We start from the raw sequence: 121,896 nt of genomic DNA on the forward strand, positions 1-121,896 counted from the left end.
TTGATTCAACACTTACCTTACTAAACAACACACAAAACTTTAGTGAAATACAGAGAAACTGGATTCAAAGAAGCACAGGTTACAGCAAGAGAGTTTGCGGGGGCACCCTGCAACCAAAATTTCCATGTCCGAACGTGACAAGAGTTTTGGGGAAAAAATGGCAAGTGGAATATGAAGGAGCAGATGAGCCCATAGAAGAAAAAAAAAGAAATTTGAGGTTGAATTTTTTTAATGTTGTGATGGATAAAGCAATATCTGCCATTGATGAAAGATTTAATACCTTACAAGCACACCATGAACAGTTTGGATTTTTGTATGACATAACCAAATTCAACAAAATAGGAAAACAAGAGCAGCTAATGACAAAGAGCAAAACCCTAGAGAGCCTCTTGAAGTATGGTGATAGTTTTGATTTAAATGGACTTGAACTGTATGAAGAATTGAGGACATTGTCATCCATGCTGCCACATACAAAGTCAGCGGTGGACATTGTATAGTTTATTCATACCAGCAAACTTGTTGACATATATCCTAATGTGTACATTGCCACTCATATTCTACTGACAATTCCTGTAACAGCAGCATCAGGAGAATGGAGTTTCTCAAAACTGAAGCTCATTAAAAAACTATCTCCACTCTACAAGGAGTCAGGAACGCTTGCCTGGTCTTGCTATTCTTGCAATGAACAAGACATCACTTTGTATTTGTCATACGATGACGTTATTACTGATTTTGCAGCCAAAAAAGCCAGAAGGATTGCTTTTAACTAAAAACAAATCCTTGTTTCAATTCCTCTTCATAGTAATTTCCAATAAATGTTGACAAATTAAAAAAATTTGCATCATTCTGTCAATAAATCAGATTTTTTTCTATAGCGCTACTTATTTAGTGCAAATATAGTCCATCAGCATTATAGCGTGCTTGATTAAAGACAGTTTTAAAAAAATTAAGTGCATGTGGCAAGTTTTCCAATACTGTAAGCTTACATTTGTGTTGCTAAGAGCAAGTCGGGCATAGGGGCACCAGTTTAATAATACTGCGTAGGGCCCCATAAATCCTAAAGACAGCCCTGCTGAGATGCCTACATTCCGGTAGCTATGGGACCAGCTGCCTGAGCTAGGGTTTTCTGTCAAGCTATGACTTATTTGGGTACACTAACGTCACTGGCAGATGTGGCTTGATTTTTCTTATTTTTGGAAAGAGCTACTATACAGATCAAGCTCAGTTACAAGAAAATCAGTTCACTAGTGTAGAAGGTTCTCTAAAGTCAGCAAATGTAAGACCAGTGTCATCCCAGAAAAAGGGAAGTACACGAGGAATTCAGCGAAATAGTGACAAGTGGAAAAATGATTCACTTTTTCCCAAACAAAGAAATTGAAATAGGTGGCTAATTATTAGAATTATACAAATAATGGATATTTTGGTTTGCTGCAAACTCCAAAAAAAAAAAAAACCCAACAATTCTACATTGTTTCAGGTCCAACTGAAAACAATTTTTTACATTTTTCAGCAAATCAAAAAGAGAGTCCAGAAAATTTAGTTTTGGGTCAAACAAAACTGTTTTGTTTCAACAAAACAAACATTTCATTTCGCTTTCAACTTTTTTTTTTTCATGAAATTGAGGAAATTTTGAAGTGAAAAATAATTTTGAACTTAAATCAAAACTTTTTGTTTCAGAATTGTCCAAATGAAAGGTTTTGATTTTCTCTGAACTTTTTATTTTTAAGTCTTCTTTTAAACCTCACACAATTTCGCAAAACCAACACAAATATGTGAAACATTATTGCAACTTGTTATATGGAAGGGCCAATGAGTTCTGTGTAGGTACAACCCATAGCAGGATTAGGACCTCAGGCTGTATAAGAAATTTTATATTGTATGCTTATAACTCATTAAATATATCATTTCAAATTAACCATATTTTAAAAGCTTCAACATGGGAGCAGAGCTCAGCCTTAATTCTGCATATCCTGACTCATGAGTGCTTGATTTCTTAACCTTAAAAGCTAAAGAAACCGAAAACAGGGGGAGGGGGGTTGTGCTTCTTTGTGGTATATGTAAGAGGCCTAAAAGTCTACCCCACCTCCCCTGAAAAACAAACCCAAAGACTCTTTATTCTGCTTGGTTTTTTTACATTAGAAATTTAGATCTTGTTCACACCTTTTTTCCTCTGGAAGACTATACAGATAGCTGGAGAATTAGTAGTAGGTTTATGATAAAATAGATACCATGGATGTAAAACCTGATTAATTGCAAATTATTTTTACTCAGGCTGTTCAAAATTGTGTTTGTTTTAATTAATATTTAATTCAAATGCTTAAGAACAATTGGGAGAAAAGCTCTCCTGTTTAAAATTTAACACATCAGCCCATTCAGTTAAGTACTGCGTGAGCACCCATTCCATATATCTGGGTTCTCCGCTGAATTGGCCAGCCAGCAACTCCAAAATAATAAGGAGATAAAAAACTGGCAACTGGAGATTTATCAGCAGAGTTGTGTAACCTGCATTTATGGAATAAGACTCTGTTAACCAATCCATGAACTAACATAGCAACCAAACTAACATTTCTCAAATTCAAGGATAGCCATACAGTTTATAAGCTAGATCACTCATCGCCATCTGCTCATCCATCTCATATAGTTTTATAAAAATACTGAGATAATTAAAAATTGCCCTACCACCAACATGAGCACGGGTATTCGGTCTTTACCACTCACATTTATTCCAGTCTAGTCCCACTATAACAAGTGGTTCTCAACTCCCCATTGTAGGATTTCCCACTGCAAAGTGTCCAACCGTTAATTGTCTTGATCAGCAATCAAAACATCCCTGTAAATTCCATTGCAAGAAAGTGAAAGTGTTTAAACTCTGGAAGTGAACTAGATGGCCTCAAACTGCAGAGCTATTAGCAATTTGACCATTGTATTATTTTTAGGTTGCAACTGTATAGTGTGACAGTGAGTATTCAATCTGCTTTTAAAATGGGACAATGTGGCATAGAACAAAATGGATCAGTACACTGAGAATACAAAGTATCCCCTCCCCCCCCCACACACACCCCTTGCATTTGGATACATATAGGTGAACACTTGTACATGTGTAGAGCTCCATTAAAGTTGATGGAGCTTTGGCTGCACAGATCTAATTGTGCGATCGGGGCCTATGGCTCTGAAGTCGTAGGTGTTTTGCCCTATGCTACTATTTTAAACAAACAAGTGTACATTTATGAAATGTATGTGACACCTCCATACATTGCTAGCCATTGGGTTATTCCCTCACTCCAATGAAAATAGTCTTATGAATAATAGCAGCACTCAGCTAATACATCATGCTTTTCATTAGTAGATCTCAAAGCTCTGTACAAAGGAGGTCAATATCATTATCCCCATTTTACAGATGGGGAAACTGAGGAACAGGGCAGTGATGAGACTTCCCCAAAGGTCACACACAAGTTTAGTAACAGATCTGGGACTAGAACCCAGGTCTCCTGAGTTCTAGTCCCAGTCATTACGAATAAGAGTATTTCTGGAAAGCTCTTTATTCAGTTGTGTTCTGCAGAAGATGTAACAACAGAAGAGTGCTAGGATTTCCTCACCCAATGAGAGAATGAAATGTTCTGAAATTCTTAAGTCCCAGTTCCTTACATTTTCATCCTTTCCCTGGTTGTTCTTGCACCAGTTCCTATGTTACCATCGTGTTTCAGACAGGTTAATTCTCCCTGTTTAAGACACACACTGCAGCAACAGGCACCTTAGAAATAACTAAAATTGATTATTATTAGCCGTAAGCCACGGTTGCACCCTTTCAATTCTGGGTCAGTGGGGAAATGGAACAGCCCCTGCTGTAAATCAGGCAGCCTATGGCAGCTCTACAGCCTGGAGCTGCCCAGAATGGCTGTAGCAATGTACACTATGGCCCCTTCCCCAGCACAGCCCCCTACTCTGGGACTTGTGAGGGGGCCTGTGCATGGCAGTCTATGGTTTCCACTGTTCAGTTGCTCTATAGCACAAATTCTCCCCTTTGTGACTAGGCACTGTTGTGTACAGGAGCTGGAACAGAGAGGAGAACCCCTCACAGCATGCTTACGCTTTTTAAAAGCCACATGTGGTAATTTAGCCACAGCCTTCCTCTTCCCGGTGTGTGTTACATCCTCATATGGCTGCCAGTGAAGTCTTTCATTTAGGGTCCAGACTAGTGCAACTCCGGCTGAAATTTGTGGAAAGATTCCATTTGACTTCAATGAATGTTGGATCAGGCCTTTAGATTGTATGTTATACAGGGCAGGCCTTCTATGTATTGTCTGTGAAGAGCCTCACACTACTGTGAGTGTGAAGGAGTAAAAAAATTGTATTTGATTTCTACCCTCCCCTTTTATTTATTGGCTTTTCTATGGCAGTTGGGACCATAGAGTCTGAGGTGCTCAGCCATTGATTTATCCTCAGAACTCCCCCACGAAAAAGGGGAGATTATTCCCATTTTATAGACAGGCAAACTAAACTGCAGGGATATTAAGGTCTATCACAGTAGTGGGTGGGCAAGGTTCTGTGCCTTAAATGTGCAGGAGCTCAGACTAGATGATCATGGTGGTCCCTTCTGACCTTAAAGCCTGTGGGGCTATAAGATCTTTAAAGGTGTCTAACTCCTACTGAATCCAATGGGAGTTAGGCACCTAAATGCCTTTGGAGATCTGGGTCTGAGGAACTCACCGAAGGTCACAGAGGAAGTTTGTGGCAGAACTGGGAATTGAGTCCAACTCTCCTGAGTCCTAATGCAGGGCTTTCATCACAAGACCGTCCTTATTCTTTTACAGTTCTTTTCTAAGCTTGTAAGATTTTATTGTGCTGTAATGTGTTTTCTGTAAGCCTCCTCCTGTTTTCACACAGACTTTTTTCCTTCATATCTAAATCTTTCCCCAGATGAGGGCAAAAGGTCTCACATGAGAACAGTTGCCAACCATCTCTCAGAGAGTTCAGTTTAATTTGGATGATGGCTCAACTTCTATATTAGTTTCCTGGTGCATGTCCTATTTGCCATCATCTGTTCCATAACACGTGTGCTATTATCAAAAACAGACTGTTGATCAAATACATTAAGACTGTTTACAGTTCAAAACACTTTTTTTAAACCTGTCACATATCTTAAACCTTGGTTTCTGTGGGACAATTATATCTCAGAAATGAGCAAAGCATATTACATTTTATCAGGTCATTTGGCATATGCTTTTCTAATCCTTCACTAATCTAGTTTTCTGGAAGGTAGGGCATTGTTAAAGCAAAACAAACCCAACCCAACGACTATAAAATAGTCTTAGCTATCTATTTTAATTGAGCTAAGTCTCTCACAAATTTTTCGTATAGCTAGAAGTATTAATTTCAGTGGTCTTTTTAGGATTCCTCCTTTTGAGATCAGGTTCTATGGGAACAGTTGTCAAGGAAACCCACATCACGTGACTTTTCTAGTAACTAGTTCATTCTGTTAGTCCCCAATATAGACAACACCACTCTTCTGTTTTTATCTTTGTAGTTTATTACAGGTTTTTTCCCTTTGTCTAATGTAGCAAGAGTATAGAGGCTACTTGGCAAAAAGAAAAATCCCTGTTTTGATGATGCTTTAAAAAAAACAAACACACCACATCTAGCTGTTATTTTTCTGTGACTGCATTTTAACAGATGCATCGTCTAACCATTATTTTCATAATCAGTTTCCCTGTTATAAAGCATACCTTTGTAAAATTGTGTTTCACTGTAATAATGAAATCCAAGACAAAACCATGAGAAATTAAACAGGATTGCAAATACTTAGCACTAATATAGGCCACCATTTTCAATAGTGGCCATTTGCTTTCACTGGTAGGTGGCTCAGAACTGGGGTGCCCTGCCCAGTTAGAGACATGTTCGGTCTAATTATCAGAGCTGTGACCTCTGCAACCCAGCTCCCTTTGACTCCACTTAGCATTTGGGCTCTCCACACTTCTGAAAGTAAGCCCTAAGGCTAAGACCTCAAAAGGTATTTTGGTGCCGAAATCCCGTTGAACTCCATGGAAGTTAGATGCCTTGTTAGTCTCTAAGGTGCCACAAGTACTCCTTTTCTTTTTGTAAATACCTTTGAGAATCTGGAAAAGTGTCTGAGTCTCAAAAAAACAAAACCAGTGATTTCTTGATGTCAATGACTTTCAGTGCATTCAGCTCCTAAAGGCTGATCCTGCACCACTGAATTCATCAGGTGCAGATTTCAGCTCCGACTGAGGGTGCTGGGAGTTCAGGGCATTCAGCCCTTTGGAGACCCAGACCTGCAGGATGCTGGACAGAGATCGGCACATGTGAACAACAACAATCCTGTCTATCGGGGGAGGACCTCATTTGTAAGAGCAGTGTGCCAAGGCATCTTGTTTTATATTATTATTACAGCAGAACCAAGAGGACTCAACTGACAGAGGGGCTCCATTGTGTTCGGTGCACACAAATGGACACAAACAGACCACCCCAAAGAATTTACTGCCTAAACAGACAAAAGGCTGGAGGGGATACAATTACAGGTGAAGAGCCTTGTCTAAATCACATAGATGAGCAGAAGCAGAGCAGGATAACAACAGAACAGCCATAGTGGTCAGACCAATGGTCCATCTAGCAGTCTTCTATTATGAAAGAATGTACCTGTATTCATGCCCTACACACTATGGCACAAAAGTACACCTTGTAAGGTATCATTTGAAAACTTATTTTACCAGGACAATAATGACCAGTAAATTGAATGTGGCAACATTGTATGTTTAGTTATAAAATTCCACTGTATGGTATTATTAACAAAATGTTCTAAACCACACAGCTCTGCCCAAACTGAGGTTTGCAAACAAAGGAATGTGTGCTCTGCTTAATTTGCATTTAAGCAGTAAACAGAGTCATTAAGCAGGGAGGGAAACAACAAAGGCTCAAACAGCCAAGAAAAAAGCAGCAGGGAACATCCTTCCACATAGATTGTCTCCTGATGCCCAGCTGGAAATATTTTTCAAGAGGAGGACTAAAACTATAAAAGGAGGAACAAACACCCCAAGTGAACCCTATGTATAGTTGGGATTATGTTTTTGCAATTTGCATTACTTTGCATTTATCAACACTGAAATTCATCTGCCATTTTGTTGCCCAGTCACCCAGTTTTGCGAGATCTCTTTGTAGCTCTTCGCAGTCTGCCTGGGACTTAACTACATTAAGCAGTTTTGTATCATCTGCAAATTTTGCCACCTCACTTTTCACCCCTTTTTTCCAGATCACTCATTTGTTAGAGCCAAGATTTGGATTCGCAGTCCTGAGCTTTATCCACTAAACCATACTGCCTCTCCTATTGGTATTTGCCAAATAGCCAACAGTTATCCTTGATGCTCAGAGACTACTGAACAAGTACTTGATCCTACAACACGGACCCTATACCCACATGGAATCCCCTTGACTTTAATCCTTTTGCAGAGCTGGAGCCTATGGCCACAGAACAAGTTATGAAGAGCGCAAGAATTTGAGGAAGATAGAGAGACTGCTAAAACCAGGCATAGGTCACATAAGAAGGGATCTCTGGCCATTGGAAAGGTAGGTAGCAGCATGGAGCTAGTGTAGTGGGAGAAATTAAGTGCCCAATCTTACAAACTTTTCTCTACGGGGTTATTTATGAGAATAAAGATTTGCAGGATCACACCCTGAGAAAGGCTGGTAGATGTGAACTGTGTTGGGAGATCTGGTGAGGAGTGTCTCCTGGACTGGGTGGGGGATAATGCAAGGGGCTTCTGAGACTGGTAACCCTGCACAATCCTGTGCTATTAACACTGTAGAGCACACCTGACTTCTGACATACTATACTGGGGGGGGGGAGGGGAGCTATTTTAGCTAATTCATGTTTGTAACAGGCGTTAATGCATTTGAATACACAAACTAGCAAACCACCAGTATTTGTGGATGAAATAGATCTAACGCACAGTTCCCATGCTATTTTGATAAGGATAATATTGTTGCTGCTATCTGTCCATATTGCTTTATGTCCGTGTCATAAGGCACACAATATTCTTTTACCTTTGTCTGGTGAGATCCAAGAATATATTTGCAACATCTCTGTGCACAGTTATGCTCTGGAGCAGCCCTTTTTCATTAGACGGGGTTTTTTTTACATAAATCTTACAATTTAAAATGCGGTAAGAAATGACAACATGTAACCCCATTAGCCTGATACTAGGAAGTACTGAAATTAAAACAGAAATGAATCCGAAAGATTGGAGAAGCAGTAGTTTACAGTAATTACTAAAACATTTCCTAACTCCTTCTAGGATTCCTCTTGAGACCTGGGAAACATTATTATGTACATACACATACTCCCTTCTAAACTGTCCATTCCCTAGCTTTAAACTTTGAATTACCAGCCCTGGAATGGCTATAGAAGACCATTCCCTCTTTTATATATTTGTTTGCCATATCTTTTCTTAACTATACAATGAAGTGCTGTGCTCAGCTTTGAAAACTTGGAGAAATTCTACACCACTTCCTATTTCTGGGAATTGCATAAATAGTTCACTGTTTTCAAAAGGCAGTCAGTCATAGTTCCCCAAAAAATCATATCATAAGTGAAAGTGTCAAACATAGCTGTTTAGACCCTTCTCTCTGCCTCAGCACCTGGGAAGCTCCTGCAGTACTGTATGCTTCACATGGCTTCCCCCCCCCCCCCCAACCGCCTACTTATACAGTATTCAGGGAGATAACAGCGCTAATTTAGCCCCAAGTTTAGGCTTCAGGAAAACAAAATATTCGCATAACCAGTAAAAATGCTGTTTGGAGGTTTTAAAATTCCATGTGAAAGCTTTGTAAACTAATATACTTTCAGATCACACTTTATAACCCAACATTGCAGGACTGAGAACCTGAATTTAAACCCTACTAAAATATGAAAATTACTTGATTGATTTTCCTCACACCAGCTAAACAAACATACTATCAACCTGAAACTTCCCACGCTGACTGACGGTGATTCATCTTATTAGAGTCAGCCAGGCTGACTACTTGTATAAAAGGTTGACAGGATCAAGCTCTTTGGTTACAAAATAGGAGTTAAAAGGAATGCTGTTCTCTTCAGTAACTCCAAGAAGTGCTAGAAGTCAGAGTCTACATCTTTCATGGTGAAACCATGCCCTGTTTTTTTTTAAAAAGGTTTTTCTAATTCATCTACTGCTGCCTCGGTCACATTTCCCTTCTATTGATGATATTTGATCTGTTATCTCAGGATTACTGTCCTCCCTTTCCAACTCACACTTCTCTGATTTTCTTTGTAGCCAGGGGATTGAGTATCAGGGTGGATTAGTTCAGCAGCTAGGGAGTGGATAACACTGTGCAAATGGCTTTCAGGGCAGGCAGTTAAGATAAAATTTTTAACAATGCACGGAAGAGCCAGCTAAGAGCCTCTAAAATCAGCAAGGCAAAGCTGGAATAGCAACCACAGAGGCCCTAACCTGATTTCCCATTCATAGGTGTTGGAACCAGGAGTGCTACCGCACCCCCTGGCTTGAAGTGATTTCCATTATATACAGGGTTTACAGTTTGGTTGAATGGCTCTCAGCACCCTCACTATAAAAATTGTTCCAGCACCCCGTTCCCATGATTTGAGGAGGCTGAGACATTTTGTATTGCCGAGGCCACAACTCGCAGTGCCATGTGCGCTGCACTTGCGGTTTTTCTTCTCGATAAAACCATGGAAACCCATGCCTTAGGGGTTTTTTAACAAATGAACCAACCTACCCTTACCAGAAGAGCAAAGCCCAAAACAAGGAAAAATGCACCCCCTTTGAGTTGCTCATTATTACTGTTTATTAGATGCAGTGTAGTTGTAGCCAGGTCAGTCCCTGGATAGTAGCGAGACAAGGTGCATGAGGCATAGGCGCCGATGCCGTGGGTGCTCGGGGCTGAAGCACACATGGGGAAAAGTTAGTGGGTGCTCTGCACCCACTAGCAGCCAAGCTCCCCGCCCCCCCCCCCCCCCGAGCTTGCCACGTCCCCACTCCTCCTACCTCCCAGCGTTTCTCACCCTGCCACTGTTTGGCAGTGTTAGCATGCTCCAGGAGGGAGGGGGAAGAAAGGCAATGTGGCGCGCTCAGGGGAGGAGGTGGGGCTGGGGCAGAGCAGGGGTCAAGCACTTAGGGGAAAGTGGGGAGGTTGGCGCCTATGGCGTGAGGCAATATATCTTAGTGGATCAAACGTCTCTTGGTGAGAAAGACGAGCTTTCAAGCCACACAGCGAGCGCTCTTCTTCAGGTCTGGGAAAGGTACAGCTAAGTGAATGGTGGAACAGATGATTGTTTAGCATAAGTAGCTGGCACATTTCAATGTAGAATGGTCCCTTAGAATGTGTGTTTGTGCTAAACAATCTGTTCCACCATGCATTTAGCTGTGACGCTCTGTGTACTTTCCCAGACCTGCAACAGAAGTTGTCCAATAAAAGATATTACCTCACTTACCTTGCATCTCTGTTTTATTAGACTTGGCTGGTTTCAGTTTCTCTCAGCATCACATACAGTGGGTGAAATGCTGGCCCCAGTGAAGTCAATGAGAGATCTTTCTTTTGATCAGTAGGTCTGTGGTACAGACCTTAGCGGGTTTGTATTTTTGTTAATCAGTATTTGTATCCATACATCTACTCAGAAGTTTTATCTCACTAGATTTTACAGTCTTTTAGCTGCAGTTCTGTACCCTCACTCCTATGCTATAATCTGTCCTTCTTGTGTACTTTATTACTAGGATTTTCAGTATTCAATCAAGAAAGTTTAGCGTCAAGTACAGATTAAGAGTGATTCCATTAACAATATGCCCCCAGAGAATGCTGCACAAGTGGGTCAGGCCACTGCAAATCAGTTTAGTGCCAGAGTACTCCCTCTGACCACGAGAGTAATGCTACTGTTCTTGCACAAAAACCCTCCATCTTCCATTGCCCAATAGCCCGGAACTTCCAAGCCTTAAAAATATCATGTTGGCACACTTTGGGTATTTGTGATTCTGACCTATGTCTCATTTATTCCTTTGTAATAGATCTACAGTTTAGTGTTTATTTAATGATAATCTAGCCACGCCAATATCCTGTAGCATTTCTCAGGCAGCTATACTGTGTTGAAGGATCTGTTCACATTATGCCAAACAACAATACTTACCTAGTTGAAATAGCAGGGGAATTTACTTATGGAGAATGTGATTACCAGAGTTGGAATTTGGCCTGAATAGCATTCCTACATTCGCAAGTTGTTTAATGAGATTGGTGTTCACCACAGTGGCCAGGATCTCATCTTTCAAAAGACCACCTCTCTCCAGCAGCACAATGCCTTATGATATGTTGGAGGACCCAGGGAAGAGCACCACTTACAGCAGGAGTCAGCAACCTATGGCATAAGTGCCAAAGGCAGCACACAAGATGATTTTGAGTGGCACTTTCACTGCCTGGTCCCCGGCCAGCGGTCCCAGGGGCTCTGTTGCCATCCTGGGGTTCCAGCCACCGGCCCGGAGCTCTGCTCCTGGCCTCAGCCCAGGGCTCTGCAGCTGCCCTGAGCTGTGACCCACTGGCCCCAACCTGGGACAGTGAGGGGTGCAGACAAGGGCAAGAGGGGGCACAGCTCAGCGCCCCCACCTTAAATATTGTTTCAGCATGACTGTACTGGGATATTTTTAGTCCTGATTTGCTGCTTACAGCACTATCTCGTCACGTGGAACAGCGCCTTGCATTTCATGTTGTGTGCACCGTCTGTCATGATTTTCACTCCCCCCCCACTGTAAGTTCAGGGGTACATTTGACGAAAATGTCAGCTCCTAAGAAAGCAAAGTTAGATGTCTGTTCATTTCAGCTTTCTTGGACAGACACATTTGGATTTATTCAAAAGGAGGACTGTGCTGTTTGTGCTTTTTGTTGTGAGTGTTTGTCGCACATCAAGTGTTCGACGACATTTTCAAACGAAGCACAAGAAAACCTTTCTTGACAAAGCAGACAAGACTGAATCAATCAAAAAGGCAGTAGCAGGATATGAGAAGCAAAGCAGTGTTTTTAAATGCTTAAGTACAAGTAAAAATCAAGCCACAGAAGGAAGTTACAAGATTGCACAGTGCATTGCAAAAAACAGAAAGCCGTTTACAGATGGGGAATATATAAAGAAAGTTTCTCTCAGCAGTTCGGAGGTTTTCTTCAATGATTTGCCAAATAAAGATTCGTATCTAGAATAAAAGAACTGCCTGTCTCTGTCAGAACAGTTGAGACATGCATAAGTGAAATGGCAGAAAACATTAATGAAAAGCAGACAACTGCATTAAAAGACACAGCAGTGTTTAGCATTGCAGTTGATGAGAGCGTGGATATAAACAACGTTCCATGTTTGGCAATTGTTGCATGATATTGTGCTTCTGATGAAATCCAAGAGGAACTTTGTTGCCTAAAACCCCTGCATGGCACAACAAAGGGGGAAGATATAGCGGAAACTTTTGTAAACCATTTTGAAGAACAAGGAGTTGACATCAGAAAAATATTGTGTGTGTCAACAGATGGTGCTCCTGCCATGGTCAGAAAACAAAAGGGATTTGTAAAGTTACTTGAAGATCAAATTGGCTGCCCAACAGTCAAATTTTACCATACCATCCATCAAGAAAACCTAAAATTTCTAATTCAGAAGCTTAATGATGTGATGAATACAGTGGTGCAAATTGTGAACGTCCTTGTTGCTCGATCTGCTTTGACTCAGAGTTTCAAGCACTGCTAGACAAGATGGACAGTGATTATAATGACATTCCACTTCACAGCAACATTTGGTGGCTAAGTCATGGCAAGGTTTTGGTACGCTTTGTAAACCGTTTTGATGCAATCAAAGCCTTTTTGTCGGAAAAAGGACAAAACTACGCCGAACTGGATGGTGACAAATGGCGGTGTAAGCTCACGTTTCTAACTGACATCACCGCTCACCTAAATAAGCTGAACCTCTGTCTCCAGGGTGCAGGGCAAATGGTTCTGAATCTTTATGAAACCGGGAAGGCATTTGTTGTAAAACTAGCAGTTTTTTCTCGGGATATTCGAACTTTGACTTTCCGCTACTTCCAACACATAAAAGAGCTATCGATTCTGTGAGTGTCGATGAGATTGGATTGTACATGCAAGAACTGGAATCAGAATTTTGACAGATTTCAAGATTTCCAGTCATTTGGCCCAATGCTTTCTTTTCTAATTAAACCTGAAAAGTTCAACAAAAGCGACTTGGATTTGTCTGTATTTCAGAGGTTGGGTGTTGAAGATTTCGAAATGCAGCTCATTCAGTTAAAAAGCTTAGAATTGTGGGCATCAAAGTTCGGAGATCTGCAGAGTGTACTTAAAGCTACTGAGAGAGATCATGGGGCCTCTATTCTGACCTGCTGGACGTCCCTGCCAGTGAAATTTAACTGTTTGAAGAAAATTGCATTTGCAATGCTTTCAGCATTTGGATCCACATAGCTGTGTGAACAGGTATTTTAACACATGAAACCTGTCCTCTGTCCCTCTCCGAGCTGGTTAACAACTGATCACTCAGAAGTCTCTATGCAGCTTAAAGTATCCAAATACATGCCAGACATTGGAAAACTCAAAAGGAAAAGCAAGGGGAAGAATCACACTAAACTGATAAGATCGGCATTTTAATTTAATTTTAAATGAAGCCTCTTAAACATTTTAAAAACCTTATTTACTTTACATAATAGTTTAATTATAGAGAGAGGACCTTCTAAAAACATTAAGGTATTACTGGCATGCAAACCTTACATTAGAGTGAATAAATGAAGACTTGGCACACCATTTCTGAAAGGTTGCTGACCTGTAACTTACAGCATCACCATACTACTTCTTGCAATACCCTACATTATCCCTAGAGATAATGTCTCTACCATGAGGGCTGATCTGGTTACAACACTCTCTTGCTTTGGAGCATCCACCCACTTACGGCTCAAGTTCCTTAACTGTGAGTTAAGATTTGTGTGCTTGTGTGACTGTCGTTCCTGTTGAACCAGTAAGAAACCCTGAGACAAGTTAGCCTCAGTCCTTTCAAGACACTAAAAATAAGGCTTTGCTAATCTGTTCCTAAAGCTATTACCTTTTTTGGCAGTTCTCCTGTCAAATAAATTCTCGTCCACTCTGGAATGAAAACTCAAGTCCATCTGACACCACTTAGACTTGAATTCATCCAGGCAACAGAGTAAGAAAGATATTAGTTTAATGGGCTGGAAGAAATCTCAGCTTAGTCAGTAGTCCTTCTCTCTTGCATTCGGCAGAGCTACTTAAACTAGTCTTCTACAAAGGGGTGGGGACTGTGTTACTGGAACATATATTAAACAATGCAAACCAGGACCCACAGGGATTATTAATCGATTAGACAATTTCCAATAGAAATTTGTGCTGTTTCAAGGCTGCTTCAATAGAAGAAATCAAAAATTAGTTTAAGTGACAGTCAAGTAGTTAGTCATATAAGGTCAACTACCTTCCTTCAGGAGACCTCCCAGAGCTTCATCATTTGTGAAGTACAAATGTTTATTAATATTACTAGGTTCTGGTGATATTCGTGCTAGAAGCAGGTATCTAGGTACCCATAGGTTTATTAGTGGTTGAACTGAATTTATATTTGAACATTGGCCTGATATTATTAGAGAGGCATGTTCTAGTGGGGTGAATATAGGACTGACAGCCAGGAACTCTTTACTTCTAATACCAGTTCTAACACAGACTCCCTCTTGACCTTGGGCAGGTCACTTTTAGACCCAGATCCTCAAAAGATATTTAGGCTCATCACTTCCAGTGAAATACCTTGAAGATCTGGGCCTTAGGGCCTTTAAATTAAACCATGTTGGAGGGACTGGTTACAGGATGATTGTCCCCCAGCACACTTAATGCATTATTCCATGCTGCAGTATGGATAAGACTTGTGTTTCCCTGCAGCCTTGAACCTTGCTACAGAGCTGAATGTGTGTAGAGATATAGGTCCCAATTATACTGCAAGACAGAGCCATATTTTAACCCTATTAGGTTACAAAGGTGGAGGAAGAATAGGAGGTGGAAGAATTGAGGACAGGAATTTTCAGAATTGCTGGAAAAAACAGAGGACAAAAGAAGCTCTGCAAGCTGCAGTTGTTCCCAGAGATCCAGCCAGAAAACTAGAGGAAAAAAAAAAAAAAAAAAAGCAGTTTTATCTACAGGATAGCTGATTAGTGACTGATCTGTTAACTACCTCTACCATAGAAACAGGCTACCCTGTAGGTCGGATACTACTTATTAAAAAAGCTTTGCCAGTGTGTCCATATGACATTGTAGCATTTATTTAGAAATGGTAAGAAAAAAAGCTGCCTTCTAAAGTGTTCCTTGTAAGAGATTTAACTCCCCTTTTAAAACTGGGTGCTGAATCTTTTATTAAGCATTATCTAATCTGGGTCCATAAAGTGTTCTCTTGTATGCCTTTCACAAATGAGAGGCTCTATGCCACCAACAGAGGAAGATAGTGTCTGCACTGAAGCACCTGGACTATGACCAAACTGGCAGTTTTCCAGAGCACTAAAACAAAAAATGTATAAGTTCAGAGCAAGCTGCAACCAGCCATTCACCTCACAGGCACTTCCCAGAACTAGTCACACCCTGCTGGTGCCAGTCAGTCTTTATTGACTTTGAACATCAGAGCTGTGCCCTTGAACAGTGACAGTTTTAAATTAAGAGAAAAGACATTTTTAATCAGGTACTTTCCAAGCTCAACTATAGTTTTATAGGATATTGAAACTTTGCCTGCCTTCCTTTTCTCTGTGATGTTTAAAGTCATTAGTTCACACCAGCTTCTCTCAGTCCTGCTAGAGGAGGATAGGAAAGACATGGAGTGAAAGAGTCTCAGAGTTACAGATTCTACATGTTCTTGGTCAAAAAACAACCCGCAAACTTTTGATCATAAAGTATGAAGTTTTCTTCATAAAGCTGAAAGAGTGTGCGGGAGTGGAGTCCTGAGGGAACCCTGGAAACAAAAATATCACTCTGTACAAATTTCCTTCCTATAATAAAAAGGAAGTCAAATTCTTTGCTTGAAGCACAGCTATGCTGTTGTTCAGTACATCCTCTCTGCTCCAACACCAGGAATTTTTTAAAATATTATCTTAGCGACAGCAGTAGCATGTGACTCAAGCCACATTAGAAAGGAGCCCTATGATTGCCTCTACAAACATATCTATATTGCCCATACAGGAATTATACAAATCAGGACCCATCTTGCAGTGATAATAATCAAGCACTCAAATGCTGGTTTTGAGGTCATGTTCTGGGTTCAGGCACAGGCATGAGGTTCTGATTGCCCTCAAAGGAAGCTCTTACCGACATATCCAAAACCAGAGATGGACTCATGATATACCCTGGATCTAAACTTCGGCTGCGGGTCCAGATGTGAACTTGAATGTGGGTCCATCCCTGTATTAGACTAGAACACAGCCATTTGTATCTTTGCACTAATTGCTCATTAGAGGGTACTGGGGGTGAAGACAACCTAGGTGTGGTCCACACTATAACATCTGCTGCTACTAGCACCAAAGGGGTGGCACCAGAGGTCAACTTTGCAAGAGCACACAAACCCAGACTGGTGGAGTTCTCAACCCCACCAGTCTCCTCCCAAGCTGAACTATGGAGAAAACTGGTCATTCATTTTCCACGTGGCTGACTTTTTATATATTGCACATCTCATCTGAACTGTTCTCTCTCTCATTCAAAATTCTCCCATACTTTTGGATTTCAATTTCCTGTTTGGCCAGCATGGCAAGCTGCAGGTGACCATGCAGAGCTCATCAGCAGAGGTGACCATGATGGAGTCCCAGAATCGCAAAAGAGCTCCAGTATGGACCGAACAGGAGGTACGGGATCTGATCGCTGTATTGGGGAGAGGAATCCGTGCTATCAGAACTACGTTCCAGTTTTCGAAATGCCAAAACATTTGTCAAAATATCCCAGGTCAAGAAAGGACAGAGGCCATAACAGGGACCCGAAGCAGTGCCACGTGAAACTGAAGGAGCTGAGGCAAGCCTACCAGAAAACCAGAGAGGCGAACGGCCGCTCCGGGTCAGAGCCCCAAACATGCCACTTCTATGATGAGCTGCATGCCATTTTAGGGGGTTCAGCCACCACTACCCCAGCCGTGTTGTTTGACTCCTTCAATGGAGATGGAGGCAACACAGAAGCAGGTTTTGGGGACGAGGAAGATGATGATGATGAGGTTGAGGTTGTAGATAGCTCACAGCAAGCAAGCAGAGAAACTGGTTTTCCTGACAGCCAGGAACTGTTTCTCACCCTGGACCTGGAGCCAGTACCCCCCGAACCCACCCAAGGGTGCCTCCCAGACCCGCTAGGCAGAGAAGGGACCTCTGGTGAGTGTACCTTTTAAAATACTATACATAGTTTAAAAGCAAACATGTTTAAATGATTAACTTGCCCTGGCATTCGCGGCTCTCCTGGATGTACTCCCAAAGCCTTTGCAAAAGGTTTCTGGGGAGGGCAGCCTTATTGCATCCTCCATGGTAGGACACTTTACCACTCCAGGCCAGTAACACGTACTCGGGAATCATTGTAGAACAAAGCATTGCAGTGTATGTTTGCTGGCGTTCAAACAACAGCCGTTCTTTATCTCTCTGTGTTATCCTCAGGAGAGAGTGAGATATCATTCATGGTCACCTGGTTGAAATAGGGTGCTTTTCTTCAGGGGACACTCAGAGGAGCCCATTCCTGCTGGGCTGCTTACCTGTGGCTGAACAGAAATGTTCCCCGCTGTTAGCCACGGGGAGGGGGAGGGTTGAGGGGGTAGCCACGCGGTAGGGGGAGGCAAAATGCGACCTTGGAACGAAAGCACATGTGCTATGTATGTAATGTTAACAGCAAGGTTTACCGTGAAAGAGTGTACCCATTGTTCTATAAAATGTGTCTCTTTAAATACCATTGTCCCTTTTTTTCCTCCACCAGCTGCATGTGTTTCAAGGATCACAAGATCTTCTCCTTCCCAGAGGCTAGCGAAGATTAGAAGGTGAAAAAAAACACACTCGCAATGAAATTTTCTCTGAGCTCATGCTGTCCTCCCACACTGACAGAGCACAGACGAATGCATGGAGGCAGACAACGTCAGAGTGCAGGAAAGCATAAAATGACCAGGAGGAGAGGTGGCGGGCTGAAGCTGAAAGGTGGCAGCAGCATGATGAGAGGAGGGAGGACTCAATGCTAAGGCTGCTGGAGGATCAAACTAATATGCTCCAGCGTATGGCTGAGCTGCAGGAAAGGCAGCAGGAGCCCAGACCGCCGCTACAACCCCTGTGTAACCAACCGCCCTCCTCCCCAAGTTCCATAGCCTCCTCACCCAGACGCCCAAGAACGCGGTGCGGGAGCCTCCGGCCTCCCAGCCACTCCACCCCAGAGGATTGCCCAAGCAACAGAAGGCTGGCATTCAATAAGTTTTAAAATTTTAAAGTGCTGTGTGGCCTTGTCCTTCCCTCCTCCACCACCCCTCCTGGTGCTTCTCTCCTCCACCACCCTCCTGGGCTACCTTGGTAGTTATCTCCCTATTTGTGTGATGAATGAATAAAGAATGCATGAATGTGAAGCAACAATGACTTTATTGCCTCTGCAAGTGGTGATCGAAGGGAGGAGGGGAGGGTGGTTAGCTTACAGGGAAGTAGAGTGAACCAAGGGGCGGGGGGTTTCATCAAGGAGAAACAAACAGAACTGTCACACCGTAACCTGGCCAGTCATGAAACTGGTTTTCAAAGCTTCTCTGATGCGCACCGCGCCCTCCTGTGCTCTTCTAACCGCCCTGGTGTCTGGCTGTGTGTAACCAGCAGCCAGGCGATTTGCCTCAACCTCCCACCCCGCCATAAACGTCTCCCCCTTACTCTCACAGATATTGTGGAGCACACAGTAAGCAGCAATAACAATGCGAATATTGGTTTTGCTGAGGTCTAACCGAATCAGTAAACTGCACCAGCGCGCTTTTAAACATCCAAATGCACATTCTGTTAGGATATAGATATTCAGGCCTGTCGGTAAAGGCCAGTACTCTAAGAATTTAGGTGTATTCTTATCACTTAGCTAGTTATAGAGGTATAAATGAAAGAATCAAAATCACTGTCTACTGGTGTAAGGTCCTTCTCTTACCGTGACAGGCTGAGGCCCTGTTCTTAGGTTAAGGCCTTTGGCTAAGCAACAGAGGCAGCCATAAGCTGGGAAGTGAACGGTCACATCCTCACATTCCAAACTAGTCACATTGAAAGAAGGTGCTATTGGGCTGTTAGGAATACAATCCTGTCCTGATCATGCCGATCGAAAGGGAAGTGCCTTGAAGATGTAAAAGGAAACTTAGTTTGATAGCATCCGGTCTGGCAAGAACTCACTTATCAATAGCTGAGATGTGAAATCCTCACTTCTGTATTGTTTTGTCATTATAGTTCCCACTTTGCTATTGTTTGTCTGTATAATCTCTGTCTGGTTCTGTGATTGTTCCTGGCTGCTGTATAATTAATTTTGCTGGGTGTAAACTAATTAAGGTGGTGGGATATAATTGGTTACATAATCATGTTACAATATGTAAGGATTGGTTAGTTAAATTTCAGGAAAATGATTGGTTAAGGTATAGCTAAGCAGAACTCAAGTTTTACTATATAGTCTGCAGCCAATCAGGAAGTGAGTGAGTGGGTGGGTGGGTGTGGGGAAAATGGGAACAGGGAATGGGGGTAAGGAAATTGGAATCATGTTTGGCTAAGGGCAGGAATGGGAACAGGTACACAGGTAAGGCTCTGTGGTGCCAGAGCTGGAAAGGGGGACACTAAGGAAGGAAACTGGAATCATGCTTGCTGGAAGTTCACCCCAATAAACATCGAATTGTTTGCACCTTTGGACTTTGGGTATTGTTGCTCTCTGTTCATGCGAGAAGGACCAGGGAAGTAAGTGGGTGAAGGAATAAGCCCCCTAACACATTCTACCACCATTCTGCACTTGCTCAGCCTGTAGTTGAACAGCTCCTGACTACTGTCCCGGCTGCCTGTGTATGGCTTCATGAGCCATGGCATTAAGGGGTAGGCTGGGTCCCCAAGGATAACTATAGGCATTTCAACATCCCCAACGGTTATTTTCTGGTCTGGTAATAAAGTCCCTTCCTGCAGCTTTTGAAACAGACCAGAGTTCCTGAAGATGCGAGCGTCATGTACCTTTCCCGGCCATCCCACGCTGATGTTGGTGAAACATCCCTTGTGATCCACCAGGGCTTGAAGCACTATTGAAAAGTACCCCTTGCGGTTTATGTACTCGCCAGCTTGGTGCTCCAGTGCCAAGATACGGATATGGGTTCCGTCTACGGCCCCACCACAGTTAGGGAATCCCATTGCAGCAAAGCCATCCACTATGACCTGCACATTTCCCAGGGTCACTTCCCTTGATATCAGCAGATCTTTGATTGTGTTGGCTACTTGCATCAAAGCAGCCCCCACAGTAGATTTGCCCACTCCAAATTGTTTCCCGACTGACTGGTAGCTGTCTGGCTTTGCAAGCTTCCACAGGGCTATTGCCACTTGCGTCTCAACTGTGAGGGCTGCTCTCCTCTTGGTATTATTGTGCCTCAGGGCAGGGGAAAGCAAGTCATAAAGTTCTATGGAAGTGCTCTTACGCAGGCGAAAGTTTCGCAGCCACTGGGAATCATCCCAGACCCGCAACACTATGCGGTCCCACCAGTCTGTGCTTGTTTCCCAAGCCCAGAATCGGCGTTCCACCGCATGAACCTGCCTTATTAGCACCATGATGCCCACATTGCCAGGGCCCGTGCTTTGAGAGAAGTCTGTGTCCATGTCCTCATCACCGCGCTGACGTCACCTACTCACCCGGTATCGCTTTGCCAGGTTCTGGTGCTGCATAATGCGTGTGGTGTTTAATGTGCTCCTAATTGCCAAAGTGATCTGAGCAGGCTCCATGCTTGCCGTGGCATGGCATCTGCACAGGTAACTCAAGAAAAAAGGCACGAAACGATTGTCTGCTGTTGCTTTCATGGAAGGAGGGAGGGAAGGGGGGCCTGACGATATGTACCCAGAACCACCTGCGACAATGTTTTAGCCTCATCAGGCACTGGGATTTTTACCCAGAATTCAAATGGGCGGCGGAGACTGTGGGATAGCTACCCACAGTGCAACGCTCCAGAAGTTGACGGTTGCCTCGGTACTGTGGACCCACTCTGCCGACTACATGCACTTAGAGCATTTGTGTGGGGACACACACAATCGACTGTATAAAAACGCTTTCTACAAAACCGACTTTTATAAATTCGGCCTAATTTCATAGTGTAGACATACCTTAAGATCAGATATTAGTTAAGGGGAAGGACACAGATATTCCAATACAATACCTATAGATTGAACTGAAGCAAAACTTGTTAGTATTACTTTGAAAAAGCAGCGTCACAAATTGCAGATTACTGGGTCTGAAAAGCAATCAATACTGCAGAAGTCAGAGGGGATGGATTCAGTTTGCATTGTTCTTGCTAGTTGAACAGGGAGATTCTGGATGTGGGTATCACCACTCACGTTTAAGACAGGAATGACAGGACTGTTGAAATGAATAGGAACTGGAAGTAACCTACCAAATAACTGATCGCTCCTCAGGGCAGTTTCCACAAAGTAATTCATCACTGTGATCCATGACTTAAATATCTTTGAACAACATTAATCACAATAGGACTGATCCTACATCCTTTGAATAGCCATAGGTGCCACTGGAGTCAGGAGAGCTTTGGGTGCAGAGGGAGTACAGCCTAAAACCCCATATCTAATTGCAAAGAAGAATAAATCACTAAAAAGCATTTGGGAGCCTTGGCTGTATGTAACAGTCAGACAGGAAGTCTTCACCTTGAGAGCCCTAATTATGGAAAGTAGCACTGAAAGGGGTGGCTTTCTTGTTACAAAGCATGGGAAGTCAACTCCTCCAAGTTGTAGGCAAGTGCTGCAATTTAGTATTTTGTGTGTGTCACTTAATAGCCATTAAACTGATTGTTCAATTAATCCTACCGTTTTAAATTCCAGAGTTTGCTTTCAACAGTTTCTAATTCCTGCTATTTCTGAACTGCAAGTCCATTCCATTTATTTATTATTTGTATTCCAGTCGTGCCCAGAGGCCTCAGTCAAGAATGTACATGTGGTAGGAAACCAGCTCTGCACCAAGGAGTTTACAATCCAGGGCCCTGACCCTGCAAAGGCTAGTAGTCCCATTGAAGTTAAATTCATGCATAATCCCTTGCAGAGTCAGGGTCTGAAGTGACTGATAGAGGGTGGGAGAAAGGAAGTATTCCCATTTTATACATGGGAACCTGAGGTAAGAAGTAACTTGCCCACAGAGATTGTCACCAAGCCAGGAAGTGAACCAAAATATCCTGAGTTCTAATTCAGTGCCTTAGCCAAAGGGTCCACCTTCCTCTCATTCAGTTCTATTTTATATTATCAACAGGGGCATCTACTGGAAAGCATCATCGCTAACGTGATTGTCCCAATAAAAGGCAGCTCCCCTATTCACTGAATGAGCTGCTGAAACATTGCTGAGGTGGTTTGTGGGGGGTTTTAAAAGGAGTACATTGATACAGCACGCACAGCAGCACTCACACTGGTTACGTGTTTCCATTCCACCCCTTAGGTTTCTTTCATTTAACTTCTTGAAGACTTTCAAAATTGGGTCTGAAATTTTCCAGATTTGGTCCCACCTAGAGATCTGTTATAAATCAGATCAAAAATAGGTTTACAGTTTGAGATAGGGGGAAGCCACCTATGCTTTTCTACTGAGAGATTCTTGCAACCTTTCTTGAAGTACTCTGTAGCCCAAACAGCTAAAGTTAGATAGCTCAAATGTAACAGAGAAACAAGCCACAGTGAGGAGAAGTGCTTTTGAATATCTTGGAGAAGAGTTAGGTTTAATTCAACTGAAGGTATGTCTACACTGCAAAAAGTGTGATCTTAACTAATGTGGATTAGCTAAATGGAGTTAACTTGGGTTAGAACAGCAGTGAAGACACAGCAATTAATATTAACTCAGGTTAGCAGCTGAAGTAAAAGCCTACAGGGATCTTGGGGTTGAACTTGAGCTGCTAACCCAAGTTACCATGTTTTCACTGCTATTATAACTCAAGTTAGCTAACCAAAGTGAAGAATGCTTTTTTTTTTTTTTTGGGTGCGGTGGGGGGAAGGTATATGCAGAGTTATGAGCCTTTGGGAAAATAGGTCACATTCGATACACACCTAATACAACTTTTTAGCCTTGTCAGGAGTGCAGACAGGAGAGGCTGTACACACCTGGCTAATTTAGCAGCAGCATTAAAGACTCCTTCCAACAGCCACCACTCTCAGCCAGTCCCCATCTCTTGAAGAAAGGCACCCTTCATTGGGGGTTCACAGGTAAAAGCTTCAGTCTCACCTTGTCATCCACAAGTGCTTCATCCACATCCATCTTCCTCCTTCGTTCCAGTTAAGGGGGCATCTACAGCCCAAAAGCCAAAGGGCTGCTTACATCAGGTTGCCATGAATAGAAGAGTCAGCAAACAAGCTCACCAATGCTAACTTCCAGCTATCCCAGTCCATCAGCTGATATACCTTGAAACCCCTCACATACACCTCCCCAGCAGGGCCCAGCCTACTTCCCGGCTCACCCCAGTGCTTTGGGAGCAAAGCCAATTTGTAAGAACAGGAGCTATACATGAGCCCAGCTGGTCCATCTCCTACCACTCATTGGGCTTACATTAACCCCTTCCTTACCCTCAGGGAGCATGGGCTTCCTACAGCCCCTCACAGACACACTACAATGTTAGGTCCAGGTGCAGAGTGAATAAACTAGGGCCCTGTGGGAGTCCTTACCTCATTCAGTGCATATTTATTTTGTAGGACAGATAGCAAAGGGCTCGCTGCTGTGGCAGGAGCAGGGATAGAGCATTCCAATGGGATTTATCCCAATCTGTCTAAAGCATAGAATTGCTGATTCCTTTAAAACAAAAGCCTACCAACCCCACCTCCATAAAACTACACTAAGAACATTAGGGCGAATAGCGAGCAACTCAAGACCAAGGAAATGACAAGGCCTTCAACAGATCTATGTACATGCATCGTACTAAGCATTGATTTAAGCCTTAGCAGGATCAGGACCAAAACAAGGCCTGTCACGCTAGGGTGGTCCCCTGAGAATCCCTTTCAGCCTCAGTCACTCACCACAACAACTCCAGATCACCATCATCACCTTTTATTGGATTCTTCTAGCAGGCCATAGCCTGTGGCGTTAGTAGTATATATTTACAGTCCATAGCCAGCTTTCCCACTTGCAACTAGGAAAAGGAATCATACTACCAGTATCTAGGCCTGTCTCTGCCAGGCTTCCTTCATGTCTGTTCGCATAATCCCAGCTGCTGCAAGGGGGGGAATCTTCCCCCTCAATTAGCCCTTCAGCTGTAGCACTATTCAGTTAATTGAGACCCTCTGTCAACTATCTGGCTTTGAATTAGGTCCTAATTACTATAGCCTGGTGGGTATTAGAGACAGGGTGCTGATTTCCCTCCTGATTTAGCACCCCTGTAGCAAGGACCCAGACCTGCAGCTGGTCCTATAGGGTCAGGAGCTCATGCAGAGCTAATTGCAGGACAAGGCAGGGCCTATGTTTGCATTAGACCCGAGCAAAAACTTGATGTTTTTGATTTGGGGGCTAAACCAAAATGTCTGAAAAATAAAAAATGAGTTCTGTTCAAACCAAAAGTGGGGTTGGGTTTTTTCCAGTGTTTCTCAGCAAAACAAAACCCATTTGGTTTTGGATCAAACAAAATATTTCATTTGACCCCCAAACAATTTTTTTTTCAGTTTTTTTGTTTAGTTTTGGGACGTTTGGGGATTATTTTTTTTTTAACCTTTTAAAAAAATAGCTACATTTCAAAATGAAACAACACTTCTGAACTAAAAGTTGAAACAAAACGTTTCAAAATGGCTGAGATGAATCATTTCAACTGTTTCAAAAAACAAATTCTTCTTTTTCTTTTTCAGCCTAAACTATTGACCGAATTTAATCTGAATTCACGAGTCGTGTCCGTGCCTGTCAAAATGAATATTCTGGCAAATGTACTGTTTCCTGAAAAAATGTCCTCAGCTCTACTTTGCATGTGCAATCTTCCCCTGGCCCATTGTTTGTGTGCATTATGATTTGGGGCCTGATTCTGCACTGAGTGCTCAATGGGTGGACCCCTGTGTCCATGCACAGCCCCACGACTTCAATGGGGCACTGTGTACCTACAGAGTCTGCTCTTCCAGAACTCATTGCAGGATCAGGGCCAAAGCAATACAATACAACACCATTTGTTTCCCTTACAAACTTAAGTGAAACTCTCTAGCATCTTGAAAGATGGGCTACATATGCCAGACAAATACAGCCGTGAAAGTCAAGCACACAGAAGACTGTGCTAATACAACGTGTAACACAGACTAAGTAGACAACATAGGCCTTAGCTACACAAGGACAGTTTTTGAAAGTGTTCCTACTCTTGTTTGCGGGTGAACCAAAATTAACAATAGTGGACAACTGCGCCAATATTTCCCTAGTATAGCCAAGGCCTCAGGGTAATGGAGAAAATGTGCAGCTAGTCAAAATCCATGTTAGTTATCTGCATACTTAACTGGTTCATCTCCTGCATGGCCACTAAAGAAGGCTGTGCTGCTGGCTGATAAGAGAATGTGTAGTACACAGGTCCTAATCCTGCAGTGAGCTCCACCTGTCAGGACCTTATTGCAAGACCTGGCCAAAATTAAAGAATAAAACAGATTAGAAAAGTGATCAGAGAACAACTGTCTAGAAATCTAGTGTGAAACACCGTGGCAATAGAATAGGGTAACCCCCAAAGGATGCAAAAATATGTCAAGCTGTTGCTCCTGTATTTAGGGTAGTAGAAAAATCCTGTTTCAGTGCATTATCTAATAGGCCTAAACTTGCAAAAGTGACTGATTTGGGGTGCTCAACCTGAGACACCTGAAGGGGCCCTAAATGCTGAGTAGCTGCCCTCTGAAAATCAGCCCTCTTTCAAACATATCAAATTGGACAACCTGAAGTTGAAGTACCAAAATCATTAGCCAGTTTTGCAAATGCAGGCCACAGTGTGCAATCATGTAATGAAATGAGTCGTTCCTGTATGCAGAGCCCTATTTTGGTGTTGAGTTATTACAGACAATATGAATTATTTCAAGAGCACAGTGAAACCTGCCTCACCAGCTAACCAGTCCCTCTGCCCTAACAGCCTGTAAGAGATTAACTGCATCCTGCCATGTAGCCAATTATATGGCCAAAATAACTGCAATGGCTGTTTTTCCAGTGTTAGACCTACGTGGAGAATGTAGTTGGGTCTACAGAACTCCATTCACCATGGTGTACTTCTGGACAGTGCAAAGTGGGTATATCTGACCACACCAGTTTGGGTTTTCTCTTTAACGTATTTTATTTTCCTATGCGTGCCTGTCACATCCTTCAGCACCCTTTCCCCTCCCAAGGTGTCACTCTGTTAATAAATTGTAATATGTCTGACATATGGCATAGCAGAGGTGTGTACACAATCTGTCTGTTAAGCATAAGGTATTATAAGCGTAATCCTGTCTGCCTGCAGATCTGGGAAAACAGAGCAAGCTGCTGACTGAGAAAGCTGGGAGTTGAACTGCAGACCCACAGAGAGCTATCCTGCTCATGTAAGTCGGCGTAGTTCCACTGAAGTGGCTAAAGAGCTGGCCCGCAGTTTGTGAGCTTGTGAAGAAGTCTGGCTGTCCAAATAGCATCTGGCACAGAGAGGAGATTGTCAGAAAGGATGTTTGTAACAGGGCAGGCTGTTACCATGATCTTGGGTCAGACTGCGCTCTTAGCCACTCGGCTGTATAGCAGGCATAACACTTGAAATCTAGGGAGTTACTGTGGGTTGCTGATGGTGTAACTGAGAGCAGAATCTGGCCCTGTGGCTCTGAACTACATGTGAGGGCCAGATTCTCAGCTTGTGTCAATCAGCATCACTCCAATGAACTCCACCGAATAAGAAGAAAGGGACTAGGTCTTTTGGAAATCAGGCACTCAGCATGAACAGTGTGTGAATACCAGGGGATAGTGGGCTGAATGAAGTCTGTTGGAGGACTAGGGAAAATCAGAGTTCAGGGATATGGTTTGGGTGACTATATTTTAAAACAAAAAACCCCATTGCCATTCCCTCCTAGGTTCTGTCCACTGGCATATTTTCCACCCTGTTCCCTCATACTACTTTTTTGCTCTTCATCCCACCTCACCTCAAGTCCTACCTTCTTCCTTGCTTCTCCGCTCCAGTCTTCTGCCTCTTGAAAGTCAGCCCTAGCAGGCTGCATCACTGTTTCCACAATGGCTCAACGAGTCTAGTATGATGACTATTACAGGCCCCAGTTTAAGGGTAAGGAATCTGCCACCAAGGGAGGGACTTGGTGGTGTTCTGACTCGGGGGATTTCAGTCTGGTATGATACGTGTAGATACAGCTCGCGCCTACTCCGATTGAGATCAAAGGGAGCTCTGGCATTAGCACCTGTGAAAATCAGGCCGCTTTTATTCAGGAGCCTAAATATCAGAAGCCAGTTGAAATTTGTTCACAGAAATATTTCGGTGACCAAAAAATGGGTCTTCTGATCAAACTGAATGTTTGTCTTAGAAATGCCTTATTTTGATGGAAATTTTCTGGGCTTCTGATGAAAAATGGGAAACTGAAAATATTAACATATATATAAATTTTTTTTACCAAAAGCAGTTTGCAAAAAGCAAAACATTTTCCATTTCTGGTTGAAGATTTTTGTCAAAATCTTTCAAAATTTCCCAGGAACATTTTTGTTTTCCCCAAAAAAATTTCCTGTGAAAATTATTGGTATTTTTCAACCAGCTCTGCTGCATGCTGATTTAGGTGCTTATCTTTAGCCACCGAAATGCAAAGTAAAGAAGAAAGTAAAGCACAAAGAAGTACAAAGCACATTGTTTTGATGTAGTAGCCTTAATTTTTTTTTTTTTTTTTTTTTTTACAAAATCATGTTTCTTTGCTGGCTCTCGAATTCACAAAAAGCATCTGTCATTTGCAAAGTCTTAGGTCCTAGTACTGCTGAAATGTGATCTAGTGTGGATCTCTTACATCAGTGCAAAGTACCATTGAATTCAGTTTAACTCCATGCAGTCATAAAGATTCACACCAATACATCTATTTGCAGGATTGGGTCCATAATAGGAAGTAGTGAAGTTTTGCTCTATAGATGTGCTTGGAGAGAAGTGAACTCAACACAGTCCAGGGATAGTACTGCTATAATTTTGAGATCCTTCATTCCAAAGATTAACTGAAAGCTATAAACCCAAGTTTAGCTCTCCATTGAATTCATGTTATTTCCCCAACTGGTAAACCGCAATAACAACAGGACTTTTTATAAAGGGACAAATCATCTATGAGAGGCATATGTATCTCTTCCTTGCCACTCTCCCTCACATACACCTCATCACCTCCAAATCCACCGACCAGCTACATTTTGCACATGTGGGTTCCTGCTCATTTTAGCCACTCTTTGTTGGGCCCAACTGTAAGATTCAAGGAAGCGAGAAAGCAGGTGATGATCTTGTAGCTAAGACCTTGGACAAGGACTCAGGAGATTTGGGTTTTGTTCCTGGCTCTGATACTAATGTCCTGTGCGAACTTGAACAAGTCCAATCCCATAGCTTTGCCTCAGTTTCCCCACCTGTCAAATAGGGATGATGTGAGGATGAATTCATTAATGTTTTGAGGTGGTAGATATTATGGTAATGGATGGAGCCATGTTCAGACGTAGATGAGACTTCACAAAGGATTGTAGTAATCACTGGCCACAGAGCAGGAGTGTAATATTTTTGATCATTCATTCATAAAACCACCATTTAATGAAAGATCTTCAAATAAGGACCAGGCCACAGGCTAATTCATAGCTGTTTATTGTAAATTATTCAAGAGTTTACATGTCATTAATGGCAAATTAACACTGTTAAACACCTGCTGGATGAAGTACAGAATAAGGACAATTATTTTATATTGGCATCATTTAAAAAAACAAAACTAAAGAAAACTGAAACAAACCCAAAAGAACTGAGTTTGGTTTGAAAATTGTACATCTTTCCTGAAAATAACTTGGCCTGATTCTCATTTATACTAAGACCATCCCTCCCTCCTCCCTTTGCAGTGTAAATGGGCGTGAAAGTGGGCACATGCACGCTGCCAGAAAAGGGCAAAGGGAATCTTAGGCCTGGGCTACACTAGAAAATTAGACCGGTTTAACTATGTTGGTCAGGGGTGTGAAAAATCCACACACCCCAGAACATAGTTAAGCTGACCTAAGCCCCTGTGTAGACAACGCTAGGTTGATAGAAGAATTCTTCCATCGAGCTAGTTAGTGCCTCTCGGGGAGGTGGAGTACCTAACCCCTCCCATCAGCATAGGCCGTGAAGCGGTGCAGCTGTAGCATTTTAAGTGTAGACAAACCCTGTAAATGAGAATCAGGCCCTCTGTCTTCAAAAGTGCTCCAGTGCAGACAATATAAAGCCTTTCTCCTGCACTGGCTACCATCTAATACAAAGGGCTGTAGGTCCCATTAAATCGGACATTACAAGGCAACTGTTAAATCCAGAAGCTACATAACTTTTTTAATAAATATTTTGCTCTGAAACCAATAGAGGCTGCATGCAGTTGTAACATAAGGAAAAACTGTGATCTAAATAAAGGCCAGGTTTTAAAGACCTGATAGTGAAAGCTGGGAAAAAAATTAAGACACCTATTGTGCAGAAGTAGCTAAAATATGCATGCAGCTGTGGTTGTGACCTGTTAGAATATAAATTAGGTCTCCAAACATTTAAATCGAAGCTTTTTTTTGGTTTAAGACATAGTTGAGCAGTATATCATTACGAGTTACAATGTTTATGTGACAATGAACGAATCAGCTAAGCATGGCATCAGTTCGTATTTTGGCTTGTATAGTGTGTAGCTTTTAACACAAAAGCCTGCTTAGCAATAAATGAATTTCATATAAACAAAGACAGTGGAGCAAGGGTCTTGCAACCAGGATAAAGAAAAATAAGGAAACAGATTTTCAGACAAACATCTTTTTTAAAACTGATTTTTCCCCAGTACAGGGGATTTTTTAAACATTCTTTTCTGTTTGTTTTTCAACAGCATATCAGGCCCTATCTGCAACCCCCCTCGCCTCCCCCCCCCCAAAATTATGTCTCAAAGTATGTTTGGTCGACTAGTAAAAACAAAACAAACATTCACCTGGACCGCACTTTGAAAGAATAGTTAACTCCTCCATCTTGCCAGGGTTAACACGAACAAGCATATTACAGTGTACACTGGACTTAAACTAGAATGACTAAAATCAAAGATCTAGGATGTTTAACACTAATATTAAATAATATCCAATATTTTTACACTTAATAGTCTGGGATTTGGACATAAAACAGCTAATACGAAAAGAATTGGGACGAAATTCACCCCTGACATAAAGCAACTAAAGTAAACGGAGTTATCCCAGGGATTAATTTAGCCCATTTTATCTGAAAAAACTATTTTTCCCAAAGAAAAAATGCACACACACACACACACACACACATACAGACACACACGACAGCATCGATTTACACAGAAATGTTACATTTTCAAGCACTGCCATCACCAGTCCTCTCTTTGCGGGCTAAGATCATCTCCTTGGGAGCCTGTTTTCGGTCAGTAACCAACCCCAACCAAAACATGAAGTCAATGAACCATGTGGTTGGGTTGAATTTCAAGCCAAGCTCGCTGGCTGAATAATCAAATGGAAAGGTGTGATGGTAATTGTGGAAGCCTTCACCTGGAAAAGCAAAAAGAGAGATTTTAAGTGCAGTGGCCAACATATGTCTTGTGATTAGATAGATTAGGGAGATAGATAGAAGATACCCGATCCTGTAACATGTTCTACCCTGGTGCAACCCTACCAGGTGCATCATTGATTTAAAATGCAGAGGGAAAAAGTTGCAGGATCGTGGCCTCATCTATCTATCTCTGGCTTCCCTTTTTGAAAAAGTTGCACCGGTTTCACAAATATTGGGTTTTACATTGATTTAGTTAAACTGGGCAAACTGCGGTGTGGATACTCATCTCAATTTACAGTTGGTTTACATCAGGGGCGGGCAACCTTTTTGGCCCGACGGCCACATCGGGCTGCGAAACTGTATGGAGGGCCAGGTAGGGAAGGCTGTGCCCCCCAAAACAGCCTGGCCCCCGCCCCCTATCCGCCCCCTCCCACTTCCCGCCCTCCTCAGAACACCCGACCCATCCAACCCCCCTTGCTCTTTGTCCCCTGACCGCTCCCTCCCAGGACCCCCCCGCCCCAAACCGCCCCCGCCCCCCGGGATCCCACCCACTATCCAACCCCCCCCACTCCCTGTCCCCTGACTGCCCCCCGACCCCTATCCACCTCCCCATCCACCAACAGGCCCCCCGGGACTCCCACACCCTATCCAACCTCCCCTGTTCCCTGACCCCTGACCACCCCGCCCCAGAACCTCCGCCCCATCCAACCGCTCCCTGTCCCCTGACTGCCCCCCGGGACTCCCTACCCAACCCCTGCACTGCCACGAGCATGCCACCACCACCCCCTTACCATGCCACTCAGAGCGGCAGGGGCCTGCAGTGCTGGTGCCCGTGCGGCAGCATGGCTGCGGGGGAGGGGGAACAGCAGAGGAGGGGCCAGGGGCTAGCCTCCCCGGCCAGGAGCTCAGGGACCAGGCTGGATGTGGCCCATGGACGATAGTTTGCCCACCTCTGGTTTACATTGATGTAGCTTAATTCAGTTCACAGGAAGCAACATCTTTATCTATACAAGGTTTCTGTAGCAAACTTGGTCATCACATCAATAAAATGCATTGTGGTTTTGCTTCCCCCATTGAGAAGGGGCAGCAAAGACATTTGACAAACAATCCCCTATTGCTAAACCACATGATGGAAAACAAGAAGGGCCTTGGGTGCCTACTTCACACAAGGTCTGAGTAGAGAGGAAGAGGCAATTAACCCTGAGACAGGCTGCACAGGGAGGCTGGAGAAGAAGAGTCAGGGCTGAATGTTTTTAATGAAGTAAATACTAATGGAAACTGCGTGATCATGGGAGACTTTAACTTCCCAGGTATAGACTGGAGGACGAGTGCTAGTAATAATAATAGGGCTCAGATTTTCCTAGATGCGATAGCTGATGGATTCCTTCATCAAGTAGTTGCTGAACCGACTAGAGGGGATGCCATTTGAGCTAATTCAGTTCAAACTGAACGGAAGGATTAACAAAAATAAATCTGCAACTAGGGTTTTTTATTTCAAAAGCGCTGACTTTCAAAAATTAAGGAAATTAGTTAGGTAAGTGGATTGGATTGGAAGAACTTATGGATCCAAAGGCAGAGGAGGCCTGGGATTACTTTAAATCAAAGCTGCAGAAGCTATCGGAAGCCTGCATCCCAAGAAAGGGGAAAAAATTTATAGGCAGGAGTTGTAGACCAATCTGGGTGAGCAAGCATCTCAGAGAGGTGATTAAGAAAAAGCAGAACGCATACAGGGAGTGGAAGATGGGAGGGATCAGCAAGGAAAGCTACCTTATTGAGGTCAGAACATGCAGGGATAAAGTGAGACAGGCTAAAAGTCAAGTAGAGTTGGACCTTGCAAAGGGAATTAAAACCAATAGTAAAAGGTTCTACAGCCATATAAATAAGAAGAAAACAAAGAAGAAGAAGTGGGACCGCTAAACACTAAGGATGGAGTGGAGGTCAAGGATAATCTAGGCATGGCCCAATATCTAAACAAATACTTTGCCTCAGTCTTTAATAAGGCTAAAGAGGATCTTAGGGATAATGGTAGCATGACAAATGGGAATGAGGATATGGAGGTAGATATTACCACAGCTGAGGTAGAAGCCAGACTTGAACAGCTTAATGGGACTAAATCAGGGGGCCCAGATAATCTTCATCTAAGAATATTAAAGGAATTGGCACATGAAATTGCAAGCCCATTAGCAAGAATTTTTAATGAATCTGTAAACTCAGGGGTTGTACTGTATGATTGGAGAATTGCGAACATAGTTCCTATTTTCAAGAAAGGGAAAAAAAAAGTGACCCGGGTAACTACAGGCCTGTTAGTTTAACATCTGTAGTATGCAAAGTCTTGGAAAAAATTTTGAAGTAGTTAAGGACATTGAGGTCAATGATAAATGGAACAAAATACAACATGGTTTTACAAAAGGTAGATCGTGCCAAACCAACCCGATCTCCTTCTTTGAGAAAGTAACAGGTTTTTTAGACAAAGGAAATGCAGTGGATCTAATTTACCTAGATTTCAGTAAGGTGTTTGATACCGTGCCACATGGGGAATTATTAGTTAAATTGGAAAAGATGGGGATCAATATGAAAACTGAAAGGTGGATAAGGAAATGGTGAACAGGGAGACTACAGCAGGTCCCACTGAAAGGTGAACTGTCAGGCTGGAGGGAGGTTACCAGTGGAGTTCCTCAGGGATCAGTTTTGGGACCAATCTTATTTAATCTTTTTATTACTGACCTTGGTACAAAAAGTGGGAGTGTGCTAATAAAGTTTGCGGATGATACAAAGCTGGGAGGTATTGCTAATTTAGAGAGAGACTGGGATATCATACAGGAAGATTTGGATGACCTTGTAAACTGGAGTAATAGTAACAGGATGAAATTTAATAGTGAGAAGTGTAAGGTTATGCATTTAGGGATTAATAACAAGAATTTTAGTTATAAGCTGGGGACGCATCAATTAGAAGTAACGGAGGAGGAGAAGGACTTTGGAGTATTGGTTGATCATAGGTTGACTATGAGCCACCAATGTGATATGGCCATGAAAAAAGCTAATGCAGTCCTGGGATGCATCAGGCGAGGTATTGCGTTACCTAGGGAGGTGGTGGAATCTCCTTCCCTAGAAGTTTTTAAGGTCAGGCTTGACAAAGCCTTGGCTGGGATGATTTAGTCGGGGATCGGTCCTGCTTTGAGCAGGGGGTTGGACTTGATGACCTCCTGAGGTCCCTTCCAACCCTGATATTCTATTATTCTATTTCCAGTAGAGATAATACCGTTAGTACCGTTATACAAGGCACTGTTGAGACCTCATCTGTAATACTATGTGCAGTTCTGGTCTCCCATGTTTAAGAAGGATGAATTCAAACTGGAACAGGTACAGAGAAGGCTACTGGGATGATCTGAGGAATGGAAAACCTGTCTTATGAAAGGAGACTCAAGGAGCTTGGCTTGTTTAGCCTAACTAAAAGAAGGTTGAGGGGAGATATGATTGCTCTCTATAAATATATCAGAGGGATAAATACTGGAGAGGCAGAGGAATTATTTAAGCTCAGTACCAACGTGGACACAAGAACAAATGGATAGAAACTGGTCATTAGGAAGTTTTGACTTGAAATTAGATGAAGGTTTCTAACCATCAGAGGAGTGAAGTTCTGGAACAGCCTTCCAAGGGAAGCAGTGGGGGCAAAAGACCTATCTGGCTTTAAGATTAAACTCGATAAGTTTATGGAGGAGATGGTATGATGGGATAACATGATTTTGGCAATTAATTAATCTTTAAATATTCATGGTAAATAGGCCCAAAGGCCTGTGATGGGATATGAGATGGGGTGGGATCTGAGTTACTACAGAGAATTCTTTCCTGGGTATCTGGCTGGTGAATCTTGCCCATATGCTCAGGGTTCAGCTGATCGCCATATTTGGGGTCAGGAAGGAATTTTCCTCCAGGGCAGATTGGAAGAGGCCCTGGAGGTTTTTTGCCTTCCTCTGTAGCATAGGGCACACGTCACTTTCTGGAGGATTCTCTGCTCCTTGAAGTCTTTAAACCACGATTCGAGGACTTCAATAGCTCAGGCATAGGTGAGTGGTTTTTCGCAGGAGTGTGTGGGTGAGATTCTGTGGCCTGCATTGTGCAGGAGGTCAGACAAGATGATCCTAAGGGTCCCTTCTGACCTTAATATCTATGAATCTATGAAACTTTTAGTTGATGATGAAGCCCAGCTGAGCAAGAGGCAGGCTAAACTGCTCTAAATCCAGGAATTAGAGAATAAGAAGGGGGCTGCAGTAACTTTCTGGGCTTAGAGAGGGAAAGGAACAAATGGGAGGGGGGATTAGAAGCCCTGGGAAGGGAGTACCCAGATGAGGGTAGAGAAGGAGCTGGAAAGAGGTGAAGTAGGAAGCAGCTAAGGGAAACAGCAGCGAGGTCTGGGACAGTGCAGACCTTGCCCACTGGTTGTAGAAGTCCCTGGGCTGGAACCCAGAGTAGGGGGCAGGCCTGGGTTCCCCTACCAGCCACTGAGGAAGTGGCACAGACTGGGCAGTGGAGCAGAAGACTGCTTGAGTCAGTTTGTCCAGTAGGACTTTGAGACCCCGGAAGGGAAAGACTACAGTGACCTGGCCAGAGGACCAAGCCATGAAGAGAGAGCACCCTGAGGGATGGAGGGGCAGTAACCTGACTCCAGAGAGAGAGAAGAGAATGAGACAATGGGGTGAGAAACTGAAGGAGGGGGGCGTCAGATTGGTCATGAGCTAATCCCCAGCTGTGGCCACAGGGAGGTGCCCCCCGTGACAGGAGTGATCCAACGTGATTTTACAAGGACACCCCTGGATGAGAACTATGGAAGAAGTTCCCTTTCGGCCCTATCACAAAATTGGCCTATTCCAAGGCTGTCAGAAATGAACCAGAAGGCCCCACTGTTGAAAACAGCTTGACTGCTAGTGTAGGCAAAACAAATCTCTTTTCAGCTCAACTGAGACTTGAGGCTCAACCATGCCTCTATCGCAAGGCAGCACAAGGTGTTTTGTCTCACACACGCTATAAGCTAAACTGGTTTCAGTATTGGTTCCAGTCTCCCATTCCTGACAAGCTTTGGCAGCATCCAGCCCAGCTATTAGACAGGACATGCTGCCATCAGCCAGAGCCCCACACATGTATCTGAAGCAGAGCATTGAGGGTTGGACTAGGTGACCTTCTGAGGTCTCTTCCAACCCTACTCTTCTATCATTCTGTGAACCCAAAAGAATAAGTTTAGCAATTCTGAGGACAATAGCTCAGGTTCCCCATCAAACAGCTCACTGCTGAACAGATGTTTCAGTTAAGGTAACAGAGAGAAGCGTAGCAGTTCTTTCCTAACAGGGCTTGAGTCATATGCTGGTAGAACTCTTAAGACAGTTATAAGAGAGAGGGTTAAAAACTATGCAGCAGCAGGGAGCCGAGAAAACCTGCAGTGGGAGAGAGTGGAGGAATCAGGCAGAGGTGAGAGCAGAGATAAGCTCCCTGACTTCCTTTCTATTACAGAAAACACTGAACATCCCCTGTGGCAGCTAATAACCCTTCCTATTCATTTCATTGCAGCACTTGTTCAAGGGGAATGTGCCCAGGCCCTGACATTTGCATTCAAGGGTGTCTGACATTCATGCAGTATTTACGTGTGGCAACAGCGCGATTGACTGTCAAAATAGCCACTATACTAGTCTATTCAAATAATAAGGGAAGAGGGTAATCATATGGTATGAGGCTTCAATTAATGCTGGGTTAGCCCCAGGAAGTAGGAAATATCTGTTTTTATTGGTTAGAGTAGCAGGCCAGAGCTTTGGTTTTGGGACACAGATGTGTGCCGTCCAGTAGGCAAAATTATTGTGATTAAAAGGGGAGGAGGAGGAGACAGACTATCACAAGCTCAGAAGCACGGATAGTGGGAAGAGCAGAAGTCAGGTTCAGTTATGTATGATGAATACAGAAGCTAAGATGGTCCGAAGTAGGTACTTCATAGGAGCCTAAATCTACACTTAGCATCTAAGGGTGGAATCTGTAACAACTTCCCAACCCGAGCAACCTCTACATCACCACCTATTACTGTTCTAATTAGGAAGAACTGTCTAAGGAAACGGAAAAAAGAAACCCGATTTCAGACATTTAATGCCTACACACTGTACAAGACCCCTACTGAGGCAGGGACCAGAAGCAGGCAATACAAACTAAAGCTGATGATGAACAATGCAAGATTTTCCGCTAACAAACAACAAACAATATACAACCTCATCAGTGACAAAGCACCCAATATAGTCTGCATCCCCAAGACCTGACTGGATTCAGCAAGCCCTGTGCTCGCGCACCTCATTCCCTCAGGATACCAGGTACATCACAGACCTAGACAGAACAAGGCGGCAGACAGCCCTGCATTCATCTTCTCGGTAAACATCCAACGCATGAGATGTGCCTCATGTAAGACAACTTCATTTGAATTGATGCATCTGGCAGTCGAAACCAGACCCAAAGCTAACATAGGTTTTATGCTCATTTACAAACCACCACAGATTAAATGATTCACAAAGGAGCTCACCGACCCCTTGTCAGTGATGGTGGTGAAATGCTGCTGACTTGTCATCCTGGGAGATTTCAACACACACATTCGACTAGGCCACAGATGCCAAAGCCCCCTAACTCATCTCCTCACTTGCCACCCTAGGACTTGAACTGCTCACCCCTGATCCAACCCATGCGCTGGTCACACCTTGGACCTATTTTTTGGCCTAGATGTCAAAATGGAGAACATCACAACACAGCCACTGTCTTAGACAGATGATCACCTCATGAAGGCAGTGGTCAGAGACCTTCCAGCACCCAGGCAACAAGAAGGTCCAATGATCCTGATTCAACCACGAAGACTCATGGACTCCAACCAGTTCCAAAGCCTGACAAAGGACAATAGCACTCCATCCACAGGACGAGGGGTTGAGAACCTTGTTACCTTTCTACAGTCAGCCACTGACACACTGGCCCCCACACAGCCCTTTCCTTCACACTGCTCACACTGATCTCTGTGGCTACTGACGCCTTGTGCTGGGTGAAGAGAGAGGGATGGAAATTTGAGCACCAACAGAAGAAAACAAAGGCTGATTTAGAGAGGATGAAACATAAATTCCTCAAAGCCTAGGCCGAGGCTATATTACAAGCCAAGAGACTCTTCCTATCAGCTTCCACTGTGGCTGCCAAATCCCTCTCCAAGCAGTTATCCAGGATGGTAAACAGCTTCATTAATCCTGAATGAAGACAACCTGCTGTGGAGCAGAGCACCAAGTGCTGTGAAGATCTATCGTCCTACTTCACTGAAAACATCACGCAGCGTTAGGAAGCCTGCTCAAACAGCTGGAATCCACTCCACCTCCACTCACCAACCAAACAGCCCACCTGCATTCCCAGAGTTCATTCATCAAGAAGTTCTTGACACCTTAAAGGAGTCTCAGCCCAAGAGCTGTGAATCCAGCCCATGCCCTTCTTGACTTGTGAAAGAGTCTTGAACAACTGGTGCCACTCCTGACTGAAATGATCAATGCCTCATTCACAGAAGGAAACTTCCCTTCCTCCTTCAAACACACACTAGCTTGACCATTGCTGAAGTAACCCACCCTAAATGCTTCGGTCCTAGCCATCTACCATCCACTGTCAGACCTCTCATTCCAAGCTCATAGACAAGCAAGCAAAAGGTGAACTACAAGCTCATGTAACTGAAGCCAACATGACCTAGACCATCTCATTCTGGATTCAGGCCAGGACAAAACCAAAACTGCCCTAGTGGCACCGTTGGACGATCTCCTCCTGCCAGCGGATAGAGGAGAGACATCCATTCTCATCCTTCTGGATCTCTTGGCAGCATTCCACAATGTTGACTGAGATTCTGTTGTCTCACCTGAGAGAGATGGCAGGGACCCAGGGTAACATGCTAAAATGTCTTAAGCCCTTCCTGGAGGGGTGCATCCAACAAGTAGTGCAGGGAAACTCCACCTCTACTACCAGACTACTCACGTGTGGAGTTCCACAAGGATCAGTTCTCTCTCCAGTCCTTTTCAACATCTACATGCAATCATATTCACACATGACCACAGCACTACACCAAGAGGGCCTAGTGCTTGGATAAGATCAGCTCATGGGTGAAGAACAGCTAGCTGAAGCTGACCTCGAGCAAGACAGAGGTGATGCTAGTGGGCAGAGGAAAGTATCTTGAAGAGCTTGCAGCTATGGTGCAGTCTTCATTGGTTGAAGATAAACTCCCACAATTGGTCAGCTAGGTCCGTGGTCTAGGAGTACTCTTGGGTTCCTTGGAGACACTGAACTCTCAACTAGCAGCATCCATGAGTAACTCTTTTTACCATCTCTCCTTGGCTAGGAAACTCTGTCCCATGTTGGCAGATGAAGACCTGCCCTCAGTTATTTATGCCTTCATCCTCTCTTGGCTGGATTACAGCAATGCAATATACCTGGGCATGAAGCCTTCAGCACTTAGGAAACTCCAGCTAGTTCAGAACACTGTAGCACATCTCCTCAGCAACACGGACTACAAAACCATGAACATATCAAACCTGTCCTCCACTCTCTATGCTGTCTTCCCAGAGATTTGCAAATTAAGTTCAAGGTCTCAGGCCCAGGGTATCTAAAGTTCTGGGATGAAGACTGTGGTCAACAACTACGCTCCTTTGGCACCACGGAACTCTCAACAATAAGGTTAAAGCTCATCGGTGCAGGAGACACAACTTTCTCTGGGGGCCAGTCCAAGCCGATGGAATGAACTCCCGCAAGGAACTAGGGGCCGTAGCAAACCTCATTTTCCTCTCCAAATGCAAGGCACATTTCTCTGGCCTTGTCTTCTCTAATATAAAAAAAACATAGCAACAGGGATATAAAATGCACCCTACCAAAACAAGACACTGCACTGCACAACACTTCTCCCTCTGGGGAGAGGATGAGAGGACAAACAATATATGCCAGATGTGTAGTGATGTTGCTTAATGCATGACTGAAAGGCGCTCAGATACGATGGTGATGAGCATGGTTTAAGAACCACCTGGAATACAATAGGCTTCCATAGAAACAAAGTTAGGCTTTTGAAAATCCCACCCCAAATACATGGTCTGATTTTCAAAAGTGCAGCATACCCAACAGCTCCCACTGGGATGGCCAGATGTTCCTGGGTGCTCAGCATTTCTTGAAATCAGCCCAATTACTTAGGCACCTACATATATGAACTAGGGGAGATTTTCATAGACACAAAGGGCAGTTAAACACCTTACTCCCATAAGTGCTGGGAGCCTAACTGCCCTTTGTGCCTTTAAGAATCTTCTCTGTAAGCACCTAAGTTGAGGCACACATTTTTGAAAATCTTGGCCAGAAGCAGTGGCTTTATATAGTGGCCACAACGGTTTTGGGGCTTTGCTGCTTGTAAGCTTTGGTTGAATTTCATCCCACTTCTCCCTCCGAGACTGTAATAATTGTTTCATAACTGAGTGCCATGGGAGTGCCTGGCCTGCTGGAGACATGGATTTAGTTGAGCAGCCCTTGTGAGAGAAGAGAGACAGGGCTCAGGTCAGTGTAATAAAACACACAAGGAATCTTTACTTAGGATGCTAGACGCTCATGGCCTGCTGTCTGGCTCACACACTGTGCTGTACAGGATTACTGCAGAGAGACTGCCTAAATCCTGGCCAGGATTAAGCACTCAAGGAATGGATTGCTGACTATCCTATGTGCATGATTCTAGTGGCTGCTCTGTTTGCAGTGAAAGGAAATCCCATTGCTAGCTAGAGCTTGGCAAAGTGCAAAGTAACCCAAGTTAAAGCTTCAGAGAGACATTTTGCCTGGTACTCACCAATGGCTCCTAAAGTGACAAATGCATTCTGCCGGGGGCTGATGTACTTGTCATAGGGTCGATTGCCGTACATGTGAGCCGCGCTGTTGACCAGCCAGGTGACGTTGAGTGAGACGGTGTAACGAAGGATGGAAGCAAGGAAGTAGGAATTCCACAGACTCTCCTCCCAGATGTACCAGGGCACCAGGGTGGGAATCACAAAGCACATTAGCACTACTGAACTCTTATAGTACCTATAAGGAGAAAAAGGGACAGGAATAACAGCATTACTGTGACCAGAGCGGGAGCTACATGGTTACTGAACTGGACTACGATTCAGGATACTTGGGTTCAATTTCTGTCTCTGCGACAGACTCCCTGTGTGGCTTGGGGCAGGTCACTTCATCTCTCTGTGTCTGGATTCCTCATCTGTAAAATGCGAATAATAGAACTTTGTTTGACCGAGTAGTCTATTTAGATGATAAGCTTTTTGGGGCAGGGGCTGACTCTTGCTATGTGTATATACAATGGCTAGCACGATGGGACCCTGAGCTCATTCAAGGTCTCTAAGTGCTACTGTAATACAAAATAATAATAACATTATTATATGAAAAATATATTTTAAAAGAAAATCGGTCATGCAGTTCCTGTAATTCCTCCTTTCCTCTAAGCCTTGCACAGAGCTATTTACTGGGAGATTTATTTTCTTGAATAGAGAAGAACATCTGTATATTTCACAGGCTATTGGGCAGTTTACTCACTTGGTGCTGACCCAGGAGTTTTTACTTATTTCTGATAGTCATATGTGCTCGTGCTGCCTAGTGGACAGAGCACGGGGGTAGCATTAAGGAGCTCTTGGTTTAGTCCCAGCTTTGCCACTGGCTTTCTGCATGACCTTGGGTAAGTCACTTCCCCACTCTGTGCCTCAGTTTCCCCATGTGTAAAAGTGGAGATAAGAGAATCTATGGATAAGAAGCGTTATATAAAAGACAGGTATCATCATTATTATGCCAAAGAAAGTTCACTGGAACAGAACTGCAGCAGATGAGGAGCTCTGCAGATTACCAACTCACTCCAGCAGGGGAAAAATAGTCTAAAATCGAGCTGGTTTTCCAAACTGAAACAAATAGCATCACAGCAGATATTAGCTGCATTCAGCCATTTGGACCTTAATTTGTTTTTGCACAAAAAAATGGTGCTGACATGGCAGCATTAACTAAAGTAAATGCAATCTGCCCTCCATTTTACCTTTGAGTGCAGAGTTCTGCTTTATTAACACAGAGGACATTTTCAAACCATTATTCGGAATACTCAGAAACAGTTGCCAGCAACAATCATGCATTAGGAAGGTAAACAATTTTTCATTCTTAAAAGCTTGTTTCCTCCCTCCCTTGCTCCCCGCCTTTGTGGTTATGTTTCCAACAGCCCGCTCGAAAGAAAAGTGTGAAGATTAATTACTCATGAGCGGTAAGGCCAAAACACTGCTTGTTAAATGTCAGGAGCTTTTCTGTTCCTCCACTAGAATGTTAGTAGTGGAGTGTTTGGTCGTTTTGTTTCAGATCTCTCCTTGCCTATTTGTCAGCTGCTGTCAATAGGCTACATGGAAGATATGTCAGCTTTTAATGGGAAGTTGCACAGGCTGACTAAAAGAGGAATAATTAAAAGACTTTGCTGAAGGGAAAAAAATTACCATAAAATTGCAGCTGTTTTCTGTCAGAGTGAAAATTGCATTCAACATTAATCTGTCTATGAAGAAAAGACAGGTAACATCAGCTAGGCCGGGGGAAGGCTGAACGCAGCAGGGGAAGCTCCAGATATGCATAACTCGCTTGTTTTGTGTTTCAAGGGGAAAAGGACTAGTGATTCAAGGTCCTATGACAGTCAGAGTATTTAAAGCCATAAATTACAATTGATCAAAACACTGGAGATCAAACTGTACAGCGCAAATCCTCTGTCTGAACACCCCGGAACTTTGGGAAAGTTCCACTTTGGCTGCAAACTTTGCAAATGGGGCCTGACTCTATGAAATGCACCAAAGACCATTTGCCCTGTGTCCCAGTACGGCAATTAAGGTATATCAGCTGGGCTGGACTGTCCAACTATGTTTGTGTCAAATGCACCATTGTCCTACAGCTAGCGAAGATTCTTCTTGAGCCCCATCCATAGGAAACGCTGCTTTTGGAACAGGGATATTGGCGTTCTCTCCCCACTGCTGCATGAAGCACCAAACGACTGCAGCGGCAGAGTGAAGACAGCCATGAAAAAAGGTCCAAAGAGGCTACAGGTCTGTTACAATACATATGAAAGTTCTGTCTAGGCACATTGAGCCATGATTAATTTCCCTAGCAAATCACAACTTGCACTGGCAGCAGTCCCATGCCCTTAGGTCTGCTAATCACTTGAGATTAGCAATAGGATGGACTGAGAACTTTGATGCTAAGGAATTAGCAGAGATTCAATGAGAGGAGAATTATCATGCAGGTTCATGTCTGTCGATATTTTGATATTGAAGCACACTGAGCATGTTGGCCACTGGCACGGTTTTTATTTTCACTTTCACCACTCAGATTGCAAAGGCACAAACTCCTCCATAAAGGAAGAAGAAAATTAGAGGATATGCTCTAGCTCAAGCAGAAGTGAAGGCCAAGAATTATTGGGAGAGGTTCTATGGTCTATGTTACAGATCAGACCAGACCCTAATGGTTCCTTCTTTCTTCAAAATCTATGACTGAAAATTCTGTCATTTAAGTGGGTAACACAGATGTAACTGCAAGAAGATTTTAGCCTTTTAAAAATCTTCTGGTATCTAGGCTGATTTGATTGGGCACCAAGTCCCCATCACGTCACAAACCTCACTGGGCCTGAATTTGCCTACCTGGCTATACAAGCAGGGCCTTAGCCAGCACCCACTCAAGTCAATGGGAGGCCTTCCATTGACTTCAATGGGCAATGTATCATCATCAAAATCTTTTACTTGATTTGTGGTAGCACTTAGGGTCCCTACTCACAGACCACAACTCCACTGTGCTAGGCCTTGTACAAACACAGACCAAAAAGACAATCCATGCCCTGATAAACTTACAATCTAAGCCATGTCTGTGGTCCGCCCACTTCTATATTTTTAATTATTTGTATTATCACATAATACAAAAATAGAGGAGGGATTTTCCTCAAACTTTCCAGTGAAAATCACCCCTTTGCTGAGGCTGCATAGGAGATTTCAGTCCCCACCCCGGGGCATTTTGGAGACAGTTATAGGCACACGTAAAGAAGAGATTATAAAACAGAGGCAGATACAGACCAGGTGTCTGAAGGTGAAACTCCAGTGAAGGCCAGGGGTTCGCACCCATTTACTTTCAATCAAGCCCCCAAAACTATAAGCAGCTGTAACTCTGACCGATCTATTTCTTCCTCAGAATTTCATGAGGAAAAGTAGTTTTCAAAGCCCTGAAATGTGACAACTTGCTCCGACAGGTCAGCCAAGTTTGTACAAGACACACACACAAAGGCGTGGAGGAAACAAAGCTGAATAGTACAAGAGGCAAAAAGAAAGGGAGAGCAGGCTGATAAGTGAAGCAGAATGCTAAACTAAGCCAGGAGGGAGACAAAAAGGTGTGTGTATGAAAGAGAGAAAAGAGTAGGGTTGCCAACTTTCTAATTGCCGAAAACCAAACATCCTTGCCCTGCCCCTTCTCCCAAGGCTCCATCCCTGCCCTGCCCCTTCTCTGAGGCCCCGCCATCACTCACTCCATCCCCTCTCCCTCCATCGCTTGCTCTCCCCTACTCTTGCTCAGTTGCTCATTTTCACCAGGCTGGGGCAGGGGTTGGGGTGCAGAAGTGGGTGAGGGCTCCAGCTAGGAGTGGGGGCTCTAGTATGTGTCTGGGGATGGAGGGTTTGGGATGCAGGAGGGGGATCCAGGCTGGGGGATGGGGCTGAGGGGTTCAGAGTGTGGGAGGGGCTCAGGGCTGGGGCAGGGGGTTAGAGTGTGGGACGCGGTGCGGGCTATGGGAGGGAGTTTGTGTGTGGGAGGGGGTTCCGGGCTGGGTCAGCGGGTTGGGGCGCGGGAGGGGGTTCCGAGCTAGAGCAGGGGGTTGGGGAGCAGGAGGGGGTGAGGGATACAGGCTCCAGGCAGCGCTTACCGCAGGCAGCTCCCAGAAGCAGCCACCATGTCCAGCTCCAAGGCGGAGGCGCGGCCATGGGGGTCTCCATGTGCTGCCCCCGTCCTCAGGTGCTGCCCTCGCAGCTCCCATTGGCCATGGTTCCTGGCCAGTGGGAACTGCGGAGTCAGCACCTGGGGCAGGGGCAGCATGCGGAGCCCCCGTGGCTACCCCCCGGCTGGAGGGACATGTTGCCACGGATCCGGGTAGGGATGCGCCACCGACCAGACATTTAACGGCCTGGTCGGCAGTGCTGACCATATCCACCAGGGTCCCTTTTCAACCGGGTGTTCCAGTCAAAAACCGGATGCCCGGCAACCCTAGAAAGGAGGAGTGAATGGCAGAAAGAGTATAATGTGACAAAGGAGCTGGCAAGCCATGTGGAATGATTCAACAGAGAGAGGAGCAGCAAAGAGGCACAAGAGGTGAGGAGAGAGACAGACAGAAGATAATGCGCCATAAGATGGAGAACAGGCCAAGAAGAGCTGAATAGTCTGAAGACAAAACAAAATGAGGGGCTGGCAAGAGAATTTAAAGGTGCCACAGGCAAGCCTGCTTAGCAGGGTAATGCGCGGTGTCCCACAAGGGCTCAGCACTGGAGAATGAGAGGCAATTTATCCTCAGACGGACAGGCAAAGGGAGTCCAGGCTCAGCATCCCTCGGTGCTTAAAATTGTGGGGGGAAGGTTGCAAGGGGTCACACACAGACCTGGCAAAAAGAACAATTATAAAAAACAGGGTGGGTCATTGAGGGGAGCTCTTTGCTGTCTTACCAAAGTTGCTGCTCCCAGATTATGACAGACACCCACCCACACTTTTTTCAGGCCACTTTAAGCACGAGTATCCCTCTGAACTAGGCCTCCTCAGACAGGGCGCCTCTTATTTTAAACCCAAATTTACCCCCATCCATGCTGATCTCACAATATCTCGCTTTCATCACTGCAAAACAGTGGAACCAGAAATGCAGCTGTAGCTGAGGCAACATTATTGTTAGACCTGGTCCAAAATCAAAATAAAGAAAAACATTTCAAAGTTGTTTTTGTTTTGCCAGGATCAAAATGGATCCCATTTTTATTTTTGTGGGTTTTTTTTGTTTGTTTGTTTGTCAAGATGGTTATCAAAATGTTGATAGAAGCTTTTTATTTATCAACAATTTAGGCTTCAGCAAATGAAATGTGTCAAGACATATTTCACCAAAAAAATGCAATTAAAATTTCAATTTAAAAAAAAACACAAAAAGTTTTAGCAAAAAGTTAAAGAATTCAGTCATGGCGACCGTTTTTTGCAAAAATATGTGGTTTAAAACGTCAGCCATTTCACAAGAAAGAAAAGCAGTTACTTGAAATCTTTCAGCCAGCTCTGATGATTACTTGTGCAAAATAAGTGAACCTCCCTTTTCTGCAAACTCCGAGCACAATTGTGTGTGTGTATGTCCTTAACTCTGAGCTTTGGTCCCGTGCTGTGCAGTTAAAGGCCAGCGATTGTTGTACTTTTACGCACACAGAATTGTTCCTTACACCAGGGGGGCTCAACCTTTTTTTTTCCTGAGGCCCCCCAACAGGCTATAAAACCTCCACGGCCCCACCGGTGCCACAACCACTGTTTTTTTGCATATAAAAGCCAGGGCCGGCATTAGGGGGCAGCAAGCAGGACAATCGCTTGGGGCCCCATGCCACTGGGGGCACCATGAAGCTAAGTTGCTCAGGCTTCGGCTTCAGCCCCGGGTAATGGGGCCCAGGACCCTGGGCTGCAGTCCTGTGCAGCAGGCTTTGGCTTTCTGCACTGGGCCCTAGTGAGCCTAAACACCAGCCATGCTTGGTGGACCCCCTGAAACCTGCTTGCAGCTCCCCAGAGGGCCCTGGACACTGCCTGGCACGGAGTAGTTTCATTGCAGTTAATGGAGTTGATTATTCATGGACTAAGGCACGACTCAGTGGGCCAAGTTCTGCTCTCTGTTACAGCAGCGTAAATGTAGAGTAGTTCCATTGAAATTAACGGTTTTACTCCAGATTTACATTAATGCAACTGACAATGGAATTGGACCCAGAGTGAGTCAGGATGTCACATAATCTGGTCCTAAGAAATCCACTAGAGAGGTACAATTCACCATTATTATTACCAATCAGACGTCTTTTGTTTTTCCAGGAAGTAAATAATAACCTTCTGTTCTGACAACAATGTGGTGTTGACATAAACAGGTTTACTTTCCTGAGAAAAAGAAAATGTAAACTCTAAATTCACTAGACTAAATAGTCCAAAACTCAACTGTCAAGTCCAGAGCAATATCACTTGCTAAGGACTTGGCTACACTTACAGATGTACAGTGCTGTGAGTTAAACCCACCTTCGTACAGCGGAGTAGGGAAAGAGCAGCAGTCTGTCCACACTGCCAGCTGCCAGCGCACCGTCTCGTGGCCACATTTGCAGCTGCATTGGGAGCGGTGCATTGTTGGCAGCTATCCCAGCATTCAAGTGGCTGCAACGTGTTTTCAAATGGGGGCGGGGGAGAGAGAGTGGGTTTTTGGGGGGCTGAGAGTGTGTCAGCGTGCTGACTTGTAAGTTCAGACCCTCCTCCCTCCCCTGCCTCTCTCTCACTCACTGACTGAAAGCAAAGGGCAGCTGTTTCTTTTTTTCTCTAGACAAGCTAAGCAGCCGCTCGCCGAAACAGACCCCAAACCCCCGGCACCGCCGCTCTCTCTTCAAGCAACCATTAGCTGTCGGCACTCCAGATGGAGCCCCCTGGCCTGCCTCTCGCTCATTCCAAGCCAACAGGGGCTGTGTTTGTTTTTTTGATAAGCAGCCCTAGAAATGGAGCTTTGAAACAGCAGTTCTGCGTCTGGAGTTCACAATAAAACAAGATTCAGAGTAGCGGCCGTGTTAGTCTGTATTCGCAAAAAGAAAAGGAGGACTTGTGGCACCTTAGAGACTAACAAATAAATAAAATTTAAGCATAAGGTTTCGTGTAGCTCACGAAAGCTTAAGCTCAAATAAATTTGTTAGTCTCTAAGGTGCCACAAGTCCTCCTTTTCTTTTAACAAAACAAGAGAGGACGCTTCAGTTAAAAGGCTTATGGGGAGTTTCCGGAGGTCAATAACGTTACTCCCTGTTTACACTGGAGCTGGAGCACCTCAGCCAATGCGCAACAGCTGTTAATCCTCTCGGGGGGGTGGAGTACCAGGAGCGCTCCAGCCAGGGAGTCAGAGTGCTCTATGTGCTTTGCCAGTGTGGACGGGGAGTAAGATGGAGCGCTCTGGGAGGCTTTACTGCAGTATAACGTGCAAGTGTAGCCAAAGCCTAAGACGATCTTCCCTGCACAGAAATGTACCTTATGCCACAGTTATATAAGCACTACAGAAATGCCTGTCTGAGATGGGAAATGATTCACTCAAGCAAAGGTGAGAAGACAGTTATGGAAGCTCAAACACACTGCAAAGGAGACTTTGCAAAGTCCTGTGGAATTCTTCACTGCTCTCCAAAAAACAGCTAAAACAACAAGACCAACGCATTGCATCAGTTTCATCCCGGGTCCAGTCCCATTGACCAGGGATTAGTTCAGCCCTTCCTGGGGATTTCTGCAATGCAAAGATAGGCGTGACCACCCTCTCTTCCCAGTAGTGTCCAAAAATAACACTCTGGCTACCAAACAGAATTGATCCTATCCGGCTTTTAAAACCCCTCCTGGTCACACATTCACCACTGAGAATAGTACCTACACCCTGTGCAGTACCTACTCGAAAATATTATAATTTCAATACCGGCTGAAGCATCCAGATCAGTGTCCCCTACCATAGTGATGATAATGGACTGGGGAAGGCTGCAGTCTGGGCTGTACTAACCCAGCGGGCCAAGCTGATGACATCTCATTTTATAAAGGAATTAAGGTACTGGGAGAGGCAGCAGTTCAGCTCGACTGGGCCCTGTGGGTCAGGTTGGTGATCAGCGGATAATTCAGACAGAGGGATTCCTCATTGAGGCTGTTATTGATGATCATGTTTATTGCATTCATTGATATAATCCAATTAAAAGCTCCAGAGGCAGACTTTTCTTTTTTTCCATGTGACTGCATGCCCTGGTGTTTTTGGAAGAGGGGAAGGTAAGAAAAGGCTAGTTTGCTCCGGCAAGGGGGCCTGGGAGTAAGAGCTTGCAGGACTGATGTCCTGGTACCCAACAGGTTACCACTGTGAGGGGTGGGCTCTACTATTTCCAAACAAGTTTAGGGAAGGGCATGTTGGGGAGGAAAGAAAAGGAAAGTATAAAATAATGTATCAAAAATAGACTAAGTGAACTCCCCTCCCCCATCTCCAACCCTCATTCCCCCCAAACCTCCGCTCAGATCCCCCCTTGGGAGTAGTTCCAGAGCTTTCACTTACTTTCTTTGAAACCGCACAACAGGGTCATCCAGCAGGTCAGTGAAATCCAACTTCCTGCCTTTTTCTATGACATCGCGATGCTTGCGGACAAAGAGCCAGCCGATGTGGGAGAAGAAGAAGCCACGACACGCATTGTGGGGGTCAGCGTCCGTCTCTGAGTACTTGTGATGCACCCGGTGGTCTCGACACCACTCAAAAATGTCATTCTGTGCAGACAGCAAGGGAGGGGTGAGAGATGCAGACTTGGCATAATGACTTTGGTAGCACCTTATCTCACACCCCTCCACACACACCCCAACCACACCCTAATATATTTGAACCACAGAATGATTCTCTGTATCCGCTAAGAAAAATAAATCACGTAAGATTAAATCAGGGACTGAAACCACTAGGGGAAACGTGGGTTTATATACACAGAGGGTTGGCACTCTGATAGCCAGACCTGCTGTTTCCTAGAATCATAGAAGATTAGGGTTGGAAGAGACCTCAGGAGGTCATCTAGTCCAACCCCCTGCTCAAAGCAGGACCAAACCCAACTAAATCATCCCAGCCAGGGCTTTGTCAAGCCGAGCATTAAAAAAACCTCTAAGGATGGAGAATCCACCACCTCCCTAGGGAACCCATTCCAGTACTTCACCACCCTCCTAGTGAAATAGTGTTTCCTAATATCCAACCTAGACCTCCCTCACTGCAACTTGAGACCATTGCTCCTTGTTCTGTCATCTGCCACCCCTGAGAACAGCCTAGCTCCATCCTCTTTGGAATCCCCCTTCAGGTAGTTGAAAGCTGCTATCAAATCCCCCCTCACTCTTCTCTTCCGCAGACTAAATAACCCCAGTTCCCTCAGCCTCTCCTCGTAATCTCCCTAATCATTTTTGTTGCCCTTCACTGGACTCTCTCCAATTTTTCCACATCCTTTCTGTAGTGGGGGGCCCAAAACTAGACGCAATACTCCAGATGTGGCCTCACCATTGCCAAATAGAGGGGAATAATCACTTCCCTCAATCTGCTGGCAATGCTCCTACTAATACAGCCCAATATGCCGTTAGCCTTCTTGGCAACAAGGGCACACTGTTGACTCATATCCAGCTTCTCGTCCACTGTAATCCCCAGGTCCTTTTCTGCAGAACTGCTGCTTAGCCAGTCGGTCCCCAGCCTGTAGCGGTGCATGGCATTCTTCCGTCCCAAGTGAAGGACTCTGCACTTGTCCTTGTTGAACCTCATCAGATTTCTTTTGGCCCAATCCTCTAATTTGTCTAGGTCACTCTGGACCTTATCCCTACCCTCCAGCATATCTACCTCTCCTCCCAGCTTAGTGTCATCTGCGAACTTGCTGAGGGTGCAATCTAGCCCATTTTCCGGATCATTAATGAAGATGTTGAACAAAACCATCCACAGGACTGAGCCCTGGGGCACTCCACTTCATACAGGTTGCCAACTAGACGTTGAGCCATTGATCACTACCCACTGAGCCCAATGATCTAGCCAGCTTTCTATCCACTTTATAGTCCATTAATCCAATCCATACTTCTTTAACTTGCTGGCAAGAATACTGTGGGAGACCGTATCAAAAGCTTTGCTAAAGTCAAGATATATCACATCCACTGCTTTCCCCATATGCACAGAGCCAGTTATCTCATCATAGAAGGCAATCAGGTTGGTCAGGCATGACTTGCCCTTGGTAAATCCATGTTGACTGTTCCTGATCACCTTTCTCTCCTCCAAGTGCTTCAGAATTGATTCCTTGAGGACCTGCTCATGATTTTTCCAGGGACTGAGGTGAGGCTGACCAGTCTGTAGTTCTCCAGATTCTCCTTCTTTCCCTTTTTTAAAGATGGGCACTATATTTGCCTTTTTCCAATCGTCTGGGATCTCCCTTGATCACCACAAGTTTTCAAAGATAATGGCCAATGGCTCTGCAATCACATCAGCCAACTCCCTCACCACCCTCAGATGCATTAGATCTGGACCCATGGACTTGTGCATGTCCAGCTTTTCTAAATAGTGGTGAAAGAACAGGTGAAGGACTGAGGGCTGCTCACCTCCTCCCCATACTGTGCTGCCCAGTGCAGCAGTCTAGGAGCTGACCTTGTTCGTGAAGACCGAGGCAAAAAAAGCATTGAGTACCTCAGCTTTTTCCACATCATGTGTCATTACGTTGCCTCCCCCATTCAGTAAGGGTCCCACACTTTCCCTGACCTTCTTCTTGTTGCTAACATACTTGTAGAAACCCTTCTTGTTACCCTTCGTATCCCTTGCTAGCTGCAACTCCAATTGTGCTTTGGCCTTCCTGATTACACCTCTGCATGCTCGAGCAATATTTTTATACTCCTCCCCAGTCATCTGTCCAAGTTTCCACTTCTTGTAAGCTTCTTTTTTGTGTTTAAGCTCACTGAAGATTTCACCGTTAAGCCAAGCTGGTCACCTGCCATATTTGCTGTTCTTTTTGAACATCTGGATGGTTTGTTCCTGCGCCCTCAGTAAGGCTTCTTTAAAATACAGCCAGCTCTCCTGGACTGCTTTCCCCCTCATATTAGCCTCCCAGGGAATCCTGCCCATCAGTTCTCTGAAGGAGTCAAAGTCTGCTTTTCTAAAGTCCAAGCAGGGCCATCCTCAGGATTTATGGGGCCCTACGTAGTATTATTAAACTGTTGCCCTTACGCCTGATGGCAGCCCAGGCTCACAGCCTGAGGGTTGGGGGCAGGAACGATGCAGCAAAGGATACCGTGATGCTCGGCCCGCCTCACAGCGACGGAAAGTCACAGTTCCCCGCAGAGACCCCGGTACCCTCTCCCTCACGCAGAATGGACATGCAGAAGGTACCTAATTAAAAGCACTAAAAAATGTCAGGTTTCAGAGTAGCAGCCGTGTTAGTCTGTATTCGCAAAAAGAAAAGGAGGACTTGTGGCACCTTAGAGACTAACCAATTTATTAGAGCATAAGCTTTAATCTGAGGAAGTGAGCTGTAGCTCACGAAAGCTTATGCTCTAATAAATTGGTTAGTCTCTAAGGTGCCACAAGTCCTCCTTTTCTTTTTTTAAAAAATGTCAGTTACAGGTTTTTTGATAGGCCCTGAAATTTGTCAGAGATTTATTTGCAAAACTTTGTAGTAAGGGCGAGTCAGCTGTCTTGCTGAATACAACATTAAATATTATGGAATACATGATGCAGCTCTTCTCTGTTTTATATTTTCTTAATCAGTATTTCTAAGCTGATTTTATATTTTAAATGTACTCTTAAGCCTTCATAAAATAATCATTCCAGATTACTACATATTTAACTCACTGAAACAAAGACATTATTTTAAATTAATCAGTCACAGAGGTTTAGTGTGTTCATTACAATGTTCATTGCTTTTAGAAAAAATGAACACTAATTTTCTTTGGGTGATCTCCATAACAATAGACATGTTTATAAAATTTCACCAACTTTAAAAATATGTTTCCAAAGATTTTAGGCATAACAAAGGATTTTATATCTTATAAGGTACTGATTTTGCTGGAGGGTTCTCTTAAAACTAGTTCATCAGATAGTCAGAAGTAAAGAAAGGGAAACTCTTTGTCCAGCTATCTGGAAGGAAAGGGATGTTGTCCCTTAACAGGGGGTGAACGGAGAAAGGGATGGATAGAAAGGATAGGAAGTTTTTTTTACTATAGTAATTACAATTAAAATGTGTATTTTAGATAAGGGTGGTCTTTTGAAGGATTTATTTAAAAACCTATATGTCTGAAGATCCAAGCATTTAAGGCTAAAGATGATTGTGCATCTAAAAAAAATCTATGCAAGGATTTTTTAAGAGATATGATTTTATAATCTTCACCAACTCACTAATGAAATATTTTTAAAGCAAGTTTTAAACTAAGGTCCTATAGACTAACATGTTCTGAGTAAATATTACAGTAATGCATAACTGTTTTTGTCAGTAAATTCAGAAACCGACAGTATATACCTGGGGTTTGGCAAATGCTTGTTAAATGGCTTCATTACCACTTGAATGGCTCTTTAACAGTTTCAGTGTTGTGCTAATAGGGCTGGAAGACTTTTTCACTTTTAAGTTACAGGATCCCCTCCAGAGTAAGAGTCACCAGGCTACAGCAGCCAGCTGTGGGAGCCTGCAGGAAGGGTCAGAACAGGGATAGGAAGAGCCAGGACGGTGGACACGAAGACCCAGTGGGTGCCCCAAATTTTCAGGTGCCCTCCTCAGCCTCGTCCAGAGTCCATATTCTGCTGCTCTTCTTTCTTCCTTTTTTCAGGATCCTGAACTCGACCATCTCCTGGTCACTGCTGCCCAGGTTGCCACCCACTTCTACTTCCCCTCCCAATTCTTCCCTGTTTCTGAGCAGCAGGTCAAGAGGAGCAGGGCCCCAAGTTGGTTCCTCCAGCATTTGCACCAGGAAGTTGTCCCCAACACTCTCCAAAAACTTCCTGGATTGTTGGTGCACTGCTGTATTGCTCTCCCAGCAGATGTCAGGGTGACTGAAGTCGCCCATGAGAACCAGGGCCCATGATCTGGAAATTTCCCATTAGTTGTCCGAAGAAAGCCTCGTCTCCCTGCTCCACCTAGTCTGGTGGTCCATAGCAGACACCCACCACCACATCACCCTTGTTGCTCTCGCCGCTAAACTTCACCCAAAGACTCAACAGGGTTTTCCTCTAGTTTCATACCGGAGCTCTGAGCAGTCACACTGCTCCCTGACATACAGTGCAACTCCCCCACCCCCATGCTTCCTGAACAGGTTATACCTACCCATGACAGTGCTCTAGTCATGTGAGTTACCCCACCAAGTCTCTGTTATTCCAATCACATCATAGTTCCTTGACGGTGCCAGGACTTCCAATTCTTCCTGCTTGTTTTCCAGGCCTCTTGCGTTCGTGTACAGGCACCTAATGTAACTAGCTGATTGCCCTGCTTTCTCAGTATGAATCAGGAGGCCTCCCCTTTGCACCCTGCTCCTTTTGTTTCCTCCCAGTATCACACTCCCCCACTTACCTCTGGGCTAAGGTCACCATTCCCCGGTGAACCTAATTTAAAGTCCTCCTCACTAGGTTAGCAAGTTTTCTTACCCAGAGGAACCAGCTCTGCAGTGGAAAGAAGGTGACCCTGCAGAAAGGATTTTACGACTCTGCATTCCTGGAGCACTGTGGAGCTCAAGGTGTCCATGTCTCTTTCACCCTTGCTCTAAAATTGGCCCAAAGCCCAAAATTCAGAAATGGTTTCAGCCTCTCCTAAAGTTGCTGGACTCCAGAGTGTTTTCGTAGAGCCCATGATAGAGATGGGGCTTGTTGTGAAGTTTAGATCTAGATTCAAGCTTCCCCAATGGTTGTCTTATTCCAATTTGGGAGTGTTGATTCAGGCCCATCTCCAATCCTAGTAACAAGGACACTAAGGAATTTGTTCAGTGTCAGAAACCAATTTGTTCAGTGTCTGTTGCCTTTATCTGGATACATTTGATACACCAACCACCCATGGTGGCTGGTGCATCAAATGTATCCAGATAAAGGCAACAGACACTGGTGGTGCTGAAATCCAGAGTGTCCATCTTACTGAGTCAAATGAGACACTCAACAAATCTGCCCTAATCTTGTCCTTTTTAGTGATTTCCAAAAAGCCATACTGGAAAGTCACAGCTGCTGCAGGCCCAAATAAGGCATCCCTTTCATCATGGACATTCTTCTTTCCCAGGATGCAGATTTACTGCCCTAGGAAGAAACGAGTGTTTGCGAGACCCAGAGCTGAAAGAAATCAGATTCACCTTCACTGTGGTTACTGGAGCGCATATCCATGAGAGAGCTCAGAGGATGTTTTTTGAAGATGGTTTTTCCTGTGGGTCTCTGAGTCAGCAGCATCTGCCTGGAAACAGGTAACTCTCACTCTAACAAAATCAGACAGCTGTTCTACTGCTGGAGGAGATGCAGTTGGGAGGATGGCTTACTTCTGAGTTCTGGTTTAGTCTGCTCAGCAACAGAGCCAATGTCACTCCACTGTCCACGAACCAAACGATGGTACTATTCATTATAGCTCATCATCATCATCAACTTCTCTAGGGACCAACGCAGCACAGAAAATGGGTCAGATCTTGTGAGGTGTCAATGACCTTCTTCTCCCATTGAACTTATCAGGAGTTCAGCACCCTACAAGAGTGGGCCCAATGTGTGACAATGGACCAAAAAGACCTGGGAGAAGGAACAAACTACAGTAGCCTATCCCTAGGCCAAAACAAAGCTCCAACAGAATTTTAAACTCCTTAGCTCACTGTAGCTTCAGCACCAACAAAAAACTGCCCACAGATATGCTGGAAAATTAAGGCTCAGAAAAGCCAAAAATGATTTTCACTCACTGGACTTTTGTCACTAGTTTTATTTTCGTCTTCAGGTCTTTGTGAGAGTGACTTGGGAAGCCAGCTATAATGATGGTTGTTGTTGGAGGGAGAAGGTAGGACGTGTACCTGATTTAGGTATTAGAGTGCCTTTGTTATAGGATCTGGTTCCTTTGTGTGCAAATGGGCTGGGACAAAAACCTTAGATCTAAAAACCCTGAACATTGGATCTCAGGTCAGGGTACAAATTACAGCTCAGGCTCCTGTCTGCTCAAGCTGTCATGAGATATCAAGGTCAGTTAAAAGTCTGATGGCAAAGAATGGCTGTTAACAAGCTTACCTGTCCCATGGTAAGCATAAATTCTATAGCCACAGATTTCAAGAGTGGGTACTTAAAATGAGGCACTTGAAGGGACTGAAATACTTGTAAGTGGTCTGATTTTCAGTGGTCCTGACCATCCAGTGTCTGCAATGACAGCTGCTGGGTGCTGGACATCTCTGAAAAATCAGACCACTTAATTAGGTGCTTAACTATACATTTGGACTCCTAACTTTAGGCCCCCACATTTGAAGATGTTAGTCTGTGCTCTCATCTATAGCAGTGTGTTAAGCAAAGATCATTCAGCAGAGCGGCCTCTTCTTCTTTCCCCCTCTTGGCACAACATGGAAGGCAACACAGCATATGCCCTCCAAAGCAGCAAGTGTTTCAGGAAGGGCAGTAGCATCATCACTGTCAGTTGCAGCAGCTTTCTTTTCAGCAGGAGAACAGAGCAGACGGACAGCTGGGGGTTTCTGTGAAACATCCAGAGTGAGGCAATAACAAAAGACAGCGCGTGCGCTATTATTGTTGAAGAATGCAGGAAGTCCAAGAAGACAACTGCATAGGTCCACAGTTTGTGAACGGAGAAGCTTTTGTTGTCAGAGTTGGTAGACATCACTGCCCTGCATATCAGTTGCTGACTTCTAAGAGACTGTATGGTGTGAATGATCAGTACTGCTGAGGGGGACTGAGCCACAGAACCAAAGAACCCGTCTCCAATCTGTAAATGATGAAAATGTCATCATCCTGAAATTGTACCTGGAAGACTTCCAGGACTGCACATAAATAACTCCTTTTTGACCTCCGTTCCAGCAGAGAATTAAAGAACAAAGAGACACTGGAAAAACCCAAACTCAGCTCGACTATTGTCCCCCACTGTAGCAAAGTGAGACTTAAGTGACATTTGTATGGGAATGTTAACATACCAGTAACCACTGAAGTCCTGATTCCTGTCATGTGACAAGGGTATTAGTTTTATATAACATTAACCCATGTCAGGCGACTGGGACCAGGAAATACAGACAAGTCTCTTTCCAGCATTCCTGTCTGTCACACCTTTATTTCCATGATATCAGAAGAAAACGAAAGCTTTGGTAAAGTGAAGCATATTAAGTCACCGGAACCTCCGTCTGGCTGAGAACTATCGGAGATAGTCGCGCTGCTTCCAAAACTGACAGGAAGCAAGCAACATTGCAGAGAAACCACAGAGAGTGAAACCCTCCATAAAGCTACAAGGGGCAGGTCCAGAGGCACTAGAATTTTACATTACACTCCAGTGGGAGCAGGAAGAGGCCTGAGGACTGCTAGACAAAAATCATTTATAAATGACAAAAAGACACAGGAATGTCACTTGGCAAAAGGCACATTTTCTTTACCAAATGAAACTATTGATCACTATGTTAGAGGCCTATACAATAAAGCTATTTGTGGTTGAGCCAACAATCAGGTCAAAGCAATGTTAGTGCAAGAAATTAACTTGGCTTTTCATAGACCAAAGGATATTTGCAGGGCTGGTGAAAAACGTGCTTTCCCCAAATGAAAGTGTTAGCGAAAAAGAGAAAAAGAGCTGAAGTGCATCTAATTAAAAATGCGTCATGACAGAATCGACAGGCAAATAAAACAGCAGAGACCAGAACGGTTTGTAACAAATACAGAGGCAATCACAACGTGACATGTAAAGACGTCAGACAGGAGGAGTGTGGTGCCAGACATGTAGTAGCAGCAAACATCAGCACACATTTGAAGTAAATACAAGAGTAAAATACATATACGAACATACAGCTAGAAGACAAAGCTATGAGGAAGATGCAGACCAGATGTCTTTGCTGGGTCTCTTAGAAAGCTTGCAAAGTGAGGTTTTCTAACAGGTTGGTTTGTGACAGAGGAAATAATATGAGCTCAAGTGAAATTCCAGACAGATACTGCAGCTGAGTGCAAGGTAATCAGAGCAAAATGATTAGTGACCATCTGATGCTAAGATCAAAAACGTAGCTCATTTCATACAGTGGGCACAAAATAAACCCATGCGGTAGAGTCACAATGGCACATCTCAGGAAGAGTGGATATCACTCAGCAGGGTTTGACATAGTGAACGAAAGGAGCCAAGGAACAGGTGTGTGAAGTAAATATGACTCAGCTACTGCCCCATTTTTGAAACAAAAAAGGTGACTCAACCTTACGAGAGCTTGAGAAAGTAACTCTAGCTCAGGGACGGCCAACCTGGGGCTCCGGAGCCACATGCGGCTCTTCAGAGGTTACTATGCGGCTCCTTGTCTAGGCACCGACTCCGGGGCTGGAGCTACAGGCCCCAACTTTCCAATGTGCCGGGGGGCGCTCACTGCTCAACCCCCTGCTCTGCCCCAGGCCCTGCCCCCACTCCACCCCTTCCCGCCCCCTCCCCTCAGCCTGCCGTGCCCTCGCTCCTCTCCCCCAGAGCCTCCTGCATGCCACGAAACAGCTGATCGGGAGGTGCAGGGAGGGAGAGGGAGGCGCTGATCGGCAGGGCTGCTGGTGGGAGGGAGGCATTGGGGGCTGGGGGAGGGGGCAGCTGATGGGCGCCTGCTGGCGTATTACTGCGGCTCTTTGTCAATGTACATTGGTAAATTCTGGCTCCTTCTCAGGCTCAGGTTGGCCACCCCTGTCCTAGAATGGATGGTCAAGAGAACCCGCTCAGGTACCTCCAAGCATAAAAATCTACTGGGACTATCGAGATGAAATTGCTGCATCTGATAGGGTTTGTGCAAAAGACATCATGCCACGATAGTACGCAGCGTGAAGTATAATCCACAGTGCCCGTGGAGACGTGCTTATACTGAAATATTAGACATGGCGGGATGCTGTAGCTCCTCCAATGCGATCTGCTGTCCCTGAAGCCAACATAGGGCAATGGTCAGCAGTCATGGCTACCATGATAGTAGTCCTGTGACTGGCTATTAAGGGGAGTAGGGCTCAGCCTGGCCTGTGCCTGATCAGCTACCCCTCCACCCCAGACATTGGATCCTGATTGGTTAGGGATCATCTGGCCCTGCCCAGTTATAAGTCCCATGCAATGCCTGCAAAGGGTTGTGAGAGCTCAGCTGGATGGAGGGGGGTTGTAGAATGGAGGGCTGGTTCCTCTGGTAGGCCCTGGAGAAGGGACTCCCAAGCATGCCTGGGGAAAGACTAAGGAGGGCTGCATGAGGGAGGCTGGCTCCTGTGCCGGGCTCTGGAAGAAGGGAAATTCCCAGAGTGGGGAGAAGCCCTGAGTCACTGCTCTGTAGGAGAATGGGAAAGAGCGGAGAGCTGAGCCAGGAGGAGAAGTAGACCCTTGTGTTTACGTTGCACATGGGGCTAGGGTCTAAATTTGTTACCAGCACCTCACCAGTGGTGCTGAGGGAGACCATTGCCAGCGTGTGTGTGGCTGAGACAAGGTGAGTAGTGCAGTGGCAAGCCACATATGGGTGTTGTGGAGGGCGACCCTGCCACAGGCCCCCCACAGCTGAAGTGAATTAGAACAGCCCTCAGGCTGGTATAACTTCCACTGGGTGACCTGGATGGTACCACTGTAACTAAGTAGGGGTGCAAAGGCAGCACAAAGCCATTTTTAGGCACCCCACTTATCTGGATTTACACTGTACACTCTTCAGCCATCGCTGATAACTGAGGCCAATGTATCCAAGTGTGAAATCTGCAGGAACACAGGAAGCAGAATTCAAAAGAACCACTGAAACCATGACTGTCCTGATCATCTGGATCCGAGGTGGACGCAGGTCTACAGCAATTAAGTGGGGAAGATTTCCTCTGAATAGTGGCCAGCTGCTCCATTGATTCTTTGTTGACTGTTCATTGATTCAGCTTACAAGTTGAACTGTTGTTCAACACACCAAGCAGCAATGTCATGACACTTTGCAGGGCTGCTTTGCATCAGTGGAGTGGCAGAAAACAGCCAGTGCTCATACAGGGAGCGAGGGCAGTATGATCAAATCAAACATCTCCTAAACTGCTTTAAACAACAGCTCTGCTGTGCTCTTTGTAATGGGAGGAGAGATTAAGGAGATTAGCACTATCTAGTTTAGAGAACAGGATGAATAAGAGGCACCATAACAGAGGTATACAAAATAATGAACGGTATAGAGGTCCCTAGGGTGCTGTGATTCACCCTCTCTCATAATGCAAGAAGTAGAAGGTGGCCAATCCAAATGAAAGGAAACAGGCTGAAAACTGATAAAAGGAAATACTTCATAAAGTGTAACTTAACCTGTGGGACTCAATGCCACAAGATGTTATTGAAGCTGACAGATTATTTATATTAGTAATAAGATTATTTACAGTTACACTAAAGAAATACATGTAAGTGATGCTGTGTTGCCGAATAGATAATGCCCTGGACTAGGATTCAGGAGATCCGTGACTTGCCTGCTGTGTGACCTTGAGCAGATCACTTCTTATCCCTGGGCCTCAGTTTCCCCATCTGTAATATGGGGCTAGTGATACCTCCTTTGTAAATCTGCTGTAGAAAACCATGACATGTTGTTTGATTAACCAAGATAAAAAATGCGCCTAAATGATATCATAATCCAATCTTTAGTTGCCTGGTTTTAGGAAGAAACTTTATTATATGGGCATGGTAGCATGTAATTGTCCTCAGAAGCATTGGTACGGAGCACTTTCAGAGACAGGGTACTGGACTACATGGACCATTGCTCTGATCAGGTTTTCCCTTGCACTGGATGGTGCGTACAAATAAAGAGGTGATCACTGCAGCGCTGCTTTCGCACAGTACAGAAACTGGTGGACGTTTGGGTTTACTTGGAATTTTTAATAGTTGGCCTCTCTTCACAGAAGAGACTCTTGTGCTGGCCTGCAGAGAACACTGCACAAAGACCGAAGATCATATCTGACAACCTCATCCCTACCTGAAAAGCCATGGAGTTGGCTGCAGCCAGGAACATCCTCAAAGGCAGCTTGGCTTTGTAGGACCTATGACTCCATAAACGATGTGCACCAGCTGTCACCCCCAGAGCCGTCATTAGGAAACACAAATATGCTGAAAGACAGAAATATATATAAATAGTGCATATCAAGGGTCTGTTTTTATTCTTTTCCTTTGTTAAAAAAATTCCTTCTGCTGTCTAGTCAACCCTACAGGGAGATAGTGTCTCCTAGTGGAGAGGGCACTGGACTGGGAGTCAGGACAACTGGGTTTTCCTCCCAGCTCTGCCAGGTACCTGCTGTGTGACCTGGAGCAAGTCATGTCACCTGTGTCTCTTCTCCCACCCTTTGTCCACATATAATCTAAGCTCTTCTGGGCAGGGACCGTCCACACTGCCTAGCACAAGCAGCTGACGACGTTGGTTGGGACCTCTAGATGCTACTGTAATATAAATGGCATCTAAGAAAAGTGGATTAGTCTGGTGCATTCTGTACTGCACCAGAGGAGCCATTAACTTCCCTTCGTGATGTTACATCGGAAGGGAGGCAGCCACTTTTTTGACGGGCACCATCCTCTGCACCCTTTCCACGTCTTTTGTCGAGTCTAATTTGTCAGCTAATTGAACAGGTGCCATTCATACCTCTGTAGATAAAGGTTCTGTCACAGTTCCCATTACAAAACCCACTATACTCAAGGCTTTATAACTTGGCAATAAAAATCCACTCTCTGCTGAAGCTGGACATTCAAGGACTCTTAGCTTGCAGGCATTTTTTTCTCCCCCTTCAAAACTCTTCTGTATGCATTTTCCACTTCTGGCCCAGGCAGCAACAAAAGGGTCAGTTTTAAAGTTTGATTTTTTTTTTTAAGCATCTGAAACAAAAATTAACTTCAGTGTTTTTCCTTTTTTTCTGGGTTAGGGGATTTTTTATTTGCCTCTGGGCCCAGTCAAACTCTGTTTTCTTATAATTTCCATTATGGAAGGAGCATATGGCATTTCCCCACCCATCCTTTGGCTATTTCAATTATAAACTCTTTGGGCAGAGACTATCCACCTAGCACAATGGGGCCCTGATCTTTATTATGGTGTCTAGATGATACTACCATACAAACAACGATAAAAGTAGGAATAAGGCAAGTGCTGAATAAAAATACATCCCTGCCCTGCCAGTCCTGGAACCAAGAGACCAGCTTGCACACTTAACCATTAACATACTGCCTTAAATCACCACCGTACTCTTCCTTTCTCCCTGAGGGGTCAGGCTTAAAGTTAGGCACATAAGTACAGTTGTCAGTGTTTACAAAAATACTTACATGCTCAGCACCTAGCAGGATTGAGCCAAAAGCAGCTCAGGCTCTATGAGTTATAGAAGAGCCCTCGCTCATCATCTTTTCTTCCTTTTTATTTATTTTTTTAATTTAACAAATGTTTCATGTATTTGTGACGAGAAAGCTGCTGCTGTGTACAATATATACGCTAATGGACCACAGCAGCAGATTTGTTTTCCAGGTGACAAGAAACATACAAAAAATTTTCATCTGAAATTCCTAATTTCAAAAAGTTAATTTAATTTACAAAAGCACAGTTGTACCCAACTGAAGTCACTTTTTAATAATTGTGTGCAGTGACTATTTCAGACTTCCGAACCAGGAAAGGGTCCTTTCTTGTGTCAGGTTTCAGAGTAACAGCCGTGTTAGTCTGTATTCGCAAAAAGAAAAGGAGTACTTGTGGCACCTTAGAGACTAACCAATTTATTTGAGCATAAGCTTTCGTGAGCTACAGCTCACTTCATCAGATGCAAAGCTCACGAAAGCTTATGCTCAAATAAATTGGTTAGTCTCTAAGGTGCCACAAGTACTCTTTTTCTTGTGTCAGTTTGAGTCATTCACTCATTTGTCTCCTGATGCCATACGCTTTGATCATCTTGTTATTATCCCCAGTATATCTGAATCCATTTGTAATAAATACTGCATAGATTTTGTTGTTTTGTTTTACAACAAAAGAGAAAAGGCTGTAAGAATAATAATACAGCTGTGCTGCTCATCTTCTGGGAGGAAGCTGGGGAAAAGGCAATTATATACAATCCATACAAATTGGACCAGTGTTCAAAAGCAAAATCCACTTAAACCTTCAAAATTCAAAACTACCCTACTGTCACAATCTATGGCATTTCTGCTCTCTTAAACAGGAGGCACTTATTTCACAAAACAATTTCAAAAGTGTAAACTCAAACAAGCTTCCACACAGCTCCAGGTCCAGCACTGTCTGTGTTGTTTAGCAAGGACCTCACCGTGCTGGGAATACATACATGTATGGTGACTATATATGCCTATTTCAGTCTCTGAATAATTTTATGCAAACAAAAAGAAAACAGATTCCATCTGCACGAGATGTTTTGTATTATTAAGAATTTTAATTTTAATTTGCCCTTTTAACAGAGAATATTAGATGTCAGTATGTCATGCATTTCTTCTCACCTGGAGTAAACACACATGGCTGAGGTTTCCTGTCTATTTGTGTTTATATCATATCAAGCAGCAACCCCTGCAGTGTGGTTGCAAGGAAATGACCTGAAATATTGGTGAAATTGATTAACTGCAAAACATCTACAGTTCCAAACTGCAAAGGTTATGACACAACCTGAAAAAGATTGCAAAAGTATCTATTAACTCTTGTCACGGAGTCCCCGGGTGATGCTCTGGAACTGCTCCCTATGAAGCCAGTCAGGACTCTGGGGAAGTCTCCTTTCTGTGAGCAGACTGTCTTCAGGACACATAGCTCACACAACTTCCACCTTCCTGGGTCTGACCTCAGAGCATTCAGCATCCTCTGCCCCTCCATGCGCTTCCCACAGTGAGTCCGCCCAGGCGGTGTCCTGGGGAAGCCAGAGGGTCCTGCACCCCAACTTCGTAGTCAGACGTGACTCTCAGCCAGCCAGTACAACAGGAGGTTTATTAGATGACAGGAACATGGTCTAAAACAGAGCTTGTAGGTACAGAGAACAGGACCCCTCAGCTGGGTCCATTTTGTGGGGGGCAGTGAGCCAGACAACCAAGTCTGCACTTCACTCCATGTCCCCAGCCAGCCCCCAACTGAAACTCTCTCCAGCCTCTCCTCCTCTGGGCTTGTCCCTTTCCCAGGCCAGGGGGTCACTAGATTCCTTTGTTCTCCATCCCTTTAGCTCTCACCTTGCAGCAGGGAAGGGCAGGCCACCAGTTGCCAGGAAACAGGGTGTTGGCCATTCTCTGTGTCCAGACCCCTGCACACACCTGCCCTCTAGGGCTCTGCAATGATAATACACCCTTATCCCACCACCTAGATACTTAAGAACTGCATAGGGAAAACTGAGGCACCCCCACACTATTCAGAGGAAACATTAAGAACAGTCCCGCTTTGTCACAACTCTATAATCACAGTGGGTGAAACTGTAACATCAAAAGTTGTGACACTACTCAGGACTCTGGGGCTGTAAGTCATCTTGTTGCCATCTGCCTCCAGTGCAAGATTGTCTTGCCTTTGCCAGGTGGGTGTTAACTCCCTAACACAACCAGCCTGTCAGTCACTCAGGCTGTACCAGCCCAATCTTTGCCCTGCAGGTTGACCATAGATGCATCCCGGTCCCTTCAAAGTGTCTCTTTGTGATGTCCAGTGTCTTTCCCCCATCTAGGACATACTGCATCTGTTTTTTGTCTTTATTCACAGACATGCCACTCCCTCACTGTTGAATCATTCCTTTTCACATCCAAGTGGTTTTGATGTTTATAGCTTACCTTTAATGGCTTTCCATTGACTTTTTGGGTTGTTGGAATGGGGGGACGAGTGAGCAACACATTACATAATCGGCTAGCCAAGGAGGGTTAACAATTCCCTCCTGCTTGACTGGGCCATTACCAAGACATGATTCCCTAGTGACTCACTTTCACTCCAAGACTCTAAGGACATGACTGTCAATATTGTTACATTAGTCCTTAAATATTACACACATTTCACAAAGATTATGAGTATTAATGAGTCACAGGCTTTCAGTAGAGACCAAACATGCTACCCTTGATGGATAACTATCATGAAAGTGGTGTATTAGGTGGAGTGAGTTTGTCAGGTCTGAGATAGGAGCTGCTTGTTAAGAACTCTGAACCCTTTGCCAGTTGGCATGAATGGGCCTGAGTCATGAGAGGAAAATGCAATAAAAACTTAATTTGCCAAAATGTTTGCAGATTCTTGTGCTGATTTTCACCCAGGCAGCCCCACTGAAGTCAAAGGACCAAACAGACTTCAGTGGTATCACACCAACAATGGATTTAGCCCAATTTATTTGCCCATTGTGAGTCACGATCATACTGAATTTGGCCCTAAATTAGTTCCATTTTCCATGTTCCAAACCAACATAAGAGAAAGCAAGCAGAGTTTTGGGGAGGAGGGGATGTTGAACATTGGAGGATAAAATGTGGGGAGCGTTGAGGACTGGACTATGATATTGAGACAATGGCACCCTAGCTGGCTTTCAAACATCCTCTAAGGGGGCCTAACCCGAAGTCAACTGAAAAACTCCCCATAGACGGGCTTTGGATCAGGTCCGTGACATGTAAAGCTCTCTCTGGGCAGCAGCAGTCGATAATACCTCAATTGTCTTCTAGACTACAGGGCAATCCTGGATGCATGCTTCTCCTCATCTAGCCAGTGCTCGCTCCGTATGATCCATTGAGGACCAACACTTGTCCAGTGGCCTCTTACCAAGGTTTGGTGGGCGCTGTTTGCAGCACTGATTTGGACCTCTGAGATAGGGTGGCTGCTGCTGTGGTGGCTCAGGGCTCCTTGAAGGCCCTGATTCTGCAAGGTTCTTAAGCATGTGCCTATCTTTAAGGCATTAGCAGTTCTGTTGGCTTCAACACTTAAACTAGGGGTCACCCAATGAAATTAATAGGCAGCAGGTTTAAAACAAACAAGAGGAAGTATTTTTTCCACACAACACACAGTCAGCCTATGGAACTCCTTGCCAGAGGATGTTGTGAAGACCAAGACTATGACAGGGTTCAAAAAAGAACTAGATAAGTTCATGGAGGATAGGTCCGTCAATGGCTATTAGCCAGGATGGGCAAGAATGGTGTCCCTAGTCTCTGCTTGCCAGAAGCTGGGAATGGGCGACAGGGGATGGATCACTTGATGATTACCTTACCTGTTCTGTTCATTCCCTCTGGGGCACCTGGCATTGGCCACTGTCAGAAGACAGGATACTGGGCTAGATGGACCTTTGGTCTGACCCAGTATGGCCGTTCTTTTGTTAAAATCAGACACATGCTTAAGTATATTGCTGAATTCAGCCTGTCTTTTGATTCCTGAGAGGGGGATACAAACGTTAATTGAAACTCCTATCATCCTTCCCACACATCATTGTAATGAGAATAGCTGCAAAGTATCAGGTCAGGAAAGATGATGACGTGATGAAGAGTCCAGACTCTTTAATTCTCACTCTAGGTTCTTTGAAGCTGGCTCTCCAGCCTTGTTCTAATTTTTTGCACAAGGTTTTTTTAAATGAGAGGACTGGGATGCCTATCAAATTAGAAAAATTCATTCCGTTATTTATGACATATCAACTTGACAGCTTATTATCCAAAAAAAGGAGAGCCTGGCACAAGTGTCTCTAAAAGGTGGCCTTCGAAATTGCCCCAAAATGCAATTATGGGAACAAATGTGTGACGAACAGGACATACGGCATATCCAGTTTATACAATAAATAACAATATGTTGCACAGGATCCTGTGGCCCTTGTATCATTGTGAAAAAGATATTGGTCATGGGTGTTTGGTTCAGCCCTTTCTACAAGAGAGGCTAGTCATGACATTTGGATCTAGAGCCAAATTCTGAAATAAAAGCCAAGGCCCTCCACATTTCAAGAGCAGTGGACTTGGTGTTTTTGTTTGGGCCCATCTCTAGCATGTCATTAATGGGGACAGAGGTATTGCTGAAAGCAGCAGCTGCTGGGACCTCCATCTAACACAAGAAGGGCTCCAATGATTGCAGAGGATCAGATCATTTCTGTATCCAAGGGCAGCATCTTAATGGTGCTCAGTTGAACAAAAGTAGAATGAAAGATAACTGGGTTCAGAGGGAATAAGTTCATTACACTAATGGAGCATTGATTTTCCTTGTCAATTCACTATTTATTTCCCTTTCTGTGATGGGTACGGGGGGGGGGGGCAGGGGGAGGGAGAGAGAGAGACTATACTGGGCCAGATTCTCAACTGGCATATATTGAAGTAGCTCCATTTAAATCAAACTGTTTGCACCAGCTGGAAATCTGGCCCTAAGACTTTATTTAACACAGGGGTAAACAGCAGCAGGGACCCTGAAGAATGTGTGTTATGCTGAAATGCCACCAAGGACAAGAATTTTAAAGCTGAAAGAATGAAAACATAGTGCTTGTTTGTTGTTTTAATGTGGGAAGTGCCATCAATGTTCTTGGGCACTGTCCATCCCTTTATACAGTGGCTTCCATTCGGATGGTCACCAAAACACTTTAAAAGCTATCAGCCTCGCTCCATTCCCAATTTACACCCAAGTAACTTCAGTAAGATCCAGTGGGTATAAATGAGAGAAGGATTTATCCCTAACATTTTTCAGGAATTACTTTACCCACCACTGGAGTGCAATCACCTCTGGGGCAGAACGTGGTATCTCTGCAGCAGTGACTAGCAAGGCTGCACAGCAGGGAAGGATAGGAAGTGGCCAATGTAGTATCCAACTGAAACTCTGAGGGTCATTTTTAGGTAGTTTCACAGGCAGGGATTTAGCCAGGACCCCAGGCTCTTTTAAGACGTGCCACGGGATCTTTAATGGCCACAGATGGTCAGGACTTCATTTTGACAACTTAAATGACAGACAGATTAAAGAAAAAAAGTGTGCATTAAGGGCATGATCCTGACAGGTGCTCGGAGACCATACCTCCCAGGGACATCTATGGTGGTTGAAGGCTGACAGCACCTCTCCAAGTTGCTCAGCACCTTCCAGGAACAGGCTGTGACAGAGTCCAGTCCTGAGCCAGCTGAACCAATTGGAGATTTCCTATTGGCTTGACTGGGACCGGGATTTGTCCCTACAAAAAGTAGCCCACGGAAAAGCAGTCTTTCTTTCTCCCTTTTCAAGCTCCACAAGGAGCTCTCCAGTGTGCAACCCCCAACCTCCCATCCACAGTGATTAGAACAGCTGACGAGAACTGAAGGGCAAGACCAAGGAACTGTCTGTATTGGGGATACAGGTAGCGATATAGGTGTAGCAGATATGATGGAGCAAATCTAGTCTTACACCCATACAGCGCATCTACTCTGTGGGACTTACAGTGGGGCAGCTACACCAGCATACATATTCCATACATAACCCTGAGAGCTGAAATAGCCCAGCAAAAAGTCCCCAACAGCTCCAGGACCAGAGCAAAAGCAAATCTTTTCAATCAGATGTATTTCATGGTGAGAGTAGACGTGACCCTTGTGGGAAATCAGGTCCTTGCAAATGTTACTTCACCACAGCCATCTCCTGATTTATAAATAGCTAATAAATCATCGCAGATCTACAGTGAGAAGACTCTAATCCCCACCTTTCCTCCGCAGAATAAAATACCAACTCAATTTCAATTAGTTCACCAACTATTTGATTTTAAATGAACTACCTAAAATAATCAGAGTTGCCATAGTAATTATATGAGGAGATAGTGGCCATTTATATTCCTGGCTCGTTTTCAGAGCGAGACTGTCCTGACATATAAAAGGATTAAATTTAGAGCAAACCTCTCCTACTAGCAATTCCCCTATACTCCAGAAGCTCCCTTCTGGATTTGTAATTGACAAGATCACATAAGTAGTAGCCAACAGTAAGGTCATATGCTTGAGTAAGGAAAAGAGCTGGCCACTCCCGAAAACACCTGGAATCAAAAGATCACCAAAACATTAACGCTGTAACCATTTTATTTTAATGGATCTGTTAGTGCCTGGCACATGGTTTAGCTCAAAATGCTGGCCAATGATCATAGTTGCAAGGTGGCCTTTCATGTTTATTTTACTGAGCTAACTTCCGAAATGTCTTGTGCTGATTTACAAAGCAAAGCAAAATATTATATATATATATATTGTAATATGTAAAAAATATATATATCCCACAAGAATGTGCAAAGTACAGAGAGTGAGCTAGCGCAGCTAGATTTGGTGATACTAGGTTAAACTGGCATTCCCTCTTTGCTCCTCCACACCTCTGCAGCTCGAGCCATCAGGCCAGAAAGGACCAGCGGGATGGAGTCTGACCTCCTGCCTAGCACAGCTCGAGAAGCCTCCCCACGTGGTCCCACCCTGACCTCCTGGCGGAGCCAGCACAGAGCTCGGAGAAAGACTGGCCACGTGCTGGAGAATCCCCCACATCCCAGGCCAGTAGGCCCCTCGCTCTTAAACTGGCATTTTGAGTTTAACCTAGTTTGAGAAAATCCAGTGGTGCGCTCTCTCTCTGCTTCACACGTTATCGCGGGTCACCCCCAGTATTGGAGATTCTGGAATCAGAGCACGGGCGACCATTTTGTGGATGGTGCGTAAAACACACGAGAGCACAGCTGCCTCTCCCACAGCTGGACTGCACTGCAGTGCGTGGAGCAGTAAAACACAGTAGGGGATCGGTGCAGGCTGCCCCCGCCACCGCAAAGAAAGATGTGGCACAGGCAGTCTTAAGCTGTCATAAACACGCCTTGGGCCATCCTCTCTCCTGCCTGTGGAAATAAACCCACGTACAGAAGGGAGGATTTATTTTATAAAGATGCACAACTCCCAGGCAAAGCACAGAGTGCTAACTGGGAGGCAGGGCCAGGAGTGGCACTGAATAAGCTGGGAGCATCGCCTGTGAAACAAGCGGAGGCTGATGATCCCTGAGGTTTGCGGAGGACAAGCCAATGAATCTTGGGCCACTACTACTCCAGCCCTGCTGCCAAGGCCAGTCTGCTGCTAGGTAGCCTCCCTACTGACCATGCATGTGTAACACCGACAGACCCTGGCCATCGGCGGGATCAAACCTGGGACCTACAGAGCTTAATGCATGAGCCTCTACTGCATGAACTAAAAGCCAGCTGGCTGTTAGCTAAGGCTATAGAGCAGATTCATAATCTCTCTCTCTCTCTCTGCCACTAGGTGGGACAGAACACCACACCCAAGAGGTGTGTAGGTAACACATGCACATCCCACTCATGGTAAATGCGGAGAAAGCTGGGCTGGGGGAGTGGAGTGACATCCCTGTGGCTCAGATCAGCAGTCACTGATGATGCGTATTGCGCTGTAAATTATCCTGCCATATGAGAGGAACATATGCACTAGGAGCTATATTCTTCCACACAGCTCAGCATCCCCAATCAGGGCCAGAGGTTCGAAAAGCACTCTGCTCCCGTTTAGACACCTAGATAAGTGGCTTGGCACGTTGTGTGCTGAGCACTTGAAAATCCAGGCCCGTGTGGCTCTTCCATCATTCTTCATCCTGTCTGGCAAGGAGATGGCAGGGACAGAGGTGGCTATGTAGAGGATGAGGAGGAGCTGGTGCTGTGAAGCTGCCTTTCACCTCCAAAGGACCCCACCACCAACCCCATTTGTGTGGCACTACTGTGCTTCCTTTCCACGCTGAACCTATGGCCCGTCACCCCAAACCACTTCATTCATCTACCTCCAACAAGACATTTCCTCTATCTAGCAGCCTTCCCAGACCCCTCTCCTTCTCTCACGTGCACTCGGCAGCACATAGCCCTTCTCGCCAGCTGGAGAAGGAAAGAAAGCAATGAATATAAAGCCCTTCCCAAGATGAAGATATGGTCAACGTGAGTTCGTGAAGCACTCCAAGGCATCAACGATACCACTTACTCCATGTGTGTGGGTGGTGATGAAACTTTCCCTTTCTGCAAATCAACAGAAGCTGCCCTCTCGATGCTTCATATGAAAATCAGTGTTTTAAATCTGCCTTACATCCAGCCTGCTTTCTGTTAGAGGATGAGCAGGAGGACCCAGAGGCAGATTGAATAAACGGGCTTCTTTATTGTGGTACATGTTCCCCTAGACACAATTGTTGAGTAAGCACAGAATTAGTTACAGCACACCCTTTTTTATTTAAGTTAGTATGTAAATACCTACATTTACTACAACACCCCTAAACCCCTTATTTAGTAATATCAACACCCATACAATGAATATTAATAGCTATATGCTGAATATAATTATTCCTGCCCCTGTTTACAGCATTAAGCATATTTTACAGACATTTTTACCTTGAAGATACATTTCTTTGCAGTAATTGTAGCCACAAGTTCCCTTAATTAGCAGTTCACAGGGGGGAAAAAAAGGGGGCCATGACCCCAAGCTCGTTTATGTATCTGGGAAAAAAAGGAAGGGTAAAAAACAACACTTTTTTACACAAAGGGTATTCTTTTTAGACAACCATATTCCTTATGCAGCTGCAACACTTATCAATCCTTAACAAACAAAAAACAGGGGGGGGAAATGGCACTTTACTATCAAGGAAAAAAAATCGTACTTGTCTGTGCCTCACTCCCTATTGCCATCATAGCACACCAGCAGTTTCCCAGGTCTTTCCTTAACCCTTACATATCCCAACCCTTTCTACTAGTGCTATGCAGATAGCATCCTCATCCTGATCAACGAAAATGATGACTGCGGAATTAACATACAGATTTGCAGAGATCACCGTTACTGCAGAGAATGGGGCTGGGGAATAAAGAAACAAAGATCCAAGACTCCCCTTCTGGAAAACCTGCGTTTCTCTGTAACTACGTGAGACGGGCAGTGCTTCAGATGAATGAACATCAGTGAGCGCTACATATCCCACTGTGTCCTCCTGGCTCTCCTCTCATGCACAGTCCATGTAGAATATCTGCTGTGGTAAGAGTTTGTTTTAAAGAGGTGACAGGCAAATTTGTTACAATTACCACTATTCGAGGACAACATCCAAGTCATAGCACCAAACAGCAAAGGGATCCAGCCCTGGGGGATGAACCTGCCTCGGCATTTTGTTCCCTGTGTTTCACTGAGCTTCGGTTGGGCTTCACTTCTGTGTTCGAGCTCACTTTGGTATTGCCAGGGTCATTTCTCATTTCAGAAGTGTTGGGCTGATGTACAGGGGAGAGTTTACGCTACTTGGCTCAGGGTAACTACTGCTCTGCCGGAGACTTCATCCCACCCATGATTTCATCCCTCTTGGGGGGGTGCAGAGTTATACCAGACCTGAATTATACCATTACAAGGGGGACATTTTTAACTAACAAACAGCCACTGGTTTTCCATGCCCAGTGCAAAAACAACTGGTGTCAAGTTTTCAGAAGAATTGAAGACATGCCACTTCCACCAACTTCCTCAGCACCTCTGATTATTGGGTAAGGTGTTTGAATATGAATATATAGTACTCCAGTTAAACAAACAATGAATTCACACTGCTGTGGCTCTTTTGGGTAATGTTGATTGCTAATTTGGCTCCTGAAATTAGATCAGAGTATCACTGATCTAAAGCAAGCTTAGGTGCTTATCTCCTAATGAAAGTCAATGGGAGTGAGGCACCTAGGTACTTTTGAAAAATCCCACTAGGGGCCCACCTGCATCTTTAGGCACCTAAATACCTTTGTGAATCTGGCCTTTAGTCTCTCTGTGCCTCAGTGCCCTATTTGTAAATGGGGATAACAGCACTGCCCTGCCTCTCAGGGGTGTTGTGAGGTTAACACATTAAAGATAGTGAGGTCCTCAGATATGATAGTGGTGGGTGCTATGTATATAGGCCAAACCCTGCTGGCTTACTCAAGGAGTTGGAGTTTGCCTGAAAAAGTAAATTAAATAAGGGCCTTTAGATTTGAGCCACGCTGGGGAGAACTAATGGAGAAGGTTTTTCAAGGCAGGAGGAACAGGCAATGCCCCATGTTGTATGAAGGTGGACAAGGAGTCTAAAAGGGCTCTCAGGATCTTCTCACTAGTCACAGGACTGATGCTGAGGGGAAGCTAACAACGGAGCAGGATGAAGAGCAAAAGTCAAGGTGTGAGAGTGCCGGGAAGCCAAGGCCTTGACGTTTCAGACCTGGCCTAATCAGTAGCACAGCAGCGAAAGCAGGAGCTTTGAAGCCATCTGACAATAGGTTGTCTCGTGCCAAGATTCAAATCTACATACAGAGGATTTAAAAGGATGTGGGTGGAGGGGAGAAGAGACGCAGGGAAAAGATGTCTGAAAAGAAATCAGAGGAGAGAGTAGGAAACATTCCTATGCCTTAATCAGTGAGAATTGTTTTGTTCTGTGCAGGAGGCAATGGCCCATGTAGGCAGGCTGAAGAACAGGGGAGGGAAGGGGAATACCCGTGTTGGGAGATGAGGGGGATGAGACAGTTTCCCTTTAGTGCAGTGAAATGAAATGCAGAGCCAGGCAGCTATCAGTGTAATGTTATTAAGGCCAGGGGAAGAGGAGAAAGATTCCCCAAGCCATTTCCCGAGAGCTGGCGTTAGCTCAGAGGAGTGCTCGCTTTGATCATGAATTCAAAGCTGCAGGCTGCATCTGGTTCACTCAGTCTTTGGCATGGTGCCATGCCTCAGGCTCTGGCATGGAGGGAAAGTGTGTTACTGTGGCTGTGAACGCAGCCTAACATTCACCCCAGCCTGAAAATTGTGCCCTGTGTCCAACTGCAGCAGATTGTTCTTCTTCCTCCATATGTGTGCCCAGCAAGCCATCCCAAGGGAGACCTCTTCCTAACCCCAGGCTCAGTTAGTAGTTGGCTTGTGCACTGAAGCATAAGAGTCTATATCTGTTCCATGGAACTATAAATGCTCTCATTATTAGTCATATACACATCCAAGCCTAAAAAAAAAAAAACTGCTGAGCTCTTCGGATCCAATGACATCTTGTGGAAGTGAGTTCCACAGGTTTATAATGCACGTTGGGTGGGGAGAGGGACTGTTTTACTCTGTGTCACAGGATAGCTATTTTTGATAGAATGCCTTCACAAAAGATTAGATTAACTTCCTGGGTGGAAGGGTTTAAAAGTTACTTGCAGTAGGGGCTCAGTTTCCCATTCTCACTGCATATGGGGGGGAAACAGCCCTTGCCTAGGGGCTGTTTCTGTGTGAACACCTGAGTGCTTTTTGCCATGTTGGGTGGTTCTCCAGAGCAGCAGTTTGCTTGGGTCTGTGTAACACTGATCAGTTGTTGGAGGGCGGGATCGAACCTAGAGCCTCCGGAGCTTAGTGCATGAGCCTGTACTGCATGAGCTAAAAGCCAACTGGCTGTTTAATAAATTTGCTCTACAGACTTATCTCTCTTTCTAAGTGGTCTTGGTGCCACTAGATGGGACAGACTCCAGCGGGTATTTGGGTTACATCTGCAGGCCTATGCAAACTCTGGGATTATACAGGCCTGATCTAGGCTAACGGGATTAAGATGGCTCATTTGACCTTGGATATTCGTACTGTTGTGTGTTGGATTAAACCCCATTGGTGATGTAACCATCACCCTTCATTTAAGATAATTGTAAGACACCACTAAACTCCTTTATGGAACCAGGTAACTAAAATAATGGCAGCCTCCAACCAAAACACATGCACCATCCAAAACAAAGGCATATGTGAGGCTGCTCAGGAATTTGAGCTGTATGCGTGAAGGGGCTTCACGGGGTATTGTTTTGAGTCGAGGTGTATGACTGCATCAGAGAGGAGACCAAGACCACAACCACAGAGGCTGAGAGAAAAGCAGCTGAAAGCAAAGGACAAAATCCTGGGAGCATGGCCCGGAGGAAAATCCTATAGAAAGAGCTTTTGAGGCTGAGAGCTGACTGACAGAGGCTTGGTCTGCTGAGCAAAGATACAATTTCCTGTTTGATTCCTGCTGCTCTGTTCAGGAAACCAGGACTTCATATGTTCTAACCAAAGAGGATTGTGCCAAAGAAATACCCAAGTCAATCACCAATTCCTTTTTCTGCCTGGAACAACTCACAAGACCCCAAATTTCTGCCTAACTGCTCGGGTCAAAAACAGGATTAATATATTTACAGTGGAGGGGGCAGGTGACAATTCCAGGCTGCTCTTGCTTCACCCCAACGCCAGTTTGCTGCTAGCAGAACATTGTCTTTAAGGGGGGCTCTTCTTCAACTATTTTAACAAAGTTATGGCCTCCGGACCACCCTTTACGGAATCTGGTACCTGTCCACATTGCCCTCTGCAAAGCTTTATAGCATTAGCCCAGCTCTGGCGCTCCATATCCCAGCTGTACGTCACCAGCCACAGAGCTTGTGCGCCATAGCACGCACATGAGGCTCTTCAGCACCTGCTCTTCATTCCTGTCAGGCAGTCGCAGGGTGTTTGTGCTGCTCCATTTGTGTGTGCAAGGAAAGGTTGCAGACCAATCGACTTAGCTACCAGTGCTGCGAGAGCACTCGCTGGTGATGCATCCTACCACAAAGTGCAGGGCCTAGTTAGCTCTCCAGCACTCAGCAGCAGGGCAATACAGCAGTGCTGCTATTGTAGGCCTTGCTGTAAGGCCATGGCTCACTCTTACTAGACTCTTCCTTTTCCTCCCTCTCCCCATTTTCCTGACCCCTCACTGATCCCGGAGTGCTGGAATTACCGCATGGGTCCTTGCCAGGGAGGCTTGGGAGAGGGGTTGTGATACACCCCCATATGACCCATCCTGGGGTTGGCTACCCGGGGCTCTCTCAGCAGTTGCTGTGGCTGCAGGCACGATGAGCCTTCCGTGCTCATAGAATCCTAGAACTGGAAGGGACCTCGAGAGGTCATCTTGTCCAGTCCCCTGCACTCGTGGCAGGACTAAGTATTATCTAGACCAGGGATAGGCAAACTTTTTGGCCCGAGGGCCACATCGGGGTGCGAAACTGTATGGAGGGCCGGGTAGGGAAGGCTGTGCTCCCCAAACAGCCTGGCCCCTGCCCCCTATTCGCCCCCTCCCACTTCCCACCCCCAACTGTCCCCCTCAGAACCCCCAACCCATCCAACCCCCCCTGCTCCTTGTTCCCTGATGGCCCCCTCCTGGGACCCCCTTTCCCAAACCGCCCCCCCCCCGAATCCCACCCGCTATCCAAACCCTCCTGCTCCCTATCCCCTGACTGCCCTGACTCCTATCCACACCTCTGCCCCCTGACAGGCCCCCCAGACTCCCACGCTCTATCCAACCCCCCTCATTCCCCAACCCCTGACCGCCCCAGAACCTCCGCCCCATCCAACCGTCCCCTGCTCCCTGTCCCTTGACTGCCTACTGGGACCCCCTGCCCCTAACTGCCCCCTGCTCCCTGTCTCGACTGCCCCCTGGAACCCCCTACCCAACCCCTCCACTGCTATGCACCGCCACCACCACCCCATTACCATGCTGCTCAGAGTGGCAGGAGCTCGCAGCCCCGCTTCCTGCATGGTGGCGTTGCTGCATGGGAGGGGGAACAGTGGGGGAGGGGCTGAGGACTAGCCTCCTGGGCCAGGAGCTCAGGGGCCAGGCAGGACAGTCCCGCGGGCCAGATATGGCCCACAGGCCGTCATTTGCCCACCTCTGATCTAGGCCATCCCTGACAGGTGTTTGTCCAACCTGTTCTTAAAAATCCTCCATGATGGACATTCCACAGCCTCCCTAGGCAATTTATTCCAGCGCTTAACCACCCTGACAGGAAGTTTTTCCTAATGTCCAACCTAAACTGCCTTTGTTGCAAATTTAAGCTCATTGCTTCTTGTCCTATCCTCAGAGGTTAAGAAGAACAACTTTTGTCCCTCCTCCTTGTAATAACCTTTATGTACTTGAAAACGGTTATGTCCCCTCTCAGTCTTCTCTTCTCCAGACTAAACAAACCGATTTTTTTCCAATCTTCCCTCATAGGTCATGTTTTCTAGACCTTTAATCATTTTTGTTGCTCTTCTCTGGACTTTCTCCAATTTGTCCACATCTTTCCTGAAATGTGGCACCCAGAACTGGACACAATACTCCAGCTGAGGCCTAATCAGCGCAGAGTAGAGCGGAAGAATTACTTCTCAGGTCTTGCTTACAATCCTCCTGCTAATACATCCCAGAATGATGTTTGCTTTTTTTGCAACAGTGTTACACTGTTGACTCAGATTTAGCTGGTGATCCACTATGATCCCCAGATCCCTTTCCACAGTACTCCTCCCTAGGCAGTCATTTCCCATTTTGTATGTGTGCAACTGATTGTTCCTTCCTAAGTGGAGTACTTTGCATTTGTCCTTATTGAATTTCATCCTATTTACTTCAGACCATTTCTCCAATTTGTCCAGATCATTTTGAATTTTAATCCTATCCTCTAACGCACTTGCAACCCCTCCCAGATTGATATCATCTACAAACTTTAAGTGCACTCTCTATGCCATTATCTAAATTATGGATGAAGATATTGAACAGAACCAGACCCAGAACTGATCCCTGCGGGACCCCACTCGTTATGCCCTTTCACCATGATTGTGAACCACTGATAACTACTCTCTGGGAATGATTTTCCAACCAGTTATGCACCTGCCTTATTGTAGCTCCATCTAGGTTTTATTTCCCTAGTTTGTTTATGAGAAGATCATGTGAGGCAGTATCAAAGCCTTCCTAAACTCAAGGTATACCACATCTACCGCTTCCCCCACTATCCACAAGACTTGTTACCCTGTCAAAGAAAGCTACAAGGTTGGTTTGACACATCCATGCTGACTGTTACTTATCACCTTATCTTCTAGGTGTTTGCAAATTGATTTCTTAATTATTTGCTCCATTATCTGTCATCATCATCTATCAGTGAGTCAGTCTTCCTCACAATCATGGCACGTACCAGTTGTCTCCACTTATTGCTGAATACGTACAGGCCACTTTGAGCCCAGATTAGCCAGGGGAACAGTAGCTGGTTTGTTGTGCTTTCATTGTGGTGAAGCAGTTCAGGGGCTGTCTGCCTGTGATTGCATTTCAAAGGCATGGTAGCGTATTTCAGTCAATTAGAATGAGCACCTTTATGCTGAGAGGAGAGACTGCAGGCTCTGTGCAAGCAGCTCTTTGATCTGGAGCGTTTAAACGCTGTGATCTAGTGCTGCCTTTGTTTGGTTTACTTTCAGTCTAGATTTTCAGAGGGGAAAAACAACTGTGAATGTAAGCTACTAGGATTGCAGTTTCAATTGGAATCCTCTGGCCTTCTATTGATTTTATTTCCTCTCTTTTTCTGAGGAATCATGACAGCTCTTTCCACTTCGACAGGGATGTCGGGCTAGGTCCACACATAGGTATCTAAACTGGTAATTAGGTACCTAAAACTACATTACAAAATTTAGATCCTCAAAACCCCTGCCAAGTTGCCACCAAACACCAAATTCTCTAGGCTCCTGAATTTCCCCCAGTAAAGTCCCCAAGGTATCTGCTAGTGGGCATGTGCAGAGCTGCCTGTGTCCTCAGCCGCTCCGCACCTCACTCACATCTAAACCCCGATAGGATTCTCAAACTAGGCACCCCCCACCTAATTCACCCGCAGGGCCCTATCCGGTAGGCATGCTACAAGCACGCCTAACCCACACAAAAGACAACCGTGGTACCACCCCTTGCACCCCAGTGGTTACAGCACCTGAGATGTGGGAAACTCAAGCAGCATTCTGCCTAAGCAGGTACCCAAACCCAGGTCTACCACCTCCGAGATGAGTGCACTAACCACTGGGCTATAGGGCGAGTCTCTCTCTAGTTCTCCCATTGAAGCTGTTCCACTTTATATAAGCTACTTAAACATTCCTTGGAGCAGGGACTGGAAGCTGGGTTTCCCCCAAGTGCAAGTACGTGAACCACTGGGCTACGGAGTAAATCTAACCTCGCTCTCTAGCCCAAGGTCGGTGACTAAGCCCTTTGAGGGGCAGGGCCTAAGCATTTCCTACTGGCTAGTTTAGGCAGATCCCTGCTCAGCATGCTGGCTTCTGATTTAGGCACCTAATTCACCCAATGCATTGTACAGGAACCTGAGTGTCTCAAGCTGGAGCTGTGGATTCCACTAGCACCTAAACTGATCAGCCACTGCAATGCTGAGCCGACATTCTCTTTGTGGATTTAGCCCTTTGTCTTTCTACAGCAGTGTTTAAAAGCTACTATAGTACACAGGCTTGATGCTAATGGAAGAAATTGGTGCTAGATTACTGCAGTGGGGCTCTGGGCTACAGTCCTGCGATTTCATCCTTGTGGATGGAGCTTTATACCCAGATGGAGTCAGTGCAAAAGTACAATTAAAAATCGCAGAATTTTGAACCAACTGCAGGATCACATAGGGTTGCCCTAGATGGCTTCTGAACCAAAAGTCCAGTTATCATGGGGTGGGAGGAAGCACCAGATCATGAACCCACGCGAGCCCCTGCTGAGCTGGGGCAGCCTCCTACCTACAGGCAGGCTCTTAGAGAGGATCCAGTGAGCAACAGTGGAAGGTGGTGCAAGCAACAGGGGTGACACCCTGGGGAAGAGGCAGGGCAGAGGCGGGGCTTTCGGAGGGAAAGAGGTGGGACAGGAGTAGGGGTCTTGGAGGGTCCCGTTACCAGCAATTAGAAAGGTAGCAACCCTCGGATCACAGCCTTACTTTATAGAGCGTATTGTATACAAAATGCCTTTATATGGTAGCAGACGGAGAGGTCCTCCTTAAGAGGCATACCAAGCGAGGAGATCTGAAGATTGGGAAGTGTCTGAGATGGAGAGATGTAAGCCACCGGTTACACATGGCAGAAGCCGAGGGAACATTCTTGCACCAATGGTAGTGACACTGTGTGATGGGCAAAGAGAACAGTGGTTCACAAGGAAAGGGAAGTGGGAGAGGATGAGAGAGAGTTTAATCTCCAGGGTCTTTCCTCATATGCAAACCAGAAGCCGGTGACTTGCCAGGCTCTGAGTTATGTTGTGCACGTGGGCAGATGCTATTTATGGGAATATTCCACAACCAATAGACAAAGTGGTGTTGTTTTAACATTTTTGTTAACGATCTAGAACAAAATTAAATGACATATGAATTACAAACTACAGAAGATGCTGAATTTGGAGGAGTTTTGAACAGCAGGGAGGACAGATAAACGCAAAGGGACCTGGGCAGGATAGGGACATAGATAATGAAGAATAAGATGAGATTCAGTCTGAAAACAAACAGCAAGGTAATGCATCTCTGGGAAAATAACCCCAGACAGGGATATTCAATGGGGAAAAGAAACCGGGGAAGCAGCAGCCTGGAAGAAGGCTGAGGGATGTTTGTTGACAGCAACTAAAATATTCTGAGTTTGCAGTGCGATATGGCAACAAAAAACATCCATGCACTTTTGAGCTGCAGACACAGGGCTATCATATCACACACCTAGAGAAGCAGCATAAACCATATCAGGTGAGTCCTTTAAAAATGGAGCGGATTAGAGGTGAACAGCCTAAAACATTAGGGTCAAATATTTCAGGGGGCTGAGCGCCCATGATCAAGGCTCGATTTTCAAATGAGCTCAGTACATCGGGCATGGGGCTCTTAGAATCATAGAACTGGAAAGGACCTCGAGAGGTCATCTAGTCCAATCCCCTGCACTCAAGCCAGGACTAAGTAATCTGGCGTTGGGTGCCAAGCAGTTGTAAAAACCTGGGGTGAAATTCAGGTTTCACTGAAGTCCAGAGCAAAATTCCTACCGACTCCAGTGGCCCAAGATTTTACCCTGGCCCTTAAGTAGTTGCCTGAATGGAAGCTGAATTCTTTTGAAACAAATCTGGCCTCTTTTATGGGTACTGATCTCCTAAACATCTGACCCTGGGCTCTTTTGAAAATCTGTCCCCACCATGTCCAGTTAATAGGCATTTACTAATGGCTGAACCTGCACAGTACATAATGAATATTACAGATCAATTGGGATCATTATCTGGTTCTAAGATAAGCTGGATAAAAATGTTAGTGCTTTCACAATTCTACCCTCTGCCAAAATGGACGAGTATCAACTCTGCTGGCTCCTGAAACAGAGGAAATACCTGCACATCCTTCTTAACAGAAGATTACAAAACGCCGCAACAGATAACATTCATCCACGTACTGCCAAAAATCCAACATAACCTAGTTACATCGAGTAAACTGCAATTCTCTCTCTGAGGGGCAAAAACACAAGTTTTAAAAATAGGAGTTGTGAGACAAATCAATTAGGCATTCACAATGTTGCCATTGATAATCTGTAAAACATGCTTTAAAATAATGAGTAATGTCATGTGAACATTCCTGTAAGAAGCCAAGGCTGCATTAACTAGACATCAATCGCCTGCAAGCTCCCTCTCCTGCTGAAAGATATGAGCTTGCAGATAGGATAGGAAGATACGGAATATCAGCACAGGAAAACAGCATCAGAACTGGCTTCCCCCTTCCCATGACAGCTGGATAATAACCCTACTATTACAGTACTACAAAGGGAGTGGATATGATTTTCAAAGCTCCTAAAAGCCACATGAGGCACCAGTCCCATTTTCAACATTGACTTTGGCATTCCTCAGTCCCAATGAGATGAACTGTGTTCTTGGAATTCAAAAGCAACTGCAGTACAGTCCCATTTTCAAAAGTGACTTAGGCACTTTTGAAAGTATTATTTAGACTATGAAATTGAACAACTATCTTTTAGGCCCTGATTCAGTGAAGCACTTAAGCATATGCTTAGCTTTAAGCACATAAGCTCAAGTCAAATTACTTGAAATCCTAGCTAGCCAGAGATTTATTACATTATATTATTTATTATGGAAAAATAAAATAAACACACTTTAATCAAATGGGAAGAAAGACAAGTCTAACAAAAACAAATAAAGGCTTATTAGAGAACTAGAGACCCTCCCTTCCTAATGCTGCACACAATTAGCATCCAAAGCAGCAAAAAGTAGCAGAAAACCAATCAGGGCAGAGGCTAAGGTTTAATTACTGAAGGCATTCACAGGAGCAAGGCAGACATTAGCTTTTCTGAATAAGATAGTTATTTATAGAAGTAACTAAGCTGCATAATTTTAAAATGCCAAGCACACAGTTCAGCTCTTAAGAGAAATGACGTTCCTTGACGCAAATCCAATTAAGTGAATCTTTAAAGCACTGAAATGACTCTAAAGTATAAAGGGTGCGGAGGTGGGAGAATTCACGATGAGCTTTCATTTTGAGGTCACTGCTTTAGGGAGAGTAAGCTATCTGTCCAAAGGAGAGCGTACTCAGGAAGCAGAGAATACTTTTCACATTGGAATCCACAGCACTGATGTATATTCCAGTCTTCGTGCACCTGGCACCTGACAAATCTTTTGGAACGTGCAGTATCATGAAAGTGGACAGGAGTACAGCATGTCTGACGCACAGAGAGAAACTGACAGACATAAACCATCGCTATGTGGCATTAAGCTTGTGGCTAAAGCCAGGAGATACAAAGGTAAGGCTCCCACTCCTGTTTACATCTCATCACTTTGAACCCTGTCACAGTACAGGCAGTACCTTGTGGGAAGGGCCTCAGATCAAAACACACCTGAAGCAGGCTCAGAGCTTTTGCACTAAAACCTCTGGCTTTTATCAGCGGGTAGGAATTTTTTTTTTTTAAGTCAAAACTGCTTAAAATAAAATAAAAAATAAAAAGAGAGAATAATTCCTCACAAACGATCTTGCCTTAGGAGCCATTGACAGTCTCTTGTTTCAATTATTACAATAGGCTTTAAAAACAAACCAAGGACCAGGTCATACGCATGGGGGAGATTTAAAACCACACAGTAGGGACAGAGGAGCTGTTATGCCATCACAGAGGTCCAGTGGCTGCTGCACTCACCACTCTGGTTTGAAATAGCCCAAACCTACTGACCTGGAGGGTATGCTGCAAACCATGGGCTTATGGGACATAATGACGGTTGATCTTGGTGTGGTTTTTTTTCTCCCATTGATTACTGTTCTTAAGGGTTAATTGTGATAGGGGAGGGCTGGAATTGGTGAGCTGGATTTGCTTCTGTTTAAAATACAATCCATGTAAACACTCTCCCATTCCCCTTACCCTAAGGGGAGAGGCTGCGAATAATTTTGCCTGCCAGCCTTTGTCTGTCTGATCTATTTAGCCTGTCATTTCTCTGGGGCAGAAACTGTCTTTTGCTATGGTGCTAATGGTGCCAGTCACCACCATGTTCCTTGACTTCTCCCCATCCCCAAACCTTCACCTGTTTTTCATAGAATCATAGAATATCAGGGTTGGAAGGGACCTCAGGAGATCATCTAGCCCAATCCCCTGCTCAAAGCAGGACCAATCCTCCTTACATCCGCATCCTGCAACAAGCTCCATGCAGGCAGAGCCCCACGGGCAGCTTTGCCATTCACTCCAGTGGGAGCAGGATCTGGCCCATTATTTACGTGCATTTCCCACACATACCAAAGGGAGGGGCATACTCCTTAAAAATGAATGCAAATTCTAAGGTGCCTGCTGCAGAGGCCCTTCTCAAGGGCAAACGTGAAGATAAACATCAATTCATTAGCTTGCTGCTGCAGACTGCAACACAGAATGCTGTTCTGTTACTGTGAATGAGAAATATACAGAGCCATCTACCACTGTCATCAGATCCAGTATATTACACAGCTCCATCCCTAGGAGTCTCTCTCACGCATCCCTGCACACACCCCTCCACTCCATATAAAGCTTTTCACCTTTGAGGACCCGATTCTCCTTTACACTAGTGCCCTTGCACTGCTCTCGCAGCATCAAGGAGGTTGTTAAAGTGGCTGCCAATGAGAATCGGTCCCCAAATCCTGATGCCCAGCTTCCTACTGAAGCACCTTGCGCGTTCTCCCCTCCCTGTGCAGCTCATGATCGGACACTGAGTTCAATTCTCAAAACCCTGCAATGCACTCAGAGGACAGTGCTGTCTATGGTCGGCGCACGGGCACAGAAGTGAGGGCACCTGTGTTTACTCCCATCTTGGCCACTGAATCTGTGCGACCTTGGTCAAGTTACTGAACTTCAACCTCTCTGTTTCCCCAACCGTTAAATGGAGATCGTAATATTATATACACACCTACCTCACATTGGAGTTGCAAGGGTTAATTAGTGCTTTGAGATCCTCTGGTTAAAAATGAAGACTCCAAAGCGTAATTTAATGCGCAGTTTGAATGCGCAGGTGGCTGTTCCTCAAACAGGGTGTAAATACCTGCTTGTGTGCTAACACTAGGGGGCGCTACCACACACGTGCACAGTGTGAGTTTTAATTCCTGCTGGACAACTTCAGAAGAATGAAAGCGATGACTAGCAAACACCTAAAGTGCATACAACACCGTTTATCCCAAATAGTAATAATACGACCTAGTTCTTACAGAGCACCTTTCCTCCATAGACCTCAAAGCACTTTACACCAGAGGTCGGGATCATTATCCCCACGTCACAAACGGGGAAACTGAGGCACAAAGCGATTTGCCCAGGGTCACCCAGCATGGCAGTGGCAAAGCTGTGAATAGAACCCAGGTCTCCTGAGTACCAGCCTCGTGCTCCACCCATGAGGCAAGACTGCCGAAAAGGATCTCAACACACTGTAAAGACTAGGTGAGATTTTGTGCGGTACCACCTTCAAGGCCCAGTACAAAACTGGCAGCCTGAGCACATACCTGCCAATTCCATGGGACTTTTCATACCAATTATTTATAAATATGCAAAATAGCCCATTAAAATCATCTGGATATTTGCACATAATTTGTACGTGGCCATAAACTGAAAGGTCAATATTCTGCCCCAAACAGTTGCGGGGTCAGGGCACAGAGCTGCCCAAAACCTGGCAGCTGTAGAAGATGGCTAGGGAGGGGGAGGGCACTGTCAGGGGAGCAAGGGGAAGCTGGGTTTGTGGGAGGGTGTCTGGGCAAAAGATGGGTGTTGTTGGGGTGGGGGTTGCTGGATGGAGCGGGTGCGTGGAGGTGGCTGGGGGAAGCTGGGTTTGTGGGGGTGTACAGGATGTGTGAAGGGGAGGAGATTAAACAAAATCGGTGGCTGAGGGAAGCAACGAATAGCTCATGGGGGCGGGGGTGAGGCTGGACAGTACCTAGGGTTGGTAGTAGGGTAGCTTGGTGGAGGAAATGGAGACAGTGGCGTTTGTGGGAGGCTGGTGGGTGAAGTGTCTCTGGGCTGGGCGCAGGCTGGCAGGTTTCTGGAGCCAGTACAGGCCGTGTCCCTATTGCCTCCTCCACTAGCTGCTGCTCACTTACTCCTGCCAGCTGCATTTTCCCTGCTCAGAGCCGGCAGGGGGAGCAGACAGACAGAGGGGCAGCAGAGCCCCACAACTCTAGTAGCCCATTCCTGCAGCCCAGCTCAATGTGGGACATCGAGTCTGGGTGCTGGGAATGCGTGAGTGGTGGCCTGGACATGTGACCCTGGCATGCCTGCAGGGATGGGGAGGACAAAGGCAGCTTTGGGCCCTCTCAACTCTGGGCTCCTTTAGAGATCAAAATGGCCTCTAGACATCTAAGTTACAGCAGCATCATCCTGAGCGGCCTATGGGCAGGAGCACCACCCAGAATCCCCACTCTGCTAGTCGCCCTGGGCCTTTTCCCCCCTGTTCTCAGCATGGCCCCCAGCTTACAGAAGCCCAATGCAATGCCTAGGCTCAGGAAATCTCCCCTTCTCCCCGCCTGCTGGGTGGCTTTTACAGCTCCCTTATGTCACTGCAGCAGCATATACCCACTGGAGCACCAACACAGTTCTGCAAAGTCCCACTCATGAGCAATATGCAAAATTCCTCCCTCGCTTGGTAAGTCAGTTTTTGAAAAAAATATTCAATTTTTTTTTCCTAGGCAGTCATCATGATAAAGGGCAGACAAGTCCTTTTTCTAGCTCGACCAGTACACTTTTGGAACAGTTTCACAGGGCTGCAACACCTGGGTTTTACTGGAAGTCTCACCTCCAAATGATGACAGGCCCCACAGTGCTTGGCTTATGAGATCTGATGCGTTCACAGCCCCAGGCGGTACAGCTGCAGGCTAGATTGCATAAAGGTATTTACATTTTTACCAACACTGTAGGACTCTAACCATTCATTTGAACTGCTAACGCCTCAAGCATTTCAAGGATCAGGAGGTGAGATCCCATGGGCATACGATAACAGATAGAGCAGCTATTTATTTTGCTTCTTATGAATGAAAAAGTTCTTGATACATGTATGACCATAAAAGATTATCTTCCAGCTCTGAATGATGATTTGAAAAAAAGTCAGACGCAGAAGTTACACGTCACCTGTAATGACAAAAGCTACATCATCTGTAACCTTTTACACAAGAGGCCAACTGAACGCAACGTTAGTGCTGTTCTAGGCAGAAATCGTTCCTGTGCTTTACTTTGTTTTGATGGACAGCTGCAATGGCAATTCGTGCATGAGTTTAATAAGAAATTTTAATTTTTTTCAGTTCTAGGAGCTATAGATGGAACTATATAGGTGTCTTGAGTAAACCTCAGTACGATGAATCATTTCAAGAGATTTGTGCCTTAATCACAAGACCATCCTTCCCCACCATTTATGAGAAGCCTAGGTCGTTACACATGTAAATGGTAGGGATGCAATCATTTGAATCTGTAAACACCAGTTTTAGTGTGAAAACGGGGGGGGGGGGTGGTTGTGTGTACATTGTTGTAGATTCACCTGTTGACATATTGCCTCTACTCATAGAGCCAGGGCAAAATTGCTTGCCCATGAGTTTTGAAAATCTCGTCTGTAAAGTTCTTGCTTTTGAATCAGGCTAGAAGAGTTGTATTAAAATTGACTTTTCCAAGGACAAAACAGCATCTCCAAGGTGATGGAGACAACCATATCTTCATTTTGAGCAATTTTTATACCCAAAATTAGGATTTCTTTTTCTAAATTCAAGGGCAGGGTAACCTGTATCCCCCTCAAAAATAAGCTTCTAGACTTTGGGGGTGGTGGGGGGAGTTTATGGCTCATGAAATGTACAGGACTATTTGACCCAGGTGGAGGCAAGAATGGGCTTTTCAGAAGTGCTCAGTATTGGCCTAACTCTGCTCCTGCTGAAGACAATGGAGTGTTTTACCATGGACTTTACTGACGGCAGAGTTAGGCAAACTGTGAATGCTTCTGAAGCTCTCCGTTGACTTTCTTGGGAGCAGAGTTAAGCCAGCATTTTTGAAAATCCACCCAAAATGTACTGACTGAGATCAAACACCAAGTTAGTAGCAGAGCCAAGACTAGAACCTAGATCTCCTCTACCCAAGTCTGATACCCCACCTGCAGCACCAAGCTACCTCCCTCCAGGCTTGTTCTGGCTGGACAGCTCTGGAGCGTGAAATCCTCTACCTGAAGAACAGGTGCACAATGGGTAATATAGTGCAAGCTTCTCCACCCTGTCCTACCAATAAGCCTCACCCACTGACCAGGAAGTAGCCGTTCTTTAGGTGGTATTGGGTAGTTCAGTCTCCAGGCCCCATTTAGTGTTTGGTTTGCTGCTGAAATTGCTGGGGAAAAAAAAAATCAAGTGGGTACTAGTTAACATGATGATTCATGTGATATACACATCTTTATTTCACATAAGCCATTGCACAGCCACCAAAGAACAGCAAACATTGCTATCAAAGTGACTTTGGACTGAGTTCAGACTAGCAACCAAGAGGCAAAAGGCATTCTATCCTATTTAGCACCCCCTCACTCCCACCTCCTTCCCATGTTTCAAAGGAAAAAGCATATTTGTTTGCAGGCCAAATGCGTGACATCTCAGAACGAAATCGACTGAATCTAAAAGGAGACCTCAAAATTCTTTGAACAGCTCTAAATTAAGCTCTGAGAGATGGAAGTCACAAGCACATCAAAGCAAAACGAGAAGCAGAGTTTCAGACAACAACAGAAGAGGACTCTCCAGCAATTCCTCACCACCACCTCCTTACCATCCTGGGAAGAATTCCAAAGAGAAGCAATCACACGCTTCTTCTACCCCAACAATCACCAGCTAAATGAAATAGAACAGTCTCAGTCTCTGTGCACACAAGCTTTCTGGGATGGTCCACAGATCAAAACCTTTTGGTTGCACATATATAAAAGCTTCTGGCAACTCCCCAGGGCAGGAATAGTAAGATGTCTTAAGTTGAAGACGAGTCATGATTCTAAATTCATAAAGCCAAATGGGGAAAAATCATGGGGACAGAATATTTTCAGTATCCACTGGTTCGGGTTCCTTCTCCACTTTGAAAGAAAATTCCAGGATCTGGGAAGGTGACTTCTGCACCTACTTCTGCATTCCCTGCTGAAAAGGCCCTATGGGAAATGGACACTGGTGCCCAGTTCTAGGGCCAACTCACGTCTTCCACTCAAGAGTCTCGGAGATTTTCATGGGAGTTGGGTGCCTAACTCCCTTAGGCCCCTTTGAAAAGCCCAGCCTTAATAAATACCTACATTTCGCAACACTCATGGAATAAAAACTCATGCCACTGTCCCTAAGGAGGGATGATATTACTTCCCATTTTCCAGACAGGTCAACTTTGACACAGAGGGCCAGATTCTAATCTCAGTTACTACAGTGCAAATCCAAACTAATTCCACTGAAGTCAGTGGAGATGCTCCATATTTCCACCAGCATACCTGGCATCAGAAACTGGCCCAGATGCTGTTAGCGACATACCAAAGGTCCCACAGGAAGCTAGGGACAGAGGCAGAAACCGAATCTTCCTGATCTCTCTCTCTCTCTCTTTTTTTTTTTTGAAGGCTAAACCACACTGGCAACTGGAATTTGCTCCAACAAGTTGAACAATTTAAAGATTTTTGAGGTTACAAAAAGCAAGGCATGACAATTTCCTAATTTCTCTGAAGTTTCCAATGTTCCCTTCTCTCAGTTCAGTAAATAACATTTCATCACATCACTGAAAACACACAGGACACAGATTTTACTGACTCCCCTGTGGGCAACCGCACTTGTCCTTAATCAGTGGTAAAACACCACAGTGACAAGTGCTTTATAAATGCCGATAGATAGGTGAATTAGGTCTTGATACTGGCTCATGCCACGAGCAGTTTTCAAGGGCAGAAGGAAAGACAGTCTTGTGGTTAAGGCATTAGACTGGGACTGTGGAGACCCGCATTTAATTCCCAGCTCTACTAAAGCCTCCGTTTGTGACCTTGGACAAGTAACTTAATATACCTGGTGATTTCAGGCATAATTCTGCATTGCCGTGCTCCATGTGACGTATTTGTGAACGTCCCACTTGCTTTGCATGGGTGCGAATGACTACATAAGGTGGAGGACCCTGGAGAACCAGTTCCATATATGTAAAAAACATTACTTCTTATGTCTGTCTTGTCTTTGTAGACTGTAAGCCTTCCTGGGCAGGGATTGTCTCTTACTAGGTCTAGGTGCAGTGCCTAGCACTACCGTAATCTACTAGGGAAAAATAGAGGTTGGTCTCCAGCCATTATTAGCTTGCCCAGTGCCCCTTGCTCCAGCTTATTTATTTAAAATAGGTGTCTTTGTACACAAATGAAATTTGTAACAAACAAACAAAAACCCCCACCAAAACCAATCCTGGAAAATACACACCCACACACAATCACACACTCTTGAAGTTGCTAAGTGACGGCCATCTACCACATCATATACAGAACCCAAGCGCTTCACAACAAGGAAGTGACTCATTAAAGGAATTATCAAGCTGACACTAGTCACATGATAAATAGAAACACAATGGACTAGAGTCTGTGCTGCATCTTCTGACAGGTGCAGTGCAGAAGGCTAACGGGGGCAGGGGGCGAGGGGTCGCTTTACACCACCTTTGTGCCACATGGATTACACCTGCACCAAGGACGAACACAGGCCCCTCCTTGCCAACAGCTGCTCTGATTTACAGAAGGCTCCCTATGGCTGCCCATGGGCTGCTCCTCCACCCCTGCCCCCCTCAGCACATGCCCTTCCACATCTGACTCCATCCCTGGCATATACCCTGGAGTGGACCATGCTGGGGCGTGTATGAGCCAAGGTGTGGTGCAGAATCTGCCCAGTCATGCTGATCTGTTGTCACTTAGCAACCTAACTGTTTTTTTGTTTTGTTTTTTTAATTCAGGGGTTTTAGGTTTTGAACTATTTTTATGTCTAACAATATAGCACCCAAGTCCTTCCCTCTGTAGGAGGATCCCACACCTAAAACCTGTAAGCCTACCTGTGTATTTTATGTACATACTGCATTTAACTCCCTCGGAAACAGAGCCAACAGTTCAAAAAGTCAGCACTAAGCTGCTTATTCTCATCATCATGGAGAACTTCTGACACAAATGGGGTCTCCCACTTCTCCATCCTTTTGTCCCTTTATCCTAACAGACAAACTTAGCGCAATCTTGCTCATAAAAAATTGAAACTGCAGCCTTTCACCCAGAGCTGAATGTGTATCAAGCACGGCCTATGGTAAATTACACTGAGCAATCCCATGTAAGAAGATCAGAGAACAGAAGAACTCTTTTGTCTTAAACATAAAAGCCAGCCCACAGAAGCAGAGAAAGCTGAAACAGTGAGTGCCGGAGTTAAGTTTGCAGCATGGTTTCAGATATAAACCCACTGTCCCTTGCTCATAACTTTCTGAAGCACTCCTCTTTGAGATAAAATTGTCAAAGCTTGGCTCCTGGTGCACTGCAGTGCGTTATGTGTGGGTGCATGGCTCACTGAAGGATCAGGACCTTGGACTCCGCCAACTGGTGAATTTTAATTTTTTGGGGGCAGAAAATTTTAGCATATGATGTTCAGCCATCTCTGTACACAGAATGCAGGAACGGGCCCAGTTTTGCATGCATAGTAAAAGACACCAGCCAGCCTATGACTGACTTAAGCACATGCTTAAGTCTAATCTATGGTTCAGCAAGGGCCTGATCCAAAGCCAAGTGCAGACAATGGGAGTCTTCAGTGGGCTTTGGATCAGGCCCCAAAACACTGATGTACCTGCTTGACTTTAACTAAATGCTTTCGTTCCATTGACTTCAACGGAGCAGGAGCAGGCCGATGATAAGAAGTATATACTACAGTGAAGGCAACTGATTTAAACTTGTGTAACCCTTCTGCCCGTCAGAGTTGGCAGCAACAAGGGCCGGGTTCAGTATCTAGGGGTTCCATTCCAATACACAATGCAAAACTGACTCGAGCCCCAACCTAGTGACCTGGGACAAATATATACCACCTCCGCCCGGCGCCTCTAAGAGGCAATACTTCCCCTCTCACAAGCACAGAGTCTGAGTGTAGCAAAAGCCTTTTAATAACAGAGAGAAACAATGTGGCATTATGTTGGGGAAACACCACCAACAGGATTCATAACACAACCCAAAAGCAAAAAACCCACCCCAAGCAATTTGGGGTGTGTCCTTTCCCTTTGGTTCTTGAGTCCAGCAACCCAAAGTCACCCAAAGTCCCAAAAGTCCAACAACCCAAAAGTCTCTGTCCTGGTCAGTGCAGCACCAGAGCTTGAAAGTTTATCTGCAGAGTTTTACCTCCCAATCTGGGTGGAGATGCGGGGGGAGTTTAAGGGGCACCTTACGTAGTCCAAAGCCGATTGCCCCACCTCCCCATGGGGCTCCGCTCCGCCAGCCGTGCCCCATGAGCCACTCCAGCCATCCCACAAACTGCTCCGCTCCACCAGCCGTCCCACGAGCTGCTCCAGCCGTCCCACGAGCCGCTCTGCTCTGCCAGCTGTCCCACAAACTGCTCCACAGTATATCTTCAGGCTCCCCCACTACTTAACACAACACTCAGTGATTTCAGCTCTTAGTAAGTTTAGCTCTTTTGTGATTTCAGCCTGTAGTAGGGGAGCCTCAGTGCTGGTGCACCACTGGCCCAAAGTGAATTCAGTTCAGCAGCCTGTAACTAGACTCCTAATGGAACCAAAATTAGCTCTGATATTCCACAGTGGAAAGAGGAGGAAGTGCAATTAGCATGTAAGGCCCTCACCAGGGGGCCCGTACCACCATGTATAACTTAGATAATATTTTTACTTCACAGTCCAAGAGACACAGACAAGGTTTTCATCTCAAGGCCAAAAGACAAAAAACATCAAGACACCTAATCATGGCCTTTGATAAATATCCCTTCAATTCACTGAGTTTTGGAACCCATGTCCCTTGCCTAGCAAGTGCTACTTAGTTGATGGTGAGTCCCTCCATTATAACAAAAGGCCAAGTACAGTTCCACTGTCCTTGATTCACATAATCAGGATAATTACAATTTATTCTTCCTGCCCCAATAACAGAGAAACTGGGGATCCCACAGCAGCCAAAGTGACCATTTGGGCAGCTGTGGGCTCATGCTAGGTGGGGTGGGTATGCCTATGCAAATGAGATCAGCCCCTGAAGTTCTTTTCCACAACTTGCCACAACTCACCACCAGATGTCAGGGTGGAGCTCATCCTGACTCTGCTTATACTTGTGTTTAATTTTTTTTAAAAATATCATATTTTTCCATATTGAGAGCCAAATGAGCGCTTGGAAGAAGTTACAACAAATCCAGTAGAGTTGGTTCCACCCCACCTCCCTTGAAGCTGCTCTCCATATAGGGTGCACCTCCTCCATCCCCAAAATGACTTCCCTTCCCTTGAAACAGTTCCTTTCATTGGCGAGGGATACCCCTTTATCCTCAGTATGGCTCATTCTCCCTGAGACAACTTTATAAGTGGGGAGTGCGGGAGAGACACACTGCACATCATGAAATGGCTTCCCAAATAGCTCAGTGCATAGATGACTCTCTCCACTCCCACTCGGCTCTCCTTTCCAAAAAATGGGTAGATGGGTGACTGTTTTTTCTTAACTGTAAAAACCTCATGATTTTAAAGCAGGAGGTTCTCCAACTCCTCACTCAATAACAACTCACCTGAGCATTCACACCCCAGTGATTCTGAGACTCTTCTTAACTGCCTAATTCCCTAGAGAGACAAAATGAGGAAGGGAACATCTTTTATTGGACCAACTTCCTTTGGTGAGAGAGACAAGCTTTCCATCCACACAGAGCTCTCGTTCTTCTGTGTGGCTCAAGAAAGCTTGTCTCTCACCAACAGAAGTTGGTTCAATAAAAGATATTACTCTGGCACCCCAATATTCACCACTGTCATGTAATTAGGATATGTTTTGCACAAAGTATGCCTCGTGAGGTATCATTCTAAAAGTGTTGATCAGCTAGAGATTAATATCTCGTTGGATGGTGTGTACTATCGGCATCTGGGAAGTTACGAAGTTTGGCTATCATGTATGTGTTACTGAAACATGTCACGAGGTTGAAAACATCCACAAGCCGCCTTTCAGGTATAACAGTAAAAAGGCTAAACAATGTGAATGGCTGATTGAGGAAATGCACACAAGCACAAGGATTTCCCCAGGAACTGTGTACAATAGAAACCTCTCAGAGATCGCACTACACAATGAGAACTGTTTGACCCAGGTCGCAGTGAAAGAGCTTTCCAGCAAGTTGGAAGAACATATAAAAGAGGGAAAATGACATCATTATGGGACCTCACTCTCCCTACAACCACACACCTGGAAACACCTGAGGAATAAAGACTGAACTGGGGGAAGTGATGGTCCCAGGCTAACAGGATTTCTAGCCCATGTATGAAACCTGGGAATCCCAAGCTGCAAAGCCAAAGCAGCTTGTGCCTTAAGAATCTGCCAGTCTGTTTATCACTCAGGGTGAGAATTTGCTAATTCATATCCTACCTATCTAGTATGTTAAACTCAGTTTGCATTTTTGTTTATTTGCTAGGTAATCTGCTTTGATCTGTTTGCTATCACTTATAATCACTTAAAATCTATCTTTTTGTAGTTAATAAACTTATTTTATGTTTTAATCCAAATCAGTGTGCATTTGATTAAGGTGTCTGGGGAAAATCTCAGCTTGGTTTCCACAAGTGTGCATGGTCCTCTTCACATTGAGGGAGAGGCAGATCAGGTATTAAACCCACATACTGGCCATATTTGACCAGGGCAGGACAGTACTGCTCTGGAGTCCTAGGCTGAGATGCTGGTGCTTAGGAAGCCTGCCTGTAAGTGCAGCTGGGTGTGTCCCTGCCTGTGTGAATGCTGGGGAAAGTGCAAGCTTGGAGGGCTTTGCAACTTGTCACAGCAGCACAGTGAGAGAGGGAGCCCAGGCTGGTGGGTCAGGGAATTCAGTGGTACTCCAGTTCCAGGTGGTACCCCGGGGAGAACCCATCACAGTTACCTCACCCACCCTGTCTCTCTAATATCCTGGGATCGACATGGCTACAACTACAGTGTGTGGAATGGCAGAGAGGCAGGTTTCTAAGTGCTGTGTAACCAGGATAGTATTAGGGGCCGGGGTGGGGACTCACAAGCTAAATCTGGAAGTGAAGACCACTGACTAGGCAATTGGCCAGTCATTCATTCCAGGAAAGTTCCTTTGATTACTGACTCCATCTAATTTAATTCTGGCCCATTTACAAGCAATATCTGCAAGGTCGGTTATCTGAGGACGGATGGAAAGTGCCCCTTGTTCTAGGATTCCTTTTGTTATTAAGGTTGAGGCTCACTTGGAAAACTAAAATAGAATATAGATTTCCTGATGCCAGCATCTGACAAATATGCTTCTCTTTCATATCCGTCCTGGCGCTGTAAAGCTCTCTGTGATATCCGCTCTGATGCTGTGCTTTAGCTCTCAGGCAGCTACATTAACTTGGTGTGTGCTGGCCAACATGCCTCGGGTAGGTGGGACAGAACGCAGGCCAGGTGCTGCCTCATGTAGCAGAGTCATGTTGACTTGCCAACTTTCCAGTGGAGCAGGGCATTATACAGTTAGCCCGGATGGTAAAAAATAAAATCTACTGATTGATGTTATAATTAAAGATGAGCAATTCGTTGCAATGTTAATTACAAGTGCAATTGTAATTGCAGGGAAGGAAGCTCCAGCACCAGTGCTGAATCCTATTGATTGAAGCAGACTTTTTACATCCCAGTGCTTTGGATGTAGTGGAGGGTAGGCAGCTATTTCCTCCCCCGCAGCATCTGCAAAGTCTAGAAAAGCAGCACAGCTCCAAGCAGCAGGCAGCCTGAATCCACACTGCCTCCACCTGGCGGAGGAGTCAAATATTGCTCCATTTACCATTAGCTGCATGAGAATCTGCTTAATGTGGATAGAGCCGGGTAAAAATACACCCTCTTCTCTGGCTGTGAGTCCCTTTCCAGTCTCACTGCTGGAGGTTCGAGGTACAGGGAATAAGCTTTGGTCAACTCACCCTGCCCCTCATAGCTGGTCAAAGCCAGCGGGGAGAACTTGGGTCCATTATTGATGGGGATTGTTCATGCCTCTTTCCATGAGGGCCACCTGCCTACCATCTTAAAGCAAAAGTGATGGTTAAACCCTTGCTTAAGGGACCACCTCTCGACAGTCCTGACTATTTGCAGCCTCTCTCAATCTTTGCCTCTTTCAGGAAGGTTATTGGGAGTTGGTGGAGAACCACCACCGCTGCACCTACTCTACTGTGTGCTGCCTCTCGCTCTGTTGTTAGCACCTGCTGTGGTACGGAAATGGACAGAAGGCCAAGGCTGATATTATTAGATTTCTCAGCAGACTTTGGGGCTGTTGACATTACTGAGCCTCTCTTTGAGAACACCTGCTTAATATCACCAAGAAAGAGATGTGCTCTGGTGGTGTAAACACAGTCCTAGGAGACAGGATCGCCCCACCTGGGATACTGCTTCCCTCTCTGGTCTGAGACAACTCACTTAACCGTTTTGCCTCAGTTTCCCCATCTGTAAGATGAGGTATAATAATATCTACTTACCCACTTTACAGTGGTGTTGAAGCTTAATTAGCAAGTGTATGAAAAGCCTATAAAAGTGCCCAAATATTGATACTTGTAACTGGCTGAGGGCACATTTAATGTGCCTCAGGTTTCAGTGGGTAGCCACTAAGTCAAAATGGAGGAGACTCACATGACACCCAGCCATCCCCAGATTCCATTTTGGAGCAGCGAAAACATTTTAAAAACGATCAGTCTCCTTTTTAACCTTGAAAGAGGCACTTTGTCTGCAAGGGTCTACCACAGAACCACATGCCACCGAGCTACCACCAGCTGAGCATGTCTAGTCACACATCACTAAGAGTGCTGGGGAGGAGTCTCAATGCTGCTTGCCAAGCAGGAAGCACCGTCCATTGAGTGGATGAATTAGTTGATGGGCAACAGAGGCTGGGGCACCTAAATTTGTGGGAAGCAAGATTTAAAGAAGGAAAAAGCAAAAAGTCACCATCTCTTCTCTTGCTGTTATAACAATGAGCTCTCTTCCCGCCCTTCCTTTTCTTGCATCATTTAATTACCTTCCCTTGTTTTCCTGCAGAAGCACAGCTAAGAAGGGTTCTGTACATGCCGCAGCATCTGGGGTCAGGGGATTTGTGAAGAGGAAAGGAGGGGGCAGAACACTGAACCGCAAGGCTTGCAGACTAATTATCCCCTGGCCCCCCACACACAACTACCTATTGCAGCGCTGCTTCCCATCTTTTAGTGTCAATAAAGCCTGAAGTGTTGAGTCACAAAGGCGAGGTTCAATATCACATCACCCGCAGCTCCCTGAGCTGCTCTTTTTCTCGGGTCTCCTCCACTAGATCTTTGGCAGGGAGAGGGAGAAAGAGAGTGAGCGCGCACACTCTGGGGGAGGCCTAGAATGTTACTGTCCAGCTGCTGCTGTCCCTACTCTCTAAGGGGGGGGGGGGCATGTGTTTGAGAGATTGGTGCTTGGGCTCCAGGGGAAGGAGCTGAGATTCTCAGAACTGCAGCCAGCTCAGTGGGCACATGGCGGGCACTTGCCATGCCCCCCTTCTCAGAACTGCAAAAGAAAAGCGCCATACTGTGGACCGAGGTCCTCGCTGCAGGAGGATGTTTGCTGTTGGATCTGTGGGGCTGCAGGATTATTAGCGAATGTGTTTCTCCTGCTCATTGCCAAGAGGATATGGTCTTTAAACGAGGCTTCCAAAGGAAAACAAATCATTGTGTGCACTTCGGTGCTTCTTTATGGCGGAGGAAGGCCTCAAAGGCTTGGCTGGGTTCTTTTGAAGTTATTTCTGCTCATTTTTTACGTTAGAAGCTCAGAGCTTGCCTGCCCGGTTTTTACTGCAAGAATCTGTGGATCACTAAAGAGCCAGGCAGACTGCGAGGGACCTTGCAAGTGAAAACTGATAAGAGGCATGATCCCAAACCCACAGAAGTCAATGGAAAGATTCCTATCGACTTCAGTGGGCTTCGAATCAGGTACTAGCTGAGAGGGGAAGTGATTTCATTCATACTGTTGAAAACCCATTTCCAACATCTGTCCAAGCTGCACTTGGCACAGGACCAGAGGTCACGGGCAAAGATGGCTTTATGGTCTTATCTCTTTTTTGCTTATTGTGCGTGGGGATCCCAGCTACATTGGGAGGTGGGCATTCCAGTGTGAGAGAGGTTTAGAACCACTGGTCTAGATGGCCTATAGTAATAGATTATTCCGTCCCTAACTTTAGGGTTCTCATTTCCCCAAACGCTACCCACAGGGATAAAACCAATATAGAGACCTATGAAATTACACACACATGGGGTTTGATCTTGCTCCTGTTAACAAAAAGAGCTTTGCTATTGATTAGAGGGGGAGCAGGAGCAGGCCTTATATCTGTGCGTGTTTGTTAGGCAAAGAGCTGTCACACAGACTTTCAAACTAGACAAAGGTTGAGAAAAACCTAAGTAGTCCTAGTTGTGGGCAAAATTCAGCCCTGGCATAACAGACACTATGGAACTGTGCCCATTTATCACAGGGATGAATTTGGCCCCTTAGTTTTCAGGTTTCAGTTGGCTTCTCTGCTGAGCTCTAGTAGAGATTAGGCCTTTGCAGGCTTTAGTAGTCAAGAAAATTGTGTGGCCCTGGATCAGTCTAGTCTGTGAATAATGAGATTTGCCTTGTGATATGCTTGTAAGTGCACATCCTCACTTCAGGGCCTGACATAGTATTGCGGGGGACTTCACCTCTCATACACACCTTGGTGGCCACTTCCTTTGCCCTGCAATGGCCAGCCCACATCTTCTCCCACCTCCCGCCCTGGGTCTCCGGGGCTCAGCTCTCTGGCCAAATCACATAACAGTTCCCTCCCCTTGCAGGGTAACTAAAGGTTCCACATAAAGTTAACAAACAATGTCCACACTTAAAGTTCTTCTGCCCTTCTCAGGCTTGATTGAAATCCTCTGCTTCCTGGCCCCTGCAGAGATTTTCTTGAACCATTTCTTCCCCAGCCGGATTCCCCCACTGCTTCCCAGCAACTCCAGGAATGTAGCTCTGAGGAGCCCACTGCTCACTATGAGCCCTATCTCACAGCCCCCAGGAGCCTACCCTGCTCCCTGCGGGTGACTCAGCCTGACTCCCCTTGTTTCTCTCTCTAGAGTTCTCTTCCTTCTACTGCCTTTGCATCTCTGTTTCAGCAGTGCTCTTGCTGCTCCACCACCACAGCTGGGCTCAGCCTTTCTAATTAAATCCCATTACATCCAGCAGGGCTCACTAATTAACCCTTCTGTTGCCAGCTCATCCTTGAGGCTGAGGGATACCTGCCAAATCATGGGCAAGACTGAGCCTAGCTTGGCTCAGAGCGCCAGTCTGCTAGCCCAGGACAATGCTAAGAGATCATGACTGCTTTTAATCAACACTGATTATTGCAGTGGCGTCAGTGACCCTTCTGGGACCTGACTGACAGGAGAAGACCTGCACTGAGACTAAGGGCTGGTCTACACTGAACAGTTACATCGGCATAGCTACGTCTATCAGAGAAGCGAAAAATCCACACCCCTCAGAGACATAATTAAGCCGACATAACCTTTGGTGTGGACAGCACTAGGTCATCAGAAGAATTCTTCCATCGACCTAGCTGGCCTATCTCGGGATTAACTACAGTGATGGGAGAACCCCTGCGGTTGCTATAGTGAGTGTCTACACCAGGGGTTGGCAGCCTTCGGCACGTGGCCCATCAGGGTAATCTGCTGGCGGGCTGCAAGACATTGTGTTTACATTGACCATCCGCCGGCACGGCCCCCCGTAGCTCCCAGTGGCTGCGGTTCGCTGTTCCCGGCCAATGGGAGCTGCAGGAAGCAGCGCGGGCCACAAGCACGTGCTGGCCGGCGCTTCCTACAGCTCCCATTGGCCGGGAACGGTCAACGTAAATGGTCAATGTAAACAAAATTTCTTGCGGCCCGCCAGCGGATTACTCTGCTGGGCCATGTGCCGAAGGTTGCTGACCCTTGGTCTACACTGAGGTACTGCAGGTGTGCTGCTGTAGCGTTTTACGTGTAGATGCAACCTAAGTTCGATTAAACCCTCCTAGTGTACATTTCTGAAGGGTGTGGATAAGTCCTTAAAGTACTATCAGCAGAAAGCATTTGTCACCAGTCCCCTGCCCTCGAGCATGCCTGAAACCCAAAAGCCTGTACAACGGTCATTTGGATCACTTTGCACCGATGGAACCCTGGTAAGATCTTTTTGCAGTGACAGTTAGGGTGATGCGGGGGCAGGTTTAGACAAGTCCCTGTTAAATTGCCATTCTTCACAGACAGAAAGGATTTAAGGTCCTATGTTAGGACTGAGGGGATTTGGGTTAAGCTCTCAGTTCAGGCACAGGTCTTCTGTGACTTTGGACAAATCAATTATCTCCCGAGACTTCAGATCCACATCTGTAAAATAGAAATATTTCTTCTCTTGTCTCCCATTGTGTGTCTTGTCTATTTAGATTATCCCATCCCCCTAGAGTTTACAATCTCTTACTCTGGATATGTTCAGCATCTAGTGTTACAGGAGTGCTCAAAGTCAAAACATACGTATACTGTATAAAGAAAAGGAGGACTTGTGGCACCTTAGAGACTAACCAATTTATTTGAGCATAAGCTTTTGTGAGCTACAGCTCACTTCATCGGATAGTTGGTCGATAAAATGCCAGTAGATGGCACTGAAGAATACACAGCATAGTTCCTGGGTTTTATCAGACCAATACAATACAGCTCGTTGTTGTGCACGGCAAATTGTTTTGCCTCTGCAGCTCTTTACATGGAGTACTATCAGGGCCATATCTTGGTTATGGCCTCTAGGCACTATTCTTATACAAATAATAATGCTGCAGTTATTTTAATCTGTTTTATAGACAGTTCCAAGCAACAGTTTGGCTGCAGACCTGAACTTTCTCAGAGTTCAACAGTGCTCAGCTACTGGGTTTTGGCTCAGATGCTGTTGGGCACGATCACCAGTCAGGCTGAACTCCCAGGCCTGGTCTGCACCGAAAACTAAGATCAACCTAGTTACATCACTCAGGGCTGTGAAAAATGTCACACTCTATGCAACGTAGTTAGGTCGACCTAACCCCCACTCAGCTAGGTTGATGGAGGAATTCTTCCGCCAACTAACTACCACTTCTGAAGGGGGTGGATTTACTACAGTGATGGAAAAACCCCTTTGTGGTGGAGCAGCGCTTGTAGTGTAGACAGAGCCCCAGGCAGCCCAGACTTGAAGTGCACAGGGAGAGCTGGGTGGGAAGGCCTAGTAATGGCATAGACCCTGCTTACAGCTTGTGCTATCCATCCATCCCTTTCAAGAGCACGAACATGCCTCCTAAATATTGTTAAAACAAAAGCAACCTCCCATCTACACAGGCATTATGATGACAGTGGGGTTAGTCTAACGATTCTGGGGTCTAACTACAGAAATAATCACTTGGGCCAAAGTCCAGTTGTCCAGGAAACATTCTTGTGCTGAAAGCTGTTCGGAGTCTGGCACATCCTTAATTGTAAGAAGGGTGCTTGTCTGCCTGCTAGAGCTGCGAGAGGACTGAAGATGGAAGATTTTAGTATCAGCAACCCCAAGTGTTCAAAAATCATGAGTCAGTTGCCCACCCTCCCATGAGATTAACTTAATTATGAGGTTTCAACAATAATAAATGTTGGATTCTCTTTATTAGGTTTCTGGTTTTTAAGGTTGCAGGGTGCACTCAGGTCACATTCCTAAGCTTTTCTCCTTAACTGAAAGGGCTAAAACTGACTTTTAAAAAGAAATTAAAGCTGAGATTCTTATTAATCACATGACTCCAGGAGCTGGGGCTTTAAGTAAAACACCAGATATGGTGAGCGTCCCCATAAAAATGTGAGCGTTGGCAACACTGGATTTTGGAGTGAGAGAGACCCCCAGTTCTCTCTCTTTCTTGGAGATTTTAAATTTGTTCTTATTTTGTTGTTTTCCTTAAATTAAAATAAAAAGCACATAGATGGAACTGTATGGAAAACATAAAAGACAACTGATTGCACACAACAAAGAGCTCAGAGAGAGAAGGACCAACAAAAAGGTCTGTTGGTTAAGAAAATGACAATAGGCACCCTTGCCAGTAATAGAAATATGGGAAGGGTTCCAGTTCAATGACGAGTTGCTTCCATACTCACGTTCAGAGACACACTGGTATTTTCCCGCCAATGGGAGTGCAAAGAAGTGGCTGGGGAGGGAGGTTTTCTAACCCTGGTGGAAAGCAGGGCACGTGTCGCGCACAGAAGACAGAAGCAGAGCAGCCTCCACCATGCTGCCGTCTGGATTTCAGGGGTGGTTTACATACGCAGCTTTGAGCAGGGCTGAGACAGAACGACTAACAGCACACCATCCTATTTCACACCAGGGGAGTCCCTCCTGTTTTCAGGAGCTGGTGCTGGGAATGGGTCCTCAGGCTGCTGCTCCCTGTTTTCTGCTCCTGCTGGGAGAGTGAAGCTCCCCTCCCATCCTAATCTGCTTTATTGCTACTTTTATTTTCCCATTCTTCGCTCCGCTGATTCACTTCACTGGGAGAGCTGGGCACGAATCCTCATGCATCAAACTGAGAGTGCTCCCCCCGCCATTACCTGGGGAAGTTTTCAGGAGATGAAACCGGGGAGACTGGCGCTGTCTCCATCAGCATAGCCATTCTCAGGTAGGCAAAACAGACCCATGAAGGTGCTATTCAGAGGCCATGTGAAAGGTAAAACTCATACCATAGCTAAGGATAAACTCAGTTTACAAGTTCTTTGGGTTGGAGCCCCCGTTTCTATATGCTTTACACAAACATTGACTGTCACGGGCAGGATCCCGTCTGGTGCCACAGCCCTCCCCGCACTAGACGGGGCAGGAAGGGGCTGGTGGGGGCAGTGGCTTGCATGCTGCATCCCTTGAAAGGGTAGTGCAGATTCTCCTCCCTCAGTGCACTCCCTGGCTCAGCCACCCAGAAAGCCTCTGGGTAGCCCTCCTGCATCTCCTCTGCTGCTCCTGTGAGCTGTGGTTTACAAGCCCCAATAAAGCTCTCTAGGTGCTGGTCAAAGCAGGGGAAGGGGAAGTACAGATGATCCTAAGTAAACAACTGACACTGGCTTGTCCTTGGCCTAATTTTTCCATTGTCTATTATGTGCAGCTGGATGCATTTCAGTAAGTTACCAATGGAAACTAATCCTGCTGAGTGTTCATTTTGGCTGTAACTGCTGTTTTCTAGGTAGCATGGTGGCCCTCCTTCATCTCTGCTTAGCATGAAGCAGTGACTCACTGATTAACAAGTTAATTGGGAGCAGTGGGAAGCGGATCAGTAGGGGGCCTGGGAGGGAAATCCCAGCCTGTATTGGGAGAGAAGTGGCAGCCCCAGACCACACAGGGAGAGACTAGCTGCATATGGATGTTGCAGGGGAAGGGAACGTAGAAAACAAACAAACCAATGGTATGGAAAACTCTCTGCTTGTGAGACAGCATTAGGAACGTGTCCCACACTAGTGCTGGCCACTGGGGAGTCACAGCTCTGCATACCTCTTACTGCAGTCGCTCCCTGAGGTGTTACATGCACTTTGGACATCATTTACAAAGTGCCTTGGGATGACTTCCTGGGGGGACACAGGGGGACCGCTACAGGCAGTTACCTCTCTGAGGTGCACAGATTCCACTCGCCTGACTTCTCCCTCCAGGGATTTATACCACTCCCACCACCAGAGTATCCAACCACCTCTCACTTAACCTGCTTGTTGTCACTACACCTGTGTGAGGCAGCACTGCCGTATTATCCCCATATTACAGATGGGGAAGTGAGGCACAGACAGACTCATGGTCACACTTTCAAAGGAGCTCAACGTCCAACATAAAAAAATCTGGCCACTTCTTTTGGTGCCTAGCTGGGAGCTGAGCTTTGTCAAAACTCCAGCCTGAAGTGACTTGCCTCAGGTCACGTGTGAAGTCTGTGGCAGAGGAAGGAATTGAACCCAGCTGTCCTGATAACCAGGAGAACCACATCATCCTCCTGCTCAACCGCTCAGGGATTCACTGTGGGTTGTAGGCTCCTTCTCTTTCAGGGGAAAGACAGGCCCTTAGAAAGAGTCCACCTACGTGGCGACTGTCATCTTTTAATGAAGCAAAAAGGTTTCCCATCGAGTTGGGCCTGAATTGCAAAGCTCACATCCAAATCCAGCTCCAAACTATCCTGAAGCTTGGAGAAGTGGCAATTTGGTTCTGGCTCCTCTAGTTGCAATCATCTACAGCACAGCAGGGACGTTTGGCCTGGAAAACTGAGCGTGTGAGGTAGCTGGAGGGCCCTATTCTGCCATCCTTGCTCCACGTGTCTGGAAGATGTTTGACCAGCATGACCCTGGGTCCTACTATGATACAAATATTAATTTGGTTGTGACTCATTATTCATAATAATACAGAAGAGATTCCTCTGAAGATGAGGGGGAAATGTTGGATGGACAGAGTTCTTTTCTCACATGCTTCTGTCAGCTCTTGGCTCCAGTGTTCTGCTCTCCCTACATCATTCTTTGTCAACATAAATGGGGATTTGGTTTCCATAAGGAGAGCAGAATTTCTTAAGTGAGATCTTAGTGCAGGTGTGACAGCAACATTTAGTCTTAGGGTTGCAAACTATGTTCTGAATTCAGATGGACTTGGAAATATGTCCATGTTGGATGGAGTCACTGGCTGGAAAAAAGGAGAGGTGGAGGAGTGAAGGAGGACTTCCAACCACTTCTAAAAGCCTTCCACATGCACCTTCCTACTACCCAGCTAAAACCCTCTACCCACAACCTTTCCTGTGCATAGCACATGCCCTGGGTCTTCATTTTAACAGCCTTCTCCCCATAAGGCACTAGCCCTTCATAGCTTCCTCTACATCAGAACAGAAAACCCACACACCCTCTAAACTGGTACAGCAGAATGTGGAGGATGAGAAGGTCATACCCCAGTTCATTGAGATATTATCTGACACATGTACCAAGCCTTGCTACCCTTCACCAGATGTCTAGCTAAGGTACTTGTATTGCCTCCATTACCCTAGTATCAGTAGTAGCATGTCACTGTCTTTAATTGTTTACCCCCACAACATCCGTGGGAGACAGGGCAGTGCTATTAGCCCCATTGTACAGATGGGGAACAGAGGCTCAGTGACTTGGCCAAGTTCACACAGGGAGTCTGTGGCAGGGCAGGGACTTTAACCTAAGGTAGACCAGACTTGACGTCCATGATATTTCTAAGATTTGGAAAGAAGAAGAAAAGAGGAGGAAAACAAAGCTTAAAAAGAGCTTCCCAGCCCTTCTTTACACACTACAGAGGAACAAATGAAGGATGCAACCAAAATCAATTGCAGGTCACCTTTAGCACTTTTGACAGCAAACCAAAATACTTAGCTAGTCAGCTCCTTGGGACAGGGACCGTCTTTTGGTTCTGTGATAACACAATGAGGTCCTGAATCCAGGACTGGGGCTCCTAGGTGCTCTCACAATACAAATAAATAATAATTTCTCCCTTAGCTCAAACACCCCACAGACGTGTAGCCCTTACGAAAAATGAGACCTTCATTCAGCTGCCAGCAGTAGTGAGGATTTTATCTCCTTGACTAGCCCATAGGCGGCCAGGTAGGCACTCACTCCATCCCGCAGAGGGACAGTGGTAAACCCACATATAAGGCAGAACCTCAAACACTCAATCTATTCTTTTAGCCTCCTTTCAATGGAGGAGATGGGAGGGACAAGATAAAGGAAGCTATATGTTAGGTTCTCTTTCCTAGTGCAAACCTTTGCTTTCTCCTTCTCATCATGGCCAGCTACAGAACAGACAAGAGAAGCCATCCCGTCTCAGAGAGCATAGCTGGGCCTCCTCCTTTATTTTCTCATTGCTTGGCTCTTACAACTCTTGTCTGGTTTTCAAATCTCCCCTCTCCTTACGCTGTGTGCAGCATTCCCAGAAAGATACAGCAGGGGGTGGTTTTCTAAACCGTCCCAAAATAGAAAAGGTAGGTATCTACATTGCAGCAAAAGGGAGGGAGCGAGGGAGGGAGGGAGAAACAAACCTGTTTTCCACATGGATTTTAATAGAGATCAGCCCTTTCGCTCATCATATTTTTCCTCCACTTAAAAAAGGGCAGAAGAAACGAAAAAATTATCACAGAAAGTAATGGATGTAATTGAAAAAAGTGGCTCCGTTCTGTTTCTACAGCAACTGAAATCCCAGGAATTATGCTAGCGGTATTGTCTAAGGCATGGTCACATTGTTACAGAACAAAAGACTGGGAGATTTTATGAACAATTAGAGCAGATTCTTTTCCCTTTTGAACTTTCGACAGCTCTGCAAAGCCTGACTCTGAAGCACGTTTGATTCCAAAAAGCTGATGCAACAACAGCTGAAATAAGCCCGGCTGTCTTCGCCATTTCCACGTGGGGAGACTGGGGAAACTCCCTTGGCTAAGCAGGTAACGCAGGCTCTGGCTGGGCCATGGAAGGGTTTGATCGACTTCTGCAGCAGGCGAGATCTACGTCCAACAGTGCTAGCGTGGGCTTTTGATTTAGATTTGGTATATCCTCCAGTCTCAAAACACAACCACCTCTGGAAAGAGCAGGGCCAGCCATGAAAATGCCCATTTAGAGACTTTGGAAATGTTGCAGAGGGAAGAATAATCTGACTAAACCCAACCCTCTGGGAATTATTAAAAGGAAGCGGGGGGGGAGGGGGATTGCAATCAATGGTAATCAAGGCCACAGGCAGCTGACTCAGCACAGAAACCACAAACGGGTGTCCTAGGTAACAGAGACATAATGAGGCTGCTATGGATTTGTGAGGGATACAGAATCTGTCTTTGAAAGACACAAGCACGGAGAACACCTTCATCTAGAAAGCTTTATATGCGTCAGTGATGCTGTCCTCTGCTAGCAGCGCTCAGTCTCGGCCTGGGATATAGGCCACCTCCTGTGAACCCTGGAGGGGACGGGGGTGTTTCTTTTAAAAGACATAGGACTAACAAGGCCTCTTTGTTGTGTATCCTTTGAACCAATGCTCTGCTGATGGAGCTGGCAGTCCTGGCACCACTTCAGTGGGCAGGTTTTGGGATAATGGATCTGAAGTAGAGATGGGTTACACTGACAAAAAGCCCTCAGGTCAGGTTCAGTACAGCCGAACCCTCCCCTGCCCCAGCCCTCTCTTCCCTCTATTGAAATGGGTGGTTGGGGATAGGGAGGCCTCTATTTAGCGTCTACACTGCAATTAGACACCCGCTGCTGGCCCGTGCCAGCTGACTCGGGCTCAAGGGCTCGGAGCTGTTTAAACTGTGCTGTAGACGTTCAGACTCGGGCTGGAGCTCGGGCTCTAGGACTTGCAAGGGGGAGTGTCCCAGAGCTCGGGCTGCAGCCCAAGCCCAAACATCTACACCACAATTAAATTAGAGCCCCTTAGCCCGAGCCTGTTGGCACAGGCCAGCCGCAGGCGTCTAATTGCAATGTAGACATACCCTGAGAGCCTTCAGACAGCTTGTGTGATGCTCACTGGGGTGGTGTGTGTGTCTTGCTCCCTGCAGCATGTGACCTTTGCTGGGATCTGAGTGGTTAGAAACAGAAAAGGACTATCAGAGCATCAAATACTCATCCCTCCCCTACCTGCGTATGAGGTGAGTGCAAGCACCTCCTCTCCAGAAGGAGGTGCCAGACATTGAACAAATACTACACTTGACTTGTTTTCATCTCCTTTTATTGTCCTGCCAGCCCGAGTGCTCTCAGGAGGCTGAAATCTCTCTACAACTGCTCTTAAAAGCAAACATGGAATTCAGGAAGGAAACAGAGCAACTTCTAATGAACACGGTCTGGATCTAGAGCCTTTATCACTCCCTCCACCTCCCTCCTGCCTGTACCATCCCATGCCACTCCGGCTCACACACTTGTGGCTTTCAAGTAGCACAATCATTTCTTTTAAGGCAGAGGAGTAAAAAGCAAGAGCTGGCAAGTGGGAGCCAGGAGACCTGCATTCCACTCCCTCCTCTGCCACTCACTCTCAGTGTGACAACCTCCCCATGCCTCAGTTTCCCCTTCTGTAGCTCTGGGCTAACAGCGTGCTTAGAGATGCTCTGATGAGAGGTTAGATGGAAGTGCAACGAGCCCTTATAATTGTCATTAAGGAACGCAGCGAGCATCAGCATAGTAGTGAATATATACATGGGGGTGGGGAGGGAGAAGGTTGGGAACCGGAGCGCCCTGGAATTTAGCACCATTCCCTGCATACCATGTGTTATGCAGACCAGCGTGTCAACACACAGCTCCCCCAAACCAAACAGGGAGTGGAAGGGCCCTTGAATAACTCTCCACATTCCCAGCATGCACTAACTCTCTACATCTTTACTTATGGGCCTTGTCCTGGGTGGCGTCAAACCCCTTCATCTCCCACCAGATTCAGCGGCACTTGTGGGAAGCATCAGCAGCAAGTCTCGTGTGTGTTGCAGGGGGCTGGACACTTGGCTGCAGCACGAGCATTTTGGGATTGTGCATTGGCCCCTAATGGGCTTTCTAAAAACAAACAAAACCCAGTGAAGTCCCCCGCGCAGAGGGGTCGACCTGCACCCACTCACTTAGCAGGGGTTGTGTCCTTTGTCTCAGCTAAACCTGGGGGAAAGGGGCTAACAGAAGTGGCTATGCTGACGTACCCATCAGAGTGCATGCAGTTAGGCCGGTTGTAAATCCCGACGCGCAGGAACGAAGATGATTTGGGACGAGTTGCACGAGCCTCAGCATTTCCCGGGCTGCAGCCCTAAGTCATGGCTGCCCCCCAAAGTCCCTGGTGCATGCCACAATGCCCCAGCCGGAGCTGGGGAAAAGGAGCAGAGAGCCCTGTTCAGCGTATCTCCAGCAGGTTTACTTTATGCCAGGGGCACATATGACAGACACACCTGGGGGATTCTTTGGTTAGTGACTCTAGGGATATGTAAGCAGGCAAATAGCATCTACACGTACCAGGCATTAAAAGGGGGAAGAGGCTGGCAGGAGGACTGGGGGGTGGGGTGGGGGAAGTGGAGCCCATAAGGAGAAAAAGTAACAACAGCCTGGACTGTATATAAAACAAAGAATTAAGAGTGGGAAGCATTTTAGGCTGCTGGCATCTGATCCTGCTAGGTACTGAGTGCCCCCAACTCCCACTGACTTCAGTGCAGGTGTGGAGAGCTCAGCCCCTCACAAGATCAGGCCCTTAGGTAAGATTTCATCTCCCCCTCTCCCTTCCATACCCAGTTGTTTCATTGAGAATACTGTGAGCTGTTGGTTCAGAAATGAGTCAAAATTACCAGGATCTGGGAGACAGGGACAGGGACCAGACAAGACCATCTCCTATGGGAAGGTGCTTAAAAACAGCCAATTGATGTCCTCATCGGTTGAGAGGGATGAAGTTTCTAATCTGACTGTTTCGGTTTTCCCACCCCCCCTCCAGCACGGGAACAATACTGATCCTGTTGCTCGTGGGAAAAGTACAGGGTGGTTTATCATCCTTTTGCCCTAGGGTGCAAATCATGCAGCAGAGGAGCTGAACGGCATGATTCAAGCTGAAGGAGGACTTTGAAACATTAGGCTCCAATGTGCGACTTCCCTCCCCCCCCTCTAGTTTTAAAGAACAGTCGCCAACACAGGACTAATCCAGCCTTCAGAAAACAGAAGCAACCCCCCCGGCCCAAGAAAGGAGAGGTCTCCTACAAGGGGATAACAAAGCAGACCCCGATTGTCGGGGAACTCACCCCAGATTAAAGTAAGCAGCTGGGCCTTGGGAATGAGGCAGAGGGAGTACACAGCTCCGATGTGAAGCAGTGTCATTAGGACGACATTCCTCCAGACAATCTGCTGGCTATAGCTGGCATTCCCCTCGCTGCTCTCGGCTTTTGATCCTAACGGGCTTTCTTCTCTCCCACCACAGAAGGGGGTCCTTTTCTCTCCAGCCACTGCACAGTTGGCTCCTGGGCCCGGCATAGCTGAGGAAGCAAGGTCCGAGTGTGCCTATGCACCCAAGCTTGTGCGGTGCCCCACGGACCAGGGTCTGAGAGCGGCTACCAGTCTGACAGCGAAGGTGAGTAGTTGCTTGCTTGGAGGGTTGATGATTTATTTGTTGTAACGGATGAGGATTGTTCTTCTTTTTAGGTTGGGGATTTTTTCCCCTGCCTTCTTTCCCCTTCAGACCAGGTTTAAATAAACCCTACGAATGCAAGTCCTGGAGCACAGCATCTGTTGCTAGCATCTCATCCATGATGCTCCTGCTGTGCCAGAACTGAACTCCGCACAGCAACAGAGGGAAGAAAAAAAAGGGGGGGAGGGAAAGAGAAAAAAGAGAGTGAAAGACAGACCTGCATAGCTACAGCCAATCAGAATTACATGTGGGGCTCTACAAGAGAGCTGCTCTGGCCGCTGGTGCCACATATTGGCTAGACTGAAAATTCCCCCCCACGCAAACAGAATGCAAACACTGAGAGGGAGGGAGGGAATTGAATCCAAAGCGGTGGCCAGATGCAACTAGCCCTCCCCCAAGGCAGCCAAGCTTTTGTGAGGTTGCTGAGCCCTCTCAATTGCCCCTGGGTGGGTGGGGGAAAAACCCCTCCATGCACCAAATCAGTCTGCACTCATTCAGTACAACTGTGCCTGCTTAATATCAATTGATGTCAAAGGACATATAATTTAACGTCAGTTGAAAATCCCTGCTCTAAACAGGACTGAGGGCCCAATCTGGCTCCCACTGGAAAATCAGGTCCCTTAATGATAATTACTGCACATGGTAACACAGGGAGAGGGCAGTTTTTCAGTGGATTGCATTGTTGAGTGATCTATTTGCAGCCTTGCTGCTTGCTATGAATGTACAATAACCAGAGGGTTAACAATGTTATGGGCCATCTGCTGATAAACGGGCCTCCACCTTTACCCTGGGTGTAAGCTCACTGTAAAAACGGTGGGAAAGTGGCTATAAGTGCGTGAGGTGTCACGATAAGCTGTAACAATGCACACTGATGGGAAAAGGAGCCACAGCTGGTGTTAAGATCATGCCTGGTAAACAAGAGACGCGTGGGACCAGAAATCAGTGAACCAAAATTGGTGGTGAAAATTAGGTCTAATTGATGAACCAAATAATGAGGGAATCCATAGCTCCCCTTTGGGGTCCTCATAAAGAGACTTGAAGGGAAAGCTGGCTACCCCAATGCTAGCTGACTGACTGAAAGATGACAGAAGGGGAAGGAGTGAGCTTCACCATCATGGCTGCCACCCCCACTGTCTCCTGGGTCCCCAGCTCCCCTTCATCTTAATCTTGAGAGATGTTCTGGTCGGGCCAGATGACATCACCATCTCCACTAGCTCCAACTAAATCCCAAATACTACCTGGGATGTGAAACTGTGTTGTTCCCCCCTACCCAACCCATGTGCCCTTTTCCTTCCTACCTTATTACTTTTCTTTCTTAGCCCTCTCCTTTTTCCTCCTGTCTAATAAGAGCCTGGCTTGGCCAGCCAAGACTGTATATTTAGCATCGCTATTGTAAGTGGTGACCAGAGAGGCAGCTAAATGCAATGCCCTAAACAGCCCACTGCTGGTATGAGTTTGTCAGGTCTCAGAGGTGCTGATCAGACCTTGTGCTGGGTCTGTGCTTTTTCAGCAGTAAGAATCAAAACTGGAAACAGAAGCTGCGTTTTCTGTCTTTCCTGTTCTCTTTTTTCCCCACTTTGGTGTGTGTTTGTCTTCTAGGAAATAGCGTCAGCAGTAACAAGAGCAGCTCCAGCCTCTCCCCGCTAACTTCTTCTCTTTTCCCCAAAAGGACAGTATGTACCATCTCTAATATCCTCTCAGAGGAGTTTCCTGCAAAAAACTCTCTCCAGCTAAATGGAAAGGGAACAAAGAATGTTGTTCAAAAGAAAAGCCTTATTTAATAGTGTGCATTTCAAATGCATTCAAATTGGCTTCTGTTTTCTTCGGCTATCTTTAATAAAAGGTTAAAGGAATTTTTAGTGGTGTCTTAGTGATGGTACCAAGCAAGCTGAGGTCTCTGTATACCAAACCCTGAACCTTGTTTAATGTCACAGGGTCATGCTAATACCTTTGACCTTTTGGGCCCATATATTCCATATAACAGCAACCAGTGATGACAGTTTCCTTTTTTTTTAGTGGAGGGGGGAAGGTGTCTGTGCAAAATGTCTCCACATCGGTTTTATTGTCAGTGGGTGGAAAGTGAAATCCCTTGTTGGGAAATCCCAGTGTATGCCATCAAGTGCTGGGGCAAAGAGATGCCCCCACAGGTGGGTTTGACTGCAGCTAAAAGGAGTGAACCACAGTTGGTGGACATAAGTGTCACTGCATTGAGGCTGCACCAGTCGCACCAGCTGATGCCCATGGCCATCTTTTCTGGGTGGGTCCTGCTCCAAAGTGCAGTGATCTACAGCAGATTTAAGTTGTTGTCCCACTCCTTCCAAAAATCCCCTCGTCTACAAGGATTGGGCTCTACGCTTCATAATTATTCACAGCTCTGCAGAGAGGCAAAACCAGACCTAGGTCCCTGTGTTGGATCATATTAAAGAAGTTCTGTATTAAAATCACAAATGAGTTTGATTCCCCATAGTTTAAATTCCAGGGTATTACTAATTAAGAGGTCTCTTGGTTTTTGGTACTGTTTCTCTCCCTCTATGTGTGAAACTTGCAAGCTGCTAATTGCGTTAGTACATTCTAAGACAGAGTCTGTTCTCAAAGCAATTCTTTGTAATAACAACTACTCACACAGAGAGAGACTCAAAGCAATACTCTGTAACAACAGAAACAGCACCCAGAGACTCCCTGCCCTTTTGTTGTATTCATCTCACTTTGTTAACAATTGTGATTAAAATAGAGATAGAGGATGTATGTGGATGGATGCTTGGTGTGGATAATAACTGAATGATCAGGGAGGTGCCAGCCTAAGAATCCAGTGTCCATCGGCTGAAGAAGGCGTCAAGTGGAAATAACCAGAGGACCCCCGGAGGGCAGACTGGAATCCACCCAACAGCCTCAAGAATGGGAGAACCAAAGAACAAGATAACATCTGGCAGCACGGAGCCGTCAGGAATGTGCCATCTGCTGATTGATTCAGCAACAGCATGATGAAGCAATTCCCATAGACTGGCATAGGAAGAAATTCCTATAAAAATGGACTCTAGAAACTGAGAACTTTGGGGTCTGATTCTGCAAACCAACTTCCAGGAGCATCAGACAAGGCCCTGCTCCCTCCTCATGTCCAGGCCACCTGGCCAGTGGCTTGGCATGAGCAACTCTAAGGCTGGTAACTATGATAGCAACCTTGCAGAATCTCTCTCTTTCTCTCTCTGTGTGTGTGTGTGAGAGAGAATAAATATGAGATTGAATGGAATGTTATAGCTATAACTAACTGCTTACTATGATTCTTTCTGTATTCACAATAAATGTGGTATTTTGCCTTTTCCCCTTTAATAAGATTGTGCTGGTTTTTATTTTATTGGTATAACATCTGCACAGGGGTGAATTCCACCCGAAGGGCCCAAATCCTGCAGTCTTTGCTCAGGGCCATTATGCCACCTACTTCCATGGATAAGCCAGCAGGAGCAGACCAGAGGGGTAGGGAAACTCAGTGAGGTTGAGGTCATGGGCAATCCTGTAAATCGTCCCCTTGAAAGGCTTGAGGAGGGCGGGAGGGGGGTGTCCAAACGTTCTAGATCACATAGTTCTGCTGCAGTAATAGATAAGAACTATCCTGCATGGACAGCTAACCCTCCTTGTGGTCCGACTGGCTGGGTCCCCCAGCTCCAAGCTGTCATAACTCCACCCATCTGGCTTTCACCAAAGAAATCAGGCAGTTGAGTAGGGGAGGGTGCCATGAAGAGAGACCTCTTCCCTGCTCCTCCCCCAGTCACACCCCATAGGCCCTACTCAGCCACTCCCAAGGAGTACAAGGGTGGGAAGGGTGGACTAGATCTACTAGGCTTTTCCATCTCTAGCTGCTAGAAGCCTGGCTCTTCCTGCCTTAGCCCTTCTCTAGAAAGAGTGCGTACTGCACCCATTGGTGTCGGTCTCCTTAAACTTCTTTTCCTTGGTTGCCCAGGTAATTAGGATTCTTCAAGATCCTTTGGGGGGGATGTGCATCAAAAAGGGGGGTAGCTAAGTCTGAGATGTAACCATAGATATTAAGGTCAGAAAGGACCATTATGATCATCTAGTCTGACCTCCTGCACAATGCAGGCCACAGTATCTCACCCATCCACTCCTGCAATAAACCTCTCACCTATGTCTGAGCTATTGAAGTCCTCAAATCATGGTTTAAAGACTTCAAGGTGCAGAGAATCCTCCAGCAAGTGACCCATGCCCCATGCTACAGAGGAAGGCGAAAAAACCCTCAGGGCTTCTTCCAATCTGCCCTGGAGGAAAATTCCTTCCCGATCCCAAATATGACGATCAGCTGAACCCTGAGCATGTGGGCAAGATTCTTTTAACTAGTTGTCGAGAGGGAGCGTGATTTGCTTCTGGATTTCACGTTGTGCAGTAGGGATTTCTGTTTATAGGTCCCAGTTTAGCTATGTGCATGCCTCTCTTTGAGGACATCCCATTGATATGTACATATAGCCCAAATTAAGACTTGAATAAGACTTGATTTTTTTTTCTCCACATTAGAGAAAATCCTCTTACGTGATTGGCTGATTTGAGGATAAGCAACACCCCTATTAGACTGTGCTCCTGTTCCATTCCTCTTCTTAGTTCTGAAAAGGGCCATGATTCAGCAAGGTATTTAAGTACCTGCCTAACTTTTAAGTATGTGATTAGTCCAATTGACTTCAGCTCAGAGTCAACTACCTAAAAGAGAATTTCCTCTAGATATGGACAGAAATCAAATCTTAATGTGGATTATATCTATAAAAGCTGTGTCCCTTTCCCCTCCCAAGGGCGGGGGGGGGGGGGAAATCTAGCAACTCCTTTTGTTAGCACCAGCCCCTAATGGTGCCCGAAAAATGCCAAGAATCTTCTCAATTCTTAGTGTCTGAGCTAGGCTTTCACTAAAGCACTTTATTAAGGCTGCTGAAGTTCTGTAAGTATCTTTGTTCTGTAAGCCAACTCCCGCCACCAAAAGTGCCTCTTGAGCATAGGCAGCAGCAGCAGACATTCTGGAATCAGCTAGTAGCATTTACTCTCCTGAAGATAACAAAGAAGCCACTGCTGTAAAAAGAGCACGAAAGGGTACGTCAGCATTCTCCAGTTTTTCCCCTGCCCAAAGCATTATTCTTTCACTTCTCACATGTGCATGCATCTAATCTTCCATCCATTTCTTTGCAACTCGGCCTTGGCCTCTTGTCTCTCGCTGCAACTGTAGCCTCATTTTTGTGTGCCGCAACACTTGGTGCGGGCTGCTGTTTAAAAGGCAGAACCCTGTGGTGTTCTCGATCCCAGAGCAAGATTTGTTAATAGAGTTCACCAGTGTCCAGAGGATGACCCAGATTCACAGAGAACCGGGGAGGGGGGTGGGAGGAGTAGGGTACTGTTAACTCGTGCATGGCTTCATACGCTGCTGGTACAGAGCAAGGGAAGACAGAAAGCCCTGACTCCTGACCAATTTATGGCATTCTGTAGCTATTTAAAAATCAAATGTCAAGATCAAGTAAAATATTTGCCTGCAACTCATTCCTTACATTCTTGAATGGTTCCCTCAATACAAATGAAAAATGTTCTCTGAGTGTGTTTGCAGCACACATTGTCTTCAGTTAATTGTTTTGAGGGGTCACTGGAATTAGTAATTTATCTTGGATTGATGGGTTATTATATTTATTCCTTCAGGGGCTCAAATATTTAGGATGTTCAAGGTCAGCCTTTAGGCTAAGTACAAGTGTACATACATAGTGTCAGTTTAATAGCAGAGACATGCTTTCTGTTTGGGTTGTACCACATCCTCAGAGGGGGACAGACTCGGTGATTTAATGAGTCTCTTCCACCTCTAATTCCTTTGATCTGAGGCTCCACACTGGTGCACTAACACAGTAATAGTGACATGGCTGCAACCCTCTAATGTAGGTATACTCCACCGTGTGGAGTACAACGTCATCTGGTAAATTACAGAGTGAACTGCACTAGTGGAAGGTAATTTTGTGCTGATGCAGGGTAGGGTGACCAGACAGCAAATGTGAAAAATCGGGAAAAGAGGTGTGGGGGGGGGAGTAACAGGAGCCTACATAAGAAAAAGACCTAGAAATCAGAACTGTCCCTATAAAATCAGGACAGCGGGTCACCCTAATGCAGGGCCTCTACAACGGGGGTTTGTGCCCTGGTGACTGCACTGATGCAGTTACATTACTACAAATGTCCTTAATGCAGACAGGATCTTCTAAAAATCAACTAGGTAAGCTTTTCAGCCATCAGTAACATATGGAGGCCAGGGGTGTATCTTAATGAAAAGATCTACAGCAAAACCATTCATACAGACCTCAGTTTAGCAAGGTACTCAAGCACACGCCTAACTTTCAGCACATGACTTCAGATGGATGTCAAGTAGTCCTACTGACGTCCATCTGCTTAAGCAGATTAAAGTATATTTCTGTAGCGCGACCTACAACACTAACTCTTTAAATGCCTTCCAGCACAAAATCACATCACACATGCAAAGGGGAAATTTGGAAAGATCACCCAGCAATTTTATTAATTAAAAACGGCAATCCAGCTATCAGGCCCTCACCTCCTTGTTTGTTTGTTCTCTATTCTGTCCTTTGATTTGTTCTTCCTTATAACGCAAGGTCTTGGGAGCAGGAATTTTTACTAGTTTGTTACATTTTAGCCACTATATAAGCACCACATACATCAACTAAACATACAGGAGGACTCTGCTTGTAACAAATGCTATATTGTGATTTTGACGCATTCTTTAATCTTTAGCGGCTTTAAAACTCACTGGGCTGAAGGGGCGGGGGCCGACCTTCTGAGGATGAGCACAAACTCTGAGTTTGCTTTTCTCCCAGTAAAACCTCCTAAATCGGTTAGTGCAGGAGTGAAATTGAAAGAGTGATGTCATGGCTTAGTGGCCCACAAACAGCAAGAGGGATCAATGCCTGCTTTCAGCTGTGGAGTTCTGTGGTGGCCCGAGTGGAGGGGGGGGGGGGCTTGTGTCATGGGAGCACAAAGACCAGGGGTGATATACTGGCCTCAGTGAAGTCAAGGGGCCCAGGATTCCAATCCCAGCATTTTGTCTGATTTGTTGAGGGCCGGATTCCAATACTCTGATTCTTGTTGAAGGGTACCGTAGCTCCTTAAGAGCTCCCATCGAAATAATGCAGTTAGGAGCTTCACAACACCAATAAAGGGGTCAGAATCTTTTCCACAATATCCATGGCTGTTATCTACAGCAGTATATTTTTGGGGAAAATGCAAGGGAAAGGTTTAATCTCTTAAAAAAAAATAATAATCACTCTAAATCATACCAACTGGATTTACACCAGGGGCACAGCTGGCTCTGGGCCACTGGGCTATCGGTGCCTCATTTGGAGCATCACATGCAGAAGAGGGGGAGTTCAAGACTCTGCCTCCAACACCAAAGCAATGTTTGAAGAGCACCTCTCTGTGGCCAATAGCATGCAAAGGATCATGACTAGCCTGGAGGGGAAATTCAAAGACCTGATCATGCAAACATATGAACAGAGACCTACCTTAACAAACACCCTGGAAATGATCTTTTTAAAAGTGAAGAGAAGGCAACAAATGTAAAAAAACAACAAACAAAACAGTAACCCATTGAAGTCTGACATCACAATTAGAAACCGGGGACATGATGCTCTACCTGGTGTGATGGCTAGAAAAGAGTTGCCAAATCTGATCGATTTAATGGTGACGCTCTTAGTGACTGCACGGAATTGGGACATAAGTGGATTAAATTTTTGCAGAGGAAAGCTATAGCATTCTTCCTGCAAACGAGGATAAGGAGGGATGCCAATGGGGGAAAAAAAATAATTGCAGCATTTCCTGGTCTCCAGAGCCAAGGAGCATCCTGAAAGAAAACTGAGAAGAGATTTGAAGTGCAAAGGTTTTCTCAGACAGTAACACGGTCAGATAGAGCCCGGGTATGAGCCCATCACCTCAGGAATGATCTCATGACACCTCTGCTATCTCTAGCCTAGACTGTTTTAAGAGTTTAGTTCTAAACAAAACCAAAAACATTCAAACCTTTTAAAATTACCTTTTGGTTCAGAGGACAAAGACATTCCAATGGAAATGGGAAACGAACCATAACCAACTGGTGGGAGGGGGAGACAAGATTAATAAAAAAATCCCTTTGTGATCCCTGATCCGGCTTCAGAAACAGAGTCAGAAGATTGGTGCTATTTAAAAAATGAGTAAGGGTTAACTCAGCTCCTGTTGGACTGCCTCACTTCACTGTTGTGGCCATACTCTGTCACAGAGCATAGTTTCTAGTTTGTTTACTTTTTCAATACAGTTCAACATGTTCACGCAAGACTACAAATATGTATGGAGTACAAACCTCTTCTGCTATGCTGTGTTCAACATTATTTTCTTGTTAGTTAATATCTTTTATTAATGTATAGATCCGCCTCTTATGCCCTGATTTAGCAAGGAATTTAAGCATGCGTCTAACATTTAGCATGCAAATAAAAGGCCTTGATCCAGCAAAGCATTTAAGCATTTGATGAACGGCTAGCACATAAGTAGTTCTATCAGCTTCGATGGAACCACTCACATGCTTAAAGTTAGGTATGTGCTTATGTGCCTTGCTGAACTGGGGTTTATCTTAGGATGCATTGACTTGTTAACAACCCAGTTAGGAGATGGATTTTGATGCAGGGCACAGAGCATTCACTTTGGGCCAAATTCTGCCATCAGCTATTCACTATCAATTCCCACTGGACTTCCTTGAGGATTGTATGTGTATATCTGATGGCAGAGAGTGGCCCATTGTGCTTCAGTATGTCTTTTACATGCAGGTTAAACAATTACAGAACATATATATGTGGTGAGGGTGACCTGTAAGCTGCCATGGATACTATTTTTGCACTATGCTATTGTTTTTGAAGGTGGAAAGTTAAAACCCAGTAAGCAACCGAATTTAAAGTAAAACTTAGGGGGCTATTCCTCGTGTTTATGTCCACAGCACTTATGCAAGGGCTCGAGTCTCACTGACATCAATGCTTAACTGTAAGCATATGCTTAAGTTCTTTCCTACTCAGCAAGTCATTTAAGCGTGGTCATAAGTTCCACTGATAAAGTGCCAAAGTGCCTTGCTGAATAGGAATGGAATTAAGCATGTACATGCAATTAAGCACAAGTTTACATGTTTTGTTTAATCAGGAACTATAGGATAACACAGCCCTCTTTACCATCTGACCAACAAAAAATGTATTTGTGAACTAACTGCATTGATAGAAGAAGAAACAATATTCACTGAGTCTGTCCAGTCATCAAACATGTCATTAGATTATTTACGTGTTCTCCATCGAAGCAAATGGGAACATTAGAGGCCGTGTGAAACATGAGCACTTCCATCTTGCTGAAAGAAGGGATGCAACAACATGGATCACGAGTGTGCAAATGAGTACCCACATTGTCAATTGCTCATGATCAACCTGATTACATGCACTATAAACAAAGCCACAAGAGAGAGAAAATGAGACCAAAAGGCACTGGGGTTTTCCAGGCCTGCTCCCATTCAAGTCAGTGGGAGTTTTGCTAGAATTGGGCCCCCGGTTTGTAACTATGCTCAAATCAAAAGCAAATGCAAGTTGGTTTCTCTCTCGGAGCACAGCAGTAGGGCATGATCTAATTAAGAATGCACCTTGATTGCTCATTCCTACCTGCCCTGTATAATACAATGCCCCTTTGGAATAGCGATGCAAGCTTCGTATACCCCACAATGAATAGCACTGTTCTGGTGAAGCACAAAGTCTCTTCCCAGCTGAATGAACTGGGCTGAGGAATATAAAAAAAGCAACCTCCCCCAAAACAACTCAGTGTGAGGTGGGTAAACACTTTGTTTTTAATGTTCAAAAGTTAGCTCAACAGAGCTTGAAAAGAGCAATTTTATGAGGTGTACTGGGGCAAAGCACATTTGCTTAGTGTGCTAATTAATTACCAACTAGAGCTCCGGAGGCAACTGAATCAGCAGAGAGTATATAATTAAACCCAGGTCTTTTATAGATGTATTTTAAATGTTCTTCTAGAATTCTCTGTCTGGAAAAATGCAAAGGAGAAGCAAGTGCCTGTTAAAGGGAATGCAGGAAGGTTACAGTATCCAGCCATCATGAAATCTCAGCACAGAGCTGTAAAAAATGTTACAAAGAGAATTATATTGATTTTTCTTTTCTTTTTTTAAATGTATCAGTTGTGATCCTAGCAAGTGATCTTAAAACATTGTTCAAAGACCTATGAACTCACTGAGTGACAGAGAAGGGAACGGAGACAACCAAAGGCCCTGATCCAGCAAAGCACTTAAGCATGCGATTAACTTCAATCACGTGAATAGTCCCCTTTACTTCAAATGTGTCAATGGAACCATTTATGTGCTTTCAAGTTAAGCACATGCTCAAGTGTTCTACTGGATTGGGGCCTAAATTCCCTTTGATGCACTGCATATTATGTATAAAATTACTTTAAAATAAAAAATTAAAAAAAATATTTTCCTTTGTTGGAAGATTACTGAAGTAGCCATGAGTTGTGTGCATTATAGCTCAGGCTGAGGATTGCTTCCATTCTGACTCCTCTGTTTCTGTTGCTAACATTCTCAAGCAAGTAAGTTTGGGATTGAAATTTGCTCAGAAAAGTATTTTTTTGTTTGCTTGTGAAAAGTCTGAGAGGAATTGATTTAGAGATTTTTGAATTATGGTTGCATGAAAAAAAGTCTCTTTCTGATCAGTAATTCTGTTCAGAGATAACAGAATGAATAGGAAAACAAACGGCTTGTTTTGTAGCTTTCATGAAGATCTAACAAAATTAGTAAGTGGGAAATTTTGTGCATGAACATTGGAGTTGTGCTCTCTGGTTCTCTTAATAACCTGGTCTTGGGGTATCTCAAAGATAAGAATGGCGGAGTTAAAAAGACACCCTGTCAAATACCTAATGCTCAGAGATATCACAAGCTCTAATTGCAACTTTTATTTAACTTTTAAAAACAACATAAATGTTGTATTAGATAACACGCACAAACATAGCTCCTGGCAGACTGGATCAGGTCAGCGGTTGATCTGGCCAGTATCCTGTCTTTGACAGTGGTCAGAACCAATGCTTCAGTGAACGGTGCAAGAAACATTGCAATAGACAGCTGCAGGATAACTAGTTCACAGTTTGTTCCTAACTCAAATAGTCAGAGAATGGCTTATGCCCTGAAGATTGAGGGTTTATACCCCGATCAAAACTCTCTTTTTTTAAAACGTTTACTATTCCAAAACTGGATAGTCTTGTTATCCATATAAATGTCCAATTTTTTTTTTAAAAAAACATCAAAAATCTGATAAACTTTTGGCTTTAATGATATATTGTGGTAATGAGTTGCACAGGGTAATTGAAAGAGAAATTAGAAAAAACTAAAAGAGCATAGAGCCTTAAAACTACCTAAAAAGAGACTGGATGCACAGACCTGGGTGATCTGAGTTAAGGTTGGGTGAGCTGAGTTAATCTTCATGTTGTGCGCTTACATACAGAATGTTACAGGTTAAAACTGTGCTTTGTATCATTATTTGTGAAAATAACACAACATATAATGACAGGTTTCAGAGTAGCAGCCGTGTTAGTCTGTATTCGCAAAAAGAAAGGGAGTACTTGTGGCACCTTAGAGACTGAGAAATTTCTTTGAGCATAAGCTCAAATAAGCTGTAGCTCACGAAAGCTTATGCTCAGATAAATTTGTTAGTCTCTAAGGTGCCACAAGTACTCCTTTTCTTTTTACAACATATAATGAAAACCGACTTCACTTTAGTCCAATTCTAGGGCTTAGTCCTGCCCACAAAGCCTAGTCCAGCCTGAAAGCTTGTCTCTTTCACCAACACAAATGGTCCAATAAAAGATATTACCTCACCCACCTTGTCTCTCTAATATCGTGGGACTGACATGGCTACAACAACACTGCATAGTCCTGCACCAGTAAAGTTTTGTCACTGATTTCAGTGGAACCAGAATCTCACTGCTATGGAGGGAAAGCAAGAGAGATGCAGTAATCATCCTGTTTTAGCATTTAGGCTTGAATGCGATCTGCCCTTGCCTACCCTTTCTCTCTTTCTAATCAATGCTTAATGTGGTTTTGAATTGCTAATCCACATTAGATGTCTTTTCTGCAGAGTCATCCAGGACCAACATATGGTTGAGGAACAGGGAGCGGGGAAATAACTGATGTAGGAGGAACAGTTTCCCTGCTAAATTGTAAGCACAGTGCCAACCAGACTAATCAAATGGAATCATCTTACCGCTTGGGTCACCTGAGGCTCAAAGCACCTCAAGGGAGTTGAGGCTTGCTAGACACACAGTTTTAGAAGACAAATGCAGGCAAAAATCCAAGGACTTAAGCAACCATCCAACTACCAGGAGCCCCTGAGCGGAGGAGGCAAGAATCTGACTGTTCCACATTCTAGAACAGGATCAGGAGAACACCACCCCCATTTGATGGGAAGACATTAAGGATTAAATGGTTCCTCTCCCCTTTTTTCCTCCTAGGGGTCCAGTTTAGAATCTGTTCTTCTGACAGTAGGACCATTGTTACTAAGCAGCATGTAACAAAACCCATATTCCCAGTATGTATGTCAGGGAGCTCTGTTATCCCAAAAGTACTGAATTAAATATCTTATATAAACAGTGGACAGGATGGAAAAGCCATTGTGATTAAAAGATAACCCAAAACATTCCTTTGTAGGCCAGTCTTAGGAAATTCCCCA

At 45.2% G+C, this 121,896-nt stretch overlaps 1 protein-coding gene across 1 annotated transcript; it reads right to left on the reverse strand.

Moving 5' to 3' along the window:
- Positions 1-28,997: 28,997 nt before the first annotated feature.
- On the reverse strand, positions 28,998-109,380 carry SCD5 (stearoyl-CoA desaturase 5). Its single transcript, XM_084627013.1, has 5 exons — positions 108,759-109,380; positions 60,785-60,915; positions 49,254-49,459; positions 40,749-40,981; positions 28,998-30,900 (listed from the first exon to the last, which is right to left on the reverse strand). The coding sequence occupies exons 1-5, from the start codon at positions 108,985-108,987 to the stop codon at positions 30,710-30,712; spliced, it is 990 nt and encodes a 329-aa protein (XP_084483139.1). The 5' UTR covers positions 108,988-109,380; the 3' UTR covers positions 28,998-30,709.
- Between the last annotated feature and the right edge of the window lie 12,516 nt (positions 109,381-121,896).

Source organism: Lepidochelys olivacea (assembly GCF_965140295.1).
Source record: "Lepidochelys olivacea isolate rLepOli2 genome assembly, chromosome: 4".
In the NCBI taxonomy this organism is placed as follows: domain Eukaryota; kingdom Metazoa; phylum Chordata; order Testudines; family Cheloniidae; genus Lepidochelys; species Lepidochelys olivacea.

Coding starts and splice junctions, on each gene's coding strand:
- SCD5 (XM_084627013.1), bottom strand. CDS start 108,987: ATGCCGGGCCCAGGAGCCAACTGTGCAGTGGCTGGAGAGAAAAGGACC. Junction 40,982..49,253: donor GTTGTGCGGTTTCAAAGAAA/GTAAGTGAAAGC, acceptor TTCTCCTTATAG/GTACTATAAGAGTTCAGTAG. Junction 30,901..40,748: donor TGTCACTTTAGGAGCCATTG/GTGAGTACCAGG, acceptor TTGCTTTTCCAG/GTGAAGGCTTCCACAATTAC.